The following is a 122,065-nucleotide window of genomic DNA, read 5'->3' as shown; positions in this document are numbered from 1 at the left end:
CAGATCAGCAGGCAGCAGGAAGAGAATGAGACACACTGGACCTGCCTTGAGTATCTGAAACCTCAAAGCCTACCCCCAGTGACACACTTCCTCTGACAAGGCCACACCTCATAATATTGCTACTCCCTATGAACCTAAGAGGGCATTTTTATTCAAACTTAGCAAACCTTAAATACAGTTTTAGGAAACATATTGTTAGGGTAACAATATCAGGTAAGTTGAGAACAAGTTTTGTTTTAAAAACGAAAAAAAAAGGGGCTGGAGAGATGGCTCAGTGGTTAAGAGCGCTGCCTGCTCTTCCAAAGGTCCTGAGTTCAATTCCCAGCAACCACATGGTGGCTCACAACCATCTGTAATGAGGTCTGGTGGCCAGAATGCCCTCTTCTGGCCTTCAGGCATACACACAGACAGAATTATGTATACATAATAAATAAATATTAAAATAAAAATAAAAACGAAAAAAAAAGAAAGCCTGGTGTGGTGACTGTTATGGTTTAAGTAAAATGCTGCAGATCTCTGAGGGGTGCAGTGGCAGAAACGCTGCAGATCCCTGAGTGGTGGCAGTGGGCAACGGGCCATGAGATCACGCCACAGGTCTACAAGAGGCAGCAGGCAGTGGGTCCTGAGACCACAGTAGTCCCACGGGCCATGAGCGCCAGCAGGTCCTAGGCACAGAGATGCATGGTGGGTGAGAGACTGAGATGGGTTGGCATGACATGCAGAGGAAGTGGGTATTTATTTAGTGAGTTATGGAGGGGAAAGAGAAAGTGGGGAAAAGAGTAGAGAGGGAAACGGGAGGTGAGGAGAAGTGGGGACTACACTCCCAACTTAACACTCAGAAAGGGTAAGGCCTCCCATGGGAAGTCAACAAAGTCACATCACTTGAGGCAGGACCAAGGCCCTCCTCTTTGTCAAGGCTGAGCAAGGTACATGGGGAATGGACTCCAAAGAGCCCGTTCATGCACTAGGGATAAATACTGGTTCCACTGCTAGTGACCCCACAAACTGCCCCATGCCACACCACTGTCACCCACATCAAAGGGCCTAGTTTGGTCTTCTTTTGCTTCTCCATCTGTCCAGGGTCAGTGAGCTCCCACTAGCTCTATTTCTACAATCCTTTTAAACCAGTTCCAAAACATGTTCAAGTTTGTCACTGCTAATTTTCTGAGTTACATGCCTTGTTGCTGTAACTAGAAGCAGCTTACGAATGGGAAAGTTTGTTTCAGCTTACAGTTCCTTCCTGTGGAGAAGGCGTGGTAACTCTGCATCTGCAGTGGGGCGGAGTGTTGAACACTACAGTGCTCGGTGCACTTTCCTTTTATTCCAGCAATTTTCAACCTGTGTGCTGTGGCCCTTTTGGAGAGTCAAATGACCCTTTCACAGGGGTTGCCTAAGACCATCAGAAAGCATAGATAGCTACATTTAGATTCATACCAGTAGCAAAATTATAGTTAGGAACTAGCAATAGAAATAATTTTATGGTTTGGGGTCACCACAACATAGGGAACTGTATTGAAGGGTCACAGCATTAGGAAGACTGAGAACCACTGTTACATTCAGTCTGAGATCTTTGTCCATAGAATGGTACAACTCTCCCATAAGGTGGGTTTTTCATATCTCAAATAACCTAATTCAGAAACTTTCAGAGAGCTAATTCTAAAATGACAAAGACTAACCATCACAACTGGGTGGTGGTGGTACACGCCTTTAATCCCAGCACTTGGGAGGCAGAGGCAGGCGGATCTCTGAGTTTGAGGCCAGCCTGGTCTATAGAGTGAGTTCCAGGTCAGGCACCAACGCTACAAAGAAACCCTGGGGGGGGGGGGGCGCTAACCATCGCTAACACGAAGTGCATAAACTAAATACTTTAACTTGAAGGATTTTTCTAAACTGATCTACCCATGTAACTGATTTACCCAAAGAAAAAAGCAAATATTTAGCTGAGCATGAACGTACACTTCAACAATTTCAGAACTGGAGAGGCAGAAACAGGAAGGTGAGAAGTTCAGGTTCATCTTTGACTTATAGTAAGTTCCAGGCCAGCTTGAGGTATATGAATCATCTCAACAAGCAAAATGAAGGGGCAGGGTTAAAAAACGTTCCCTCAGTGACCCGCCTTATCACTATTTGTATTAGCAGGCATTCTCCAGAGACTAAATAAATAGGAGATTGTGTGTGTGTGTGTGTGTGTGTGTGTGTGTGTGTGTGTAATATGAAAGGAGATTGTTGGCTGACAGTGGCATCCAACCATCCTCTGTGTCGTCTCCTGTGGCCATACTAGTACAAGAACTGTCAGCCAGGGCAGTGGTGACCTACATCGTTAATCCAACCAGCACTTGGGAGGTAGTGGCAGGCGGATCTCTTTGAGTTAGAGGACAAATCGAGTTCCAGGACAGCTAGGACTATTACACTGTCTCGGAAAGAAAAAAACAAACAAACAAACAAACAAAAAAAAACTTGTGTTAGAAATTTTTACAACACGAGCTCTCTCTCTGCCGCTGCAAAATCCCAATCAAGCCAAATGACAACCAGCCAAATTAAAGAATATCCAGGTTTAATGGGATTTCTGCGCTCTCGGGTGACCCCGAGGGGGAACTGCGAAGCCACAAATGCGACCACAGAAAGTGTGGGTGGGGCACATGGAGACTTTCCGGGTAGTAGTTTAAATAGATTGGGGGGAGTGGTCAAGGTTTGGCAGGCACAGGGGCGGGGCCTCCAAAGATGGAGGTCCGAGACCGGATTTACACCTTGGTTAAAAGGAACCAGACAACCTCTGTATTACTAATCAAGAATTTACTTTTGGAGCGAGCCGGGCGATGGTAGCGCATGCCTTTAATCGCAGCACTCGGGAGGCAGAAGCAGGCGGATCTCTGTGAGTTCGAGGCCAGCCTGGTCTGCAAGAGCTAGTTCCAGGACAGGTACCAAAGCTACAGAGAAACCCCTTGTCTCGAAAAAGCAATAAACAAAACAACAAAAAAAGAATTTACATTTGGCATTGTCCCTTTGGAAGCTTAATTAAGATGTTTTAGGGATATGGAAATCAACTTGCTAAGGTGTAAACTGAAGAACAATAAAGAATCCCAGGTTTAAGAGAAAGCGGTTCGGTCCTAGAGACAAACCACCCCGGAGTTGCAAAAGGCTAAAATCATCCTTGTGCCTCTGTACTTCTTCCATGGACTTTCGTGAACACCCACACCCATTATACAACAGGTCTGTCTGTCTTTTAGAGTGATTTCTGCCACCAAGTCATTAATTTAATTCTCTAACTGTTTGGGACAATCTTTTCTTTTTTTAAAAAAATATTTATTTATTTATTATGTATACAATATTCTCTCTGTGTGTATGCCTACAGGCCAGAAGAGGGCACCAGACCCCATTACAGATGGTTGTGAGCCACCATGCGGTTGCTGGGAATTGAACTCAGGACCTTTGGAAGAGCAGGCAATGCTCTTAACCTCTGAGCCATCTCTCCAGCCCCTGGGACAATCTTTTCCCTCCAGTTTCTGTTTACTTTTGGTTAATTGCGGCTTCCATCTGCAAATCCTTTGTTCATCTTGGTAAACGCCCTCTGCCTGCCTACATTTAAACCAAGAGTACCTCAGGCACCTAAGCTTCCAGAAAGCTAGAACACGCATTCTCACAGTAGGATCTGGCCACCCTGCTTATGATCAATGTTCTATTTTGGTTTTCTCCAATTTTTGCTTTCTTGGCAGGATCTCATTACATAACACAGGCTAAGCCGGAGAATGCTTTGTAGGCCACGTTCAGATTGGAATTCTTCTGCCTCAGCCTACTGAATGCTGTGATTATGGTGATTATAAGCATATGATGCCAAGACCAACTATTCCATTTTTGTTACTGTTTTTTCTGAAGCAGGGTCTCATGCAGCTCACAGAACTCATTAAGTAGTGGAGAATGACCTTGAATTTCTGATCCTCCAGCTTCTACTTCCAGACTGTTGGGAAGGGATTACCATTGTGTGCCATAACACCCAGTCTTTTTTGTTTGTTTGTTTGGTTTTTTTTTTGGTTTTTCAAGGACAGGGTTTCTCTGTAGCTTTGGAGCCTGTCCTGGAACTTGCTCTTGTAGACCAGGCTGGGCTAGAACTCACAAAGATCCACCTGCCTCTGCTTCCCGAGTGCTGGGATTAAAGGCTGCCACCAACGCCCCGGTCTAACACCCAGACTTATGTGATGCTGAGGAACTGAACCCAGAATTTCATGTATGGTAGACCAGAATTCTATCAATTGAGCTGTATGATAAGCTGTTGGGCAGCTGTTTCCTCGCAGACCAAGAAACACTTCATCACTCAGGAAGCTCCTTCAGACAGAAAGCTAACAACACAAAATAGCTTCAGGAAGTCCCTGAAATTGATCAGATTAATTAGGCTCCTCCTTCCCAAGAGTAAACACTAAAAACTTTTGAGAATCACTCTCAGACAAGATAAGCAGCTAGAAAGAAGCCAACACCAGCTAAGCGGTCTGGAAGAGGTACAGAGCCAAGTGTTGGAGGTTGATACTCCAACCTGTTGAGCAGCTTGCAGTTTGCTTCAGAGTTTCCAACTTTGGTGAGCTGCTGCCCCACGTGCCTTGGTGACACAGTTGTTCCCGTGTCATTCGTGCTCCTGAAGCTCCTCTCCCATCTTTCTTTAAGTAGCCCACCTGAACTCAGCGTTTTATTGAACTTTGGTGTTAAACACACTTCAGTCTAGGTCCGCAGTGGGCTTCCTCTCCCAGCTGAGCCGACCTTGTCATATCTCCCCAGGAATAGTCAAACACACGGCTATTTCCTGAGCTGGGACAAATGAGACTGGGTTGAGAAAATTCATGGTGTTTTTTTTTATACTCATACCATACAACCTTATGTATTTCTATGCTACTTCGATAAAAAAAAGAAAAAAGCTAAATTCCTAGCCCTATACCCACCACATACAACCACTTGACACAGATAAAAATCTGGTGCTAGAAAGAAAGCAAGGTCACATATTCAAGGGTACACAACTGACATGCTGATACATTTATTAGTCTTAAAATTAGGTGTAGCTTTTTTTCTTTGTCAGAATTCACTGTACCACTTCTAATTTTCAGCAATCACCCAAACCAAAGGGAATACTTTAATATCTTATTGCTAGTGTTTAGAAGATTCGCTTTTAAGTTACCTTTCCTTGGCTTTGCATTAGGTTTAAGGAATCTCCAACAAGAAATTTTTACCTGTTAAAAGATTCAATCTAAGGGGAAGGTGAAAGGAATGAAAGGAGGGGAGGGAGTGGGAACGGGGATTGGTATGTAAAATGAAAAAAAGATTGTTTTTTTAAAAAAAAATAAAATAAATGCATGGCAAAAAAATCAATCTAAACCATGCGTGGTGTCATAGGCCTTTTATCCCAGCACACAGGAGGCAGAGGCAGGAGGATTTCTGTGAGTTTGAGGCCATCCTGGTCTACCAGGGCTGTTACACACAGAAATTTTGCCTTGAAAAACCAATAATAAAATAATAATAATAAAACTTAAAATAACAATACTCGATAAGCTTTCCCGGTCATTTATAAACAGGTGAGTAACAGTGAAAAACCTGTGGATGACCTGCCCAGACTTAGCTTATCATGGCTGGCCCTCACATTCCCAGTCGGACTTTGGGTTGAGTGAGTTAAGTCAATTTATTTAACTTAAAAGAAGCGTCACTTTTACAAAGATTCCCTCTTTTCTACTAAGGATTACTGTAAACCTCTCTATTATTTCAACTTTAATCTTATTCTCAGGTATGATTCTGCAGTTTTCTTCATATAACTTCTACATTTTTCTGACTAGAAGTTATTCCTTCTTGTTATACGTTCCTGCTTCTAATGTCCATGGTTATCTTCCCCTTTTCCCCCCATTGAAAACTGCACCCGTGGAGCGATGGGATCACCATCACTTCTTTTGGCTGTGAGACTCTATGGTTTCTCGGTCCCATGGCAACGTTCTATTCCCGCCTACACTTTCCGAACCTGAAGTAAGGCGGCAATAGCGAGTCGCCCTGTTCAGGTCCCCTCTATCTGGCCTTTGTTCTCCTCTCGGTGCTACTGCGCAGGCGTAGTCGCCTCAGTACGGTCCCCGCCTTTCCGACCGCGGGCCTAGCACGGTAGCGCCGGCGCACTGGCGCGCCTCGTTCACACGCTCCGCGGCCTGTAGGCGCCGCGAGTTCCGGCTCTCCCCGTCACCGCCGCTGCTCCTGGAGGTCGGTTGCGACGAGTAACGGCGCCGGGACGAGCTCCGCGCCTTCGTTTCCGATATGTACCCGAACTGGGGCCGGTATGGCGGGAGCAACCACTATCCGCCGCCGCCGGTCCCGCTGCCGCCGCCGCCGGTGGCGCTTCCTGAGGCCTCGCCGGGGCCCGGGTACTCCGGTTCGACGGCCCCCGCGGCGGCCCCTTCCTCTTCGGGCTTCATGAGCTTCCGAGAGCAGCACTTGGCGCAGCTCCAGCAGCTGCAGCAGATGCACCAGGAACAAATGCAGTGCGTGCTTCAGCCCCACCACCTTCCTCCGCCCCCGCTGCCACCCCCGCCGGTGATGCCGGGGGGCGGCTACGGAGACTGGCAGCAGCCACCGCCACCGATGCCCCCGCCACCCGGGCCAGCCCTCAGCTATCAGAAGCAGCAGCAGTACAAACACCAGATACTCCACCACCGAGATGGGCCTCCTGGTTTGGTTCCAATGGAGCTGGAGTCCCCTCCTGAATCCCCCCCTGTACCTCCAGGAGCCTACATGCCCCCGTCTCAGTCGTACATGCCTCCACCTCAGCCACCACCCTCGTACTACCCTCCTTCCTCCGCTCAGCCCTACCTGCCTCCCGCTCAGCCGTCTCCTTCACAGTCCCCACCTTCCCAACCCTATCTGGCGCCCACACCTTCTTACTCTTCCTCTTCTTCCTCCTCGCAATCTTATTTGAGCCATTCGCAGCCCTATTTACCCTCATCTCAGGCATCTCCTTCCCGCTCCTCTCTGGGCCATTCTAAACCCCAACTACTGCCACCACCGTCCGTCCCTTCTGGGAATAAGACCACTGTCCAGCAAGAGCCTTTGGAGAGTGGGGCCAAGAACAAGAATGCTGAACAGAAACCAGCTGCTTCTGAGCCAGATCCCTCTACAATGACTCCACAGGTAAGAACTCACCTGCTGGAGTCGAATCTTCCACTTAGGAGGCCTTGCTTGAGCAGGCCTTGGGGCTTTGACCAGCTAGCACCTACCCTAATTCCAACACACAACGACTTGCTCCTTCATACCCCAAAAGAGCCCTTAAAAGTCAGGCCTGAAAGCCAGGTTTTTAATATACTGTGTATTAGTAAAAGAACAGAAGACCAGACTCTTGAAGAGTGGTGAGTCGACCCTTAATTTATCTCTCAGATGTATGCCTTGGTTTTCTTTGACCAGCATTCTAGATTTATTCCAAAGAGTTTTGTTTTAAAAATCCTTTTTAAACCAAGATTTTCATGGGAGAGGCAGTATAAAAAGGAACATTCTCAAAACTGGTGTTTAAATGCATATAAATTATGGCCAGTTAATTGTTTAAAAACAATTTATTTTTATTTCATTTGCTTTGGTGTTTTGCCTGTGTGTATGTCTGTGTGAGGGTGTCAGATCTTGGAGTTATAGACAGTTGTTAGCTGCCATGTGGGTTCTGGGAATTGAACCCCAGCCCTCTGGAAGAGCAGTCAATGCTCTTAACCACTGAGCTGTCTCTCTAGTCCCAGTTAATTTCTTAGAACAAACAGAACATGTAAGGGTCCAAAGAGAGCTGTCAGTTTCCAGAAGTGTGTTCTCAGCACATAAAAAGATGCAAGTCTTGTCTTACTATGAGCACCCCACTGGATGGTGCAAGTTCATGTGGACTATGTAGGTCTCTAGATTCTTGATCCTTTGAGGATCTGTTGGTACCTTTTAGGAGTTGATTCATACATCACCAACTCTTGTTTGTTTGGTTTTGGGTTTTTTGAGACAGGGTTTCTCTGTAGCTTTAGAGCCTGTCCTGGAACTCACTTTGTAGACCAGGCTGGCCTCGAACTCACAGAGATCATCCCGTCTCTTCCTCCTGAGTGCTGGGATTACAGGCGTGAGCCACACTGCCCGATGATAAGTGTACATAATCCTAATTTTACAGTGGTTTGGTATTTAAGAGATACAAATTCTGCCCAGGAGATGCTGGTGGAACAGTAGGATGTGTGTACTGTCTTACACCAAGTTTGTACTGGCTCAGCAGGGTTATTGCCTCCACATTGCCCCCTCATACGATAGAATTTCCACTTTCTTGTAGATGCATTGGCACATATCTGTAATCCTAGAACTTGGGCTATTGAGGCAGGATGATTGCAAGTTTGAGGCCATCTGTGCTATATATAATGAATTCTAGGCCAGTCTGAGCTACATGGCTTCTCTTTTTTTCATCTATCCTGGGTTTTCCAAGGTTTTGTAGTCAAGCTCAGTTAATACAAGCCAAACTATGACCTCAGTCTGATTTTTTTTTTCTGGCTGTGTAGAGAAATGAGTTGTATACTCGGCTTGTTGTCGTTATTGTGCTTGGGATTGAACTCAGTGCCTTGGGTATGCTGGTCAAGTGCTCTATTCAGCTACACCTCCAGTTCTGGCGTTTTTTAAAAAAAAGGGTGTGCATATCCGAGTACCCTTAATGTGTGTACTTACTGTGAATACCACTTTTGGTTCTCTGCCTTAAACTGAAATGAACTTCTTTCAATGATTTGAACATTCAGCACTTCTGATTCTTGCTGAGAGACGAAAGTAATGGAGGATAAAGTTTGAGGTCTGACTATAGACCAGGTAAAGAAGGGTCTACCTGTGACTGGGATAGAACTCATTTGATTGAGTGCTTGCTTAGCATTCCTGATGTTCTGGATTATATTCCTAGCATTGTATAAACTGGGCATAGTAATACAAACCTGAAATCCTAGCACTCAGGAGTTAAAGGCAAGAGGATCAGATGTTCAGGGCTTTCCAGGCAACATAGTAAGTTCAAAGCCACTCAGGGAAGTCCTTGGTTTTCTTAACTCTGTGGAGTTTATTCCAGTGTCCTTAACTTCTCGCTTTCCTTTAAATTGAATACTTTCAAGGCACATTTCAAAATTCAGTCTCTATAAGCCATGTGCTTTGGTTCAGTGTTTCACATCTGTGCTCATCTTGGTCCTCTATGAGTGCCGTGCATCCTGTAGACTCACTGTAAAGACTGTTGAGTAAGTGTCAAGAGTTACCATTCTTTCTGTAAGATTCTTGGTTCAGGCTGGCTGCTGGTGGTACACACCTTTAATACCAGCACTCTGGAGGCAGAGGTGGGCAGATCTCTTGAGTTTAAGACCAGCCTGGTTTACACAGTGATTTCTAGGACAGCCAAGGCTACACAGAGAAACTCTGTCTCAAAAAGCCAAAAAGGGGGTGGGGTGGAGAAAGAGAGGGAGTACTTGGTTTACTGAGTTTATCAGGAGATGAGAGGAGTTTTGGGGAGTTAGTTGGAGTTCAAGGGATTTTTATTTAGGTCATTAGGGTTGCTTGTTTGTGTGCCTTTACCTGCTGCCCCTAAATTATTTATTTAGGTTTTTTGAGACAAGGTTTCTCTATAGCTTTGGTGCCTGTCCTGGAACTAGCTCTTGTAGATCAGGCTGGCCTCGAACTCACAGAGATATGCCTGCTTCTTCCTCCCGAGTGCTGGGATTAAAGGTGTGCGCCACCGCCACCTGGCTCTAATTTTTTTTCTTTTTTTTATGATTTATTTATCTTTATTTTTAGTGCATTGGTGTGAAGGTGTCAGATCCCCTGGAATTGGATCTTCAGACAGTTGTGACCTGCCATGTGGGTGCCTGGAATTGAACCCGGGTCCTCTGGAAGAGCAGTCAGTGCTCTTACCCACTGAGCCATTTCTCCAGCCCCTCTAATTTTTTTTTTTTTATGGTGAAAGATTTAAACATTAAGTAGAGAAAATATCATAAATACCTATCATTTTAAAAGGTGTTACAATTTTGATGTAGTCTTTAAAACATTTTAAAAGAAATCTTAGATTGCCATTTAATCGTCATTTTTTTCCCCCATACTGTGATCAAGCCCTTAGGGCCTTGAGCATGCTAATTGAGTATTGTACTACAAAGCTACATCCTTATCTCCAGTATTCCCATATTTTTTGTTTGTTTGGTTTTTTTGTTGTTGTTTTTGTTTGGTTTGTTTGTTTATTTGAGATAGGGTTTCTCGTGGTAACAGCCCTGGCTGTCCTGGGAATCTGCTTTGTAGACCAGATTGACCTCGAACTCATAGAAATCCAACTGCCTCTGCCTCTCAAGTCTGGGATTAAAGGCATGTGCCACCACTGGCCAGCAAAAACTTTTTTTATATTGCATTTTATTTATTGTGTATGTGTGGCAGGGGTGGAGGGGTACAAGTGTGCTACTATGTCCATGTGGTGAGCAGAGGACAGCCTGTGGGTGTCTAGCTCTCTGCAAGGTCTTCAGTCTCTGCAACAAGTGCCTTTCCCTGCCGAACCATCTTTCAGGCCTCAGGTACCTAGCTTTAAAAAGAAAGGAAAAAGGGGGTGGAGGCAACCTTTCATTTCTTAAAAAATAAAACAGAACCTCACTGAGTAGCTTTGGCAGGCCTGGAACTTACCATGTAGAGTAGACTAGGCTCAAGTCTCTGAATTAAAGAAATCTGTTTGCCTCTGTTTGTTTACCTTAAAGGCATGCACCATCAGGCCGAACCAAGATCTTTTTTAGGTTAAGCACATTATAAAAGTGTAAGTCTTTTTATATCGTCTAACACTTAATCCCTTTAGATTTCCCTCTTGTCTCATTCTAGCAGAATTCAAAGGAATTCCTTATTAAAATTCTCCTAATTGTGTCAGTTATATTTTGTTGATTTGTTCAAATTAAGATCCAAGGATAAATAGAAGAGTCTTACTGTGTAGGTTAGGGTTTCTGTGACTCAAAACTGTAAACATTTGGGACCTTTTTGTTGAGGGATGTTTGTTCTGTTCATTGCAGACTGGTTACTAATGTCTCTAACAATGGCCCACTAGATGCCAATAGTAGTCTCCCAGTCTGAGAGCCAGAAATAATGGTCTTAGATATTGCGAGATACATCACCATAATTTCTGGAGGGAAGAGGGGAAGAGCCACCCTTTTTTGAGGACTCCTGATCTAGATCAAAGTTTCCTTTTTTTTTTTTTTTTTTTTTTTTACTGTATACCCCTGAATTTGATGAGAATTTGATGAGAAATATGTCATCCTCTAGAACATCCTACATTCTGAGTCTTCTATTTTCTTTGTATAAATTAGAGGTTAGCTATAGCATAGAACACTATGCTGAAGTTCAAGTTGTTATTGCCGAGTGTAGTACGTCAGTGTTGTGGGATTCTGTATTTGTACCCAACACGAGTGCCTGGTTGTCCCACTCTTCTGATGCTGAGCTTGACCAGTGGATTTGGGTGGGGTCAGTCTGGTCCCCTCACTGTTAAACTTCTGTCAGTCTTGCATTTAGTTGTTTCATCAAGTGACTCACCCATTGATGGTCTCTGCATAAGTAAATTATTTCATTGGCATTTTCAGCAATGTGATTTTAAATTCCTTCTGCAATTTTTTCCTAACTTAGTATATGAAATTATGTGAAGAAAAGTTTGATTTGTGAGCTAGCGCTGTTTATTAGAAATACAGTTAGTATAGGAACAAATACTTGGCTGTTTCCCCATGTGTTTTCTAGATATTGAAGTAAAGCATTGATGTTTTAATGATCTGTTCATTCTGAAGAATTAACTTTTCTGTGTTTAGTGGGTTGACTAGTTAAAGTGTATAGTAGTCTTTTTTATGAGATGTGGCTTTATTTCTTTCGTTCTCCAAATAATTCATATAAAGTGTTGACATTGAGTGTAGTTTATAGAGGTGGCATCTAGTGTGAAATCCTGTCTTAGTGCTAGAGATAAAATGGTGAATGATACAGACGTGGTACTTGGTATCAATGTGTTTTGTTTTAATAATTAAGGAGAAATGCAGGATGCCTTGGGATTAGAACGTGTGAAATAATTAGATTGTTCTATAAGAAACTAGAAAAGGTGAGGTTGGTGGAACGCCTTTATCCTAGCATTTGGGAGGCAGAGGTGGGTAGATCTTCAAGTTCAAGTCTAATCTGCTCTACAAAGTGAGTTCCAGGAAAGCTAGGGCTACTCAGAGACACCATATCTCGACCCCCCCCCCAAAAAAAGAGTTTTTAATTATTGTTATTTTGTTTTTTTGAGGCAGTATCTCTTGTAGCCCAAGTTGGTCTTGGTAGGTACGTGGCCAAGAATGATCCTGAACTCTAGATCCTTTTGTCTTCTTGAGAGTTGGGATTACAGGCGTGTACTAACACTCATACATGCTGCTGAATTCACAGTGATTTTTATACATTGAAAGTGAAGAACAAGTATCTTTCAAATGAGTGACCGTAGCTGGAAGCTCTAGCCTAATTAAAGTGGCTACCTTTATAAAGTGATAATTACTTGGGCCTGGTGGCATACCCCATTCTCATAGTAATCAGGAGCATCAGAGTTCAAGGCTAGTTTTTATAACAAGAGAGCATGAGACCCTGTCTCAAAAAAGAATATATATGAATGAAACCTATATAAAGAATGAAACCTAAAAGGTAGGCAGGAATTATCCAGAAACATGTTCAGTAAGGGTCTCTGACAGCACAGGTTCAAGATAATAGGTGTATAATAGGGGGAAGCTCTTTGAAGATTTTATTTCAAAGGCAGTATTTAGCCACTGAGGGATTTTATATAGACAAGAGTGATATAATGATTATTTTATTTTAGTGGTGCCCAAACAGTAGGCAATCACTGTACCACTGAACTGTACTTCCCATCCATGGCATTTAGAACTTTTTAAAATTATTTTTATTTTATATGTGTGGGTGTTTTGCCTGTGTGTATATATCTGTGCATCACTTGTATGCCTGGCATTTGTGGAGCTAGGAGAGGGGATTAGATCTCCTATACCTGTGATCCACCATATGGGTGATGGGAGTCGAACCTGGTTCTACTGCAAGAGCAGCCAATGCTCTTAACGACTGAGTATCACTCTAGTCCTGAAATTTTAAAAACAGATTTACTTATTTTTGTTTTATGTGTATAAACATTTTGCCCACATTCCTGTGTACTACATGCATGCCCTGCTTGCAGAGACCAGAAACGGATGTTGAATTCTTTGGAACTGGAGTTGCCCACAGTTGTTAGCCATCATGTGGGTGCTGAAAAAACAAACCCAGGTTCTCTGCAGGTACAACAAGTGCTCTTAACTTCTGAGCCATCATTCCAACGTGTGGATTGTCCTTTTTGAAAGTGTGCTCTGTTTTCAGTGTGGAGGGTAAAACCGAAAAGCAAAAGAATGATTTAGGGTAAATAATTGTTATGTAATTCAGGAATTAGTAGTAGTAGTAGTTTGGATATGAATGGTTTTAGTGGAAATGAAAAGAATAGAAAAATTAAGACATATTTAGCTGCTAGAATCCATCCAGTTGGAAATTACTCGAGTAGTCATAACAAGGAGGGGACATCAAGGATTTGTGGGTTTAGGGGTGGGCCGCTGAGTGGTTAATAGTACCTCTAGGAGAGCCTAGAGGAGGAGAATGGAGGAAAGGCTTAGGGATGGTGAGGAAAATATGAGTTAAGTTTTATGCATATTTAGTTTGAGGTCCTTGAGCATAAATTCCAAATGGAGATACTCATGTGGAAGTTAAATTCAGACATAGAGTTCAGAAGCAAATCTGGTGAATTATTAGTATAAAAATGATATTCTAAGATATATTATAGATAAGCTCCTCAGGGGGAGTGTGTGCAGAGTAAGAATGGGGACTAGAGAACATTGTGACTAGCCTCAGAATCACAATCCAAATAACCAGTGGAGAGAGGTCAAATTGAGTGGATAAAAATATCAAGACAGAGCAGTGCTTTAGATTGTGAAGGAAACACAGTTTCTGGAGCAGAGAGTGGCCAGATGTGTCGCATACTGCCAAGAGGTCAAGCAAGATAAAGATTTCTGGTTATCTTTACCCTACTGACATGTAGATTATTGTTGACCTTGGCAGGAGCAGTTTCATAGTGACTGAAGCCATATTGCATTGATTTGAGGAGTGATGGAAAGTGAGGATGGGGATGGTGAGTACAGACAACTCTTTCAAGACATTTGTAACCGGAGGGGAGCAAGAGAGAGTGAGGGCAGGGCCTGGAGAAAGTCATGAAGTAAAGGAGCATTCTTTTTTAAAACTTTACCTGGTGACCTTAGTTCCTAAGGGAGAATGTGAATGTAATGATTTTAAAAATAGTCATTTTCAATCAATTTCAAAAGTAGATGTCTGATTGAATGTGCAGGTTTTTTCCCCATCATAAGATCTGCACAGAGAATAGTCATTACTTCAGGTGTTGGTAATAACCTAGCCAGGGATAGTAACTTTACAATATTATTTTGCGCACACACACACAGACACAAACCCTTCTTGCAAAACCATTTTCCTTGGTTTTATTGTTCTGCCAGTAGCAGGTAGTGAGTAAGTGCTGCCTGAATAAATCAGTGTCTTTATTAGTAACAATATTTGTGGCAAATAGTTCTAGAGTTCATCATGTCTCGGATCCCTTCCTTCAGTCTCTTTGTTTTGGATGGTAGTGATGGTAGTGTGTGTGTGCTTGTATTCATGTGCTGTGGAAGCTAGCAGTTGATGTTGGGTGTCATCTTCAGGTTTCTACCACATATATAGAGGCAGAATCTCTTACTGAACCCAGAACTCTCTGGTTTGGCTAGTCTAGCTAGCTAGCTTGTTCTTTGTTTTTCAAGTGCTGGTATTATAGGCGAGTTATCATGCTCATCTGCATTTACATGGGTGCTGGAAATCCAAATGAAGGCCCTTGTGTTTCCACAATAAGTTTAACTTGCTGAACCATCTCTCTTGACTCCCATTCAGTCTGTAAAAGGTAATATATATGCTGTGATGTTCCTCCATCTGTAAACCAAAATCCCATAAGACATGAAATTATCTTATATTCTGGACATTCAGAAGAACTGGCTCCTCGTCTATTATTAGCAAGGCCAGACGTGACTTTTTCCTTTTCATTTTTCTTTTTTTTTCTTTCTTTTTGGCTTTTTCGAGACAGGGTTTCTCTGTAGCTTTGGAGTCTATCCTGGAACTAGCTCTTGTAGACCAGGCTAGCCTCCAACTCACAAAGATCCACTTGCCTCTGCCTCCCAAGTGCTGGAATTAAAGGCGTGCTCCACCACAGCCTGGCACTTCCTTTCTAAAAGAGAGATAATCACTCTTCTCATGAGGTCACTGAGGACATTTCTGAGTGATGTCATTCTCATTCATTGTAGAACTTGAGAAACATGCTGAAACCTAATGGTAAGACTGATTAGTTTTATTTCTTGCTTATAGATTTTGTAATAGATAGAAAATGATCTACAAAGCATACTATCAGTGAATCAACAATACTTAAGCCCTAACAAGGCTTACATACTAGATTGGGTCTAAGATGAAGATGGGAGGCACAAGCAAAGGTTGGGTTCTTTATTAAAGAATCTGGACCTGTTTCATGGGCAGATGAGGACCTTCTTCTAGTACTCATGTAAAAGCCAATGTGGTAAACACCAGTCATCCCAGCAGATACTGAGGAGGCAGAAATAGGAAGATCCTAGGTTTGCTAGCCAGCCAGCCAGACACAGCTTAGCAGAGTTAGCTTGCTCCAGGTCCAGTGAGAGACCCTGTTTCAAAAAGTACACGGAGAAAGTCAGGTATTTGACATTAACTCTGGCTAACACCGATCCACCCACCCATGGGGCAGGGGGTACAGGGATTATATCTATAAATCTTCCTGTTTGTAGCCACAACTTTTAACCTGTGAAAGAGTTGGCATCTTTGTATCTTTTAAGCACCTGAAACAGCCAGCACACATGGCAGCCCAGGCTCCAGTGCCAGTATCAGAAGACAGGCAAGAGTTTGAGGCCAATTTCTCTCAAATAAAAATGAAGAGTGTTCTTGGTTTCAGTTGCTTTGCTTTTTCATATCTTTGTCCTTTTTAAAAAATATTATTTTGTTGGGCATTGGTGGCACACATCTTTAATCCCAGCATTTGGGAGGCAGAGGCAGGTGGATCTCAGTGAGTTCGAGGCCAGCCTTGTCTGTAGAGTGAGTTCTAGTACAGCCATAACTGTTACACAGAGAAACCCTGTTTCAAAAAAAAAGAAAGAAAAAAAAAAGAAAAATATTTTATGTGTATGGGTGTTTTGGGTACATAAATATCTGTGAACCATGTGGGTGCCAGGTGTTCATAGATGCCAGAAGATGGTATCAGAACCCTTGGATCTGGAGTTATAGATGATTATGGTCCACCACGTGTGTACTGAAAAATCCAGATTTTTTCTGGAAAAGTAACTAGTTCTCTTAACTACTGACACTGTCTGTAGCTCTGCATTCCCTATTTGAGACAGATTTTCCATGTAGACCTGTATAGCCTTACTGTAGCTTGAATCCTAATTGGTCTTAATAATAAAAACACAGAGTCAGATCTAGGGGTTAATGCTGAACATCAGAAAAGTGGAGCAGCCAGCTACCAGAGAGTTCTTGCCTCTACCAATGCTCAGACTGAAGAGGCGATCCTGTCTCCACGAATCCTCAGACTGCATCTGAGTTCCTGTCTCTTCCCACCTTATATATTTCTCTTCACCCAGCCGTATCACTCCTGTCTCCATCTCCTTAGTGCTGGGATTATAGGCACGTGTCCCAAGTGCTGTGATCAAAGGTGTGAGGTCTTTTAGACTGGATCAATCTAGTGTAGCCCAGGGTAGCTTTAAACTCACAGAGATCCATCTGCCTTTCCTTCTGAATGCTGGGATTAAAGATGTGCGCACCACTGCCTGGCCTCTGTGGCTAACTAGTGGCTTAGCTCTGCACTCTGATCTTTATGCAAACTTTGTTAGATCACAGACAAAATATTACTATATTGAACTGGCTATTAAGCTTGAACATAATGACCTTGAACTTCTAACCTTTTAAGAAATGGAATGAATGTGTGTGTGTGTAGGAGAGAGGCTGCTAGTTAGTCCCCAGCTGCTTAGCCTTGAAATAATCACACAGAAACCATATTAATTGAATCACTGCTTGACTCATTAGCTCTAGCTTCTTATTGGCTAACTCTTATATATTAATTTAACCCATCTCCATTAATCTGTGTATTGCCACATGGCTGTGACTTACTGGGTAAAGTTCCCGGTAAAGTTTCCAGCGTCTGTCTCCCATGGCTCCATGACTTCTCTCTGACTCCACCTTCTTCCTCCCATGCTATAGGCCAAGCCAGTTTCTTTATTCATTAATCAATAAAAGCAACACATAGACAAAAGGATCTCCTACACCATGTGTGTGTCTGTCTGGATATGGGCACATGTACTGTGGTGCATGTGAAAGATAATTTAGTAGAGCCAGTTCTCTTCTGTTATATGCAGATTCCTGGGATCAAACTTAAGTAACTAGGCTTTTGCTCAGCAAGCACCTTTACCCTATTTGCTTGTCTCATGACCTTCTTATCCTTCTGCCTCCACTTCTTGAGTGCCAAGATCCTAGATGTGTGCTACCCTCTTGGTTTTATTCTGTGCTGGGAATAGAACTCAGAACTTAAGTGCATGCTTGGCAAGCAAATACTCTGTCAACTGATAAACTGGATTATCAGACCCTGACTCTCTTTTTTAAGGTGAACAATGAACCTGTTGATTTTTTTTTTTTTTTTTATGGTGGCTGGAGAGACAGTCATGGGTGCTGGGAACTGAACTCTTATATTTTTGGTTGTGAGTCTAGCCTTTAACGACTGAGCCATCTCTCCAGCCCGTTTTTGTTTTTATGTTTTGTTTTGTTTTTCGAGACAAGGTTTCTCTGTAGCTTTGGAATCTGTCCTGAAACTAGCTCTAGTAGACCAGGCTGGCCTTGAATTCACAAAGATCTGCCTTCTGAGTGCTGGGATTTAAGGCCTGCGCCACCACCACTTGGCAGATGTTTTCTTGAAGTAGTAGAGGAAATTGAATTCTTTCTTTCTTTTTCATTTTTCTGAGATGAGGATTCATGTAGCTGAAGCTGTTAACTTACTGTGTAGTGAAAACACAGACAAGTGGATCTCTGAGTTCAAAGCCAGCCTGGTCTACATGGGAAGTTCAAGGATAACCAGGGCTGCATGGTGAGACTCTGTTTCAGAGCAACCAAAAAAGAAAAAAAAAGATTCAATCTAGATAAACAAAGCTCAGAATTACAATAATAGATTGTATTAGGTTTTGTAAGTTTTAATTGTATCTGAATTTTAGGATGAACAAAGAATAAAGTGTAGTTTGAGCCTTATTTTCTTTTTCAAGACAGGGTTTGTGTAGCTTTGACTGTTCTGGAACTAGCTCTATAGACCAGGCTGGTCTCGAACTCACAGAGATCTCTCTGCCTCTGTCTCCTAAATGCTGGGATTAAAGGTATGCAGCAACATCCCTCCCACCCCCTGCTCTCACCACAGACTGAGTTGTATTTTTTCTCTTGAGAAAGGGTCTCAGTGTACCACAGAGTAGCCTGGAATTTAACATGACTCCCTTCAAACTCATAGATCTTTCTGCTGCTGACTCCTAGATGCTGGAATTAAAAGCATGCACCACCACACCCTGCTAGATTGGGTTTCAATCCTGTGTGCATATAAATATTTTTTAAAATGTTTATTTATGATTTTTTTTGAGACATAATCTTTCTGTGTAGCGCTGGCTGTCCTGGAACTTAGTGTGTACACCACCAAGCTGCCTCAGACTCAGGCCTTCCTCTGCCTCTAGAGGCCTGGGATTCAAGATGTGAGCCACCACTCTGGCTTTTGATCCTACGGTTTTGTGACAAATTTTTACATCATTTTTAATCTTTTGATAAGCTTATTTTAAGGATTTATTAGTTTTTCTGGAGCCTATTTTTTTAACCTTTGGTATGCAGATTGTGCCCTTTTTTGAGACAGGATTTTACCATGTAACTCTAGCTTGCTTGATATTCAACATCTCTTTCATAAAAATCTTCCTTATAATTATAGGGCAAATGTGTAATAATGTAATCATAAAAGTATACAGTGTAGTTCTTTAGTGTATATTTCAGATTATGAAAAAAGTTTTTGAGACAAAGTCCCATGTAGCTCAGGTTAGCCTCTAACTCTCTGTGTAGGTGAGAATGACTTTGGGCTCCAGTCCTGTTCTCTAGAGTGCTGGCATTACCATTTTGTACCACCACACACAATGTATTGTCATGACAACTTCTGTTTTTCTTTATGTAGCCTTGTAACCATGGGGAATTACATAGTAAAATACTAGGATGTGGAAGATTTTTGAGTAGTGAATTTTTTAAAAAATTAATTTTAATTAATTGTTATTACTTATTACACAGTATTCTTTATTGGGGAGTATTGCTGGTCTTTAAAGTCACCACAAGCAATGAATATTGAACCTTTCTTCAAAGGAAAGTACAGATGAATCTGAGCTTCTCGTCGTATTTTTCTCAACATATAACCATGTATACATGTTTTCCCTTTAAAGACATTTTATTTTGAGCCAGGTGGTGGTGTGTGTTTAATTCCAGTACTTGAGAGGCAGAGGCAGGTGGATCTCTGTGAGTTCAAGGCCAACCTGGTCTAGAGTGTCTTCCAGGACAGACTCCAAGGCTACAGAGAAACCCTGTGGGGGCGAGGGAGACACTTTATTTTGTCGCTGTTGTTGATTCACTAGCTTTCAGCTCTTGTTAAACAGAGTAAATGCTTGCTTGAATGAGATTTATGGCACAAACAGTTTCTTTCCAAGGGCAGTTACAGCGCCTGAGGGATGCTGGACAGCACTTCCACATTGTGACTGGAGAACTTTGTACTTTCATTTACTTGTTTTTGTTTCTTGATTGGTGTTTCGAGGCAGGGTCTCACTGTAGAACAGGCTGGGCTGGTCCATCTGCCAATACTCCTGAATAATGGAGGAGGGCATTTTAACTAAAAATAACTAACAAAAATTTGTTGGAACTTGTGGTACCAACTACACTGTGGAAAAGACCCGGTAGCTAGAAGGCAGAGTACCACCTTGTTCTACCTCAGCTGGGAATACCCCTGTCAGGCCACACAGGTTTTTCACTGTTACTCACCTGTTTATAAATGACCAGGAAAGCTTATCGAGTATTGTTATTGAGGTTGGAAATACATTTTTAGCAGATCAGCAGATTCACATATACAGAGTCTTCAAATACCAAGAAGTGACTTTTTGCCTCTATTTCTGTGTGTATGTGCATGCATGCAGAGACACATGGAGGCAAATAATTGATTGATTTTGAGGTACCTTTTTTTTTTTTTTGAGACAGGTTTTTCACTGAGCCTCGAGCTGGGAATTTTCATTACACTGATTTGCCAGTGAGCTTCCAGGTATCCTCCTGTCTCTGCCTTCCAGCAGTGAGGTTACAGATCAGCACTACAATGCCTGCCTTTTTCGTGGTTTCTAGGAACCCAAACTCAGGTCTTCATTTTGCATAGCAAACATTTTACACACTATAAACTATCACCCCAACCTCTTCTATCTCTGTTTTTATTTGTTTTGTTTGATAGGCTGGCCTCATATTCACCTCAGGGTGGCCTCTTGCCTCTTCCTTGCTGAGTTCTGGGATTGCAGGTATGTTCTACCGTACTCATCTATTTTCTGACTTTTCTTCTCCATGCTGAAGTTCTTTTTGTACTTTTAAAAAATAAAAGATGAAGCCGGGTGGTGGTGGTGCACGCCTTTAATCCCAGCACTCGGGAGGTAGAGGCAGGTGGATCTCTGTGAGTTCGAGTTCAGCCTGGTCTACAAGAGCTAATTCCAGGACAGGCTCCAAAGCTACAGAGAAACCCTGTCTCAAAAAAAAAAAAAAAAAATGAGTCAGTCGTGGTGTGGCATGCCTTTAGTCCCAGCACTCAGGAGGCAGATGGATCTCTGAGTTCAAGGCCAGCCTAGTGTACAAAGTGAGTTCCATGACAGCTAGGACTGTTTGTTACACAGAGAAACCCTGCCTCAAGAAGATAGATAGATAGATAGATAGATAGATAGATAGATAGATAGATAGATAGATAGATAGAAGATAAACATAAAAGTAAATAAATTTTTTAAAAAATTATATTTTCATGTGTAGTATATATCTGAGTATAGACAGACTGATGATACAGTGTATGTTTAAAACAATACACTTTTTAAGTGTATGATTAAACAGTGTATGTTTAAAAGAAATAAGAATTGGCGAAGAGTAAAGGCTAAAATGTGATTTTTATTTAATTAGAAGATTCCTGTGAGTAAATCCCAGCAAACTAAAGGCAGATTACAGATAGCTGTACATACTGATAGACTATTCTCATCTACAGAAGCTCCCCTCCCCTCCCCTCCCCTCCCCTCCCCTCCCCTTCCCCCCAGACAGGGTTTCTCTGTAGCTTTGGAGTCTGTCCTGGAACTTGCTCTGTAGACCAGACTGGCCTCAGACTCACAGAGATCCTCCTGCTTCTGCCTCCCAAGTACTGGGATTAAAGGCTTGTACCACCACGTGGCCAAGCTCTTCCCTTCTTTTCATGATAGGGTCTTAACTATGTAGTTCTGGCTAGCCCCAAACTCACACACATGAACCTGACAGAACCCTTCAGTTCCTGGGATTTAAGGTGTATGTCAGTACGCCCAGCCTCAGAAGAATTGGTTTTTGTTTTTTGGCTTTTTGTTTTGTTTAGTTTTTTGTTTTGTTTTGTTTTAGGTTTAGGTTTATTTATTTTATTTGATATTTATCAGTGATTTGCCTGGGTGTATATATGTGTACCATGTGTGTGTCTGGTGCCAAGGGAGGTCAGACTAGGGCATCAGATCCCCTGGAACTGGAGTCGTATGGTTCTGAGAACTGAACCTAGTCCTTGTAATTGCTCAAGCCTCCAGAAACATGTTTTTCTTGTTGTTGTTGTTGTTTTAAAATTTATTTATTTATTTATTTAGTATACAATATTCTGTCTGCGTGTATGCCTGTACCAGAAGAGGGCACCAGATCTCATTTCAGATGGTTGTGAGCCACCATGTGGTTGCTGGGAATTGAACTCAGGACCTTTGGAATAGCAGGCAATGCTCTTAACCTCTAAGCCATCTCTCCAGCCCCTATTGTTGTTGTTTTTAAGTGTGTGCTAGCTGGGTGCAGTAGCAGGCCTATAATCCCAGCTTCTCAGGAGTCTGTGGCTGGGGTGGGCTGAGATGGGAATATGCTGTGGGAGCTCCTTCTGCTTCTTCACCAGTAGTCTTTAAGATAGCAGCCCACTTGGGTGTGGTCTCTTTTGCTTTAAAAAGCAGCAGTAGCTCTGGGCTCTCTCTGTCTTGCTTCCAGCTATTAGACTCTGTTCCTGGTTGCGCAGAGGGCTGTTGTCTAGGACAGTGATCTGTAAGTGTTACCCTTAAATAAATAATCCTTTGATTAATCATAATTCCAAACTGGTGTGGGATTGTTTTGTGATTTATATCTACAGGAATATCATGAGTTCTAGACCTGCTGGGGCTACAGACCAACTTCAAAATCAATCTGGACAATTTACTGGGAGTCTGTCTTAAAGAATAAGAGGAGATCTGGGTCTGTAGCTTAGTGGTAGAACATTTGCTTGCCCTATATGAAACCCTAGGCTCAGTACTTAGCATTCGAAGAAAAAAGACAAGAAGCATGCTCAACTACGATGTATGGTTTAATTGATAAATTTATAAATTTTGGGGAAGAACTTAAAGTATTCTCCATCTACTTAACTTTACCTTTTCAATCCAGCTTTGTTTTCCTATTAGATATATGAACACATATAAATGTAGCTCTGTCAACACCACATGCAGAGATCTGTGATTATTAATTAACATTCTTTAAAATGAGCCAGAGAGGGATGACTCAGCAGGGAAGGTACTTGTTGCCAAGCTTGATGACCTCAGTTGGATCCCCTAGGACCCACATGACAGGAGAGAACCATCTCCTGAAAGTTGTCCTCTGATTTCCACACACTGTGACAAGCTTGTGCCCACACACAAATACACAACATGGAATAAATAAAATAAAATTCTTACAGATGGCTTGTATTGTAGGAACAGCAGCAATATTGGTATCGACAGCATCTGCTTAGTTTGCAGCAGAGGACAAAAGTGCATTTTCCAGGACACAAAAAGGGTCCTGTCGCAGCAAAGGATGTACCAGAAACCATAAAAGAAGATGTTCCAGTGCCTGCTACCAGTCAAATGTCAGAGCCTCTTTCAGCTGAAGAGCCCCCATTACCACCTCCAAATGAAGAAGCACCACCTCCACTCCCACCTGAGGAAACCCAGGTGATTATGTAGTGTTTATTTAGTCATCTAAGTTTTGTTTGATTTGTTTATGAACACTTTTGTCATAAGTGGACATATATGTTATGTGTTTAGGTACCTATAAAATTCCTCTTCTGAAGTAATGAGATGTCAGCTAATAAGATTTAGCAGAGGGATTTTGGGGAGTTGACTGAAAGTGAAGAATTAGATGTTCTTTTGATTGGAGTGTCTCAACACAAAAGAAAGATGCCCAGATGTATTTATAATTATAGCACAGGGCAGTAGTTTAGATCTGTAGCTTTTAGAGTCAACTCCCCAAACACTGCCACTTACAGTGGTGACCCTGACAGGAAAACTAATCACTGCCGTTTAACGGTGCTGACTCTGGACAGGTTAACTAATCACTCTGTACTAATTTACTCATTTGCAGAATGCATATATTCAGGTAGTAGTAGCTGTCTTAAAGTTGTTGAAGCATTAACAGTGACCATCTTTGTCACATAAAGCATAGTGACTGTGACGTGGAGAGTTCCCACATTAGGTCAAATACTGTTCTCCCAACTTTATTGAGCTACATTTAACTTTCACTTTTCTGGTGAAATGTGACAGGAAGAAAGAAAGGGAGAAAGGGAAGGAAGGAGGGTTTTCTCATAGGTTGAAAGATTCTATATGATTGTAGATTCACACCCTGTTGGGGAAATGGCTGTCCTGTTTAAAAAGAATAAAATTGTTATTCTAGTAAAGATTGTGACATAGGGCTTCGTATTTTGTCTAAATATATTTTCGCAGTCAGCCTGAGTTGTAGGGATTCTAGACTTAATTTAGTTGCTATTTTATGACTTAGAAATATTTGTGTTTTCTCTTACCTTTAGTCTGAAGACCCAGAAGAGGATGCTAGGTTAAAGCAGTTGCAGGCTGCAGCAGCACACTGGCAACAGCACCAGCAGCATCGAGTTGGCTTTCAGTATCAGGGAATAATGCAGAAGCATACTCAGTTACAGCAGATCCTACAGCAGTACCAGCAAGTCATCCAGCATTCACCACATATACAGGTAAGTGTTTCCAAAATAAGCAGGTAGGAAGCGTCCCAAGAATGAGGAAAGGATTTGTTACTCCCTAAAGAGATTTGAGTATGAAAAACTGAAGATAAAATAGTATTGACAAATAGATGCTTCATGTTGTTGAGAGTATGGGAAAGGGTGATTGTGATGCAATCTCTTGGGGTGGAAGGGTTTGATAGAATGTATCTCTTAGAGTACTGTTGCTGAGACATTTAAGACTTATTTTTATATAACTGCAAGCTAATTTGATATGTCTGAAAAACGGAGAAGCATATAACTCACCAAAAGGCCCTAGGCAGTCATCTCCTTCTCTCTCTCTCTCTCTCTCTCTCTCTCTCTCCCTCTCCCCCCTCTTTCTTTCCCTCCCTCCCTCCTTCCTTCTCTTTCTCTCTCTCTCATGCGCACACACACACGCACGCACACACGCACCCTAAGCAGTATACCATAAGTGATAAAGTGACTTAGGTATTTGTCTTACACATTTGAGGTATAATCTTGTGTCTATGTTATAGTAACGGATTTTCGACTTTTTTGTTTGTTTGTTTCAAATTCTTAAAACGATCCTTAGTAACATTAAAATTTTGAAAAATACTCATTGCTGAGATAGCGATTTGCCTTAGGGTTCAGTTGGGTTTTCTAGTTGTGAGATACTGTTTAAATAGCTCAAGGGAAGAAGAATGATCATTACTGAAAAGATCTATCAATTTTTATCTTCACCTTGGAAATATTTTTTTAATTTCCTAAAGTTTTGTGTACTCTTGATTCATTAATGTTGTAAGCTAGGACTGATTTTTACATGGCTATCTTGAAAGAATTTTTGTCCTTTGTTGTAGACCATGTCTCTAGATGTGCAGTTGCGACATTATGAGATGCAGCAGCAACAGTTTCAACATCTCTACCAAGAGTGGGAGCGAGAGTTTCAGCTGTGGGAGGAACAGCTCCATTCCTATCCTCATAAAGATCAGCTTCAGGAGTATGAGAAGCAGTGGAAAACATGGCAAGGACATATGAAAGCCACTCAGACTTACCTCCAGGAGAAAGTCAATTCATTTCAGAATATGAAGAACCAGTATCTGGGGAACATGTCAATGCCACCTCCGTTTGTCCCGTATTCTCAGATGCCTCCACCTCTACCAACAATGCCCCCTCCAGTATTACCTCCATCCTTGCCACCACCAGTGATGCCCCCTGCTCTACCTACTACCATACCACCACCTGGCATGCCCCCACCTGTAATGCCACCTTCTCTACCAACCTCTGTGCCCCCACCTGGGATGCCTCCACCTCTTTCTTCAGCAGGGCCACCGCCAGTCCTCCCCCCACCTTCCCTCTCTTCTGCGGGGCCCCCACCAGTCCTCCCTCCACCATCTCTCTCTTCTGGGGCACCTCCACCTGTTCTGCCCCTCCCGCCGTTATCTTCAGCGACACCTCCTCCAGGAATGCCTCCCCCTGGAGTTCCTCAAGGGATACCTCCTCAGTTAACAGCAGCCCCGGTTCCACCAGCCTCCGGTTCCCAAAGCTCACAGGTCCCAGAAAATCCTCAACAAGCACTGCTTTCCACACCTATGTCTTTTGGTTCAAACCCACCTTCAACTTATCACCCTCCACCTCAGTCAGAACAAGTGAATTCCAAACCTCTGAACAAGGCATTCAGTTCCTTTTCATCAGAGCAAGGACTTGGCGAACCTCCAGGTGCTCCATCTCAATCTGTCACTACTGCTAAGGACATGCCAGTGAGATCAGGCGGACCACTTCCAGATTCTCCTAGAAGCGGTTTCTTGGAAGGTCCAAAAGGTCCCAGGTAAGTCAGATTTCTTGTTTTACCTAATGTTATATAAACTGTAATGGAATCAAAAGACTAATCTGTACAATTTTTGTGTTTCCTTTATACTTTTGTATATACAGCATATTTACAGTAAAAATGTTAGTATTTGCTAATTCAGCGTGATGTAATTTAGAAAAGATTTTTTTTAATATTTATTTATTTATTATGTATACAATATTCTGCAGGCCAGAAGAAGGCACCTCATTTCAGATGGTTGTGAGCCACCATGTGGTTGCCGGGAATTGAACTCAGAACCTTTGGAAGAGCAGGCGATGCTCTTAACCACTGAGCCATCTCTCCAGCCCCTAGAAAAGATTTTATGTCCCTGATTCTTTGATATGTAACTACTTTTATCTTAGCTATGACTAGAACAGTCAAGAATGAATATATTTTAAGCATTATGCTGATCACTTCTTACTGACTTTCAGCTTTGGAAATATATTGTAAGCTAGTGGCGTACTCTAATCTCAGCACTTGGGAAGTAGGGGCAGGAGAATTAGGAGTTCAGGGCCATCCTGAACTATATAATAAGTCAAGCGCAGGCCCATTCCCTCTATGACATACTGTCTCATAAAACAGAAAGGAAAAGACAGAGAGATAAAGAATGAGTTTTGTTTTTTGTCTACTTGACAAATAACTGAATTAGTAAATATCATTTGCTAGATTAGTATAAGGGTAAATAGGACTTCTTAGAAAACCATTTGTTCTGCAGATGCCAAGTTCCTGATTTTTTACTTTTAAAATTTAAGCTTATTTATTTATTTATTTTTGACATAGAGTTTCTTTGTGTAGTCCTGGCTGTCCTGGAGTTCACTCTGTAGAACAGGCTGGCTTTGAACTCAAGAGATCACCTGCCTCTGTGTCCTCAGTGCTGGGATAAGGCTTGTGTTGCCTGTCGAGTTCCTGCTTTAGTACTCACAGCAATTAACAGAACAAAAGTTACAAAGTCCCTGCTACCCCTCTCTTGTTCCCCAAACGTAGAACCTTACATCCTTTATATTTTCTTAATTTGGGAGATGTCTGTCTTTTCTTTAGACCACATACACAGTTAAGACAAGAAAAAAAAAAGTGGTTGCTGTTTTGTTTTCCTTAAAAAGCATTAAATTCAGCAGGGCATGATGGTGCATACCTGTAATCCTGGTCTTCAAGAGCTAAGCCATGAGCTTGTTAAAGGTTCCTGCTGCTAGGTCTGATGACCTGAGTTCTAGCCCTAAGGTCCACATGGTGGACAGAGAGAACTGACTGCTGTGGAATTGTTCTCTGACCTCCATATGGACAGAGGCATTTGAGCACCACATAGATACAGAACGTAACTTTAAAAAAAAAAAAAAAAAAGGTAGCTCTGGTAGGGGGATCATATGCCTGGGCCACATAGTGAGGCAAGCTTGATCTACATGTCAAGTCTCTCTCAAAACAAACATGTTAAATCTATGCTTCCAAGCTTAGGAGAATCTAGTTTTTTCCCAAGGTAACATGTATGACAAGTTTTCTATGGAAAAATTTTTGAGGCAAGGTCTTGCTTTGTAACCCTGACTGGCCTGGAACTTCTTTTTTTTTTTTAAATATTTATTTATTTATTATGTATACAACATTCTGTCTGTGTGTATGCCTGCAGGCCAGAAGAGGGCACCAGACCTCTTTACAGATGGTTGTGAGCCACCATGTGGTTGCCGGGAATTGAACCCAGGTCCTCTCTGGAAGAGCAGGCAATGCTCTTAACCACTGAGCCATTTCTCCAGCCCCCTGGCCTGGAACTTCTTATGTTGAACAGTCTGACTTTGAACTCAAGAGCTCCACCCGCCTCTGTTTCCCAAGTTCTGGGATTAAAGGTGTGTTCCACCACATCCATCTGGAAAAATATTTTAATCAGGTTCCCCCCCCCCCAGACAGAAGTTATAGTAGAAATGCATACCATACTCATTATACCAAATTTATAACATTTAAAATATCATAAAAATAAGATTATACTAAATGTTTTATAATTTACCTTTTTTTTTTTTCTTTTTGGGTTTTCTCTGTAGCTTTGGAGCCTGTCCTGGAACTCTCTCTGCTGACTAGGTTGGCCTCCAACTTACAGAGTTACGTTTGTCTTCACCTATCTCTGCCTCCCGAGTGCTGGGATTAAAGGCATTTGCGGCTATACTTTGCTTTTTGCTACTTATATGTACATTACTTAGTTTTTGGTTTTGGTGTCAATAGATTAAGGCCATCTTAAATTAAAGCCTTACTTTATTTATTTATTTATTTATTTATTTATTATGTATACAATATTCTTTCTGTGTGTATGCCTGCTGACCAGAAGAGGGCACCAGACCTCATTACAGATGGTTATGAGCCACCATGTGGTTGCCGGGAATTGAACTCAGGACCTTTGGAAGAGCAGGCAATGCTCTTAACCTCTGAGCCATTTCTCCAACCCCTAAAGCCTTACTTTAATATTTAAAAAAAAAAAAAAACAACTGTGGTCTGGGTATGTAGCTCAGTTGGTGGAATGCTTACCTTGCCTTTTTAAAGCCCTAGATTTGCTCCCCAGCAGCATATTAACTCTGAGTATGGTGGTACATACTTGTTATCCCAGCCTTTGAGAGGTGGAAGCAGGAGGATTAAGACAGTAAAGCTAGTCCTTGGCTACAGAGTAAGTTTGAAGACAGCCTGGGCTGCATGAGACCTTGTCTCAAAAGAAAACAAAAATTAAGTTTTTTTTTAGTTTGTTCCTCAATTTAAAAATTTGAAACTAACATGAACAAAATTCCATCCAAAATTGAAACTAAGAAAAAGTTACATATAATTAACATGAATTCCTCTGTGTGCTATGAAACCATGTTAGAAACTTTATATCCATTTTTATCTTAGGGACTCTTCTAATTAAACTGTGAGGCTAGGGGAGTTATTTCACATCACCCTTTACAACCTGGAGCTGAGAAGGTTGTGAGAAGCTAAGTGAGAATTGCATGACTGGAAGAATAGAGCCAAGCACTATGTTGAATGCTGCCATTCAAACTCATACTGTTCATGACTACGTTTATTTGCAGTGTAACTCATCTTGTTGACTTGAACTCACATCTGTCTCCTGGGCTGAGCGCTTCTTTTAGCAGACAGAGAAGTCTGCACCTCATGTGTTTCAAGCTCCCATGATTCCTCTCATGTTTTCTTTCTTGCCTACCAAATAGGACCTATTTTAATTTTTCATACTTCAGAGATATAATTAATAATCTTAGTGCTAGAAATTTAGGTATTATCTATTGTAGTTCCTGTCTGGCAACTTATGTTCATGTTGTCATTTAGCTTGTTGTGACAGGTCTTGTGCACATCACCTTTATCATATAAATCATCTCTCAGTGATTTCATGACTGTAAGTAGGTGGAAAATGCTGAGATTTGGGGTCATTATAAAGTGAATTACCAGGACCAGTGAGAAGATGGTAAATGTGCAGTGTGCTTGCCACCAAACATGATGGCAGAGTTTGATCCCCAGAACCTGCATAGTATAAGAAAGAGCTGATTCCCGCAGGTTGATCTTGACCTCCACATGCATGCTGTGACTGCATGTACATGCACAGGTATACACAACACAAATAAATGATAAGATCTATGAAAATATTGAACAAGTAGGTAAGTTGTCCCAGAGCATTACTCTAATTGAGATGAGATTAGAATCCACAGCCTCCTGATCCACTTTTAAGTCCATTGTATTTTCTTTGTGGCAAGAAGTTGATGGACTGTAATTGAATATTGGCATGTTAATAACAGGACATTGACTTAAAAAACATTGAGAGTATTTTAGAAAGGTTTTTAGCCATTTAATTTAAATATGTTTCCATAATGTCTACCTGCTAGTTCTAGATCTGCCTCTGTGGAGCAACACAGAATGGATTATCTTACTCCTTTTCTACAGTGCATTTCTACAGATACTGAAAACTTTCTTATTGTACCTGTTCTGTTCTTGCAGACATATAAACTCAAATTATTTGCACAATTATTGGTTTTGGTTTTAGCCTTTTCCTGATTTTTTTTTTTAAGGGCTAGTGATAAGTTAGGCTCCTTCAGAATAAACACTTAAACCTAATTCTACATATTGTATACATATATTTTAAAAATATTTATTTGCACTTAATGTATTTTATTTATATTAATATGCATGTTACATGCATACAGGTGCCCAAGGATGCCAGAAGAAGGCATTAGATCCCCTGAGGCTGGAGTTCTAAGTGGCTGTTAACCCCCTGACAGGGGTGCTGAGAATCAGATTCTGTTCCTCTTACCAGAGCAGCAAGTGCTCTTAACTACAAAATTATCTCTTTAGCCCCTACTTACTTATTTTAATTGTTTTTGTTGTGTTTGTTTGACTGGTTTTTGGTTACTCAGTTGTATTAACTTAGCTTTGAACTAAACGTCAGTTTTACTTATCAGGTCTTTACATTTGTGTTAAGTTCGGTGTCTCATCGTGAATATGTGTAGTTTTTTTGTTTTCCAAAGACTTTACACTTAACTCCTAGCATTTGGTCTGTTTGGGTTTGAGCAACCATTTTAGTCTGCTGAAATCTTGGTCAGTGCTGCTTGTGTTACTCTACATATGTACTGTTTTATCAACTGCATCTTGATTTCTTTTTTTGGTTAGATTAGTTTGATGTGGTTTGATCTCTTGAAACAGATGTGGGGTCTTGCTACTTAGCTCAGACTGATGTATATATAGCCCAGAGTAGTTTCAAACTCTGGATCCTCCTGCATCAGTCTCCTGAGGGCTAAGGTCATAGGCATGTATCAACATGCTGCAACTCCCTTCTTTCTTTTTTCTTTTGGTTTTTCGAGACAGGGTTTCCATGTGGCTTTGGAGCTTGTCCTAGAACTAGCTCTTGTAGACCAGGCTGGTCTCGAACTCACAGAGATCCACCTGCCTCTGCCTCCTGAGTGCTGGGATTAAAGGCGTGTGCCACCAGCTGCCCGGCCAGTTTTTTCAAAAATGACGCTTTCTATTGAAAGTGAATGTAGAAAAGTACCAGGTTATTATACACAACTCTGAACTTTCACAAAGATATGTTCATGTCATCACTACTCAGATCAAGAAGTAAAAGTGACTAGTGTTTAAGTTATCCTCCTCAGTGGTCTAAAGAGATAGTTCAGTAGTCAAGAGTCTTTGTTGTTTTTGAGGAGGACCTGGCTTTGAACTCATGGTGGTTCACAAACATCTTAACTCTAATTCTAGGGGATCCAGTGCCCACTTCTGACTTCTGTGGTCACAGAGCATGCACATAGTACACAAACAGACATACAGGCAAGACACACATAAAAGGAATATATCTAATCTTTAAAAAGTCCTCCTCATCCCTCTTAGTCACTTTCCCCCAGCCCAAATATGACCACTATACTGTCTTTTAAACCACAGGTTGCCTATTTTGAGCTTTATTTTTAATGGGATCATACTTTATGTACTCCTTTGACTATGGTGTCTTTCATTTGATATTCTGTTGTAAGATTGTGTCATGTGTAACATTCTCCTTTCTGGGGAATAGCCCATTAATATGATTTTACCATAATCTGTTTATTCTAATACAGTTATGATTAAAAATGCTGAAACGTGTCCTCTTATTCCATTTATTAGTCTATCTTTATTTTGTTTATGCATATGTACTTGCTGCCGCCTACTGTGAAAGTCAGAGGACAACCTGGTTCTCCTTCCAGTATAGGGGCCCAGGGATGGCACTCAGGTCTTGAGGTTTGGCGGCAGGTACCTTTATCCACTGAGCTATCTCACTGGCCTGCAATATGTCTTTTGGTGCTGTATAAATCTTGACATGTGCCTGAATGCATGAGTATGATTTTGTTTAGCTATTTTGTATGTGTAGGTTGTAATCATGCTGTATGTACTTTTTGAGTTTGTCATTTTCACTTGACATGTTACTGTCAGACTCATCCATGTTATTTGTGTGTTGAGATAGTTTGTTTATTCTTGTTCCTATACAATTTTCCATTGTGTGGATATACTACAATTTACTTAAAGGATTGGAGTTGTTTGATCATAGGGTCTTCTGGTCTGAATATGCTCTACAGTGGTAGATAAGAAGTGGTTTCAGTTTATCTTTTCACTAGTATTATTTCACAGTTTGTTGTTTTGTTATTATTTTTTAACCTCCTTGTCCACTCTTAGTATTGTTAAACTTTCAAAATATAAGTTGGCGTGGTGGATGGTTAATGTTATTGTGGTAATAGTTGGAATTTTGTACTTCTTGATACCTAGTAGAGTTATACTGTTTTCCATTTGATTATTAGTGGGCTACATTTCCTCTTGTATGAGATGCTGATTCGAGGCTTTTTTCATTAGAATGTGTATTTTATTTCTTACTGACTTAAAGAAATTTGTGATATATTCTAGAACCAGTTCATAATCCAGTCTACACTTTAACTACCCGTAATAGCAGAAAATGTGTCATTGTTGACCATCTAGGTTTAGTGAACCCTTTTTAGTTTAAATTTTAAAGTGATTTACAGAAAAATTTAAAAGGATGGTAAAAAATAGCTTTTACATTTTAATAAGCGTTTTAAAAGAGTAAATTTACTTTGTGTAAAATAGTTTGACACATAAAATCATAAAAGATAAATGTCATGTAACCTTTTAGCAAATCAAGATGGTCCAAATTCTTGCCACAGAATATGTGTTAAAGGTCTTTCCTGTTTAATGGTAGCAGTACTGCATATCTTCTGTCCTTAAGAAGGTATTGTTGGGTCAGGTGGTGGTGGTGCACGCCTTTAATCCCAGCACTCGGGAGGCAGGGGCAGGCAGATCTCTGTAAGTTTGAGGTCAGCCTGGACTACAGAGCAAGTTCCAGGACTGAGTCCATACATAGCTACAGAGGTCCTGAGTTCAATTCCCTGCTCACTACCATCTGTAATGAGATCTGGTGCCCTCTTCTGGCCTGCAGGCAGAACACTGTATATATATATATACTAAATGAATAAAGTCTTTTTAAAAATGTATTGTTGTTAAAGGGGGATGGGGCTGGAGAGATGGCTAGATAGTAAGAGCACTGGCTGCTCTCCCAGAGGCTCTGGGTTTGATTCTCAGTACCCTCATGGAAGCTCACAACTGTCAATAACTCCAGTTCCAAGATCAGACACTCTCTTAGACATGACTGTAGGCAAAACACCCATACACAATAGAAGATAGATAGATAGATAGAAAGAATTTATTGTTTGCTTATCAGTTCTTGAGCTTAAGAAAATTCATCTAGAATAGAGTCATCTGAAGACTTACGGATTCACTTATATAAGGAATTGAATACATTTTTTAGAGCCTGGAATGCTGTTCTCTCTGCACATATCTTTTGATTCTAATAATTAAAAAAATATTCCAGTAAATTAAAAAACCATTTTATATGTCTGAGTGTTTTATCTATAATGTATATCTGTGGAGCGCGTGTACACCTGGTGTTGGTAGAGTCCAGAAGAGGGTGTTAGATCCGCTGGAACTGCAGTTGCAGGTGCTTTGTGAGCCTCGTGGGTGCTGTGAATCTAACACAAGTTCTCTAGAAGAGTAGCCAGTGCTCTTAACACTGAACTGTTTCTTTAGCTTCCCAGTTGTAATAATTTTGAAACAACTTTATCTGCTAGTTTTCTTCTCTTCATTACTATAATTGGAAAATGAAAATTTGAATTTTCATTTGGCTTAATGAAGCCCAAAAGCAGAGTATAATATTTTGGGCAGTTCTAAGATAATAACATTTTATTTTACCTTTGTTTTATTGTTTTAGACCATTCCTTTTGTTGTGGTTGTCTTCTTATTCTGGTCTTTTTAAGCATAATTAAGAAAAGTTGACATTATGAGAATTCAAATCAATGATAAATTATAGAGTAGTTCAGGATATGGGGGGAAATCATTAAGATCTCAATTTTTATAAATTTAAGAAAGAATTCAATGAACCCAAATGATAGTTACAAGATAATATACACTTTTTTAAAAAAAAAAAAACAAAACGTTTATTTGTGGCTATATGAAGGAGTGGAGATTAGAGGACTTGCTGAAATTAGGTCTTTCCTCCCCATCAGTGAGTCTCAAAGATAGCACTCAGGCTTAGTGGCAAGCACATTGACCTGCTGAGCTTTCCTGCTGACCCTATTTATATTTTAAAACTTAAAATTTCTGTTTGTTCATATGTAGGACTAGAAGGAAAGCTGTTATGAAATATGTTTTTATCTATAGCTATAACTATTTAAAATTTTTTTTTAGCTAATACAGAGTATACAAGCAGAGCATTAAAATTAATGGTATCTTTGACTTTTGGGGGTGTTTTATTTTTTTTGTCTTGTATGTATGTATGCTTTTCTGCATATATGTTTACTGCATGGTGCCTGATGCTTTTGGGGAGTGAGGTGAGGGGATGTTGAGACAAGGTCTGCCTATGTAGCCTTGGCTGTCCTGGAACTCTAATAGACCAGGCTGGCCTCGAACTCAGAGATCAACATGCTTCTGTCTCCTGAGTACTGGAATTAAAGGCTTGTGTCACCAGACTCTATGCCTGGTGATCTTGGAGTTTAGAAGATGGTGTCAGATCTCCTGGTATTGGGATTACAGGTGGTCATGAGCCACCATATGGGTCTTGGGAACTGATCCTGGCTCCTTTTCAAGAGCAAGTTCTTTTAACTACCGAGTCTAATTTTTAGCCAGTGGTTCGTAACCTTCCTAATTCCTTGACCCTTTACTATAGTTCTCATGTTGTGGTGATCTTCAGCTATAAAATTATTTTGTTGCTTCTTTGTAACTGTAATTTGCTACTATTGTGAATCATAATGTAAATAAATATCTGATATGCAACCCCTGTAAAAGGGTCATTTGAACCATAGGTTGAGAGGTTAAACTGCCCATGTTCTGATAAATAACCCTCAATCTATGCTCATCCAAGCAGCCCTAATTAAACTCAGTGGGATGCAAACACAGATATGAAAGAGGGGATAATGATTAGGAAGAATGGGTTCACTGGGAGTGGGTGGGACAAGAGAATGTAATGTTTTCAAAATGCTTAATACATATTTGAAATTGTTGTTTTGTTTTTAAAGGTGTAAGTTCTTAAAGGATGCATGTCTCATTGATTAGTCCTCTAGTAGTTGAGCAGTGTTTCTCTACTGGGCCATTCTGGTCTGAATTTCGAACTTCTTTTAGCAAGCAGGTTTTCTCAGTGCTGTCTCAGTATAGTGTGCAGCACTTTCAACTACTTTCATTGCCACAAATTTGTTCCCTGACAAATTCCACTCTGTGGAAATGTGTTTCCAGTCCAGCTCTTAGATGGTATGCCATCTCCTGGTGAGTAAATCTCAATTATTATAAGATAATAATTTCCAGTACAGTAATGATTGGCTCCTGCTCTGAGCAGTCTTAGAGTGGGGAGCAGAACTCCAATGCTAAGTTTTCAGGTTTTCCTTGGGCTTTGTCTACCTTGGCCTTGGTTCTTTCTTTCAGGCCTGGATCACAGCACTTTCCATTCCAAGACCATTTACCACTATACTCGCTAGGCTTGCATCGTCTGAATCAGCATTTTAACTCTTCTGTCTTTCCTCCACATCTCTGGTTCTTAGGAATCTTGACCTTCTTGGGTTCAACAGACAAGCCAGCCAACTTTTATTTTTTTTTTATTTTTTTGATTTTTGAGACAGGGTTTCTCTGTAGTTTTTGGTGCCTGTCCTGGAACTAGCTCTTGTAGACCAGGCTGGCCTCGAACTCACAGAGATCCGCCTGCCTCTGCCTCCCGAGTGCTGGGATTAAAGGCGTGTGCCACCACCACCCGGCGCCAGCCAACTTTTAAAACAGATTTATTTATTTTATGTATAAGTACTCTATCTACATGTATGTACTCATGCCAAAAGAGGGCATTAGATACCATTATAGATGGTTGTGAGCCACCATGGTTTGCTGGGAGTTGAACTCAGGACCTCTGAAGGAGCAGCCAATGTTCTTAACCTCTGAGCCATCTCTCCAGCCCTACCAGCCACATTTTTACTTTATCCTTCCCTGCTATCAACACAGTTCTTTTGAAAGTTGCTGCTTGTACCTTTTGTTGTTACTGTTTGTCTTCCAGAATTTAAAATCGAGGGCTAAGGATATCTCTCAGTTGGCAGGATATTTCTCTACTGTGTAGAGGCTCTTCTTGATCCTCAGCAATTCCACAAACTGAAATAGTGAACTATGCCTGTATATAATCCCAACAGTGGGGCGGTGGAGGCAGGGGGATCAAAAGTTATCGATCCTTGGCTACATAATTAGTTTAAGGCTGGCCTGTCTGTAGTATGAGGGCTAGCTTGTTGGGGTTTCTGTCCCTCCCAGTACCCCAACAGCCGGCAAGCAACAAAGAAAATCACACACAAGACTCCATAAGGTTATAAACTGATTGGCCCATTAGGTCAGGCTTCTTGTTAACTCTTATAACATATGTTACCCCATTATCCTTATCTATGTTAGCCACATGGGCTCAGTACCTTTCTCAGTGTGACAGCTTACATGTTGCCTCTTTGGTGGTCTGCGCAGGAATGGCTGAGAGAGAGCTTCTGCTTCCAGAATACTCCCAGTCTCTTTGCTCCACCCCTACTTCCTGTCTGGCTTTCCCACCTATACTGCCTGCCTGGCCAATCAGTGTTTTATTAAAATATGATTGACAGAATACAGATAATTCTCCCGCACCACCTGTCTATAAAAACAAAGCAAAACAAAATTTTAAAAATACCTCAAACCTAAGACTCTGGTTGTTGGGATCCGGTGGCAGCCTGGACCCTAAATTATTTTGTCTTGACCAGACCCTAGCATAAACTGTCTCTCTCTGGACCAGCGTGGAGGCACAGGAATAAACATGGCTTTATCGGGAGGGAGATTCTCAAAGATCCCTCATGAAATCCTGAGACCACATCCTGAAGAATTCCTTTCACTTTATTCTTCAAACAGCTTTTATACCAAAACATAAAATGAGGGGTAAATACATTAGCATTCTGTCTCCTAGGTAACCAGGTGAATGGCTTTTAGTCATGTCCACATCTACCTATCTGCTCTGTATGTAGCTGGCATTTAGGCTTGAATCAGCATCTCTATCAGGCATCCTCCAAATTACAAAGAAAAGAGCAAAACAACATCCTGACCCTTTGTTAGGGCAGTGACAGCCTGTCTTGCTGGGTACATGACTGTTCTGGATACCAACCATGGCCCGAGAACTTGGCTGTCACACCATGTAGAAATATGGGCCTACATCTGGTCTACAAATAGTTGCCTCTCTTAATTGTGGGTTTATGTGTTTTTTACTTTCTTGTGGTAGGTTTACAAAGTGGTCTGAGCTTCATTTCTTAGAATTTTTTCTATGTATGTTTCTGATTGCTCTGGTCCATAGGGAGATTTTTATACCTAGTGTGAGACTTGTAGCTGGACAAACAAAAACACTAATCCTTTCCTCCAAAAGAGGTCTTTGTGTTCATTTCTTGCTGATCACATTCTTTAATACTCTATAGCTTTAATACTAGTATATAAGGCTTATTGCTAACACATCTTCTATTAGATGACAGAAAAGAAAACACATGAACCAAAGATACTTGGTTAGTATTATGTTCAAACCCATGGGGTTCCCACAAAAGCCGACAAAGGAAACCGAGTCCCATGTGTAAAAGCAAAGAGCCTTTGTTTTAATCAAGTGTTAAATGTATTGGGATATCCGGAGAGCTCCAAGCTCAATTAGAATAGGGCTTTTATAGTCAAGGTGTGGGTGAGGGGTCTCTGAGGTTCAGGACCCCTGTTTGGCTGACATTTGTCTAGGGGTGTCCTGGTGAGGTGCTCTGGCAGGTGATTCTATCTACAGCGGTTGGAATGTCAGGCATTTTCTTTGAATGGTCTGCTCTTGGGTAGTGTCGGGTAATCTCAACTTGTGGTGTTTTCCTGCTACCAGGTATTACTTCAGGGTAAACTACTGAAACTCAGGCCTCTTGTTTAAATTTATTGATGGCCAGAGTCCCAGGTGATAATGGTTGGAAGTAAAGAAATTCCTTTGGGTGACCTGCCCAGACTTAGATTATCATGGCTGGCCCCCACAGTACCTTTGCATATATTCCAATATGTATTATTGAACTAAGAAATACTCATAACTCTTAGAGGTTTTTTTTTCTCTGAGAGTTTTTTAAAATGTGTTTTATTTTTTAATTATGTGTTTAGCTATGTGCACATGAGACCAAAGGATATCCTGCAGCTTAGGTTATAGGCATTGGGGAGCTGTGGACATGTGTTCTGCGAACTAAACTCAGGTTCTTTGCAAGAGTAGTACATGCCTTAACTGCTAAGCCATCTCTCCAGCCCCTAGAATTCTTATTTCTACAACTGATCATGTGGTCATAGGTGATTCTTATACCTAGCTCCTCTTGGCTGCCATTCCATATCCCCTTTATTCTCAGCAGATACCTCAGGTGATCCTGGCTCTTTGTTGACTCACAGAGAGAGGGTCAAGACCTCTGTCCTCTTTTATTATTATTATTTTATTTTTTATATGTAAATGTGTGTCTGTGGAGGCCAGAAAAGGATTCCTTGGAACTAGAGTCACGGGTGTCTACGATAGGGATGCTGGGAACTGAACTCTGGTTCTGAAAGAGCAGCTGTCACTCGTAACTGCTCAGCCTGTTTTATCCTGTGGGTGTGTCTTTGTATGGTGTGTGACACATTTGTGGATGCACATGTTTGGATGTGTATATAGAGACTGATGTTGATGTCTTCCTATCACAATCTGTATTTATGAAACAGAATCTCTTGCTGAACCCAGAGCTTATAAGATAGCTAGCCAGTTTGTCCCAGAGATTCCTTACTGCCTCCTGTGCACAGACTGCCACACCAACTCTTGTTTGTTTGTTTATATTTTATGTGTATTCGTGTTTTTCTACATATATTTGTGGATCATGTGCTTGCTTGTTACCTGCAGAGGTCAGAAGAAAATGTGAGATCCCCTGGAACTGGAGTTATGGGTAATTTGAGCTACCATGTGGGTGCTGGGACTTGAACCCAGGTTCTCTGCAAGGACAAGTGTTAAACCACTGAACTGTTGCTCCATCTCCCCCATGCAGTTTTATGTGGATACTGGAACTCTAAACTCCAACCCTCACTCTTGCACCACAAGCATTTTATCCATTGAGTTATCTCTATAGCCCTTCCAATGACTTTAATCTTGGAGCACAGAAGTAGTAAGAGCTGTCTTGAAGAATCTCTCACATTTCAGATTACCTCATGTGGTCCAGCATCCTCCCAAGAGGTAGGATTAGCTGAATGTAGTGGTACAAGTGGTATACACCTGTAGTCCCAGAATTTACACAAAGCAGGAGGGTCATGGCTTCTAGGCTAGCTTGGGCTACATGGTAAGACTCTATCTTAAACAAACAAACAGGATCAGTTACTTCCAACCAATACAGTACCCTCCATTTTTGTTGATTCAGAACCTCAAAGTAAAGCTGTGATCTCAGCTTCCATTTTATAGATTTAGTGTTGGCTCCCTGCTGTAGAAGTAGTTCCTTCCATTGACATAAGACTTTTACACTAGCAAAGCCCAAAGGGACAGAGACTGGGAGCTAAATATTTGCTGAAATCAATTTTATTTCTCTTCATTGGTTTCCCACATAGTGAATCAAAAACCCTTCATTTAAAAAAGCATGAAAAAAAATGTAAACTAAATCAGAAACTTTGCTGTCATCCTAAACATGTGTATGTGTATGTGTGTGTACACGTATGTACTGGGCTTCACTCACAGTCACCATGGGATGAACCCCTGCTAGGCTGTCTGTTCATTCTGCTGATGATTTCTTTTGTGTAATCTCATATAATCCTATTTGTCAATTTGACAATTATATATTGTTAGAATTATTTTCTTTTCTTAATATTTATGTGCTTATGCATATGTATATGTTCTGTGTATATGTAGAAACCTTTGGAGGGCAGAAGAGGAGTTGCAGATACCCAACATGAGGGTACTGGGAATTGAACCTGGGCCCTCTGCAAGGGCAGTAAGCACTCCTAACCCTCTAACCATCTCTACTCCTCTAAATGGTTTCTTTTTTACACTTACTTAATTCCTGCTGGCTACAAAATGTTGTCAGTTCTAATTTTACTTGACTGTTTTTACAGTTTCTTATCAGTTTTGTTGGTATCACCTTTCTTATCTGAATTGTTGATTATGAGTTCTAGGCCAACTGAGCCTATATAATGAGGCCCTGTCTCAAACAAGACAAACAAGATCAGTTACTCTGTAAACTTTCTTCCTCTTCATCTTTTTTTTTAAACAAAATGAATCTTTTATAAGTCAGATTGTATTTAGTGATCCTAAAGCAGTTGCAAAATTATTTTAAACTCTGTATTAACCAGTTGAATTAATTAATCAGTCTTATAGAAATCCAAAGACAAAAGTCTTTAACAGATTAAAATTTTATTCTCTTTCAAGATTTATACAATGGCTTAGAAACTTGGGTTCCTTATTGTTTACTTCACCGTCCCTTTGTGTATTGCCCTTATTTACGTACATATAGTTGTTTGGAAGCAGCATAAAAAGAGGAAGTGTGAAGAGGAAGATAAGCCTAATATAGACAGGAACCACCCAGAAGGATGTGTCAATCACTTTTAGTTCTTTTGCTAGAGCTTGGTGTGAGTTCTAGCTACAAGAGAGGTTGAGAAAGAGTCTACAGTAAGACTGAATTTGCAGTAAGGCTGGATTAGAGTAGGAGAAGGGGAGTGAGTATTGGATCTCATCAGTAGTGCGTGCTGTACAAGATAAACAGAAAGGTCTTCTAGAGACTGACACTCACCTACCTCTTTGCCTTATTCCTTTGCGTGCTGTCTTTCTACTCATCCTTTCCCAACTCTCCAACACTTCAGCCACACTAAATTTGCAAACATGGTATGTGCTTCTCTGACCCTTTCCTTCTTAGATTGCTTTCTTAGCCTGAGGTACCCTTGCCATTCTGTCAAAAGTTGCCTTTCAAGTCTCAAGCGAAACATTTCTGCCCTATAAACCATTTGTAGGGTGGTTCCTCTCACCTGAATAGTGCTGACCATTCTCTAGAGGCCTGTTGTCTTTTTATTTGTTGATACTTTATCTACACTTACTATTTTTTTATTTGATTGTAGATCCTGAGGGCCCTGATGACATTATATTATTTCTTTTTTTAAAAGATTTATTTATTTAACGTACGTTGGGGTTTTGCCTGCATGCATGTCTGTATGAGGGTGTCAGATACCCTGAAACTGGAGTTACAGTTGTGAACTGCCATGTGGGTGTTGGGAATTGAACCTGGGTCCTTTGGAAGAGCAGCCAGTACTCTTAACTACTTGAGCCATCTCTCCAGCCGCACATTTTATTATCTCTTGTGTGTTGTATACTGCCTGTTGGAAGGAATATTTCTTTAATTATTGAGTGGTCCATAACCATTAAATTTCTGTCCAGACTTTTAAAACTTTAGAGAACACTTTTAAAATATGCCTGGTGTGTGTGTGTGTGTGTGTGTGTGTGTGTGTGTGTGTATGAGACATTTGTTAATCAAGATTTTAGTTCTTGTTCCAACAGTATTTATAATTATATTTTCCTACTAATTGTTCCATAGTTGGTTTTTAGTTAAAATATTTAACCCTAAAAGTACTCATAGTTATGGAATTTTTTTCTGTTAAAAAGGAGTGGACTATTCCATGTAATAAGGTGCAACACTTTTAATTGCTTTTTAATGTTTCAGTAGATCATGACTAGCTGCAGATTGGTTGAAGTGGATTAGATAATGCTGGCATGCTTTCTAAATCTAGATCTAAAATCTTCCAGGCACTGCTGCCTTAACATTCCGGTTTCTGAGAGGTGACATGGGGTTTGTAATAACTGAGTCACTGTTATAAACAAAGTCTAAGGCAAGAGTGCCTTCAATAATCTTACATGGAGAATTTTCTTTTCCTGCTTTACTGTCTTGAGTAATATCTTTTGTTTTACTTGTAGATTTGATGGTCCTCGAAGATTTGAGGATTTAGGGTCAAGGTGTGAAGGACCGAGACCCAAAGGGCCTCGTTTTGAAGGAAATCGCCCCGATGGGCCAAGACCCAGATATGAAAGTCACCCAGCAGAGGGCACTAAAAGCAAATGGGGAACGATCCCCCGGGGTCCAGCATCTCAATTTTATATAACTCCCAGTACATCCCTAAGCCCTCGACAGAGTGGACCACAGTGGAAAGGCCCCAAAGCAACTGTTGGACAGCAGCATCAGCAGCAATCTAAGTCACAAGCAGAGCCTCTTTCAGGAAACAAAGAACCACTAGCAGACACAAGTAGTAACCTGCAGAAGAATTTTAAAATGCAATCAGCTGCATTTTCCACTGCTGCAGATGTCAAGGACACCAAGGCGGCTCAGTCGAATGAGAATCTAAGCGACTCTCAACAAGAGCCACCTAAAGGCCAAGTCTCGGAAGGGCCCATAGAGCCCTCTAATTGGAACCAGAATTCTCAAACTATGGAGACTGGAATGGACAAAGCCCAAGGTGTTACTCGGCCTGTATTCCTTGCAAATAAACCTGTACCTACTCCAGCTACCTTTTCCTTCAAATTAGAGAACGTGTTGGGAGGAGCAGCAGCAGCATTGACTGTAGATAATGTTTTCAAACCTTTGGGTGTTGGTTTGCCCCACTCAGAAAACAACCAAGGAAAAGGTCTGTTTCAGCCAGATAGCAGAGAAAATAGATTAGAAGGCAATAAAGGCAGCAGCTCATCTTACAGAGATCCTGGGCAAAACAGAGCGGAAGGTACACAGGATAAAGGACTAGTAAACAGAGGCCGTTGCCAGACAATTAGTCAAGGCCCAGAACTGGTCAAAGAAGAGGACTTCCACGATAAGATGATGGGGAGAAGAGAAGACAGTCATGAGAAAATGAACAGAGGAGAAGGCAGTCAAGACAGGGTGTTGGTGAGGCCGGGAAGCAGTCGGAACAAAGTACCAGGTGGTCCACAAGACAGCCAGGACAGTAGAGATGGCAGCCGAGAAAGGGGGCCACCTCTCAGGGCTGGCAGTCAGGAGAGAGGACTTCCTCGAAGGGCTGGAAGTAGAGAGAGCGTACCGCCCCGAAGAGCTGGGAGCAAGGAGAGGGGACCAAGTCGGGGACCAGGCAGTCGAGAAAGGGGACTAGGAAGGCCAGATTTTGGTCATGATAGAGTTCCATTCAGACCAGAACCGGGAGATGGTGGGGAGAAAATGTATCCTTATCACCGAGATGAGCCTCCAAGGGCTCCGTGGAACCATGGAGAAGAGAGAGGACATGAAGAGTTTCCATTAGATGGTAGAAATGCTCCACTTGAGCGAGAAAGACTCGATGACTGGGATAGAGAGAAATACTGGAGAGAGTGCGAACGTGACTATCAAGATGATACACTAGATCCATACAGCAGAGAGGACAGGTTCTCAGCACCACAGTCTCGGGCTCATGATGGAGACAGGCGAGGTTGGTGGGATGATTGGGAAAGAGATCAGGACATGGATGAGGGTTATGGTAGGGAAATGGACAGGGACTTAGACAGAGATGTGGATCGGATTAGAAGACCCATGGATATGTATGATAGAAATGTGGATAATGAGTGGGACAGAGATTATGGGAGACCGCTGGATGAACAAGAGTCACAGTTTCATGAACGGGATATTCCATCTCTTCCACCTCTGCCACCCCTCCCACCTCTTCCACCTTTGGATAGATACCGGGATGATAGATGGAGAGAAGAAAGAAATCGAGACCATGGGTATGACCGAGATTTCCGTGATAGGGGTGAGTTGAGGATTCGAGAGTATCCAGAAAGAGGAGATTCATGGCGGGAAAAGAGAGATTATGTTCCTGACAGAATGGACTGGGAAAGAGAACGGTTGTCAGACAGATGGTACCCATCTGATGTGGATAGACATTCCCCCATGGCGGAACATATGCCATCCTCACATCATTCCTCTGAAATGATGGGGTCTGATACAAATTTAGACTCTGACCAAGGCCTTGGAGGGGTAATGGTTCTCAGTCAGAGGCAGCACGAAATCATTTTGAAAGCTGCACAAGAATTGAAAATGCTTCGGTAAGTTCATCCTTAAGATCATTTCTTTTAGTTCGAACAGATTTTCATACTGTCTTTTTTTTTTAATTAAGTGTTTTTAATGGTACTCTTTTAAACCTTAATTCTTATCACATACTTTGAATTTGTATTTCTGGTTATTCAGTGCTGTTTGGGATTAGGATGGGTATTTGGAAACTGTTAATGATACAGTGTGTTCTAGGATGTGCAAAGATTGCTGTTCTTGGCCTTTGTGGATGTGTTGCTGGCATATCTTGAGTGTGCATGTTTTAGGTGTTAAATCTCAACCTTTCAGGTCTCTGGGTTTCATGGGGCTCGTATATTGAGCCGTCGTTGTTTTCAGTAGGCAGGTTGTTCTTTGGCATTGGATCTGATAGGCTTCATAGTCCCTAGTCTTTGATGCGATGGTGGAAGGTACTTTAGTTTTCTCTGCTGGTATGAAGAATGCTTTACCTGGGAGTGTCTTCAGATTTGTCTGACTACTGATACTTGTTTTAGCGATGGTCATCTTTCCTTTTACCTGGAAGCAGGTATTTCTTCCTGTGTTTTCATTGTGAAGTTGGATTTTCTTAACTTATATTCAGCTCTGTGGGTATTATATTATATAATGTTTCTCATATAGTTGTAATAGTAAGGTTATTTTTGGTTTTAGTTTTGTTTTTTTTTTCCCAAACATGTTTTCAAGAAAATAAATGGTTAAGTTTTGATAGACTCTAATGTGTTTGTTTCATCTTTCAATTTTGGTCTACGTTTGCAGATTACGGTAATTGAATTTGTAACTGAAGCATTACATTAGTACTAGAGAAACGTGACGACAAAACCTACTGTAGTGAGAATGAAAGGCAGTGTCCAGGGGGCAGATGGTTTCTTCTTTATCCGTGGAAGAGTCTGAGGTGGTCTTTTTCTCTAGGTTACTCATGAGCATGATGTAAGGCTTGCTCTAGAACATTAGCTACTTACTTCTAAATTGTGGGCACTTTTAATTTACATGTACTCTGTGCTGGGCACTGCGCTGATCCTCCCATCTTAATAACCTTATCTGTCTAAAGACTTGCAGAGAAAATAATATTCTCATTTCACAAATAACACTATGACTTGCTGAAATTCACTTGACTATTAAATGCAGACCCAGAATTTGGACCCTGACTCTAAAATCTATGCTTTTATGGTGAGCAAAAACTGATTGGTGATTGGTTACTAAACTTCCAATTTCTTCCCTTTCCATACTTAAAATTACTTTTCCATGCATTGTTGCTTTGCATAGAATTGCCAGATGCAAGGTGCTGCTCATTCATCTTTTTTCCTTTCCGCCTCTTCTAGGCAACAAAACCTGATCTAAGTATATGGAGTAATGGATAATAGTGGTTGTAGTTGAGAATACATAAGTTATCTTATGCCTTTATAAAAGCAAGGAATACCATAAGCAATATTTATATGCGCCAGTAACAAGCCTTATGCACTTTGTGTCCATTTGAGTGACAGTATTGTACATAGATTGTAAAAATTCTGGACAACTTGTAATAGACATTGTAAATGTAGAAGGTGGAGATTGTAAGGAAAAGTAAAGGAACTTTAGGGATTAAAAGAAAGAGTTTAAATTAATCATTAGGAATATGAAGTACTGTTTCTAAGAATATAGACTGGCAAGTGTTCTCACCATCTAAAGCAGATAGTAAACTAAAATGCTCTTAAAAGTCAGGCAAGTGGGACTGAAGAGATGGCTTAGTAGTTAAGAGTACTGACTTCCCTTCCAGAAGAGCAAGTTTTGATTCCTGGCATCCCTTGTGGCAGCTAACAACTGTCTGTGGCTCCAGTTCCAAGGGGTCCAGCACCCTCTTCTGGCCCCCATGGACACTGCATGCACATGTAGACAAAACATTCAGACACAAAATAAAAATAAATATTGTTAAAAAAAATTTGAGAGATGTGAAAAAATGAATGGCAATAGACCAGGTAGAATGCTGGAATTTGGTGAGATTTTGATGAACTGCTTCATCTAACATGGTCAGCCATGGCTCCACATAGCTAGTTGTTGACATGGGAGCATGTAGGTCTAATATTAATCAAAACTTTAAAAACTCAACTTGTATGTAACATATTTCCTTTGTAAATAATGACAATAATGTACATAATGAGAGGCAAGTGTGGTGGTACATACCTGTAATCCCAGTGCTTGGGACGTGGAGACAAGAGACTGATGAGTTCAAAGTTATCTGACCAGTTTGAGCCCAGCCTGGAGTACATGAGGCTGTTTCATACCCCGTCTTCCAAACAAAATAGGCCTCCTTCAAAAGCCTTCCTAGATGTATTTTACTCAAAGTCTGTTTTGTAACTTTTGAAGAATTGGGAAAAAAAATTAGGAGAAAACTTGGGACTGGTTAAAGGAGAAACACAATGGGTATGTAATGTACTATGGAGGCAGGTTGTAGAGTCTGTCTTTGAAGACCATTGATAATTTATGATTATAGATCTCAGAGAACTGATGGGTTAGTTGTGTAGGAGCACAAAAATGTTGCTGCCACAGAGTAGCAATATGGGCCCTGCACAGAGTTTTAGGATACAGTTTTTTGCTGTTTTTCTTTCTTGTATTTTTTAAGAATTGGTGTAGTCATAGTTGTTTAGGGATGGTGTAAACATGCTTTAAGTACAATGGCAATTTCATTTGTTTACAGAGAACAGAAAGAACAGCTTCAAAAGTTGAAAGACTTTGGGTCTGAGCCACAGATGGCTGACCATCCACCACCCCAGGATTCAAGACTACAGAATACATCAAGACCTGGGATGTATCCGGTATGGGAAAATGTATGCTCAGAAAATGAAATGGCTTTTTACTGCATATGTTTATATGATGTTGGATTTTAAAAACAATTGCATTAAGCATAAATTTCCATTGTAAAAACATCAATTTTGAAAAAGTGGAAGCATTTGAACATCTTTCAAAGTAGTTAGACATATACAAGAATCGCTCCTTTCCCTAGGCTTTGGTAGATAGACCAGGTACCCCTGAGCTATATAGCTTCATGTTCTCTGGATTCTCCTCAGTACTGCACTCTTCCCAAAGAAACCTCAACAGTTTTCAAGTATAAGGATTTGCTGGCATGATAATACTTTCTGCCAAACTGAGTTTGATTGTAGGAATTTCCTAATACTTGTGTGTTTGTGTATGTATCTACACTTGTGAGGCTAATGCTTCCTCTGTATGTGCACATATGGAGAGTAGAGATTAATTTGAGTTATCTTCCTCTTTCTTGCCCAACTTTTATATTTTTTTTTTCCAGATTGTCTGGGTAGCTAGTCTTCAGAACCCATCTGCTTTCACTTCCCCAACTGTAGTTATTGTATGCTCATACTGCTATGCCTGCTTTTTACTTGAATGGTCTAGAATCTGAACTCAGGTCCTACTGCTTGCACAGCAAGTATTTTACCCACCGCTCCCCCATCTAATCTGTTAATTTCAAATAGATCTGTGTCCCATCTGGGTAGGGCTAGATTGAGGTCATAGTGCTCCTTTTCCATTTAGATGAGAGAAGGTCTCTTAACATTACAGCTTGAACAAACAGTAGCAAGAAAGAGCTGAGTGAGCCAGTTATGGTGGTACACGCCTTTAATTCTGATACATGGGAGGCAGAGACAGGTGGACACCTGTGAATTCCAGGCCAGTCTCCAATATGTAGTGTAAGAGCGATTAAGTTCTCCTATTGCTTTTTTTGGGATTTTTTTCTTACACTGTTTGATTTTTACCTTTAAGTTAGTGATGAACTACATTTGTGTGTTTTGGGCGTGGGGAGGCATACCATAGTGCCCATGGAAAAAATCAGAAGATAGCATTTTAGAGTCAGCTCTTTCCTTCTACCATGTGGATCCCCAGGGATCAGACTCAGGTTATTAGCTTGGCAGCAGGTACCCATCTTGCCAGGTCTTTTATTTAAAAATGTGGGGGTTTGGGGGAGAGTGTGATACTGAGGACTGAATCCAGTGTGTTGCTCCCTGTAGGCAAGTGAGCTATCACTGAGTACATCCCCAGCCCTTAGTACTTTTTAAGTTAAAATTGTTTTTAGATTTGTTTAGTATTTGTATGAATAGTTTGCCTGTGTGTGCATTTGCATCATGAGCTTGTCTGGTGCTCATGAAGGTCAGAAGAGGGCTTCAGATACCCTGGAACTGGAGGTAAAGATACAGATGGTTGTGAGCCTCCCTGTGAGTGCTGGGAATAAAACCTTATCCACTATAAGAGTAACAGGTGCTCATAACCACTGAGCCAACTCTCCAGCCCCATTGTTTAGTAACTGTATTGAAATAATACATTTCTATCACATCAAAAGAAGTTCTCTCATACTCTTGTATTTTGGGCAGTGCCTAACTTCTACTCCACTTTAGGCAGTATTAATATGTATTTAACCATGTTGAAGTTTATTACATGCTGTGGGTGCCTTCAGAGCTCAGAAAATGATGTCAGATACTTGGGAGCTAGAGTTGAAGGCAGTTGTGAGCCTGTTGGTGGGTGCTGCAGAGCAAACTCTAATCCTAACTACAGAGCCATCTCTCCAGCCCCACATTCTAAATAATATTTTATTTATTTATTTATCTATCTACTTATTTATCTATCTATTTATTTAATGTGTGTGTGTGAGAGAGAGAGAGACAGAGAGAGAGAGAGATCCATGCCATCATACATGGAGGTCAGAGGACAACTTGTAGGAGTTAGTTTTCTTCATTTATACCATGTGGGTTCTAGAACTAAACTTAGGTCCTCAGGCTTGGAGGCAGGTGTCTCTACCAGATCACCCTCCAAATGACATTTTTGTTTTGTATTTATAGGCAGGGTTTCTTTGTGTAGTCCTGGCTATAATGGAACTAGCTCTGTAGAGGTAGGCTGACCTCAGACTCACAGAGATTCACCTGTCTCTGCCTCCCAAGTGCTAGCATTAAAGGTGTGCTCCACCACCGCTTGACCCAACATTTTTTTTCCCGTTTAAGCAAGCTATCACTCCGTAGCCATGGTAGGTTCAGAACTCACTGCGTAAGACTAGGCTGGCCTCAAACTCATGGAAATCCGCTTGCCTCTCCTCCAGAGTACCGGGATCAAAGGCATGTGCCACCATGCCTGGCTGTCCAAACATTTTTTAAAACATCAGCCTTACCATGCTGCTCCTTAGCTTCTAACTGCTGAAGATGAAACTCAGTTGGTAGAATGCCTGCCTAATAAGCATGAAGCCCTAGGTTCAGTGTCCAGTACCACATAGAACTGGGCATGGTAGCACATGCCTCATACCTGTAGTCCCAGCAACTGGGTGGTAGAGGCAGGAGAATCAGGAGTTGTAGAGTCATCTTCAGCTTCATATTGCTTTAAAGGACAACTTGTGCTTTGTAAGCCCCCAACTAGAAGAAAATATCGTTGATATTTTCTGATCACTATCAGGATAAAATCTACTTCCCAGTGATATTTTATATTTTTCTTCTATGAGCCTCACCTCTGCTGACTACAACTTGCTATTCCATAGTCTTCCAGTACATCGGACCTCTTAACAGTTATGAAAGTGCCACAGTCTTCCACTTTGAGACACCCTTGCCACGTGCACATTGTTCTCTGTCCCTCTGTCATCTGGCTGATTCTTGTTTATCTTGTTTACCTTTTAGGACTCAGCTCTCCCATACTCCACATCGAACAGTGGTCCCCATCAGTGTTTAGCAGGTTTTTTTCCCTCATCTTACACTGGTCACCATCAGCATTCATCATACTGTACTTTGACTTGTCTGTTTTCTTGTTGTCATTTTTCCTTTCTAAATTGAGTGCCTAGGATAAAAACTATCTTTTATCTTCGTGTCTTGTGGCAAGCAGTTGAAGCTCTAGATCAGCGGTTCTCAACCTGTGGGTTTCAACCCCTTTGGGGATCACATATCAGATATCCCACATATCAGATATTTATATTACTACTTATAACAGTAGCAAAATTACAGCTATTAAGTAGCAATGAAAATCATTTCATGCCTGTGGGTTCCCACAACATGGGGAACTGTACTAAAGGGTCGCAGCAGTAGGAAGGTTGAGAACCGCAGCTTTAGATTATAGATCCACATTTCTGTTTTGTTCGTCTGGCAAGCTTTCTCATATCACTGTATGGTGTTGTTTGAATGCACATTAATTTATTGAACTGTTCTATTTATGTTGGATATTTTATTCAGTCTTTCACTATTATCAATGCAACTTTAATGAGTTTGTTTGTATCGGGTTTTTATTTTGGATATCTTAAATTCCTAAAGTGTGTATTTCTGGCTGTTTTCACTTAGTGTAACATTTTTGAGTTTATGTCATAGCAAGAGTTGATACTGCATTTTTTTTTATTCTAGGTAATATTCACTGTGTATATGTACACCACATACTGTTTATCCATTCACCAGTTGCCTGACATCTGGATTGTTGACTTAGGCTGTGAATATTCGTGTCCTAGTCTAGTTAGAGTAGGCTTGCCCTTTTTATGTTTTGTATTTTGTCTTTTGAGACAGGGTTTCTCTGTGTAACAGTCCTGACTGTTCTAGAACTCACTTTGTAGACCTGGCTGACCTTGAACTCACAGAGATCTGTCTGCCTCTGTGCTGAGACTAGAGGTGTGCACCACCAACACCTGGCCAGGTAGGCTGACCTTAAACTCAGAACTCCACGTACCTCTTCTCCCTGGGATTATCAGTGGCACAGCGTTTACTGGGTTTTTTTTTTATCTTTGAAGCAAGGTATCATAGTCTAGGCTGGTCTCAAACTTGCTATGTAACTGACTGTGGCCTCAAACTCATCCATCTCCATCCACCTCCCTGGAAGGATGAATGAATATAAATAAGTTTTATATATTATGAATTCAACGACTTTATTACGAATGCCATGTCTATAGTTAGGTTCTCCTTTTCTGTGGCCTGTCTTCATTTTCCATCTGCTGTTTCTGTGTATGTGTGTGTTCACAGGTAATGTATGTACACATATATGGAAACCACTGTCAACCTCAGTTATTGTTCTTCAAACAACTGTATACTTGTCTTTTAGATGGTAGATATCTCACAGACCTGGGGCTCACACTTAGGCTAGGTCTCCTTGTCAGGGAAGCCCCAGGGTCTGCCTGTCTCTGCTTCCCCAGCTGGAGGAGTACAAGCATGTACCACCAGTTCCAATTTAAAAAAAAGTTTATTTATTTTTGTTTTATGTTTGTAAATATTTTGTTTGTATGTTTGTGCACCAAATGCATACTCTAAAATGTCAGAAGGTATCAGGTTCCCTAGAACTGGAGTAAGCTACCGTGTGAGTCCCGGGAACTGAACTCAGATTCTCTGCAGTTAACAAATGCTCTTAACTACTGAGCCATCTTTCCAAACTGTGCCCCAACTTTTTTATGTGAGTTCTGTTACTTGAACTCAGGTCCTCATATTTATTGCATATGGTGATACCTCTTTTTTTCTTTTTCGGTTTTTCAGCAGAATTTCTCGGTGTAGCTTTTGGAGCCTGTCCTCGAACTCATTCTGTATTCCAGGCTGGCCTCGAACTCAGAGATCTGCTCCTGAGTGCTGGGATTAAAGATGCGCAACCACCGCCCAGCCTGATGTTTTTTGTTTAAAAAAAAGCTTTTTGAAACCGGGTGACACACACCTTTAATCCCAGCACTCTGGAGGCAGAGATAGGTGGATCTCTGTGAGTTCAAGACTAGCCTGGTCTACAGAGTGAGTTTCAGGGCAGTCAGGACTGTTAAATAGAGAAACCTTGTCTAGAAAAAAGGGGGAAAAATGAGACAGAGTTTTAGTATGTAGTCTTGGCTGGCCTGGAACTTTCTATGTAGACTAAGTCAGCCGTGAATTCACTCTGTTAAATCCAAGTGTTGAGATTAAAGGTATACACCGTCATGCCCTTAGGAGTGTGTGTGTATGTGTGTGTGTGTGTGCGCACGCGTGCTTATGTGCTCATGTGCATACGTTTAAACTATATATGTGTGAGGTTGATATGTGCATGTAGGTACCTACAGAGTTCTTGGGTTCTTCTAGAGCTGGAGTTGCAGATGGTCTACTGAGCATGGGTATGAGGAAGTGAGCTTGTATTCTCTGCAAGAGCAGTGCATGATCTTAACCACTGAGCCTCCTATTGTCTTTAAAAATATAAAAGCTTTACGTTTTGAATATATCTTGTATATTAATTTTTTTCATTGAGAACTGGATTTTAATTTCCACTCATCTGCGATAGCGTATGTGGTGACTTGCTTACTAAGCCATTTATAAATTTCTTCTCTAGCCTCCAGGATCCTATAGACCACGTCCTCCTATGGGTAAGCCACCAGGGTCAGTTGTAAGACCCTCTGCTCCACCAGCAAGAACATCTGTTCCTCTGACTAGGCCACCTGTGCCAATACCACCACCGCCTCCTCCGCCTCCACCACCACCACCTCCTCCTCCAGTTATTAAGCGAAAACCTATGAAACAGGAACGCTGGGACGAAGATTCTTTCTATGGGCTTTGGGACACAAATGTTGATCAAGGACTGAATTCAGAATTTAAATCAGACACTGCAGCAATTCAGTCTGCTCCGGTATTACCACCTCCACCTGTTCATTCTTCCATCCCCCCTCCTGGCCCAGTGCCTATGGGTATGCCACCAATGTCCAAACCACCACCAATGCAACATACAGTTGACTATGGCCATGGCCGAGGTGAGTATTGATGGTGAACGTATGTATGGTTGGGGTTTTACAGAAATTGTTTGCTCATTAGTGATTTTAGTTTTTTGAGACAGGATCTCTTGGCCAAGACTGATTTTAAACTCACTGTATAGCAGAGGATTTCTGTCTTAGTGTTACTTGCTGTGATGAAACACCATGACCAAAAAGCAAGTTGGAAAGGAAAGGGTTTATTTGGCTTACACTTCCATATTGTAGTCTATCATTGAAGGAAGCCAGAATAGGAGCTCAGGCAAGGCAGGAACCTAAAGTTAGGAGCTGGTGCAGAGACTCTGGAGGGGTGCTGCTTACTGGCATGCTCTTCTTCATGGCTTGCTCAGCCTGCTTTCTTACAGAACCTAGACCACCCACCCAATGATGGCACCATCCACAGTGGGCTGGGCTCTTTCCCATTAAATCACTAATTTTTAAAAAATGCCTTATTGTTGGACCTTTGGGGCCATTTTCTCACTTGAGGATCCCTCCTTTCAAATGACTCTAGTTTGTGTCAAGTTGATGTAAAACTAGCCAGGACAATGACCTTAAACTCCTGCTCCTAGCCTCCTAGTTCTGGGATTATAGTGTATACCAGTACACCTGACAGGAATTGGTTTTGTGGTGAAGGGAGACACTATCTTGCTGGTCCTGGAACTTATTTATGTAGTCCATACTCACCGGAAGCTCTGACTCCTCTTGTCTCAGCCTCCTGAGTGCTAGGATTATAGGCATGTACTACCATGCCAGATTTCTACAGGAATTATTAACCTGAGGTTTGGTTTTCTTAAGCTTCATTCTTACATTTCATTCCTGGTTTTCTTTGCCAGATATGCCTACTAATAAAGTTGAACAGATACCATATGGAGAAAGAATAACTCTGCGCCCAGATCCATTACCTGAAAGGTCACCTTTTGATGCAGGTAGGGTTTCCAGAGAGAAGAGTAATTGTAAGCTTAACTTTATGGCCAATTGTTAAGAGTTTCCTCCCTAGCAAGATTAGGCTTTCCTTTAACATCACTAAAAGATTCTTAAATTTGAGACATTGATTTACACTACTTCTGAAGTTAAATTGTACTTCTTGATTTTAGTTTTGAAAACAGAGTTCTTACATTGTATTGTTTTTATAGAGCATGCTGGCCAGCGTGATCGATGTGATAGAGACAGAGACCGTGAACCTTATTTTGACCGTCAGAGTAATATAGCAGATCATCGAGATTTTAAAAGGGACCGAGAGCCACATCGAGATAGAGACAGGGATCGTGTTCTAGACTATGAGCGGGATCGATTTGACAGAGAGCGCAGACCCCGAGATGACAGGTATACTGTGAAAAGTGTCTTTGCTTATGTATGTAAAATATCATGTGTAAATTCAGCAAAAGCCAGGTTTTTGGTTTTGGTTTCTTGTTGTGTGATTTTCTTTCTTCCTTCCTTCCTTCCTTCCTTCCTTCCTTCCTTCCTTCCTTCCTTCCTTCCCTCCCTCCCTCCCTCCCTCCCTCCTTCCTTCCTTCCTTCCTTCCTTCCTTCCTTCCTTCCTTCTTTCCTCTCTCTCTCTCTCTCTGTCTCTCTCTCTCTCTTTCTCTTTCTTTCTTTTTTGAGATAGGGTCTGTCTATTATATAGCTCTGACTTCCCTGAAACTTGCTATAAAGACCAGACTTGCTTCCAGATCACAAAGATGCACCTGCCTCTGTCTCTTGAGTACTGGACTTAAAGGCATATGCCACTATGCCTGACCAAAAGTCAGGCATCAAAGAGAGATTTAGTGAATCTCATCATGTAGAATTTGAAAAAGAAAGAACAGTAACTAGGCAAGTACATACTTGAGTTCTGTTATCTTGAATTCCAGAAAATTAGATGGGAAATGGGGAGAGACAAAAGTAAACTCAGTAAATTGATTTTATTTTTGTTTTGCTTTTTGAGATAGGATTTCTCTGTGTAGCCCTAGCTGGAACTGGTTTATAGACCAGGTTGGTCTTGAACTCACAGAGATTTGCCTGCCTCTGCCTTCTTGAGTTCTGGGATTAAAGGTGTATACCACCAGTACCAGCATAATATTATTGATAAAATGCAACCAGTACTTAACTTATAGGCAAGCAATTTACTTTTATAATTCTTGAGATTTTTAGGTAGATATAAGGGAAAAGGCAAGTTTAAAATTTAAATATTGACTATGGGATAACTGCCGTAGAGACGGTGGGCAGATAATGATATTGTTATAAAGCAGACTTCCAAATATTTATATGTTTACCAAAAACTCTTATAACACCTTGTAGGAATCAGTCATATCGAGACAAAAAAGACCATTCCTCATCCAGAAGAGGAGGATTTGATAGGCCATCCTATGACCGAAAGTCTGACAGACCACCCTATGAAGGCCCATCCATGTTTGGAGGTAGAGTAATGCTTTAACAACAACTATGTTGAAAATATAATCAAATAGAGGGTGTTTTTCATTGTAGCTATGAATTTAAGCATTCTTCGTAAACCATACTTGATTTTTTTATAAGATGGCAACATTTAAAAAATAGTAATGCAATTAATAAAATAAAATTTAATTTTTATACTATTAAAGGAGTTTTGAAAATAGAGTCACTTATAATTCTACCATACATCATACTACAACTTCAATTTTATATATTTCCCTCATTTTCTCTTTAAAATTATTATTATTTTATATTTTTATTTCTATGGGTACTTTGCATGTATGTGTGTGTACCATATGCATGCCTGGTGCCCAGAGAACCTGAAAGTGGAGTTAGAGGTTGTTGTGAACCATCATGTGGGTACTGGAATTGAACCTGGTCCTCTGACAGTGCAGAGTCATCACTCCAGCCCACATTCTCTCTCCATACTTATTTAGGAAGTTATAATTGCGAGTAAAGCCGGGAGTTTTCTTGTGTGTGTGGTGTTTTTTTTTGTTTTCTTTCTTTCTTTCTTTCTTTCTTTTTTTTTTTTTTTTTTTCTGTGCCAGGCCTCAAATCCAAAGTCTCACACATGCTGGGCAAGTGCTACAATGCTAAGTTGAATCCCCACCAATAAGTAAAGTTGTCTTGTATTTCTTCTGTGTAATAACTGCATCTTATACATTTCCCCATATTCAAGCCTCCTAGTGGCTCCATGTTGTTGCATGGAATTGATAAAGTATAAGGCTCTTACTGTTAGACATTGAATTTGCTTTTATCTCTTCATTACCATGAGTTGCACTTAAACTAGAAACTGCCACCTAGTCACAGGAATAGCCTTTCCTAATTGATGACTCTTGCTCTTAAACTATGAAGTGAAGAAGTAATAGAGCTTGTACAGGTCAGTCATGCTTGGGTTATCCCGCAGAATATTTACTTCCTCATGTCCTCTTGCTGAATAGTTTCCCATATTTAATATGAATAATGATGAGTTCAGTGTTTTACAGAACAATATGTTTTCCCCAAATATGCCAGTCTTTTTATTTTCTCAATTGCAGTAGATTTATGCATTTATTAAATTTAAAAGTGACCCTTAACTCATTAAACCTGATCTGAATTAAAATTAGGAAGAGAACAAAAAGTTATTACCTTTCACAATAATTACTGTGTAAATCATGTTATTCTACTGCTGGAACCCAGGAGAGCGAAGAACTTACCCAGAGGAGCGAATGCCCCTTCCAGCTCCTTCCCTGGGCCACCAGCCACCTCCAGCACCACGGGTTGAGAAGAAGCCTGAGTCCAAGAATGTGGATGACATTCTGAAACCCCCAGGTCGGGAGAGCAGGCCTGAAAGAGTAAGTGCCGTGCACCTGACTAGTAATTGTTGTGAATATAAAGATGGTAAGGGGGCGGCTTATTTATCAACTTAGTTAGTTTGAAGTATCTTGAGTGGAATTTTTCTACTCAACTTTTCTGCAACTTAAAAATATTGGTTTCAAAGCCTCATAGCATCTGAAATCAACAATCTCAGACACTGCCTACATTTTAAAATCTTTAAAAATTTTAGAGCCAGATTTCTTTGCAAAAATAATATTGGAAATTTTTAAAAATAGTTTGTGAGAGCTTAATTAATTGCATTTTGAAGAAAGAAAAAGTAGGCTTGACTTTTTGATATGTGGAACAAAAAGGGAGATTAGGAGACTTGTTTAGGTTTAATTTTCTAATGTATTCTCTCTCTGAGATGTATATGTATGTGTATATTAATATATATGCTTTGAAATTTGTCTAATATTGAATAATCTTATAATAAAGATTTCATCCACATATCCAAATTCCACATATATAGATTAATAAGTCATTGTTTTTATGAGCGTTTTTGCCTGTGTGTGTGTAGTGCACTATATGTGTGCCTGGTGCCCACAGAGGTCAGAAAAGGGCGTCAGCTTCCCTGGGACTAAAATTACAAATGGTTGCGTGCAGCCTAGTGGGTTCTAAGATCGAATCCAGGTCCTGTGCCACAATACACTTATGAATGTCAGAGTCAGAGAACAGCTTACAGGAGTTGGTTCTCTCCACCATGTAAATCCCAGGGACCAAACATAGATACTGCAGCCATGGCGGCCAATGCCTTTACCCACTGAGCCTTCTTGCTTGACTCAGCTGTGGGTTTTTATAGATGCACTTCATCAGGTTGAGGAAGTTTCCTTCTATTCCTATTTTCCTGAATATTATTACTCACAAAGGGTTGTTGGGTTTTGTTGCATGTTTTCTTCTTTTTTTAAACATTAATGGAGATGATTGTATGACTTTTGTTTTAGTACATTGGCATAATTTAATACAGTAATATATTTTCATGGCAGTGGTGCTACTAGAACAATTTTTTTCTGTGTTACTGGATCTGGCTTGAAGATTATTATTATGTCTACATTCATAATAGCTATGCTAGTTTTCTTGTCATGTCTTTGACTTGTTTGGATACAAAGTGATGTTGACCTCATAAGTTTGGAATTATTCCTTCTCGTCTTTGGAAGAATTGGCACTCTTTAAATATTTAGTAGAACTTAGTGATGGAGTCTTCTAGGCTTTTCTTTATTAGTACTTTATTATTATTATATGCATGGATATTTTGCCTGTGTATCTGTGCCGCTTGCATACCTAGTACCTGTGAGGCTCAAAGAGAAAATCAGATCCCCTGCAACTGAGTTAGGTGGCTGTATCGTGTGGGTGCTGAGAATCAAACCTGGGTCCTTTGGAAGAATAACCAGTGCGCTTAACAGCTGAGCCATTGTTCCAGCCCTGTTGGTGCTTCTTTGTTCATCTGTTTACCAGTTTACTGTCTTTTTCTGGTTTTATTCATATTCACATAGTCTATTTTTTTTCTTTCATTGAGATAGCGTCTCAAAGTATAAAAAGCTAGCCTCAAACTTACTATGTAATCAAAAATGACCTTATGACCTTGAACTTCTGATCTTTCTGCTTCCCTACTTCTCAAAGGCTGGCATTCAAAGTATGTGTCACCCATGCCAGGTTTATTCACTTTTTTGCTTTTTGGTCGGGGTCTTACTATATATTCCTGGTTGCTCTAGAATTCATTATATAAGCCAGGCTAACTTCAGAGATGCACCTGCCTCTGCCTCCCTTATGCTGGATTAAGGATGTATATTACCACACTTGACCTTTTTTTCTCTTGTTTTACTCTCTCACCCCCCCCCCCCCCATTTATTTTTATTTATTTATTTTGGCTGTTTCTTAGGCAAGTTTGGGCATGCATCATTCTAGATATTTATTTATCAGTTTTATCTAAGGTATATTTTTGGTTAGCATGCAGCTCATATGTATCTTTCTTATAATCTCTTTACATTTTTATAGTATTGGTAGTGACATTTCTTTTTTTTATTATAGTAATTTAAAATCTTTTTTTAGCCTAGGTTAAAGATTATCAATTTTGTTGTTTTTTTTCCAAAAGACCAGCTTTTGATTTTATAGATTTGAGCAGTGTGTGTGTGTGTGTGTGTGTGTGTGGTTTTTGTTATTTAGATACTGACATTTCTTTTTTAAAAAAAAAAATATTTATATTTTACATTCATTGGTGTTTTGCTGTGAGTGTTGGGTTTCCTGGAACTAGAATTACAAATAGTTGTGAGCTGTCATGTGGTTGTTGGGAATTGAACCCGGGTCCTCTGGAAGAGCAATCAGTGCTCTTAACTACTGAGCCATCTCCCCAGCCCGATACTGACATTTCTAATGACATAACGACTGGTTTCTTTATAAGGAAAAGATGTTTATTTGTACCACAGTGTAGGAGATGCTAGAGATCATGACTTTCTTGTTGCATCAGAACATGGAGGATGTATCATGTTGGGAACATGTGTGAGACAGGAAGCCAGAGAGATTCAAGGATCAGACCTACAATTTATACTATTCCACTATCAAGAAAGGTGTCCAGGGTTCCTCAAGAATAACCCCAACTGATCTAATTAACCTCTTACTAATCCCCACCTGATAAAAACTCTATTATCTCCACCCTAACAGACCCTGGAGACAAAGTTTCTAGCACCTGTACTGTTGAGGAACACACTAACCAGATCCAAACCCTGATGTTTTCCTCATTCTTCTCATTTCATTAGTGTCTGCTCTAGTCTTTGTTACCGTCCTTCTGTGTCATTAGTTTTAGTCTTTTGCTAGTGTTTTAGTTAGAAAAGTAAGTTTTTGATGTTAGATCTTCTTTCTTAATGTTTTAGAAGATTTTATTTGATTTTGTGTGATGAGTTCTGTGTGTTTGCGTGTATGTATGCACACCACCTGTGTGCCTGGTGCACACAGAGGTCAGAAGAGGATGTTGGATCCCCTGGAACTGGGATTACAGCCACCACGTGAGTGCCGAGAACCAAAACCAGTGTTCTTCTCAACTGCTGAGCCATTTCTCAAATTGCAAAATGTGTTTTAGAGAGATTTTGGGTTTTTGTTTGTTTTGTTTATCTTTTATTGTGCACTAGCTGAGAGTACTAGCAGTCCTAAAATTCCAGCTGCGCCATCTCTCCAGGCTCTAAATCTTCTTTGATACAGACATCTACACCCAAAACTTCCCTTCAAACATTTGATTACTTTTATTCCATTAGCTGAGTAATGATGTGTCTTTCTTTTCATTCCTGTCAGAATATTTTCTGATTTCTTTGGGCCATTTAAGTAGTTTGTTCCACATACATATTCATTTCCTTTGTTCTGCTTTTGCTTTGCCTCTTAAGACAAGCTCTCAGGTATAGCAGGTTAGTCATAGAGTCACTGTGTGTTCAAGAATGACCTCTTCTTCTGACCTTCTTCCTCTACCACCTGAGTGCTGAGATTACAGTCATTTCCCACGAAACTGGGATGGCGCTCAGGGCTTTCTGAATGCTAGGCAAGCATACAGAAACTGAGCCAAATGAGCTATATCCCCCAACACCACACAAAACAAAATCTCTACCCTCATTGTGTTTCAGATTGTTGTCATAATGAGAGGATTGCCTGGCAGTGGAAAGACACATGTTGCAAAACTTATTCGGGTGAGTATGGGAAAACAAACAAAGAAAAGCTCGTGTTAGTAGGCAGTATGTTATTTGTTCCAGTAGCTCCCATTTGATCAGTTATAGAGGCCATTGATCCTTAGTAGATGTTTTATCTACTTAGACAAATAACTTTACTTCTTGTTGATTTGAAACCATCAGAAAGCTTTATTTTGTTTAGCTACAAGTAGGAACTTTAGTGTGTTTGTCAATTTGGTTCACTTTTTTTTTTTTAAATCTTCTTGACTGTTGTAATCTTAGGATAAGGAAGTAGAATTTGGAGGACCTGCACCCAGAGTTTTAAGTCTAGATGATTATTTCATCACTGAAGTAGAAAAAGAAGAAAAAGATCCGGATTCTGGAAAGAAAGTGAAAAAGAAGGTATGATGTGACCTTCTTGATCTTTTGGTGGGATTTTAAGGAAAATGCATTCAGGGAGAGATGGGGTTGTTCATTTTGTTTTTTGAGATAGGGTTTGTTTATTGTTGTTTAGAAGCAGGGTCTTACTACATAGCCCTGACTGGTCTGGCACTTCAGGTAGACCAAGTTGACCTTGCATTCACAAGGACCTACCTGTCTCACTACCTGGGGCTTAAGGTGTGCATCACCACTCCTGGATTGAGATGTGGGGGTTTTTTTGAAGATGACTACTTCCTGTCTTCTGGACATCAGCTTTGGTACTTAGGTGTGAAGGATGCATAGTCATTCTGTCTCGGTGTGAACAGGCTGAGCCTGCTCCTTTTTTCTGCTAACTCCTGTCTCTGTGGGATTTAGGTAATGGAATATGAATATGAAGCTGAGATGGAGGAGACCTACCGCACCAGCATGTTTAAAACATTCAAAAAGACTCTGGATGATGGGTTTTTCCCTTTTATCATTCTGGATGCTATCAATGACAGAGTTAGACATTTTGACCAGTTTTGGAGTGCAGCAAAAACCAAGGGTTTTGAGGTATGGTCTTAAAGAGCTTTTGAAGCACTTTTAGTTTGAGTTTTCTATTTCTTGGCATTCTCATTACCTATTTTTGTTTAGGTGTATTTGGCTGAAATGAGTGCCGATAACCAGACTTGTGGCAAGAGAAATATTCATGGAAGAAAACTTAAAGAAATAAACAAGGTGATTTTTCAGAAACAGGGTGCTGGAGTACCCCAAGCGTCATTCTTTCAGTGTCAGCACTGTTGTCTTAAACTCACTTTCCTCATTTCGTTTTCTGAGTGTCTTTTCTACCTGTTTCAATAAATGTTTTCCTTTCTGTATTTTAACTGGAGGGGCTCGCCTAGCTCTTCTTGGAACTAACCTATTCAAGTTGTAGCATTAATTGCATATATCTGGACAACTTATTTGGCCTTTATTCAAGTAGTTGTCTGAGATAACTTGTCCTGAATATCTCAATAGATGGCTGATCATTGGGAAACTGCACCCCGTCACATGATGCGTCTAGACATTCGTTCCTTGCTACAAGATGCTGCAATTGAAGAAGTAAGTGTGCATCTTTGCCTTAAATGAAGTTAAGATTAAGCAACACATACTTCACCTTCTTTACATAAGAAGTCTTAAACTTCCAGAAAAGTTACATGAACAATGTAAGAGCATGTTTTTACCTTTTAATGATCTTAATGAATCTGATAATATTTTCCCACATTTTTCTTTATGAATGCTTAGTGACATTATTATACCATTACTGTAGAATCATATGAGAGTTAAGTTGAATAACATTAGTCCATCACCTTTAAATATATTGATGGCTATCTTCTAAGAACAAGGGCGTGTTGTAAAAGGAACCGCAGACTGTTTCCTGCCGCCCAGCTCCTGGCTAGATTTACCCGAAATAATTACACGGAAACTGTATTCATTTAAACACTACCTGACCCATTGTATCTAGCCTCTTCTTGCCTAACTCTCACATCTTAATTAACCCATTTCTAATAATCTGTATATCACCATGTGACTGTGGCTTACTGGAATGAGTCTAACCTACGTCTGTCTCAGAGAGAAGAGCCATGGTGTCTGCCTGACTCTGCTTGCTTTCTCCCAGCATTCTGGTCAGTCTACTCCACCTGTCTAAATTCTGCCCTATCAAAAAGCCAAGGCAGTTTCTTTATTTAACCAATGAAAGTAACACAAAGACAGAAGACCCTCCTACATCAAGGACGTTCCCTAATAAATTTAGTTAATTATAAAATTTGAGAAATTTAGCTGGGCGGTGGTGACACATGCCTTTAATCCCAGCATTCAGGGAGGCAGAGGCAGGCAGATCTCTGTGAGTTTGAGGCCATCCAGAGATACACAGAGAAACCCTATCTTGAGAAAGAAAAAAAAAAGTTAACGTTAGCTGGGCTGATGATACACATGTTTAATCTCAGTACTTGGAAGGCAGAGGCAGGCAGATCTCTGTGAGTTGGGAGTTTAAGGTTAGCCAGGTCTACAGAGTGAGTTCCAGTACAGTCAGAGCTATATAGAGAGACCCTGCTTCAAAAAACCAAAAAGGAAAAAAAAATAAATTTCTTCAGTGTTGATTTTTGTTTTTGTTTTTGTTTTTTTTTTAATTTACTTAACCCCATGTTCCCCCAGGTCATACCCCATAGCCAGTTGACATTTGGATTTCCTTGAGTTAGCTTAAAAATAGTCTATATTTAGCTTTCATCGCCTGTCCTGATGGTGTACTTTATAGCCCTTTTTTGGGTAGGATGAAACGGCCACTGTGTGGTCCTGACTGGCTTGGAACTTCTTTGGTAGATCAGGCTGGCCTTGAACTCACAGAGAAGGCATATGTACCACCATGCCCAGCTTGGTTTTTTGGGGGGTGGGGAGCGGTTTCAAGACAGGATTTCTCTGTGTAACAGCCCTGGCTGTCCTGGAACACTCTTTGTAGACCAGGCTGGTCTCGAACTCACAGAGATCCACCTGCCTCTGCCTCCTGAGTGCTGGGATTAAAAGTGTGTGGTGGCACCTCTGCTGGGCTCTTTATAACCTTTTGTAATTGGAACAGTGGCTCCCTCAGTAAAGTGCTTGCCATGAAAGCATGTGACCTGAATTTTGACTCTCATCACTCATATAAACACTGAACACATTGGCCCTTGCCTGTAATCCAAGTACTTTGGAGGGGGGGATATAAGAGAGATTCCTGGGGGCCAGGTGGTGGTGGTGCACGCTTTTAATCCCAGCACTCCAGAGGCAAAGGCGGCAAAGGGATCTCTGTGAGTTTAAGACCAGCCTGGCCTACAGAGCAAGTTTTCGGTCAGCCAGGGCTACACAGAGAAACCCTGGAGAGGGGGCGAGGGGAGGGGAGGAGAAGGAGGAAGAAGAGGGAGGGAGGGAGAGAGATCGATCGATCACTGGGACTCAGTGGCTAACCAGTCTAAATTGGTGAGCTCCAGGTTCACTGAGAAGCCCTGTCTGAGAAAATAAGGTGAGATACACCTTTAATTCTAGCACTTTGGAGGCAGAGGTCAGCCTGGTCTGTAGATCGTGTTCCACGACTACCAGGATTGCACAGAAACCCTATCAGGGAAGAAAAAAAAAAGTAGAGAACAATAATTGAGGAAGGCACCTGCTGTAAACTTTGACCTACTCCCAAAGTCTCACACATACTGAAGCATACACATGTATGCCTACTGTTTCTATCTATGTGTTATTATTATTTTTTTCAATATTGTAGGGCCTGGAGAGATGGCTCAGTGGCTAAGAGCACTGACTGATTTTCTAGAGGACACAAGTTCAATTCTGAATACACATCTGGTGGCTTCCAGCCATCTGTAAGTCTAGGGGGTCCTATACCCTCTTCTGGTCTTCTCAATCACTGTACACAGGTGGTACATAGACATCTATGCGGGTAAATCACCCATACGCGTAAAATAAAAATAAAGGTTAAAAGAAAATCCCAGACTCAGACTTATAAAAATTAATTTCTCAGACTACCATAAAAAATGAATATAGACCAGTTGTTTGTTCTGTTGAGTGCCCATCAGTTTGGGTTGTCTGCTTCCATTAGTTTAGATTTAAATTAAATAGCAGACAAGGCTCTGGAGATGACTGAGTGGCTAACAGCGTGGTGGGGAAACTAACTCCTGCAAATGGCTCTCTGATGTCCTGCTGTGCGCTAGAGCAGTGGGCACATGTGTGTGCTTACACACAAGTGAATGAATGAATGAATGAACAAATAAATGTGTCAAACAAAACTGGCAGGAATACTGCACAAATTATGTGTCCTCAGTGCATCACATTTGGTTCACATCATTTGAGATGCCAGTTTACCTCATTGCAATTTAGGCATTGGTCTAAACCTTGGCACCCGCCTCATATCTATTGGGTTTTTACTTTTTCAATTTGCCATAAGTAATCTATGAGTATCTATTAGTTTCTTTTTCTCCAACATAGTTTTGCTCATTGCTAACTCTTAATGGTAGTTATTAGTTTGGAAGAAAGTATCATGAAAAGACAGTGAATTTCTGTCTCGGTCACTTGTGTACTTCTGTTTTGTTTGACCTTGTTCTTTGAATGGTGCTGTTTTTAATGTGTGATTCTGTGGCTTGGGAGCAGACACTCTCCTGTAGCCCAAATTTATAGCCACATGTGATAGAGTTGATCGTGCCACCTTTTAAAAACATACTCTCTTTTCCTGGCTTTTATGAGTTCATGCACTGCCTGTCCATTTATCTCCGTATCATCTCAACACAGTCTCCTTTTCTAACTTAGCCTTGCCAGACCTTAAGAAATCACTTAGACCGTTGTCCTAAGCTCAGTTGTTTGTTTTGTTTTGTTTGTTTGTGTTTTGTTTTTCAAGACAGGGTTTCTCTGTCTTGTCCTGGCTGTCCTGGAACTCCTTCTGGAAACCAGGCTGGCCTCGAACTCATAGAGCTCCACCTGCCTCTGCCTCCCACGTACTGGAATCAAAGGCATGTGCTACCACTCCCCAGCCTTAGCTCAATTTTTAACTTCACACATATAAACAATCTGTTTCTGAGATTGCCAGTTTTATGCCCATACTAGTTTGCTAGATTGCCTCTTACGTACTTTATAAAGACTGGCATATCACCACCTTAAAAGTAACAATTTTGATGACATCTGATGACACAAGGTTTTAACCACAGCTCTTGGGAGGGAGAAGCAGGTGGATCTCTGTGAGTTTGAGGCCAGGCCCGGTCTTACAGAGCCAGATCCTGTCCAAAAAAGATAAAAAAGTTAACAGTTTTGAGTGAAGTCCTTTAAATTCTTTCTGCGATCGTTTTCTGAAGTCTCCCCAAAACATGCCATGTTAGTATAGCCAGAATTCCTAACTGTGTTCCTCTTCTAGCATTCTCTGTCCCTGTTGGAGGAACCACCGTGTTGGAAACACCAATCTGCTCTTCCTTATACCAGCTTTGGTGGTTTCCTACCAGTTTGTGTTGTTCTATCCTACCTTCTAAGTACTCTCACATCTCTGTGCTCTCATATTTATTATTGTGCCCCTGCCCCCATTTCTTTTATTTTGGAGAAATACTCATTAGAAGTTTTTAAAAGTCTGTATCTCTTGAGCATTAAAAACAGGTGACCCATCTACTTAGAGTAAAATATTTTGCCTAACTTTACAGGAATAAAGATAAAAATTCCAGGAATATCTTTCTATGGTGTTTTAGTCCCAATTCAAAGTTGAGGGTGTTCAGATTTAACATGGTATATGGCAGAGAAGAGCCTGTGCTGTCTTGTGCTTATTCTAGATTCTAGTGAGTTAACATCTCCTTAAATACTAATGCAATCCTTTTTTAAAAAAATAATTATTGGTATATTGTAGGTAGAGATGGAAGATTTTGATGCAAATATTGAAGAACAGAAGGACGAAAAGAAAGATGCAGAAGAAGAGGAAAGCGAACTGGTAGGAGACAGACCAACCACTTTGAACAAAGTGTCTCTTTGTTATTCTTAAGGAGTGTTTTTATTCAGATCTGTAGTTAGATTAAATAGTGTTGATACACACTTTTTACAGTAGAAGTTTCCATAATCATCTTCATGGAGGCTTTGGATTCTTTTTATTTTTCCCTAGTCCAAAAAAGCTCTTGTGTGTTAAAAGAAAAATTTAGCAGAGTACTAAGAAACTCATCTTTGTACTCATCTAGCTGGGGTGGTTATAAAAGAGTATACTTTTCAAAAAAAGAAAATTACATATGAAAGGGCATTTTTTTCCATTCCAGCAGGTATGTGGTTTAGCCTGTCCAGTATATGCATACTTGTGTCTTCTTTGCTTTAAGATCTCAAAATTGAGTTCTGTCACTTGAGGCAGAACTTATTGAATGAAGAAGCAAAGGGCTGCCACTGGCTGCTGGAGTTGTTCTTATTTTGTCTTGTTAAATGATGACAAAAATGACTGTGTAGGCAATGGATTTTTACCAAGGCTGATAAAATAATAATGTTAGTGTAAAGTTCTGTGTACCTCCTGTAAATGCTTTTGATTACGCCTCTGGAGATGTTTTCCTTATCCTGTCACTCAAGAAATGAAACCTATAAAATTACTGACGTGTTAGTGTTGGCTAATGAGGTACGGAGATTAACAATGCCTTTGAATAGTATTGCTTTTTAAATCCACAGTATTATTTGCTTTATTTGCCATTTCAGCTCTTGCTAAAGTTGCTTCTCATATTTCTTTTAATGAAAATGTACAAACGGAGATTTCTGATTGCTGTCCCTTAAAACATAGTCTATAAGGCGTGGTCTCTTCAAACCATGTGTGACATAGAAGACTCTTGATAGAAACTGTGTTTATATAGCATTGGTGTCGACCTCTTCATTCCTAGATTTTTAAAATGTGTATTAAAAAATAAGCTTTAAAGTTAATGATAATTGAGTCTCAGTATGTTTTTTAAGTCTTATTTTTCTTAATCAGGTTGCATTTTGACATACATACTCTAATATGTGAGCAGGAAATTTACTTAAAGGCCACAATGTTCTGGGTAACTATTAACCTCCCTAGCTACTTGTACCCTGTACTAGAAAGTGACTATGAGAAATTCACAGTGTTATTAGCTTTTGGAAGCTCCATCTTTTGTGGCAGTTTTATTTCAGGATATGCTTCATCTCACTTGCTTAAATGTAGTCAACTTGGAGCTTTTAATTAAATATACAGTTACTTTTTAAAAGAAAAACACATTGTAACACTAGTTTTACATCAGAGAACTGGTAAGGAAGCATTAAAATTCTACTCTGCTGAGCTCTCTTTTATTTCCATGTGGCCTGCTAAAGGATGAAAGTTTTGAGGATGACCAGGATGGTTCCAGCAGGGGGACGTGAATATACTTTTTTACTTAACTCAACTTCTTTTAGCCCAATCACATAGCAGGATCCAGCTCTTTTGCTCTTGGAATCTATCCCAAGGGTAAAAGATTCCTGGAGAATATTAACCAAGGTGGTGTAAGCAAGTTTTGTGTCATCCAGACTGCTTTAACAGAATCTCAGTAAACTTTGCATTTTCAGTTCTGTACTGAATGAAGTCCAATCTTTTCTTAGGTAAAAGAATCCCTAGGGGTTGTTGGTGAGATAGATTCCTGCCTTTAGTGCTTCCACAAACCTAGTACATATGATTTACAGTCTATAATTCTACTATTCCAGTGATGCTTATGGTTCTAGGTGGTTTTTAAGATAACACTTGTACAAATTTCCTCAGTATTTAACTCAACATCATCACGTCAGCACAGCTTTTTCTTGATTTGATCTAAGTGTTTTTGGAAAAGATGTAATTTATAATCTGAAATACTATCTAGTAATTCCTAGTTTTGCATGAAGACTAGCAGTGTATAAACACAAAGGTGTCCTGGAATGCGAAGCTCAAGTGAACTCTCCTGTAGAGATTGTTACGATGTCTCCAATGTGTTTCTAATGCAGCTGTGTGCAGTCTGCTCCATGACCTTGAACATTCTCAACAGTAGAGAGATGACTTGTAAAAGACAAATACCTTTAATGAATTTTTCTGGTTCACAAGGTCCTAATATTAACATTTCTGTATAATAGGGTCTAATTAAAATCATAGTCCAAATAAAGGAAAAGGGGAATTGTGATAAATGACATGGAATAAAGTGGCTAGGAGACTAAACAGAAGGGATTACTACATAGTTGTAGGCACCCTGGGACATTGGAAGATGTTTGGGGTATTTGTTTCAAATGAATTACTCAGTTATCTTATGTAAGCTGTAAATTACCTGTGGTAATTTCTGGTTTATCACATAACAGGAAAACGTAATACTAGAAACTATCAGAAATAGTTTCATTTTCATCTGGTGAAAAAGAACTACTCTGAAGTTGATTCAATAAAATTAGCCTTTGTAAGATCTAACTGGCACATGCATTGAGTCATTTTAAAATAAGTGTGAACTTCATGATGGGGTAGTTGGGTTCAAGCATCAGTTTTTCTTTTCTAAGTACTAAAAAGGACACTGGAATGAATATCTTGAAGAACACTTTTGGACATAATGGCTTCAATTACTTGAGAATAACAGTTGTTCTTAGAAAGTAACCTAGCTGGTTTATAAATTTTCTGAGTGCTATTGATCCTGGCTCAGTAACTATCTGTACACTCTTGCCATAATTGCTATACATCTTGTGTTGAGGCTGCAGTTGAGTCCTCAGCTGGACCTGCCTCAGAGTGCATTCCTGATCCTGTCCTGACAGCTGCTCTAAAAGTGCAGTGAGGTTTGGTGAATTTGGTCACTTAACTTTCTTCAAGGATAATAAAGTTGTGTTTTCCATAAGGATATATTTATAACTAGCAAGTGGAAACTGAATCCATTCCCAGTTTTAATGCTTTTCCAATTCAAACGTGTTATGCATGTATGTGTCTCTTTCTAACCCTTCGAGCTTCTCTCTGTGTACGATTTAGGGTTACATTCCGAAAAGCAAATGGGAGATGGACACTTCTGAGGCAAAGCTAGGTGGGTATTTCCTTTTTCCTGTTTTTATATGTGATACCTGATGATCATGGTGATAGCGCTCCCCACTGCACGAGTGAAGGGCCAGAAGCTTGTGCTCACCCTTCAACTATTTCACTAGCCTGCCCTTGCCTTCTTGTATCTGTGACAGAGGAAAAAGGATTTTTTTTTTTTTACAAAAAAATTCATTGGAAATTTTTAGGATAATTAGAAATATTTAATAAGCATAATAACATACTGTTACTTCTAACATTCTTTTTTAGTATTAATCATAAATGTGCTCCTAACATTTTTTTAAAAGAATATTTACCTGTAACCCAAAGTTGAGCTTGTTTGTGAGTACTTTAGTAATTACTTTAGTAATAATTCTAATAAATACTAGAGTTTTAAAATGTAATTAAAAAGAAGGTACCTTGTGTAATAAACTTGAGTTTCTGTGTTGGGAAGTAAATACATAATTGAAATATTCAAGGAGGCTCCATTTAAATTTTCCTTCAGATTGTTTTTAGTACCAAGTTACAAGATAAACCGGTTTAAATGATTGCTTAAATAAAACCTTAGCGTTCTCTGCATAAAAATTGTATGTACTAAATGTATTCCTTAGATATTTTAGTGTGATTCTGAAAGGTTGTTTTTTTTTCTTTTAAAATCTTTTTTACTTCACTTAAAATGCCAATTTAATATGTCAACTTAGGTGTCCCAGTAGAAACTTAAGAGACCATGCCAGGACTTAATGATTGATTAGGAAATGTGACTCTCAGTTTTTCTCTCCGTGTATTGTTACTCCAGAACCAAGCAACCAACTCAGCATCCAAAATCTGTAGACTTAGTTTGTCCATTCAGCACTTTGGCTACTTAGGTCGTGTGACCTTTACATGTAAGGGGAATACATGGTACACACACTTGCATGAGTCACTTGGGTTAAAGATAGCAGTTGGTTTGAGTGGGTTTTGTCTTAAAAGATAAGTTCACAAACTACTAGTAGTAGTACATTATGGGAATAGGTGCTTGCTATAAAAATCTTAAAAAGAATTAGATTGTGTCAAGTAAAAATTGTTTGTGGTTTATTGGAATATTCGTGTACAAATTTTTCCTCAGAGAAATTTAACAGTAATGGACTCTCTCCCCATACATACCATAAGCACCTTTTTGCTTAAATGTAGTTAAATAGTTAAGAAGATAGTAACCAGGGCTGAAGAGATGGCTTAGAGGTTAAAAGCTCTTGTTGATCCTCTGGAGGTACCAAGATCAACTCCCAGCAACCATGTGGTGGCTCACAACTATCTGTAATGAGATCTGGTGTCCTCTTCTGGCCTGCAGGCAAATATGCAGGTGGTACGCTATATACATAATAAATAAATACATCTTTTAAAAAAAGAAAATAGTAATCACAACTTTTTTTTTAAGGGTGATGTCTTAAGTGTTGCTTCTTTTGAATTAGGTCAACCCCGTTTGACATGCAGTACTTTTAAAATACCCTGTAAGACTAGAAGATCATTTGTTTCTGCTGGTGCTTTAGTGATGAACTTCAATGGCAAAGCATGATCATAAAAAATAAGGGGATTGTAAAAGTGACACATATATTAGCAGATATTCTCCCGAGGTGTTATGCAATATATGATCTGGGATTGTGCTTTTTAGAAAATGAACCATCTCATTTTCTGTTTTCCTTTCTAGTTTTAGAGGAGAAAAGAAAATAAAACATAGCCATGATGAGTGTTCAAGACAAATGTTACTAATGTTTATATTGATTTCTGAGAAATATGACTTGTCTATTATTTCTCAGAAATGTATCTTATACATTCTGTTAGTGTTAAAGACATTACACAGTGAATTTCTGTGTGCGAAAAGTAGTAATGGCTTTAGTAATGGATCTAGAAAGGGAAATTTTTACATGGTTGTAAAAGGAATGACGGTGCTGTTTTATAAAGGATCTAGCATCTGGCACCACTGAATTATCTTGAAAGTTAATCCAGCCTTCAAAGAAGGAAAATTGAGTGTAAGCTTTATCAGAATGTTTACTCCTTTGAGACTGACCAATTGGGCCAATTGAAAATGCTTTCCTAACTCATGAGGATCATCTGAGAATTAGCCTATTTGTGTTGCATGCCTTTCATATATCATCAAATTTAATGTTTGTTTGCCAGGTGCACTTTATTTCCCTGAATACTCTACCAGCATTCTTAAATTTCTCTTAGCAACATGATTATGCTGAGGTGGAAGCATAATAAGCTTTATCTGTGTTGCACATTGAGCTGAAGGAGCTGAAACTGGAGCTGAGGGTTTTGGTTCATAGAAGAGTCTTCCAGTAAGAAAATACTTCTATACTCTTCCAAGCAGCTGGCCAGAATTCAATGTAGAATCTTGATTTGTGCTTAATATATAAGTCGGCCTGTGTCTGTTAAGTCAGAAGGAACATCAATTTAAAACAGTTACTGGCCTGAGCTATACCTGGCATGGTATTACATGTGATTGACAGTTGCCTGACCAGTGTTAGTTACACCTGACTGCTCTTTCCTGATTGGGAGATAGATGTGGTAATGCAAGAGCTGGGTTTTACACACATCTGCTGGGATTCAGTACTGAAGCTACTTCAGCTGCAGTCATGTGGTTTTTAGTTTCTCACACTTGTACAAACTGGAATATTTGAGACTTATCATTGTAATTCATCCTAATGTCACTTGTCAGTACTTAAGAGTTGTATTTTAGCCTTCTACTTATCAGACAGACTGAATCATCTTCACAATTGAGGGGTAAATGTTATTTGTGTAGGCACATAACTCTTGCATGTTCACCTTGGACAAATTTTCAAATACCATTTACATTTAGAAAATATATAGATGTATCTATGGAATTTCTCCTTTGTGCTTCAGTAACATGCAGTGTTTTAAAGTTGTGGTAAATTCTGTGACCAACCAATTTGGATCAAAACTTCATCCTCTTAAAACTTCATCTTGCAACCTAGGCTTCTAATGTGTGAGGGAATTGGACACCCGCCTTTCTTCTGTAACCAACACCCAGATTCCTCTTCCCTTACTTTATGCCACCAGAGTGTTTGGAATTCCAGTGTTCGTGTGGATGGGTACTTTCTTCAGCACTTAAAAGAAACTTTGAATGTGCTTGCACAATAAAATTTCAAATCAAAGATTTCAAATAAGGGTGTTCTGACTAGAAGTGCAGGCTTTGGGACTTCAAGTTGCAAATACAGAACACATGATGCCATTACCTAGTGGACAAGGAAATACTCTTGTAGTCTTCTCCTGCCTTTTTGCAATGCTGCCTGACCATGCTCTGTTGTTAGAATTGCAACGCGAAACTTTCACTTCAGAGTATGTTCATGCAAATCAGTTGTTCTAAGTTTGGAAATCCTTGGAAGTGAGTGTACTAGAGCTTCTTACTCTCTAGTAAGACACTGCATGTCTAAGGTCTTGAAAAGGTTGGCCATGGGTTTTCTGATACCATGTATTGTGTCCCTATGTAGCCAAGGGTTCTGTGCAGTATGACCTGTCTGTTGAGCCATTTGGTACAGCATTTTATCAACAGAAGAGGTAGATGATTGGTTCTGTGCAGCCCTTCTCAGGGAAATTTTGTTGAAACAAGATGGAACAATTTTCTTAAGTTTTGTAAACTATTGTCATTCACATTACTGATTTTCAATGATAATTGCTTTTCTGAGGGAAGGGTATGGGAACTAAACCTTTTACCAATTATGCAAAATCTTTATGGCTTTTTAAAATTTGTATACAGTTACCTGGGTGTGGAGTTTGTACATTAGAAAGCATAACTTCTCCCTACTTGCCCCTGCTTCCAATACACGTTTCATATAAAATTTTTTCCAGCTCGGTGCCTTAAAGATTTCTAGTGTACAAATTCTGCGTTCTTTCTGGAGTTGTTCATTATGTGTTTCTGAAGCAGTTAAACTTTCATTTATTAGCCCCCGTTAACAATAGTGTGTTTAGATAACTTCAGGGGATGCAAGTGCTTCACTGTAGCTCAAATATACATAACTCATAATATTCCACATCTATATTCAAAATCAATATTAACAACAAATAAAAAAGACACATTTTCATTATGTGTTATTTAAGATACCTAATCTGATATTTCATAATTTCTAAATGTGTTGTTTATTTGATAATAATGAGGTATTGGGAGGTCAACTCTTTTCAAATTTAAGATTAAGAACAAAATACCAGATTTGGTCACTTTGACTCACATCAATCCTTAGCATGGTGAGTCAACAGTACTTTACAGTATACTCAAAGTACAAAGTGGTCAGCAGTACTTTACAGTATACTCAAAGAAAGAGGGGGTCTCATATAGTCACCTTACTCATAAATATTAACTCATGAGTGCTCTTATCCAAAATCATAATCAAAAACACATCCTTACACATGATCTTGCTGTTGTCTGATTTTCTTATGGTACAATATCACACATCTTTGTAGATCAACTGAGCAGTATTAACACTTTGTTTTTGTTGTTTGTTTTGTTATGTTTTTTTTAGAACATTAGAGCTGAAGTGTGATTTTTTCTGAGGGTGGGAAGAGTCTTTTCTTGCCTTAGCCGTATTTATTGCTAAAACCATCAAAATATAAATATTACCCGGTACAAATACCAAGCAGACTGTGGGAATCACATAAAATTTGAAATTTTCTTAGACAAGAAGATAGTTTGGATCTGAAAATGGTGCTGCATTGAAAAATGTGGATGTGCCTTCTGGAAACAATCTAGCCCTCCTTTTCCTTTGTGTGCTGTATGCGAATCCACACACTCTTAATGCTTTGGCTCTGTGTTTGTCCCTCAGACAAGTTGGACGGCTTGAGGACTGGCACTAAACGGAAACGTGACTGGGAGGCGATTGCCAGCAGAATGGAGGATTACCTGCAGCTCCCTGATGACTATGAAACGCGTGCTTCCGAGCCCGGGAAGAAGAGGGTAAGAGACTTACTGAAACTTGAAGACTCATCTAAATAGCAGTTGGTTTTTAGAAGAAAGTTGGAGATGGAAAATGGCTGTCCATAAAGTGTTTGTCATGCAAATCTAAGGACCCAAGTTCAGTGTCGAGCTCCCAGTAAAAACAGAAAATGCTACAATTACAGGCACACTTTGAAAGTTTATTTATTTTTATTTTATTGGTATGATTGTTAACCCACATGTATGTTATATATATCATATGCATGTCTGGTACCTGCAGGGACTAGGAGGAATATTGAATCTCCTGGAAATGGAGTTATAGATAACGTATAAGCTGCCTTATACTTGCAAGATCAAATCTGGGTCCTCTGCAAGAGCAGCAAGTGCTCTTAACTTCCGAGTTTCTCTCTAAACCCTCTTTGTATTTCTTTTAAATTAATTTTCTTAGTGCTTGAATATTAAGACAATATTTTAGTATGAGAGAATAAAAATGTTAGATTATCATCATGGTGTCTTTCATTTCAAAGAATCCCCATTTCAGGAATGGAGAAATAGCTCAGAGGTTAAAAGCACTGACTGCTCTTCCAGGGGTCCTAAGTTCAATTCCCAGCGACCACATGGTGACTCACAGCCATCTGTAATGAGATCTCATGTCCTCATCTGGCCAGCAAGCATACAGACAGACAGAACATTGTATACATAATAAATAAATCTTAAAAAAAAAAGAATCCCCATTTCAGAACTCATTGATACACTGCAGACAAGCAAGGTATAATGATATGCCTTTAATTCCGTCACTAAAAAGGAAGAAACAAGTGAATTTAAGTGAGCTTGAGGCTACCTGGTCTACATAGTGAGTTCCAGGTTAGCTATGTCTTGGGAAACCAAAAAAGTTCAAATACTGCAGACATACAGTAAACCCACTTTGTCTGTGTAGTTTGAGGGGATGGGAAAGGGAAATCCCATTAATGGCCTTTCACCTATGCCCAGCCACGTGCAAGAACTTTTAAGACTGAGGCAACCAAAGTTTAATTGGCTCAAGCTAAGCATGGTGGTGGATCCCTGCAATCTCATCACCTTGGACTGAATAAAGGCAGGAAGATTGTCTATGATTAGAGGCCAGCCTGGGTTGCAGAGACCCAGTCTCAGAAAACACAAAGAACAGTAGGAGTGGCTCTCCTTGGAATGGGACTTGTGAGTTACAGTTCCGGTGACAATGAATGAGAACTGTTTCTCTCTATTTTTACTCACATAACTATGACTGTCTTCAAAAGGTGGTTCTGTAGAACAGGTCCCATTAGAAATGTCCCCAGTGACTAGGCTTTAAATTGCCATTTTTGCTGGGGTGTAACTCAGTGGTTAAGAACTTGCCTTGTATATCAGGTTCTGGGTTCCATCCCCAGTATAATAAATAGATGAATAAAATTTCAAAAATAACTATTTATGATTTCTATTCTTAAAAGAAACTGTATTTCCTCACACATAAACTAGAAAGAGTCAGTGTTTAGTACAACTTTAAAGAGAAATTGATTGATCTTGAAGTAATTTTACTTTCTTAGAAATGTTTGAATGGCAATGGATGAAGCACATGTACCTCAAACCTTTGAGTGTTAGTCAAGATTTTCCTGTATGATTTTCTTTTCTAATTTTTTTGTTTTTTAACATTTAAATGTCCCCTCCTTCCCAGAAAAAGACATGGTGGTGTAAATCTCAAAAGTACCTTTAGGAAAATTAGAAGGAAGTTGGACATTTAAGAAACCATTTCTGGCCGAAGTTGTTTTTCTGCCTTATAATTTGTTTTTAGTATTTTCATAGCCATTTATTCATTCTGATACTTGAATGTATAGGGTCTGTGAATGCCTAATAATAAATAACCAACTTTAAGAGATTACGTTTCATTAGAGATGGACGTGAAATACAGTAGTTTTTAAGTATTAAGTTTTCTTTAGAAATTGTAGTCATTGCCAAGCTGTGGTTGTGCACACCTTTAATCTTAGCACTCAGGAGGCAGAAGCAAGCGGAGTTCAAGGCCAGCTTGGTCTACAGAATGAGTTCCAGAACAGCCAGGGCTACACAGAGAAACCCTAACTCAAAAAACCAAAGCCGGGAAACAAAAAAATCATAGTCATTGGCCAGCAGGACAGCTCAGAGGTAAAGATTCCTGCTGCCCAGTGGACAAGCCTGATGACCTGGGTTTGATCCCTAGGATCCACCAAAAAAGTAGAATGAGAAAATGCGTAAAGTTGTCTCCTGACCCCCACATACATGCCGTGGCATGTGCATGCCAGTGAGTGCATGTGTGCTTTCACACAAGCACTGATAATAATGATAAGTATTTTTGGCTTTTCTTTTGTTGGTTTGGTTTGATTTGGTTTGATTTTTTTGTGTGTGTGTTTTTTGTTTGTTTGTTTGCTTGCTTTTCTTTTTTAGTTTCTATTTTCTTTCTATTTTAGTTTACTAAAATAGGGTTTCTCTGTTTAACTACCGTGGCTGTCCTGGAACTTGCTTTGTAGACTAGGCTGGACTCACAGATTCACCTGCCTCTGCCTCCTGAGAGCTGGGATTAAAAGCTTGCTCCACCACTGTCCAGTTGGTTTCAGCTTTTCAAGACAAGGTTTCTCTGTGTAGCCCTCTCTGTCCTGGGACTCACTCTGTAGACCAAATGGCCTCAAACCCAGAAATATACCAAGCCCAACAATAAAAAGATTTTTTAAAAAATCAGTCGTAGCCGGGTGGTAGTGGCGCACACCTTTAATCCCAGCACTCAGGAGGCAGATGCAGGCGGATCTCTGGGAGTTCAAGGCCAGCCTGGTCTACAAGAGCTAGTTCCAGGACAGGCTCTAAAACTACAGTGAAACCCTGTCTCAAAAAACAAACAAAAAATAAAATAAAAAATCAGTTATTTATGCTAAATCAGTGTTTTATTTTTTATTTTATGTCTTTGTGTGTGTGTGTGTGTGTGTGTGTGTGTGTGTGTGTGTGTAGATCAGAGAACAAGTTTGTGGACTTGGTTCTGTTCTTCCGCCTTTCCATGGGCTCCAGGACCACGTGCAGATGGGTAGACTTGGTGGCAGACACTTTTATGCACTGTCCTAGTATTTCTGCTGCTGTGATAAAACACTATCAACAAATGCAGCTTAGGGAAGAAAGGGCAGGAACTTTCCTCTTAAAACTCTCAGGTCACACTCCACTGAGGTCAAGTCAGTACAGAAACTCAAGGCAGAAACCTAGAGACGAAAGCAAAAACTAGACGAAGCTGCTTATTGCCTTGATCTACATGGGTTGCTCAGCCTGCTTTCTTACACATCTCAGGATGACCTGCCCAAGGCTACATCACTGTCATATCAGTGAGGAAAATGCTTCACAGAGTTGCTGATAGACCAGTCTGATGGGGTCATTTTCTCAGTTGAGGTCCCTCTTTCCAAATGATTCTAGTTGTGTCAAAATGACAAACAGCAACCAAAAACTAGCCAGTATAACCATCTCTGTGGCCACTAAAATCAGTGTTTTATTTTAAAAAATGATAATAGGTAAGTAAATACACCGCAACAGCAGTTTTCCCTCCCATACACCATCCCATCTGCCCTCCCCTAGATATAATTTTTTAATGAGTGAAAATTACATTTTATCTACGTTTTAAAGTTTTAGAGTCTCAGCAGTTAAGAGCAATTGCTGCTCTAGAAGAGGACCCAGGTTGGGTTCTTAGCATCCACATGATGACTTAGAACTGTCTGGATTCCAATTCCAGGAAATCTGATGCCCTCGTCTAGCCAGGGATATTGCACGCATGAGGTGCACATACATATATGTAGGCAAAACACTTATGCATAGGATAAAAAAATAAATCTTTTTTAAAAAATATTTATTTATTATGTATAGAGCGTCCTGTTTGCATGGATGCCTGCAGGCCAGAAGAGGGCACCAGATCTCATCACAGATGGCTGTGAGCCTGTGGTTGCTGGGAATTGAACTCAGGATCTCTGGAAGAGCAGTCAGTGCTCTTAACCTCTGAGCCATCTCTCCAATCACCTAGAAAATAAATCTTTAAAAGAATTTTTTTTAAATAGTTGGATACAATTGCTCTATACTTGACTACTGAGAATGCTCTGGGCATTTAAATTTACTGTGATCTGAGTTAACCTTTTCTTTATTCAGTGGCCACTGAATGTCTGCTCATCCATCCTTAACGATAGTAACATTGTCATAAAATGTGTACACTTGATCCTAAATGGAACTAAAAGTAAGTATGAATACCCATAGTACATATTTTTGGGGCATAAAGCTCAATAGTAAGAGACTTACCTAACATGTACAGGGTCCTGGGTTCAGTCTCCAGTAACACACACACACACAAAAGATAAACATCTTGATGGATGTTTGAAGTTGCCAAGGAGGAGTAGAAAGCCATATTTGTTCATTTTCACCATTATATCTGAAAAATTTATTCTTTACTTTTGTTCTGTGCCTGAAAAAGCCTGATGCAATTGCTCCCACATTGGGTACGTTATTTGTTGCAGCCATGATCTGTATTCCCAGGCCATGGTCACTCATATTTGACTCAAGAATAAACTGTTTAAGTTCTAAATCAAGTGTGGGACTAGAGAGATGGCTTAGTAGATAAAGTGTTTTCCATACAAGTGTGAGGACCGGAATTTAGATCCCCAGATCAGAAGTCAGGTGAATGTGATGGTCTGCCTGTAATCTCAGCATATGGAGACAAGGAATCCCAGAGCAAGCTGGCTAACTGCTAATGGAGTTAGACTCTCAGATGTCTCGGTACAAGTCTGAGATTCTACCTCAATATATAAGGTGGAGAGCAAAAGAGCAATAGAGGAAGACACCAGAGATCAGCTGCTAGCCTCCACACTCACAGGTATGTGTACACCAGTGCACATATATGCACATATACCACACTTGTGTATACATGCACAGCAAAAGTGGAAATAAAGATGAATAAAGTGTGTGGGGAGGCTGGAGAGATGGTTCAACAGTCAAGAGCACTGACTGCTCTTCCAGAGGACTTGGGTTCAATTCCCAGCACTGAAATGGCAGCTCACAACTGTCTGTTTAACTCTAGCTCCAGGGCATCCAAAATCCTTACACAGACATACATGCAGACAAAACATCAGTGCACTTAAAATAAAAATACATAGATCATTTTTTTTTTAAAGGCTCAAGTGTTAACCAGTTTTCCCTGCTATTACTCTATATCTTCTCTCTGACCAGATGTTAGAAGCCTAGACATTTTAGTCAGTCTTGCAAATGTTAAAAAGGTAAGTCAGTGTATCTTAAAGCAATAATGCATTTCCATGACCAGTGTAAAGAGCACAGAATTCCAGTGCTCTATATTTGGGACATAAGAAATCACAAACTATATTTGAAATATAGCATATCAAACTATAGTATATGCTTCGGTACTGTGTGTACAGTAAAAGTAGCAGTATTGTAATCTTTTCTTAAATATTTTTGCTATTAACAGAATGTGCGATGTGTGCATGTATTTTAAGAACTCACAAATCTATCTTTTTTTGAAAACATACCAAGAGGGAATATTCCTGAAGTTGAAATCTTGCCATAATAACATTTGAAGCAGTAGTCTCTGGTTTCTTATGAACGAAAACTAGCCCCCTGGTTTTTTCCCTGATTAAATTTCAAGAAATAGTTATTGTACAAAGTTAGAGCTTAAGTTGTTTAAAGTTTATATATAGTATATGTTTCTATAAATAGTCATCTTGCAATATGAAAATTTAAAAATAGGTATGTTAAGCTCCAGATAAGCCTGGAGAAGCAATGGTTAATCAAAAGATAAAGTGGGGAAGGATGTCTAGACTGATGCTAGACAGGGCTCAGAGCTCTAAAGTGAGAACGAGGAAACAGTGTGTTGTTCATGTAAAATGCCTTTGGTGCTGACGACAAATGCCATGGAGCTGACAGTGCAGAGCAGGAGGGCTTTAGTGGTAGGATTGGTCATATAGTTGGAGAAAGGTTTGAAATAGGCGAGCATCACACGGAGGTATTTTAAGAACATCATTTTGCAGAGTTTTTTTACTTGTAATTTTAATTCTGTTAATCTATCCACTAAATTATCCAAAGAGGGCACCTTTGGGGTTCCCTCCCTTCTTTCAAACAACCCATACTAATGCTTTTTTCTCTTTAGGTGAGATGGGCAGACTTAGAAGAAAAGAAGGATGCAGATAGGAAAAGGGCCATAGGTTTTGTGGTCGGACAGACTGATTGGGAGAAGATCACAGATGAAAGTGGTCACCTGGCTGAAAAAGCCCTCAATCGAACCAAATATATATGAGACTTAGTTTTTGACTGGAGCATTATTCCTCTAAGGTAAGGGTACCCAGCCACATAAATAGCCTGTTGTGTGGTTACTTCAAAAGTATTGAGGACAGCATGCTTTACTAAAAGTCATTGTTCTAGTTCTGAACAAGTAAGTATGTACTAGCACTAACATTTGCAATAAAGAATGTTAGAAAAAAGCAGGTTTTTTGTAAGCCTTGTAAAATACTTAAGAAAAACTTGGATCCTCTGTTGTTGGGGAGGGTGAAGCTGTGCTAGAATGGGTACTGGAGTCTACTGGCTCTTCTGTCACCATTCCTGGAGTGACCTTGCTTTCTTTTCTTTCCAGGTGGTTCGTTTGGAGGTGACCTGAAGCCAAGGCCTCATGAAGCTTCTTGTGTTTCCACGTTTCAATTTTGTTTTGTTTCTACCACTTTCGTTTTTAAAAGTTATCCAGTATCCCCAAGAAGTTTTAGAATCTTGCTGTACCCAAGCAAGATATGGATTTTTCTTAACTAATTTGGGGAGGGAGGGTTAGCTTAACTGTTGAAGTCAGGTGGGGATCCTCTAGAGGATCCAGCAGAGTATTTCCTCCACTGTACACTGTCACAGACTATCATCATTGCTTTGTGGCTGGTTTTGTTTTTTACTGTATGTAACTGGTAGCTGATTGTACTAGGATTAAAAACAATAAACTTTCACGATAAAGCCAATGAGATTCATGGGCTGTACAGCATGGGCCCTTTTCTCTTATTTTCTTAAATTTGTTTTTATTGCTATTTAAGTGCAGTGTCCTGGTTACCTGCTTGCTGAACACCCCCAACCTCTTTACCGTTGAATAATTAGCACAGCTGTTTGTAGCGCATTGTAAAACTCGAGGTTCAGTAATAATCAAAACATTCGGCTTTGCTTTATAGCTGATTTGTTTTTCTTCATGTCTTAAAGACTGGCAGAGATCAAGTCTAAATATCCATCAGTTCCCTGGGGCATGTCTCTTCTGTGACATTTTTCTATAGGGAGAGAAGGAGTGATAAGTTGTTATCTCTTTATTTTTCCTCTTTGTGCTACTTTATGTTTGCTTTTTGTTTTGTTTTTCTTTGGCTGGTTTTGAATACAGGTGAACAGAACTGCTGTGTGCCACAGAACTCAAGCCGTTGCCTTACTTTGAACTTGAATTGTTGCTTTTTAAGTCAGAATCGAGGAGGATACATGGAAGTGCACAGCTCTCTGGCAAGCAACCTTTGAACCTGCTAGCTTTTCAGGTTCTTGCCAGATTGCTCATTATTAGAAAGCTTGGTCTTCTACATAGACTTTCATCTCTTATGGATAATCCCAACCAGAACCAGAAGCAGAGCTAAAACCCAGATAGCATTCTTCTTTAAATATAGAAATGGGGCTTTTTTTCCCTTTCTTTAGTCTGAAAATTAAAAAGTCATTTCTATCATGAAGGAAGATAGAGATGAACTTTCTTCTTCAAAAACCGCTTCTAGTTTGTAAGCTAGTTCAACAACTTGTGAACATGTTCACTGAAGACCTCAGCATTGTGTCGTGTTTGGAAATCTCGTTTTTTGACCGACATTAAATACTATGTCAAGAGGTAATAAACATTTCATTATGGTTTAGAAGTATCACTTTGGGTTCAGTAGTGGCTTTATGAGACTAAAGGCACCAATGGAAACCTCAACAACTTTCGGTACTTTAATACCTTTCTTGAAATTCTGAATGTTTAAGTGTAAAAGAACCGGGTTCATTAACAAGTTAATACTGAATGTATAATTTGCTTCATTAAATAATTTCCACTGTTTTTAGTGTTTAATAAGCTATCTTGGTGGCTAAGGCCTATAACATGTCTACATACTGATGTGTATCAGCTACCTTTGTTATACTGGATAAAAGATAGTGGACAAGATAATCAAATAGAATTGTTGTTTGTACAGACTTATTTGCCACTTTTTAGAGCAGACCCTTTTCCCACCTCTCCCCACACCTGGTCTTTTCTCACCAAAGCAAGACTTGTAAAGTTTGTTCCCTGCTTGAGAAGAAAGCAAGCCTCTTTATTCTTCAGTTACTCTTAACCTTTCTGTAACATTTGAAACACCCGTGAAATGAATGTGTCCGTAAATCACAGACCTTGTAAGCAGTGCATCCTGTCTTGTCCTAGCAGGAGCTGAAGGGAGAATTAGTGCAGCCATCAGGGAACGTGGAGCCGCCTGGTTCAGGAACCAGCTATAACAAATAACTTCTATGTAAAGAGAATCATGAAAGGATAGGAGCCAGAAAGCAGTAAGAGAGATACCTCTTAATATTTGATTCTGCTAGGCCAATAGGAAACTGTTAAGAAATCCTTAAGCGGGGCTGGAGAGATGGCTCAACGGTTAAGAGCATTGCCTGTTCTTCCAAAGGTCCTGAGTTCAATTCCCAGCAACCACGTGGTGGCTCACAACCATCTGTAATGAAGCCTGGTGCCCTCTTCTGGCCTTCAGGCATACACACAGACAGAATATTGTATACATAATAAATAAATAAATATTTTTTTTTTTTAAAAAAAAAAGAAATCCTTAAGCTTTCATTACTACCAGAAGCAACCAAATAGAAACTCCACCAGTGGTATTTTGGGAAATTTTGGGATGGGTAAACATTTTTTAGTAAGATAAATCAAATTATAGTACCAAACCTAGCATTCATGCGTTTGCTAGTATTTTTCAGCTTTATTAATATGCTGTTTTTCTTATTTCAGAAAGTGGTTGGGTATGCTTTTGCATTTATTAGTTTTATTTTAGTGCATCTTGGTTTCTTGTATCTTAATACAAAGTAATCTCATGGTAGGAAATCTTTCAGATATTTTAAGCCATCTGTAACATTTTTCATTTCAGGAATTCAGGTCTACTTGAAAACTTCTCTACAAGGAACTTGGTAAATGAGATATAGAATTTCTCATTTGAGAATCATTTATTTAAGGTTAAATTGGAATATTTCTAATATTATAGTAGATTCTTGAAGCAATCATAAAATACTAGCAGTAAACAGCAGCTGGTCGTTTTACTTTCCTTCTCTTACCCTGGAATGGTGGGGATCGGTCCCAGAGCCTTATGTGTGATGGACAAGTGTTTAACCAACCAAGCTATATTCTCAGCCCGTAAAATTTAATTTAGACCCATACAGTTTCTAACATTTGCTTTTGGTTCAGATATTAGTGAATAATCTAGAAAATTTATTAAATTTTCTGGCTGAAAAGTTTATTTCACTTGTGGCAGAAAGAGCCAGTCAAGCAAACACCATCCCGTCCAGAGTTGAGCTCTGCATTTGTAATTGGACTGACTTAGTTTTCTACTTAGGTGTCCTTGGTTTGTGTTGTTTCACCCTGATAACTGCAAGTTACAGGTACTTACTTGTTAATGGGATCTGGGGCCTGGCTTAATTGCCAGGATTGTAAGAGCAACAGAACCTCAGGTACAAACAGACCACATAGCTGTTGCAGGTGGATTTTAGAATTTTAACTGAAGTGTCTGGCTAATCAGAGAAGGAGAATGATTTCTTGTTATTATATTGACAGATTGTAATCCAAAGTACAGTTCCGCTCTGAGAACGTGTGTGACTTCAAATGACTCTTTAACCTGTCTGAGCGCCATTTTCCTCATCTGTAGAAATTAAAATAGCAAACACCTGGTAACATAATGAATCATAGTAAAAGCATACCTCAGAGTTGTTTAAGGGTTAAATCAGGATAGTACACGCTGCTGCTATCATAGTACCTGCCAATACTAAAAATTACAAATCAGTAGTAAATTTCTTCTTAACTTATTCTCTCACACTTTTGAACCTCAGGGTTTGGAACTGTCGTGAAGGTAGTGCTGCCACCCTATGTGCAGTCACCTGCTGTAGATCAAACTGAGCTGTGTGAAGTAGCCCAGGGTGTGGGGAGGTGGAAGGTGGTAGCTGCTGTCTTCAGGACATGGAGACTTGAGAGGCTTGAGCAAAAGTTGATTAGATCCCCAGCAAGGGCAGGAGTCATGCCAGAATGGAATTGTCAGACTACAGTCACGAACAAAGTATTACATATTCAAACAAAGTCATGGTGTTTTTGTGAATATGTTGTTACATTCACGTGGTATAAAATTGAAAAAGATCAAAAATGTCTATATTAAAATTACTGCCATCTGTCCTCCTCAGATTCCCACTGTTCCACCTGTAACTGGCATTAAAAGTTTGTTTGTTTGTTTGTTTCTTTTTAAGAATAATTTGTGGGCTGGAGAGATGACTCAGCTGTAAAGAGCATTGACTGGTCTTCCAAAGGACCTGGGTTCAATTCCCAGTGCCCATACTGGCAGCTTGTAACTGTTTGTAGCTCCCACGATCTTACACCCTCACACAGACATACATGCAGGCAAAACATCAATGCACATAAAATAAAAATAAATAAATTTTTTTTAAAAAAGAAAATTTTGTGGGTTGGCTTTAAGTATTGATTTTGCTGATGGCCTTTGTGTCCTACCTTGTTGTATTCCTTTAACAGTCTTCCTTAGTGATCATTCAGTTCATAAATAAATTTCTCTGTTGTCTCTCTTTAATTTTCCAAAGGTAACATTTTATTATAAAGGGTGTTTTCTGAAAGCTTTTAAGAAATGGTTTCAACTATATTAGTATTCTTTTCATGGCTTTAAGCATATGGTACAGCTGTTATACAGTTTCATCACTTGTAGGTTTGAATAGACCCCTTCTGCATTTCTGATTCTAAGCAACCATCATTCTGTTTTCTGTTTGTACAGTATTGTCACTGAAAGGATGTTATACTTGTGAAATACATTATATAGTCCTTTGGGACTGGTATTTAGCTTTTGTCATTTGGCATAGTTCCTTTGAGACTCATTCAAATTGTCTTGTATATCAGCTATCTTTTTATTGCTAACTAGCATTAGATTACTTTCTCTCTTGTGGCTGCATCGTTACAAAATTTTACTTACCAAGTCTCTATTACTGGGTACTCCTGCTGTCTTTTGCTGTTAAAAAATTGTGTGTTTCCTATATACTCAATCCCTCTGCCTTCCTGCACCTACCTAATTTCTAGTAATGAAGGAACAATATCAATGATATCCTGTGCACAGACGTCCTCAAAGGATGACACTTATGCAAGCACAGCACAGTGGTGGACTGCTATCAAGAAATCATGATTATAATGAGGTGACAACGGCAGACTTTCTTTCCTAGGAAATCCTTCATGATTGAATTGTGATAAAGCAACAGGGGTATACAGTGGGGTACCAGAATGGCCAGAGACTCCTGATCCATACCTGATTTGAGAGTTGAGACCTTGGGCCATGCACCTGTATATGCACCTGTACCTCAAGGAGTGAACCTGATCTCAGTTGTGTGGTTCATGGCTTTCACATCTGACCCACAGTCACAAGCATCTGGGGCCCTGCTGCAGTAACGAATGGCCCTCTGCATGCCAGCAATACTTTGCTTTTGGGATTCTGCAGGGAGCCTGGCAACTTAATGCTTTCTTGATATAGGTAAAGCTTACCCTTGAGTCTTCCACTTAAGAAATTGGAATGTCCTGCCAAGTATCCATCCATACTCTTGTTTTTGATAGTAAATCATAGATAGTAATAAAAAATGTTAATATTGAGGAATAGAGTTCCTCCCATTGTCATTTAAAGTACCACTCAGGTGTTATCTTGGTGAGGTTCTACTTTCTGACTAGGAATGATGCTTGTGAAATAATTCTCCCTGCCCCTCCTTCCCTCCCTCTTCCTTGCCTTCCCCCTCCCTCTTTTCCTCTTTCCCTTTTCTTAGGACCTTTATGGCTTCATGAGAAAGACAAGGAACCTCAGAAGGATGAGTGCTGCCTTTCACTTCGTCAAGAGGCATAAGAGTCAGCAGAGTATGTTGGGTCCCTCTAAGTGCTTGCCAGAATTGTTGCCAGATTGCCACAAATTAAAGATTTCTAAGTGTTTTTTAATTGATGTGCTAGAGTTGGGCAACATTTTATTCCGTAAAATAGGTTGTGTTCTCTCGTATTTTTTCTTTCACAGCATTTAGCTCAATCTAGCAGAGCATATCAGGGGATGCTTCTTGTGTACGTGCAGGATCACAAACTCATGTAAGATTGACAGGTGACACCGGAGGCAGAGGTTAGTTAACTATTGCAGTGTACTGGATATCATGGTAGGTGTGGACAGAAGAGGACAGCACTTTCCAACCAGTGAAAATTGTGACTGTGGAGGAAAGTGAATCACGCCAGTAACCTTAGCACTTAGGAGATGGAGTCAGGAAGACAGGAGCTCAAAGCCCCAGCCCTAGCTACCTAGACACCCTTAATTTTCTGATAATTCCCTACATGTATACAGTGTACCTTAATCATACATATTCCCAGTTCCCCTCGGCCCCACCCTACCTTTATGTCCTCTCTGTTGCTGTTGTTGTTGCTGTTGTTTTTGTTGTTGTGTGACCACCAACTCCAGTCCATGCTGCTTGCTGCAGTGTTTGGACGGTCTTGTGGTTTGATCTTGTGCAGGTAACTGTTGCTACTTTAGGCTCAAAAGTCTGTGTTTATAGTTTCTTCTTTCAACAAAAACATGTTTTTAGTTGGCCATATGGGAATATTCTCATGAGAAAATGCACTCTCATTTTTCTCCTTGAAACAGTGGAGACTGCTTTAGTTTTCCCACTTAGGGAGAGACATAAATACAAGTATTGTCTCTTAGTTCTGCTGTGAGGAAAAGTCTCACCTGAGGCAGTTGACCCTCAGCCTTTTGGGAGCAGAGAGGTGGGGACTGGGCTCTTACAGAGTGCATGTTGTACCAGCATTATCAGATAAAGATAACTGGAAATCTTTGTGCGTGTATGTATTTCAAAATAAGGTTTCTCTGTGTAGCAGCCCTGGCTGTTCTGGAACTTGATTTGAAGACCAGGCTGGCCTTGAACTCACAGAGATCTGTCTGCCTCTGCTTCCTTGAATGCTGGGATTTAAAGGTCTGTGCCACTATTGCCTGGCAGAGATCTAGATTTTTGTGTGAAGTAGTTTTTTTCAGAATAATGTGGAAACTGCTAGAAGCAAGAGGGATTACTCATATGGAGGCCATATACTACCGCCATTATCATGGGATTTGTGGGATCCTAAAGGATGGCTAACCTTTTCCCAGGGCCCAGTTTCTGAAGATAGAGGTGAGCACTTGGCATGTCCGCTAGTAGTATACCACAGAAAAAGGAGCCAGCGAAATGCTCTTGGGCTCAGTGGAGAGTCTGAGTGGCTGTAATGAGCTGGTGAATTTGATCACTGCTTTCAGTTTCCACTGGGGAAGAGTGAGTGTCATCAAGTTGCTTGTTAGCACCTGTCACCATGAAGGTGGGTATAATTTGATGGTTTGTTCCTTAGAATGTTTGGTCATTTTTTTTGGGGGGGGGTGTTTATTTCATTATTAAAGTTAAGTATTACAGCCAAAATTTATCAATACTCACACCCCTCCTTAAGCTCAAATTAAATCTTAGAAGTATAAGTGATGCCATTTGAAGGTTGATTTTTTTTCCAAATGTTTTAAGGTACAAATGTATATGTACCTTAAGTATACAGTGTTTTTAAAAAATGTGTGATAGCCCTTAACACATTCTGTACATCTACCATCTTGGATACACTTGGATTCCTGTGTATGCTTTCATTTTTTATTTGCTTGGGTTTTTTTTTGGTTTTTTGTTGTTTTGTTTTGTTTTTGTTTTTTTGAGAGAGAGATTCACTGTAGCTGTTTTAGAACTCACTGTATAGATCAGACTCTCCTCAGTCTGACAAAGATCTGACTTTCCTTACAGGATTAAAGGTAAAGGAGTGTGACATCATGCCCAGTCTTTGTTCCTGTATATTTTCATGTGCTCATACATGTGTGCATTCTCTTCACACATGCAGTGTTTACCTTTTGATGAATCAGATCTTTGCAAATGCTTATTATGTGCATGTGTTCTAATTTTCCCAGTGAAAATATAGATGACTCTAAATCCTGGGTCACGGGGAAGTAATTTCTTTTTTACTTCTTGTAATTATTTGTGTTTTGGAAAGAGTCCTAACAATGTTTGAGGATCTTTTTTCCCCCTACAGTGGTGGCACCTATTCATTTTCTGGTCCCATTTGCTTAGAACATCTTTTTCTGTCCTTTTTAACAATTTTTAAATTTTATTGTGAGTGTGTGGTGGTGGGGATGTCAGAGGACAACCTTCAGGAATCTGTTCTCCATTTCTTTTGTGAGTGTGTGTGTGTGTGTGTGTGTGTGTGTGTCAGAAGACAGCCTGCGGGAATCTCTTCTCCATCCTAGGATGATTCCTGGGAATCAAACTGAAGTTACCAAGCTTGGCAACAGCACCTTTACCCTCATAATTACATCAAAATTTAGGGTGGGGCCCATATATTTGTAATTTTCATTTACTTGTTTGTTTTTTGAGACAGAGTCTCGCTGTGTAGACCGGACTGGCCTCAAACACAAGATTCTCGTGCTTCAGACTGCTAAGGGCTTGGATTATGACTTTGTATTGCACATGTGGCCTCTGCTTTAGTAATTTTTAAAAGTAATTTGGTATTTATTATGGATGTGGATGTAGGTCCATGGGTGCCACGGTGAGTGTGTAAGGTCAGGGAAGACTTAGAGCAGTTGGTGAGGAGCAAACTCAACATGTCATCAAGCTAAGTGGCAAACATCTTTGACCTTAACCTGTTCACCAGCCTCAGTTTTTTGTTTTTTTTTTTTGAATGTGGCTTTTTGTTGTTCATTTATTTTTGGTTTGGTTAAGAATTTCACTTTGTAGAATTTGAGGCTGGCCTCAAATTCACAATCGTTCCATCTTAGTCCTCTGAGTACTAGGAATATAGGCTTAAGCCACGATGCCTGGCATATTAACAATTTTTAAAGATCCCAAGGTAGTTTCTAAACTATGGCTGAATTTGACTCTTGCAAAGGAGGTTTTTTTTTTAATTGTTTTGTTTAATCTCTGTGAGTTAAAATGTGTTCATTAAAAACAGTTGCCAAAGTTCCAGATCTGTTGGAAGAATACCACTGATAAATTCCAAATGTGTGACATAAACCATATGTGTGTGTGGTGCACACCTGTAATCTTAGTACTTGAGGACCACTGTAGGAGGATGGGTGTTCAAGGCCCATCCCAGCTATACTGTAAATTTGAGGGCTATATGAAATTTTATTTCAACTAAAACAATAAATTTAGAAATGTTTAAAGTTCACCCAGCCTCGAAGAGTCAGTTTCCAGAGATGCTTCATGCCACAAAAGTTTACACACACGAAGAATCAGGCTTAGGGTCAAGATAAAACCAAGATTTAAAATACCTTTCATTAGCCAAGCATGATGATACATGCTCTTAATGCCAGTACTAGGGAGGCAGAGGCAGGTGGATCACTTGAGTTTGAAGACAGCCTGCCCTACTTAACAAGTTCCAGGCCAATTGGGACTGCATAGGCTGACTCTGTCTCAAAAACCAAAACTGTAACGTTTCCAGTCAGCCAGGCCTTTATGGTGAGACTCTGTCTCAAAGAAAGAAAAGAAATTTTAAAAAGAGACAGCTTTTTACAAGTGAAACGACTTTACACTTGTTTTGGATAACTACAGAATTTAATCAGGAAAATATTCAAGTTAGAAACAGTTTACTCAGACCATGGAGGCACACACCTTTAATCCATCAGAGGCAGGCAGATCTCTGAGTTTGAGACCAGAGTGAGTTCCAGGACAGCCAAGGGTACACTGAGAAACCCTGTCTTGGTGGAGGGGGAGAGACAAAACAAAAAAACAGTCTACTTAGTGGACCTTATTAAAGGTGAAAAATTGTATGTGTTTTTTTTTTTATTTTATCTATGTGCATTGGTGTATTGTCTGTGTAAGGGTCTCAGATCCCCTGGAACTATAGTTACAGTTGTGAACCATCATGTGAGTCCTGAGAATTGAACTCAGGACCTCTGAAAGAGCAGTCAGTGCTCTTAACTACTGAGCCATCTCCCCAGCCCCTATATACAATCTTAGAAATACACTAAGCCTATAATTAAAAGGATGTCAGATGTGCAATGGATTATATTGTCCTAGAAAAGATAAGCAAGGTAAGTTTTAGAAATAAACTAGCAAATGACAGGCACAACATAGTATTATAATGAGGAAAAGCAGAAACATTCACAAAGTTTCCAGTGCATGGCTTTAGCGTTTCTTCACCCTTACAGTGTATTGACATCTCTTCAAAACCAAGTTCTACACTACATAGTACACATTAGCACATGCTACATCATAGTTACAGTAAAACTGGGATTCAAACAGATTTTGTAGCAGCAATGCCACATGTTTATGCCACTCAATTCTTTACCACTGGAAAGCAGTACAAATTTATGACTTTGCTCACATCTGACAGCTGAATGGCAGAGCTGCTAGCATTTACTGTACCATGCATTTTACATTTTAGGGGTGCTAAACATTTCACATGCATTGTTCTCCAAACCTAGGGCAGGCAGTACTAGGAGATCGGTGCTTTCTATAAATGGCAAAGCTGATGCCAAGACAGTAGGTAACCTATACAAGACTGTGGTGTACCCAAGCACAGTTTCGGGGGATACTGGGTGAGTGAGGAGATGAAAGAAGAGGAACAACATTAAGTCAGACCCTGAGGAGGAAGTAGATGGCAAAGGGAGAGGAGTGTTCTTGTATAAGACAGGTTCCAAGGCAGAGGAGAGTGAACCATACACGCCAGGAAACAAGGAGAAAATACTTATTTCCAAGACAAAGAACATGTATTTAAGAGTAACATAGCATTTGGACATGGCAAAGCGGTTGTGGGCATCAAGAAGCCAGATAGTGGGGGAAGGTCTCTGAAATCTGTGGTTTAAGAAAAACCAGACTACAAGAGATGGCCCTGTAGAGCCTGTGATGTTTGGGGGGCTCTGTACCTCTACTGTTTTTCCTTCTGCCATCCTTGGACACTCCCTTCCCCAGAGGCCAACATCTCTCTGTTGTGGTAGTTGTTTTATGACTGAGCATTCAACTTCTAGGTCAGACCTTCCTAATGCTGCAACCCTTTAATACAGTTCCTCATGTTGTGACCCCAACCGTAAAATTATTTTCATTGCTACTTCATAAACTTTAAGTTTGTTACTGTTGTGAATCACAATGTAAATATCTGATGTGCAGGATGGTCTTAGACAACGCCTGTGCAAGGGGTCGCGATCCACAGTAGAGAACCGCTGTGCTGAGCACTTGTTTATTCAGGTTTGTGTCATCTAATGTAGAGATTGTCTAACCCTGGAAAATACTTTCCATGAGTCAACTTCTGTGAACATTTTATAAATATATGTAAGTTCAGGTGCCTAAATCTCCTGCAGGGATTACTCCAGAATCACCTGGGAGACAGGTCTTTGGGCAGACACATGAGAGATTATCTAGATTAAGGTTAGCCTCTGAATGTCTGTGAAGATCCATCTTAATTTGGACCACACCAATCCCTGGGCAGGGATCCCAGACAGTTGAATGGAGAGACAGAGCTGAGTACCAGCATTCATCAGTCTCTGCTTCCTGTGTGGATGGATGTGACCAGCTGCTTCAAGCCCCTGTCGCCTTGACTTGCCAGCTATGGTGGACTATACCATTGAACTGTGAGCCGGAACAAACCCTTTCCCCTTGCACTGTTTTTGAGAGGCTGTTTTATTACAGCAACAGGAAGAGAAACTAAGGCAGACAATAGCAGGTTTTACTAATTACTAATGGAGATCACGGGAGCCTGGGACTTATGGTATGTATATCTGATTGAGAATAATGTTACATTTTTGTAAGAAATACCATATTTGCCATGCCTGTTGAAAGCTTTCCCCCAAGCATTAAATCTGAAAGCAGTTAGGAACTGCAGAGAATATGTATGGAGTATAGCTTAGTGGTGGGGTGTATGCTTAGCATATGTGATGCCCTGGGTTCAGCCCCCTTCAAAATAACAAAGGAAGGGAGCAGGGGTTAAGAACTAGAGAGCATCTTTCAGTATGGGTGTGCATCATCCAGGCAGCCTGGTAGAGCTCTGCCTCACATGAAAGTATTCTTTATCTCTGACCATCACTCCAGGTCTTAGAGTTCTTACCTTCTCAGTGGTGGAAATAGTGCTGCAGCAAGGGAAATGTGTGTAAAGGCTTAATAGTTTGTATGCAATCATCAATAAATTTTGATTTCTGTTTGGGATTTACATATTGTCAAACTTTACAGAACAAGAAATTATACCTCAAAGGGGATGGGGACTAGAATGGATATTTATAAAAACTCCAACTATATTAGACTATTCAAGAAACCACTGAAATTGCAGTTAGTTGGACTTTATTTTGGAGACAAGATCTTTTTTTTTTTTTTTTGAGACAGGGTTTCTCTGTTAACTTTTGCTCTATAGACCAGGCTAACCTCAAATTCACAGAGATTCACCTGCCTTTGCCTCTTGAGTGCTGGAAATAAAGGTGTGTGATACTGCTGCCCAGCTGGAGGCAAGATCTTATATAGCTCAGCTGATCTGGAACAGGCTGGCCTTCAACTTGCTATGCATTCAAGAGTGGCCTTGAATTTATGATCCTCCTGGTTCCCAAGTGCTGGGATTTCCAGGTTTGTGCAACCACACATAGGTTTATGCGGTGCTGAAACTCAGAACCTTGTGCATGCTGGACAAGCACTCCTCAACTGAACTATATCTTTATCCCTGAGACTGTTTAGAAAATGAACCTCCAAGCTGGGCGTGGTGGTGTGCACCTTTAATCCCAGCACTTGGTAGGCATCATAATCTAAATAGTGAGTTCTAGGCCAGCTAGGGCTACCCAATAAGACCCTTACTTGAAAAAACATGGCCATATTAAAGCCAGGGTATAAAACTTTATTAAAGAATATGTTTTATCTCTGCCATTTATGTTTTGGCCTTTCTTTGGTGAAAGGTAAATATTCAGGCACTTATATGCCCAGGAGGTGTTTTTGGCTTCCTACTGTTTGAGTCTGGTCTGGAGTTTTTATATGAAAATGCTTGTGGGTGACAGCTGGTGTGGCTTGGGCAGTTTGTGGGGCGACTGGCCACGGAACCTGTGTTTATCCCTAGTGCGTGAACTGACTTTTTGGAGTACATTCTCTGTGGAGGGATACCTTGCTCAGCCTAGATATGGAGAAGTGATGTGACAGACTTCATTGATTCCCTATGGGAGGCCTCACCCTCTCTGAGAAACAGATGAGGAGTAGGGTGTGAGAAAGATGGCGTGAGCGGGAGGAGGAGAGGTGGAGGGAGTGGAGATTGGTATGTAAAATAAAGAAAAAAGATTGTTTTAAAAAAATGTTTGAAATAAAGGCTCTTATGTCAGACAGAGAGAGGCAGGAGAACACTTGCACGTTTAAGGCCAGCTTGTTTTATAAGACTTATTCTAGGCCAACTAGGGCTACATAGACTTGGCTCAGCATAAACTAAGTTCCTAATGTAACTGTTACCCTGTAGAACGTCACTGGACTACCTGCTTTTGATAGATGATTGAGCACACCCCACAGCCCATGCCTATTGTCTGCCATCGAAGGGTTCTGGCATTGTGCAGTACTTGACCAGATCCTGAGTATGTCTGGTTGGGGAGAGATAAGCACCCACATATACCTTAGTGGAAAAGATGACCACACCTTTGGCAGTGTTCTGACTGATGAGAGAACGTAATAACTGGCTCAGCTCAGACTCACCCTCAGTTCCCAACACTGACATAAACACTTGATAGGAACAGAAAACTGGAGTAAGAGAGTTTCTCAGCTGGCAGAGCACACATATTTATACATTCTTCTGTGTCGAACTCAGTGGTTAGAGAGCTTTCTGGCATGACTGCAGTACACAAACATTTTCAATTTGAGCTGGCGCGTTTTCCATCTAATTAGTATTCAGGATAAAGTTCACTGCCCTGGAGATGGCTTGACTCAAGTTTTAAAAACAGACTAATGAAGTTTAGGTTTGGGACAGGGGAGAAACATATAGACTTGGAGTTGTTTTCTATTAATGTTTGACTATATGTAATATCATTCTAGAGAGAGAGTCATTCTGTTTCCAAACAACTGGTGCCCTTGCACAGACTACTCAGTGCTTGCTGATGTTCAAAACTTAGCTTTGGAAAATTCCTTGATTTTGATCAAAGAGCACCTTGTGAAAACAGCAATAGACTAGAGCAGTGGTTGTGTAGAACTAGGTGTAGTGAGGGCCTTTAAAATGAGACGTGCCTCCTGTGGAGGTGCACACTGTTAATCCCAACACTCTGGAGGCAGAGGCAGGCAGATCTCTGGGAGGTCAAGCACAGTTAGGACTACATAGACCCTGTCTCAGAAGAGTGGAGTTCAATGATAGAGCATATGCTTAGCAAGAGGGAAGGAGGCCCTAGATTCAATATCCAGCAAAACGCCCCAAACACCAGTAATCTTTAAGGATTAACTTTGGTTAAGTGTGTTTTGTTTCTTCTCTCCACTGTTTGAACAGGAAATGGAGAGGAAAGCCATTGTTGATGCTGGTGCGTTCTAACATGTCTAGTGCTAGCCAGCACCACACCCATAAAGTCATGAAGGCAGAGCAGCTAGATGAGGAGTTTGTTCTGTGCTGAGGGCAGGGCAGGGAACCGCTTATTCAACACTGTGAAACCTGAAGCCTGCCCACTTTCAGCAGTGCTCACAAGCTCGGTTCTGACTAGAAGACAGTCCTTCAGCTTTACAGGTGCCACAGGGAAATGGATGCCATGTGTTCATGTATGCGAGTTCTGTCGTGGACTCTAATCATCTTGGAGTAGGAAAATCTCCATTTCTCCATTTGTCCAAACCATGCTATTTATGGCCTGTGAGGGCCTGTGTTAGCCTCAGTTTCCTCCACGAGTTAAACATCGTGTACCAGATGATCTCCTGGCTTTCTCATCATGAAGTTCCGGGGTTTTTTCTATGCATAGGCAGCCTGGGATCTTGTGACATAGGTCAAGTAGGACTGTTAGGATTTTCTGCTGACCTACTTTCCCAGCAGACAGATGCAAAAAGCAGCAATGCCACGGTCCATTAGGAAGTTTGTGCTGGGTTTGCTGAAGTCATCAGGGAAAGTCTTGGATGATGAAGCAAGCACTCCTGAGTGCCAAAGTTGTCAGATGAAAATGCCACTGTGCGGGTGTCCTGTTGGTATGACTTCTTCCTGTTTGAGATCCCGAGTGACAATATGAATTGCCCAGCGCAAGTCCAGTTTATATAGTCATTGATTCCTCCACACTCCTGACCAATCAGTTTCCTGGCATAAGGATCAATGAGTTATCTACAGTTCAAAATTTCATGTTTTTGTTTATTTGGTTTTGTGTTTTTTTGTTTTTTTTTTCTTTTTGAGACAGGGCTTTTCTGAGTAACCCTGGCTATCTTGGAACTCCCTCTGTAGACCAGGTTAGCCCCAAACTCAGAGATCCACCTGCCTCTGCCTCCAAGTGTTGAGATTAAAGGTGTGCGTCACCACTGCCTGGCTCTGAATCTCTTTGTAGAGCTGCAGAAACACCAGGAAATGACCCATGTCCCAGCACTTGATGACAGTGGCACTGACAACACACTATAGTCTCAGTGGCTACACTGTGATTAAGGTTAAGTCTAGGATGGTTCTGAACAAGGAAACAAGTGTTCAAAATGGTAATTGTACCCATGGGAGGGGTCCTCTTGAGCCTTCTTACATGACTGCAGCTAGACTGGCATTTATGACAACCCTTGGGCCATCCTGGGTCAGTCTTCTCATTTTGTTTGATCATCTGTCTGTGTAACCAAGACTGTCCAATTCCTGATCCTCCTGCCTCCGCCTTCCAAGTATTGGGATTACAAGACATTGTGCTTGACCTCATTTTTTAAATCTTAACTTCGAAACAGTTCCTGGGCATAGTTGGAAGACTTGAGTATCTCTGGGATGTCACTGTCCAGTTTTGAAATAATTTTGTAAATGGGTTTCTTCCAGGAAGGATCTGAATCTCTCCCTGTGGAGACAGCCTTGAAGAACTCCTGTAATGTCAAGGTGGCAATTTCCAAGAAGCAGTCTGGGACCTGCATCCCCAAAGACACCCCCAAGAAAAGGAAGAATTGAGGCTGGAAGAGCTGGCACCATGGCGAGCCCTCTGGCAGTGATGCCTGTTGCTGGCTTAGAGTATCCCTGCGCTGCCACCCCAGGTTCTGCAGCCCAGGACTGCCCTGTTCCCTAGTGAAACCCACACCTTAAATGACCATCCAGGGAAACAGTCTTGGGAGCAAGTATTAGAGACTTACAGGAGTTACTTGTTCCACCGATTAGGCATGTTTTCATAACTAAGTGGGAAATGACTTGAAGGGAAATGAGAGGTAGTAGCGTTCTTTTCCCTAGACCTGTTGTGAAAAGGTGGGCCCTCTAGCTTATGACTGTCATGCCTCACCCTCCATCCTGTAGGGCTCAGATCCCAAGGACTTAAATCCCTGTTTCCAAAGCCTTTGGAAAGGGTTGGTCCAGGACCTTCACCCAAATCAGCACCATAGGTGACAGGATGTCCCACAGGCATTTCAAATGCAGCTTGGGTAGGAAATTGCTGCCACTGCCTACCAAATGACCATCCCCACACAGCAGGGTAGAACGGTGCTGCCCACCTCACGCTGTCTCTAACCCTTTCCTCTTCTATAGATAGCCTGCAGTTTCCAACGTGTTCTGGCTGTGGAAACCAGCAGACTTTACACTCTTGAAGGAATCAATAAACTCCTGTGATCACAGTGAGAAAAGCAAGAAGAAAGAAATGCAGCCTGTGACCAGACACACTGGGCACCTGAAGAAGAAGAGAGCGGCCAAACTGCTACCCATGCCACTCGACATTTAGGCTCTAAGGCACCACTGCGCACCTTCACGGAGGCCCCCAGAGTTTTAGAATTCTTCAGCCTTGTTATATCCAGAAGGAATTTGAATTTGCCACGTATACAAAGCAGAAAATACAAGAACCACATGTTAGAAAGAGCAGAAAATGTCAGAAAAGCTAGGCAAGAAGTAGATGCTACAACAGAGTCCAGCATTTGATCCAGAAGGGATGTTTTTAGAGACCCAACCATTCAGAGAAAACACATCTCAGATCTCAGGGGACCCAGTGCATTGACTTACCTCAAAGTCATTTCCCTTGTTATAGTGTGTATTGAGAACTCGAAAAATCTCTGAATCACGGAGAACCGCCAGCATTTTGGGGTTTGTGACACCGTCTGAGATTGCTTGCCGGGCGTACTTTTCCATTTGGATGTAATAAAACTCACGGAAGTTGCTGAACCACTTAATCATCTGGGAGGTGATGCAGCGGTTGAACTGTGTGAACAAGGGGTTCATCAAGTCAGACATTTGCCATGGGGTGCTCGCAGTCACAACTGTCAGTGTTCAGTTCAACCTGGGATCAATGTGAATGGCTTCAACCACCAACCATTTTAGTTCAGGAAAAGGAGCCATAGGTGCTGGCCAACCCTGTGCAGTTAGTCTCAAAACTCTTACCCACACTAGGAAATAGATTTTATGCGCTAGCCCTTTAGGCTTTTGTCCATATGTCTAAGTAAGACTTTGGGTTGGGCCCCAGAAACAGGAGGAGGAAGGGGCGGGCCAAGGGGGATGGTAAGGGTGTGACTCAGGGAGCAGTTTCCTGACTGCTGGAGCTGCAGAACTGATGTGAGTCAGTGTCTACTGCAGTTATTTCATGACTGAGATAAGAGCCCTTACCCCACAACTTAGAGTAGTGGATCTCAGAAACCACCTGTGGGCACAGGCAGGGTTTGGTTCCAACATGCAGTTTGATTTACCTCACCAGCACACTTGATCTGTATGTGCTTCCACTTGGTTTTGAGACACAGCAGTCTGGTTGTAAGTTTGATGTCTTATATGTATTTTGAGTGGGGATCAAACCCATGTCTTTATGCATCCTAGGAATGTCCTGTACCACTGAGCTACATCCCAAGCTCCTTATATTTTACCCATTTCTTTACTGTGCTTCATTCTTTTTCTTTTTTCTCTTTACTAATGTACTTTATTAACTGGTCTGTTATACCTAAAAAGTTAATCTACCAAGTTACCATAATTTTGGGATATAAATATTTTCAGCTAATGTTATGTCTATGACAGATACAAGATAGCCACCATTCGTTTATCCTCATTCACCAGGAGCCTTAAATAGAGCAGCGTTACTCTTATACTTCTCTGTAATCTCTTTGATATTTTCCAAGAGATCTTCAGACATGCATTTTTCATATTCTCTGTCAGCTTTAGCAATCTGTTCTTCAAGATGTTTTTCCAAGGACCCTACATGTGTAGCAATCATCTCTAAAAGATGCTGTAAGTTATTTCTTACTTTTCTTTCTTCGGTTGAGGTTAGTACAACTTGTTGGTATTCCACCTGGACAGCCCATAACGCATCCACGGCTTCACTGAGGCCCTCGGTGTTTCTCCAGGAATTCAAGCTCCCTGGCTCACTTCTCATCTTCTTTCTCAGCTTCCTGAGCTTTTTGCTGGTAAAGGTCTTCCAGCTTTTGCACCTCACACTTGTGCTGTGCTCTGTCTTCATGGTGTTTGGTTGTTCTAAAGCATCCTCCAGGCTGATCTTTTTAATTAGAGCTCTGTTCACTTCTTCCTCTCTTTCATTCAGGAGCTCTTTGAATACACTGAGCCCTGTATTTGACAAGGTATTTGCCACCAACTTTGGGATTAAGCTTAATTTCGAAGTCATAACCTTTGAAATTGTCAGCACCTGTGGAAATAAGCTTTCCTGTTCTACTCTGCTAGCTGTGTTCCGGTCGCCCTTTGCCTCGGTCCACATTTGGTGTTCAGCCTCTAGGTCTCTGGTTACTACAATCCCATTGTCTGCAGCAATTCATTTTTTTCATGATTTACTCTCTCAGTGTCTGCAACTGAGTACTTCTGATCATCAACAATATTCTGTAGGTGAGCTTATTCTGTATCTGTCTTATTGTTTTACATTCTGCTATACTCTATCATTTTCTTCATCAAGACCACTCAATTGCTGGTCTAGAATGAATGAATGCAACTCCAAACTGCTCATGTATGCTTTATGCTTTTGAACATACGCTTGCAAGGAAGTTTTCAGTTTTTTCAATGATATCAGATGATTTGGTTCTTTTCCTCTTCCTTGCTCCAGTCTTGTAATCTGTTCATTTAGTGCTTTGTTTTCTGCTGCTAATGACTCCAGCTTGGATGCATCTACCTTAAATGAATTCTTCAGCTTCGATTGCAGCTCTGCATTCATCTCTTCAAAGCTGTCAGCACTGATCATAGCATCTTATGGTGTAGTCCAAAACCAACTCATTATGTGTAATTCTATCTTCAGTTTCTTCTCCCCAAGGCTGCCCGTCATCAAATAAAGGTGCGCTTCCTTTTGTGGCAGTATGAATCTTGATGCAATCTGTTAGCCACACCAAGGCTGCCACAGTGTGAGGCCAGATGTAAGGGGCTCCCACTGTACACATGAAGCTTTTGGACAGTGCAAAGAGATACCCAAGGTCTTTAAAAATTCTTGGGACCTCTTCAAATTTTGTGTCAGAAAGTTCATATGATGGACACAGGAAGCCATAAAGAAAGGCAAAGATCTTTAGGAAACCTTTCATTGATAAGGCTTGTAGAGACTTCATGGATACGATATATATATATATATCCATTTTCTGTAAAAAACTCAGCTGTCGAATACATTGCTGAATGACGCTTTACCATTAAGTAGTCTTGGATTCTTGATTTTTTTTTCCACAACTGGAAAATATACCAAGTTGACGGTCCTGGATTCATGTCCGCTAGTCCTTTTACCAAATACTGAGACTTCTTTCAGCTGTAGTTTGTTTGTACTCGGCTTCCAAAGGTGGTTCTCTGTTGGTTTGAGGGGTATGAAGGCCTGGTTTATTGAGGTCCAGGAACCTTAACTTCTATGTAGAGAGGCGGCCAGCACTAGTGGAAACTGAACTACACTTGATGCTTAGAACTGATCGGTGAAAACAGCCTAGCAGATTGCACCGCAGGCCTCTCACACCACAGAGTATTTTAGCACAGAGTTGATTCTAATGTCAGCAGTTCCCTTTCTCGGTTTCTTGAACTACATTCTTTTTCTTAAAAAAAAAAAATTGGACTTGGGCTATAGCCCAGTGGTAGAGCTCTTACCTACCATGCCCAAGGCCCTGGGTTCAACCCCCATTTAAAAAAATATGTGTATGAGTGTTTTGACTACATAATATGTATGTGCACCATATGCTTATTGTGCCTGCAGAGGCCAGAAGAGGGCATCAGATCCCATGAATTAGAATGGAATTAGAGATGGCAGTGAGCTGCCAAGTGGGTGCCAGGGACCAAATCTGGATCCACTCCAGGAGCAGCAAGTGGGCTTAACCACTGAACCATACTTCCAGCCCCAAATATTATTTTTGATAAGGTCCCCACCAAAGAGTAATTACCAGACCAAAGAGTCCACCCAATACTATCATTTTCCTTCCATATGTAAACTTCCCATGCACTTCTGGGATTATCTACTGCTCAAAGGCCCAAACATTATGAAAGCCACCTTTTTGTAGTATAAGGAGATCCATGATTTTCTCCAGTCACTCTCAGAACTGGAAACTGCACCAGTTACATGAAGGAAGGGCAGTGAAGACCTAGGACCTGCCTCACAGTGGGCAAAACACAGTGGCTGGAGAGTTACACAGAGGCTGCAACAGTGTGTGACTTTACCTGGACATCAGGGAAATACGCTTTCAGGAGGCTGGAACTGGGGTACCGTGTGAAGAAAAACATGAGTTTGGCTTTCTTCAAATGACCAGGGCTCAGGCCTTCCTGGATGTGCTTTGGTGTCAAGGAAAAAACATCTTAAAGTACCAGCTTACATTCTGGGTTGATGGCACTTCCACAAACATGGGGACCACTTGTAAAACTCGCCAGACTTTCTCTAAGTCATGTGGCAAGCACCAGCCCTACAGAGTGACATGGGAAATCAGCCTTTGTGGCAGAAAGCGGAGTGGTGGTGTGGCCTCAGCCCTTCCACTAAAACTACCAGAAGGTTGTCCTGAACCTACCTGCAGAGCCAAGCCAGTGCTTGCCTCTAAGAGATGACAGCATTTTGGATGGAGAGGCAATAAAGGGCAAGTGACCCAGTCTAAGCGGACTTTGTTACTGCAAAATTATGAAGTTATAGGTGCGCAATTGGAATCCCAGAAATTGGGAGGTGGAGGCAGGAGAACCAGAAGTTCAAAGTCACCCAGCCTGACTCCAAATTAATAATAAAAATAAATAATAACAGTATTAAACCAGTTTATCAAATAATTGTCAGATTTTCCAAGAAATGATGACCTGTTCTTTGTGGTTTCTGCTTTAGTTTATTTATTTGTTTGTTTGTTTGTTTATTTATTTATTTTGACTGAATGGGGATTTTGCCACATTTTTCTTTTCTGGAAATGGATCAGATGAGCTGGAAGCCGTCTGCATCATTAAGTTGCATAATATGCAAGCATCTTGGTGTGTGAAAGTCACACCTCATGGCTTGTCTGGCACCAGTACAGCATCCTGTAGCCTATGTGCTTTTTCAGAACAGGGTGGAAGAAGACAGTTCTGCCACAGACAGAGCTCTTGGGAACCTCAGGTAGGGACTCCCTTTCATTCTACCTCAGTTTCCTATAGAATAAGAGCGGGGTTGCCTCAGTGGTCTCCTGGCTAGCCAGACAGAGTATCAGATCCCATAAAGCTCTTGCTCTGTAGGGAAGTCTGTGTCCTGAGCTATATCTGTGCCCTTCCTGGCACCTGGCAGAACTTCCCATTGTCTGCTAAACTGCAACTCAGAAGCTCGGTGCCCTAGGGTAGCTTTCCTTACAGAATTAGGCCTTGCTCAGTCAGGACTCACGGGCCCTGTACAAACCTCTATTACGATATTAGACTCACTGGAACTTTCACTACAAGTGCTATCTTCCCCACTGAGGCTGTGAGCTCCCTGCGGGCAAGGGCTTGATCTTACCTCCGTTCCACACACCCATCCCAGTAGCTGTTCAATGAAAGCATGTTAAAGGGGTGAGGGGATGGCCAGCACCAAGTCAAATACACATACGGGAAATGACACTTCAAGCCACCCGTCCCTCTGAAGACAAATGTGTTTCTCTAACAACAGGAGGGGTTCTGTGGTGCCGCCCTGTAGCACACATGAGTGTTTAGAGTTAGCAGGGACAGTCCTAAGGCTGCTAAGGAGCATTCCACGAGTAACCTTAGGTATCACATCCATTTAATTGTAACTGTATGACAGCAATCCCAGTAAGAAAGTTCGAGTTAACCAAAAGAATCCACTGAATGTAGATGGGCCAGGCAGCTAGTGTGCTGTGTGGAAACCCCACCCCCTGCCCCATTGGTCCATAAAAGATGTGAAAATAATTCTGGATTTGGGAACCCAAAATCCTTAAGTTAGTTTACTGATTTGGCCATTTATTAGCTGTATGATCTGGGAAGTCACCTGACTTCTCCAGTGGCTTCTTTCTAAAATGTACAGTGGTTAAAACTTGTGTTTGGCTGTTCATTAGATACTGGGTGTGAATCCTCCATCCTTGTTTGTCTATTTTGTGAACTTGGACAAGTTGGTTTGCTCCTTGCTCCTGCCTCACCTCTTAGATAGATACCTGATCCTCAGTCATAGTCCTAAAGTGAGTCACTGGGCCAAATGGAGTTCTGAGTTCAGAATTTCAGTTATTTTATAAAAGGTTAATGTGGGCCTGGAGAGATGGCTCAGTGCTTAAGAGCACTGGTTGCTCTTCCGGAGGTCCCAGGTTCAATTCCCACTTCCCACATGGTAGCTCATAACTGTCTGTAACTACAGTTGCAGGGGATCTGACACCCTCATATAGACATACATGCACGAGAAAACACATTAACTAAAAATAAATAAAAGGGACTAAGGTGGAAGCAGGGGCTGAATGGGAGAAAGTGTATAAATAGCCTCCAGTTGGTTGTGCCACCAAAAATATTTGAATTGATCATAGCGCTTTTAGAGTGGCACGGTGTGATGGTGAGCATGTGTGTGGTCCACCTGCCACAGAGGAAACCTTCATGCACTGCCAATCATTATTACCCTGCCTGGCTGCTGGGGTGTGTGGCGTAATGCACACTTCTCCCTTTTAAAGAAGCCTACTCTGTGTGACTTTCATGACCCATAGAGGCAGCAACGGGAGGAAGTAATTGGAGGAAAAGGTGGCAGGATACTACTCCCTGGGAGTCTCAGATCATTGCAAAGCACATCTCCTGTACTCTGACAGTGGAACCGGGATTGGGCTAGGGCTGTCTTCGGATAGGCCCCTAAACCTAAATCCCATCCTCTTGGCACCAGACAGGGACAAGCCTAAAAATACTAGCGAATTGAGGGCTGTCTTCTGTGGGGGAGATCTCTCACTGAAGCAGAAACCCACCATTTCAGCTAGGCTAGCTGACTGACAAGCTCTCAAGCAGGACCCGCCTGTCTCTTCCATTGGGTTCATGCCTGGCTTTTTTATGTGGATACTGGAAATTCCAGCACAAGCCCTCATGCTTGAGAAGTGACCACTCTTACCCACTGAGCCATCTACCCAGTCCCAAATGAGTCCCAAATGGCCAGGTGGTGGTGGCGCACGCCTTTAGTGTCAGAACTTAGGAGACAGAGGCAGGCAAATCTCTGTGAATTTGAGGTCAGTGTGGTCTACAGAGCTAGTTCCAGGTCAGCCAAGGCTACACGAAGAAACCCTGTCTCAAAAAAACAAAAATAAATTTTTAAAAAATTTTTAAAGGATAGTCTTTAATAGGGATTCTTATCCAGTGATATCAAAGGTCCAGACAGGTAGAGTTTCCTATTTCCAGTCTGGATAAGAATGTTGTTACTGCCCACAGAGGGAGTGGTGGAAAATAAAATGTTTCATGGCCTTCAGGAAAGCCTGCGCTCTAGGGTGTTTCTACCACTGCATCCCAGCAGGGGGCGCTCATAGCTCTTAAGGAACGGGGCTGGTGCTGGTCCCCAGGGTTTAAAGCCTTGAAGCCACCAGGCAAAAAGGACTGACTATTCATAGGGCCTCAGACACAATAGCCTGAAGGCGGGGCTCCATGCAATCAGTGAGAGGCTCCCCGCCCACAGCTTGCTAAGAAAAGCAACATCCAAAATACGCTTTCTGGCACACTAGTTCTACAGGATGCTTGCTGGGAAAGGGGTTCTTCAGCCCTAAGAATTTGGGCTGCCTTTATTCTCTTGACACTTCACATCTGACCTGAGCATAATAAAAGCTCTGGGAAATCACACAGTTAGGAAACTCACCAAATAGTTACTCAAGCTACATTTTCTTCTAACAATTTCCCTTTGGGCAGTAGTGGCTCACACCTTTCATCTCAGCACTCTGGAGGCAGAAGCGGTGAAGCTCTGATTTCTAGGCAAGCCTGGTCTACCAGAGTGAGCTCCACAACAGCTAGAACAATACTGAGAAACACTGTCTTCACAAACCAAAAACAAAAGAAAGAAGAAAGAAAAGAAGGGGGGCTCTGCCTAACAATTATGTCTATAGTAGAGGAAGATCCAGATTGCTGCAGGCCAGCTTGGGTGGCCTGGGCTTCCCCCAAGGAGTAGGAGTCTTATCTCATGTACCCAGTCTTCCATCTCTGCGAGCTGCAATCGCCCCCCACCCCACGCCTCCTCTCTCCAAGACAGGTTTCTCTATGTAGCCCTGGCTGTCCTAGAATTAGCTTTGTAGATCAGGCTGGCCTTACACTCAGGGATCAGCCAATCAGTCTGCCCCTGTGCCCCGAGTGCTGGGATTAAAGGTGTGTGTCCCCACCACCACCCAGCTGAAAGCCATCTCTTAAACTGAAGGCTTCTCATCCTCCAGCTGCTTCTGAGGGGCCAATTCTCTGAGGGAAGCTACCCTTTCATGCCTTAGTTCTTGGTCCCTTGTGTGTTTATCATGACTCTGGACTCTGCAGACCTTCTGTGTTAGGGATTATGAGGTTTGTCAACGGAGGTCATACCTCAATGAGGTCATTCCTTTAACCCTTTCTGCCTGGGAGAATGGCAGCTGGTAGCCCAATTATATCAAGTTCTTTCCCCCATGGGGGCATTTCTCTTATTTTTGGAAGCCCATTTGAGTTCATAAGCCAGCAAGCAAAACCATTTCAGACTCAAAGGAACAAGACATTTACGGCAGAATCTGCTGTGTCATAAAGCAAACGAATTTCCCTATCATATTTAAATCCTGGAACACGGCTTCCACTTGCTTATGAAACTAATAGGCTTTGAGGCACAAGGAAGCAAGGCCTAAAGCATATTAAGTAAACCCTGAGAGGCCAGGCATGGAAGCTCATACTTAAAATCCCACCACTTTAGAGGCAGTAGCCAGAGAACTGCCAAAACACAAGGCCAGCTGGATGGAGTACATAGTGAGTTCCAGGCCAGCCTGGTCTAAAGAGTGAGACCCTGTTTCGTTTTGGTTTTTGTTTTTTAAAGACACTGGGAAAACAGCTATTTGCTGTATAACATAGATATCTGTCCCCACTTCCTCTCAAACTGTGGTTTTCCTGTTTCTCTGGGCAGCGACCACGACGCACCAATGAGCAGTAAAGGATATGTGGATGGACGAGAAAGGAATCCTGTCAGCCAGGCCCTGCAGCCCACCAGGCTCCATCTTCACAGAGGGTGGGAGAGGCCGGCTTTCCAGGTGGACAGGGGTGAACGACATGGGGAGTTGCTGCTGGCTCAAACCCCAAGGCTGCTGGGCAGACTCCAGGGAGGTACGGCTTTGGGCCGACGAGTTCTGGGGAGGGTTGCCACTCCAATGGCTGTCAGGCCCACGACCCAGAAGCTGGCTAAGAATTTGGTTTTCCCAGATGTGGGAAGGCACAGCTGTCAAGGGACAGTTTGACAGGGGACTCTGATACGGTTTGGGAACTGATCTCGGAGAGGAAGAACACATAGGAGGATCTAGAGGCGTAGCCAGTGAATTACCCAAGGGCACCCCAGCTTGTGGCTGGACCCTCCTAGGCAGGGTGGCAATAACAAGTGGAGGCTGATAGGCACTCCTCCCTGGAGGGGAAGGCTGGCTTCTGCTCTCTGATGCTGTCCCCAGGCAGCTTGGTTCCTGCTGGGTGAGGTGGCCTGGTGGATCCAGTAGCACCTGTTGTAATACTGAGTCCACAGCCAGGGACATGGCCCTGCTTAGTTCTTTCCTCAGCGTCTCCACTAAAGCCCGCGGTCCGGAAGGACTGAGCATGGCCTCCTCCGCCTGCTGTTGTACCTCAACCACGTGTGGCTTTACTGCTCCACAGATGTCCTTGTTAGAACTCTGCTGGGGTTTGTTCTCCATGGTCCGGGGGCTAGACGGGGAGCTGTTCCTCGGCTTTGCCCTCGTGGGGCTTCTTTGCTCAGTCCCTCCTGAGCCCTGCGCAGGTGCCCTTGGCTCAGCACCCTGTAGGACATGCTCCTGGAGATGTCTTAGCTGTTGTTTCAGTAGATGGAGCTGCTCTTTTACTCGGGTCCCCCCCTTCTTGGATGCTCGATCCCAGACATGACCTGATTTCAGGGAACCCTGGTGCATCGGAAGGCTCTGCTTTCTTTTCCGCTCCCGGACCTTTTCTGGATAGCATGGGTGCTCCCTGGCTCGCACACTGCCTGACACCAAGGGACTAGGAGAGAGACACATGCCGCGGACAATAGTCTCTACTCTGGCCCTCTTTGCCTGGATGTGCTCATTCCAAAACCAATCTGAGTCAGTTAGGCTGGAGCTAGGCAGCTGACCACTGGGAAAAGAGGAATCTCTGCCCAGTTCTACTGTGGGTGGGCTTCTCTCGCCTTCCATGCAGGTTTCTGCCAGGTGGGAGCAGATCTGGGACTGAGGAGAAAGCAAAACAGGAGGTAGATCCATCGCCTGCCTCCCCGGATGCTTGTGCAGAGCGCCCTGAAGGAGCTCAGGGCCTTTGAGAGCTCTGCTGAATTGAGCAGCCAGAGGTGCACGGTCCCGCTGAAGTGACTGCCTCACACTCAGAGGGGTGGGAATCAGCTGCTTCGGGGGTTCAGGAAGACCAGGGCCACGGAAGGTTGGAACCTTCGGGACAGACTCCTGAAATGAAAGACAGGAAGAAAATAACATGGAGCGATGCTTTTCAAACTTGAATATACAAAGGAATCACTTTGGAAGTTTGATAAAGCCCAGATTTCAGTGCAGCCCATCTGGAACCAGGAAGAGACTGCATTTCCAATTGAGCTCCCAGGCCATATTCATTGGGGCACCACTTTGGGAAACTTCCAAAAGTGAACCTCTTGGGGGTGGGGAATATCTGTCGGGGCAGAATAATAAATAATAATTATAATAATCCCAGCTCTCATGAGAGAGAGGCGGATGGACCTCTGTGAATTGGAGCCCAGTCTGGTCTACATAATGAGTTCCAGGACAGTCAGAGCCACATTAGTGAGACTGTGTCAAAACAACAGCTGATGATGGTGGCCAACTGAATAGCTTATCCAGCTTCTCTGGGCTCTGGTACAACAAGGAAGTGGCAGGTTGATGTCAAAATAAGCCTGGTCACATCCAGAAGGAGTGAGAGCAACAGTGTCGTCTGGGTTCTCATTTAAAACAGCAACGTCCATTGGTCCAGTTACAATAAACAGGACCCTGGCAGTGGGTCTTCCATAGCCCAGGCTAGCCTTGAACTTACTGTGTAGCTAAGAGTGATTCTGAACTTTGGATCCTCTGGATTTCGTGTGTGCACTCTACCAACTGAGCTACAGCCCCAGATTTGTTTTTGTTTTTGTTTTTTGTTTTTTGTTTTGTTTTGTTTTGTTTTTTTAGTTTGGACAGTGTCTCACTATATGCTGCCCTTGACCCCGAAATCCTGCTGCTATAGTATGGGGAGCTACTGTACCTGAACCCAAGATTCTTATCTGAAACAAGTTTGAATCATTGCTATTTGACTGAAATGCTGTCCTGCATCCTTGAGATCAGGAGGTGCATTTTTTTTTTACAGATTTATTTATTTATTATGTATACAACATTCCTTCCATGTGTGCCTGCAGGCCAGAAGAGGGCACCAGATCTCATTATAGATGGCTGTGAGGACCTCTGGAAGAGCATCCAGTGCTCTTAATCGCTGAGCCATCTCTCCAGCCCCAGAAGGTGCATTTTTAACTTAACTATCTGTTCCACAACTACTATGGAGCCCCTGCTTGGATCAGGCCTCCTGTGCAGTGGAAGGGTTGAAGCTGGACTGTCGGGGCGTGCACTGGGGCGCACCATGTGGTGGCAGGCGGCTGAAGAAAGAAGGCAGTCCAAGATGAACTTTTAAGACCTACGTGGCAGCAGGAAGGTCTAGCCTCTTCTGCTGGACTGAACCCCAACAGCCTTACAAAGGCCTATTTATTGATTGTCACACAAAGTATTTCCTCATACCAAGGTCCCTAAGCTAATTTACACGGCTTACTAAAGGACAACGTCACACGCCCTCAAGGCTTTTGTCCTTATTATGCAACATTTGCAATACACAATAATGCAAGAGCCTCAGGTATGCCTGAGGTGTCTTGTGACCAATGTTGTGGGGTGGCTACAATACCCCTTCAGCAAAACAATTCTACACATCACAGGAAACAAAGAATCCTTATATTCCACAAGGATTCTTCAAGGTCAAAGGACTTCTAAAAAAAAAAAAAAAACCAGATAAAATGACTGCTAAATTTCTACCACAACTGGCAGTCTGCTCCTAGGATCCTGTTGGTCTAGGAGGGGACGCAGAGGGCTGTTTCTGGGTGTGACCCCTGCTGTGAAGTGAAGAAAGCACTGAAGGAGCAGGAATTGGGAGAAGAGATAAGAAGGGAGCTGCTTTCGAAAGAGCCACCCAGAAATGTTCTGTCTACCCAGAGCCTACTTAGAGGCTTCTAACAGGATGCGGGGGAGCAGATGAGTTCCCTCCGGCTTTGTGACGCCATGAGCAGCTCCTAGCTGCTAAAATCCCAAATCGTCTGATTTGAGAGGTTGGTTTCTCTCTCCGTTAAGCAGACTCACTGTTTTCTACAGGAGATAAATGAATTTCCCTTCTGGAAACATCCATTCCTGTTTGCCTCTCTTGAACCAAATACTGGTGGAGGAGGCTGAAGAGATTGCCTCAGCAGTGAAGTGCTCATCACACAAGTATGAGGACCTCCAGCACCCACATAAAAACCAGCTATGGCGATGTGGATCTATAATCCCACCGCTGGGGAGGCAGAGACAGAAGGATCTGGAGGACCTGGCTGGCCCGGCAGTCTAGCCGAACCAGTCAACTCCAGGTTCAATCACACACACATGTGTGCACACATGCACTCACATGCACAAGCACACATACTCCTGGCAGTGGAGAGCTTACTTATTTCTGCCCACTGTCATCTGAGGCTGCCTCTTTTGTTGGTTTGTAGGCCTGCTAGTGACATGACATCCACCCTCGGCTTCAGTCTCCACCCCAGGCTACCAGATGCCAGGTAGAGACGCTCAAGTTCCCCGTGCTCTGTCAAGGAGCAGAGGGCAGTGGTGCGTGCAATGATGTCATGAGGGAACACACCGCTAACAGAGTTAGGGTCTTCAGTCAGATTAATTGGGCGAGTCTCATTTTGAATAAGACATTTGTAAATTATTAAAACAAAGATCTGGGTGTGGTAGCTGAAGCCTTTAATCCTAGCATGTGGGAGACAGAAGCAGGTGGATCTCTTTGAGTTTCAGGCCACCCTGATCTCTATAATGAGTTCTAGGTTAGCCAGAGGCTACATGGTGAGACCCTTGTCTCAAAAAAAATTTTTTTTATTTATTTATTTGTTTATTATGTATACAGTATTCTGTCTGCAGGCCAGAAGAGGGCACCAGTCCTCATTACAGATGGTTGTGAGCCACCATGTGGTTGCTGGATATTGAACTCAGGACCTTTGTAAGAGCAGGCAATGCTCTTAACCACTGGGCCAAAACTCTCCAGTCCCTCAAAAAATATTTTTAATTAAAAAGGAAAATTGGAAAATTCATGCAGGCTGAAAACTTCATTATTGTTACATTTGTAATAATAATGGTTTGCATAATGGTAAAAATAAAACGGCACTGTTCCCCGAGTGGCAGCAGTGGGCAGCGGGTCCCGAGACACGGTGGGCCATGAAGGCAGCCAGTTCCAGGCGGGGAACCTCCACAGGTGGCCTGTGGGCCATGAGGGCCAGCCAGCGGGTCCTAGGTAGGCAGGGAGCATGGTGGCAGGTGAGAGACCTTGGAGGGGCAACTAGTACCATGAGCCACAGCCACGGCAGGTGAGAGACAGACGGATAGGCACACCATGCAGAGTGAGGTTGGATGTTTATTTAGTGGGTTATGGAAGGGAAGGGGAAAGGGGAGATGGGAGAAGGGAGAAGAGCAGAGAGAGGCAGGTCATTAAAAAGTATCTCAGGGGGCTGGGGAGATGACTCAGTCGTTGAGAGCATGCAGTGTTCTTGCCAAGGAGCTGAGTTTGGTTCCCAGCACCCACATCAGCTGGCTCACAACACCTATAACTCCAACTCCAAGGAGATTTATTGCCTCTGGTCTCCAAGGGGACCTACACTCATGTACACTTAACCACAAATACACACACACACACAGAGAGAGAGAGAGAGAGAGAGGGAGAGAGAGAGAGAGAGAGAGAGAGAGAGAGAATTAAAAATAGTAAAAATTGTAAAAGCATCTGGGGCCAGAAGAGGAAGTTCATACTGGCAATCCTAGTACTTGAACGTGGAGGCAGGAGACTGAAGAGTTAAAGTCCAGCCTCAGGTACCTAGCGAGTCTGAGAGCAGCCTGGGCTGCATAAAACTGTCTCAAAAACAAATCCCATCTGTATTTAATATGCAAAGTTTTTTCTTGCCATTATTCCCTAAACCATATAATTTAACAACTGTCCACATGATGTGCATATTGTTTTAGGAACTGTAAGCAATGTAGAGAGGATTTTAAGTTGATGGCGTAGTAGTGTGTGTTCTGCGTATGACATGGGGTGTGAGGATCTAGGTGTAGTGTGTGTATGTTCTGCGTATGACATGGGGTGTGAAGATCTAGGTGTAGTGTGTGTATGTTCTGCGTATGACATGGGGTGTGAAGATCTAGGTGTAGTGTGTGTATGTTCTGCGTATGACATGGGGGTGTGAGAATCTAGGTATGGTGTGTGTATGTTCTAAGCGTAGGACATGGGGGTGTGAGGATCTAGGTGTGGTGTGTGTATGTTCTGCGTATGACACAGGGTGTGAGGATCTAGATGTGGTGTGTGTATGTTCTGCGTATTACATGAGGGAATGAGGACCTGGGTGTAGTGTATGTATGCTCTAAGCATAGGACATGGGGGTGTGAGGATCTAGGGATTCTGGTGCCTGCCAGTGGGAGGCTTAGAATCAGTCCCCCTCAGCCAGCAAAGGATGACTATCCTTTATTTCAGCATCTGTCACAGAACCCTGTTGATGACACAAAGCATCTTTATTCCCAGCATATGGGAAGCAGAGGCAGGCCATCCTGGTCTACATAGTGAGTTCCAGGCTGGCCAGAGTTATATGTCAGACCCTGTCTCAAAAGAAAAAAAAAATTTCCCTTGTTTCTCAAGACAGGGTTTTTCTGTGTAGCCCTAGTTGTCCTGGAACTCACTCTGTAGATCAGGCTGGCCTCAAACTCACAAAGATCCGCTTGCCTCTGTCTCCCAAGTGCTGGGATTAAATATGTATACTACCACTGCTCAGCTTTAAAAGAAATTTTTAATTAAAAAAATAAAGATGACTTGGAAAATTAGCAGAAAGATGCCTTTGCCAAATCTCTTTGTGGGCTACTTAGATTATTGTATTGCTCCTGAGGTCCCAGGACTCCATGTGCTCCAAAAGGCAGTACTGAGGAACACGGAGGCTGGGGGTTGGTTTGTTTTGTGTGCATAGGAATTTTGTTTTGCTTTTTATCTTTTGTTTGTTTTCAGACAGAATTTTGCTGTGTTACCCCAGCTGGCCTGGAATGTGCTGTGTAGACCAGGCGGGCCTTGAAGTCACAGACATCCACCCGCTCATACCTCCCATGCTGGGATTTAAGCAGTGCACCACCACAACGGGCCCGTGTCTTCTTAAACATCCATTCGCTTACTGGGGTGGGAGAGGAGGAGCATGCAATGGCACACAAATGGAAGTCAGAGGACAGCTTGCAGGAGTCCCTTCTCCCCTTCCACCTCGTGACTCTTAGGGATTGAACTCCGATCACCAGGCTTGGCAGCAAGCACCTTACCTACTCCGCCATCTCGTCGGCCCAAGGCCAGAATGTGTTTAATGAAGCAACAGGAGCAGAGATACTTTAAGGCTGAAACCCAGAAATCCATCTAGGCTCTATATGGTCAATAGCTAGAGATATTTACAGCCATGTCTGCAAGGCAGTCATGGGAATAGAATATCTGTGTGTGCTGGGTAACTAGCTGCCTTGTGCTGGGTCCAGCATGCAGCCCAGAGCCTCTGTCGGGTTCAGCATGCTGCCCAGAGCCCCTGTCCAGCTAAGCACAGCCTAGTGCTGGGTCCATCATGCCACCCAGAGCCTCTGTCAGGCTAAGCACAGCCTCCTGCTGGGTCCAGCATGCCACGCAGAGCCCCTGTCGGGCTAAGCACAGCTGAAACATTGATGCGCTTTGTTTGAAGATGAACTAGCAGTACTCTCGTGTGCAAAGGCTCCGCAGCAGGTGTGGTTAGCACGACCTCAGAAACAGCTTCATTGTTCTCCTGAGGTTGTGAAAAATGGGAGAGCATCTTACTCCCCAAATAAGGAAAAATATCGGGAAGAAAAAGGCAAGACTTAGAATGCTGTCTCTCAGAGAACAATCACCAAGACCGTTCTGGTCTGCAGCGTTTTCCCCCAAACTATCTTCCCCGTGTCCAGAGAAATTTGCATAACTCTCTTATAAAAGTGTCATTTAAAATTAAAATGGTATTATAGACCTGATTCTGTAGCCTCAGTTTTCCTCTTTTGTGCGAATTAACACCAATTTCAATAATGCCATGGAAGTTGACAGAAATTATATATTATATATAATAATATTAATTATATATTAATAATATATGTTAATATAATTTATTTTAAAGTTTTTTCTTAGCCAGGCATAGTGGCACCAGCTTTTAATCCCAGCACTTGGTAGGCAGAGACAAATGAATCTCTGTGAGTTCAAGGACAACCTGGTCTACATGGTAAGTTCCAAGACAGTCCAAACTACATAAGGAGACACTGTCTTGGAAACAAAACAGAAACAAAAAAGGATTTCTCTTGATAACTAAACTCCTTCCTGTCTTTTGCTAGCATTGTATATAATGTGTATTGTGGTATCAATGCAATAGAAGTGTTAAAAGCATGGGCCCCCAAGCCATTGAACTAGCTGTGAGAACTCTGTAGACCTCAATTATCTCGGCTGTAAAATGGGAAAAACTATAATATCTGAGAGCTGTTTGAGGATCTGGTGAACAATACTGGCATGTATTACAGTTCCCGGTCCGTAATGATTGCATGGGAGTGTTCACTATTCTATTATGAGTAATACTAGCATTAGCACTCAAACATAAATCTCGGAGAACTTCATTAGTTCATTTGTTTGAGACTGGGCCTCACTATGTAGACCAGGTTGGTTTGGAACACACAGAGATCCACCTGCTTCTGCCTCCTGAGTGTTGGGATCAAAGTCCTGAGCCTGTGCCTGTCTTTAACATTTTTTATTTTTAGATTTGTTTATTTTATGTATCTGAGTATTTTGTCTGTGCATCATACACCTGCCTAGTGCCTGTGAAGGTCAAAAGAGGTCATCAGGCCCTATGCAACTGGAGTTACAGACAGTTGTGAGCTGCTATGTGTGAGCGCTGGGATCAATCCCAGATCCTCACAAGAGTGAGAAGTGCCCTTAAGTGCTGGGTCATTTCTCCAGCCTCCCTATTTACCTCCTTGGGTTACATTTTCAGAAGTAGTAATACTGTAACAAAGACAAAATATCTATTAAATTTTTATACTTTTACCCCAACTGCCCCCTAGAAAAATATCAGCTGACCAAGGGTAAATGAAGAGTGGAAGGAAAACTTTTACCTTTCATTCTGTATAGTTCTACTGAATAGAGCTGAAATTTTATAACAGCCTGTTCATGTGTTTGTTACTTGTGTGTATAAATACATATGTGTTTGTGTGTACTTTGGCTCTCAATTTACTCTCCTGTTAACGTGTCTCGAAGAACTTGCAGCCTTTATTTCCTCAGCAATGCAATTGACCATTGTCATTTAAATTTTTGTCATTATAATGGGTGAAATATGTAAGGAGTGATGTCCTGAGTAAATATGTATTGTTGACGTGGGCACGGCCCTGTCAAGGATCTCAGTGCCTCAGCTGCATGGGAGTGGCAAAGTCTTCCCTGGGTAAGGCTCAGAGGGATGGCAAAACCTTGCTCTGGTCCTGGTGCAAATGTTAGTAGGATGCGCAGCAAATTCCACTGTAACTTTCTCCCTCCAGATGTTCACTGCTGGAAGACTGCTCCCCAAGATTAGTTAAACCTGTCTCTCGTTCAGCTGCATACTGTAAGTCCTGCTCTCGTTTATACATATCTAATGACCTGCCTCATTGTTCAGTGGTAAGCAATAACTCCACCTCTCCGTTCTACTGTATTTAATAAGTATGTTGAGCTTCTGGGAACGCCACTGCATCTCCAAGAGCTCCACCCACCTGATTCCAGGTTTTCTGTGTTTGGCTGATCTTCACTCCCTTGCTGCCCAGTTAGGTCAGTCCCTGAAGCTGTGCACATGCACAACAGAAATTGCTATCTCATTGTCTTTCTTTTATTTTTAATAATCTTGATCATATATTTTTTAGGAAAATATTTATGCTGCATATCTAAAGAAACTTGGAGCGGGCAAGTGGCTCTGTGGTTAAAGAGCTTGCTGGTTGAAGCATGCTCTTCTATCTGGCATAAAGACCCAAGTTTATTTTCTCAACACCCTCATAAATGCCAGAAGAGTGTGGTGGCCCACCTGTAATCTCACAGTTCAAGAGGCAGGGACCCCTGGGGCAAGCTGACTAGCTAGACCAACCAAATCAGTGTCATGACAAATGGTGGATAGCAATCAAAGAAAGCAGTCAACATCAACTGATGTCTTCCACATGCACACAAGTCAACACACAAACGTGTGCCCATATACATAAATACACACATGCATGCTCACCATACAGACCACACGCACGCATGCACATATGCATTCATACATACACACAAATCAAAAAGAAACTTTAAAATGTTTTTATTATTTGAGTGGATGATTTTATTTAAGCAACATTAAAAGAAAATGGTGACTATTTCCATGAATTTACGTCAAAGATTGCCATCCCATATTAATTTAAAATGTGGGAATGGGTTAAATTCATTATATAGTATGAGACATCTACATAACACTATCTGGTGTGACCATTTAAAATGTATATTTAAGCAGTGTATATGTAACATTGTTTTATAATAGCTTGGGAATTAAATATGAAAATCAGATATGAAAAATACAACAAATGCTGGGTATGGCACACACCTTTAATCCTAGCACTAGGAAGGCTGAGTTAAGAATTGAGGCCAGCCTGGGCTACATAGTGAGTACCACCAGACCTTGTCCTAAAAAACACACTTAGGGGTTGGTGAGATAGCTCAGAAGATAACGGCACCTGCTGCCAAGTCTGATGGCCTGAGTTTATCCTCAGGACCCACATGGTGGAAGGAGAGAACTAGTTTTCACCTACAAACACACCATGGCACACATGCACATACACACATACATACACGCATGAACACAAATGTTTTTTTAAAAATAAAGTTCAATTGGAAATATAAGCAAAAATACATCAAAATATTAACAACTATCATTTGTAGATAGTGGAGTCATGAGTAACCTTTTCCTCTAGTTTTTCATTTTAATATTCTATATTTTCAGCGAATAGCTCTTCACCTTGTAATTTAAAAGAGAGGCTGGAGAAATGGCACAGCAGGTAAGAACACTGCCTACTCTTCCAGAGGACACAGGTTCAAGCCCCAGCTCCTACATGGTGATTCAAAGCGATCTGTAACCCCAGTTCCAGGGGATCTGACGCCCTCTTCAGGTTTCTACAGGTAGTGGGTTCGGGGTACACAGACAAAACACATGTGCATGCAAAACACCCATACATACAACTTACACATAAATAAATCTTTTAAAAAGACAACCTGGGGGGGCTAGAGGGATGGCTAACAACCTTGAGGACAGGAGTTTGGAACCCAGCACCCATGTAATGAGCCAGGTGTTCCCTGAAAACTCCTGTAAGCTCAGTTCTGAGAGGGGCAGAAACAGGAGGATGGGTGAGACTTCTGGTTTGCCGAGAAAATAGGAGACACAAGTTTAGAGGGTGGCCTCTGCCTCGAAATGGAGAAATGGAGAATGGTGGCGGATGATATCCAAAGCCCTCTTCTGACCTCCAGGTGTGCATACATTCACACAGATGCACACACACACACACACACACACGCACACATGCACACACAAACGGAAACACAGAGAGAGACAGAGGCAGAGAGTAAAATAAATAGATAAATAAATAAATAAATAAATAAATAAAGTTTTCAAAGAAGAAGACAAACTGGGACTAGAGAGGGAAGGGCTGAGTTGTGGAGATGAGCATGCGCAAAGTGAAATGGAAGGAAATCTCACAACGAAGCCATTATTTTGTTTGCTAACTAAAATGTAGTAAGAATAAATACTGATAAATAATAAAATTGGAAACCTTTTGCTCTAATTTAACATTTGCATTTGCCACAGGCATGGTGGCAAATGCCTTCAATTCCAGCACTCCAGAGGCAGAGGCAGAGGCAGGCGAGTCTCAGTGAGTAAGAGGCCAGCCTGGTTTATCTAGTAAGTACCAGGCTAAAGACTACATAGTGAGGCCCTGTCTCAAAAAGCAAGCAAACTAAAAAGAAAAAAGAAAGAAAGAAAGAAAGAAAAAAAGAAAAACAAACGTAAGATTTGTATGGGAAGTTATACTAGTTGGGAACAGGGTCTTATAGGGGAAGACTATATTTTTCATTCAATCTTGTGAACTTAAAACTGCTCTAAGAGATGGCTCAGTGGTTAACAGCACAGCCACTGTTTCAGAGAACCCAGGTTCAATTCCCAGCACCCACATGACAGCTCACAAGTGTCTAACTCCAGTTCCAGGGGATCTGGCACCCTCACAGAGACATATGTACAGGCAAAGCACCAACACACACAATAAATAATCATTTAAGAAGTAAATTAAATAGGGGTTGGGGAGATGGCTAAGTGGATAAAGTGTTTGCTCTTCTGTGAGTAAAGGAAGAGAAAGAAAATATCTCTGGCCCCCACACATGTCCTCATAGGCAAGCATACTGCACACATGTGCACACACATTCACACAACTAACGTGTGTGTGTGTGTGTATTAACAACTTTCAGGGCTGGGCTGTTAGAATGCCTGTCTAACCTGCATAAGCCATGGGTTCCATGAAACCCAGGTGCGATGGCACACGTTTGTAATCCCAGCACCCAGGAGGTGAAGGAAGGAGGATCAGATGCTCAAGATCACAGGGCAGTGGTGGTTTACGCCTTTAATCCCAGCACTTGGGGAGGCAGAAGCAGACAGATCTCTGTGAGTTTGAGGTCAACCTGGTCTCCAGAGGGAGTTCCAGGACTGCCAGGACTATACAGAGAAACCCTGTCTAGAAAAACAAAAAACAACCAAACAAACAAAGAGAAGTTCAAGGTCATTCTCACTATTTAGCAAGTTCAAGGGTAAGTGTGTCAAATGGGACCTTGTCTCAAGCACAAAAACTCCCTTCATTTTTCTCTTGTATCACATATCTCTCAGTACCAAACATAAAAAAAAGTAGAGAAGCAAAATTAGCTTACATGCTTAAATGTGAAGCAGAACTGGTGAAATAATGGGACATTTACGTAGGATTTTTCTGTAACTAAAAGGTGCAAAATGAAACTGAGGTTGAATGTCAAGTAAATGATAGACAAAGGAGAGGTGGTTGCACTCCCCTGGAGCTGGCTGCTGAAGCCAATGGACAAGCTGTGAAAAAGAACATCTGGAGCCCAGGGCTTCCCCAGCTGCTCCCCGTATACTCCAGTGCTGCGGCCCTTCTCCCGTGAGTCTGTGCCCTCCTCTCAGATATCCCTGGCAATCTCCCAAAGCTTGGCCCAAGTGGGGCGAAGGGGAAGGGACGGCCGCCCCTGGGGCCAGCTCAGGAGCGAGCAGCTCCTCTCAGGCTGTATCTCCCTTCTCTGGTGAGTGCGTATTTATGCCACGGCATACTCCAACCAGGGCAGGGGAACCAGCTGAGAAAGCAGATGGGTTCTGGGGAGTCTTTGGGTAAGGGGCCCCTTGGGAAGCCTGAGAGATATTAACTTGTTCTAGCACTGTCGCCGAAGCTAAATCCTAAATTCATACAAGACAATTTATTCTGACTTCCTTGATAAAGCTCTTGCCGGCTTCCTCTAAGGACAATTTAGGATTTGCCTTCAGGATTTTACTTCGCCCATTCCTTCCCTTGACTCTTTCATATTCCAACCGGACTAGCCTCGTGTCTCGGTAGTTGCCAGCCACAATTCCATTCAGAGAGCTAAGGAGCAAAGTGTCTTTCCCTATGCAGAAGACCTAAGGACCCTCCACTGGTGATTAACTCAAAACAACCATTCAACTGCAGTTATATGAATGTTTTCTTCCTGCTCTCCTTGTATACCTACTATGCCTCTCACCTAAATACCCAAATACCTGCCACAACTAACTGAAGCTGCCAACATAAGACCCATTCGGGTGGCACATCCCAAAGTCCTGCCTTGCTTTCTGTCATACTGAGGTGTTTTCATGCATAACCTCATCTCTGTCATCTTCCACAACAAGAGGCCCCTTGCATTGTCCCCACTCCGAACTGCACTTGCAGGTGGCAGAAACGGGAAAGGGGATCACACTTCCAGGCCATTTCTGCATAGCCCTATCCTTCGGCAGGCATGGACCCAACTGGGTGAGAAGTCTGGCGACCTGAGGCATCGTTGGCAGTCAGTTACCGTGCGATCAAGGATCCTGGGCTTACATCAGAATGGTTAACTCTCTAGTGTCCTTATGCAAGTCCTGCCTTCCAGCTTAGGATTTCTGTCTATAAAACAGGGTTGACAGCAGTCAGCCTCCTAAGGTAAGGATACCATGTAGTTACTCACGCCTAGGGCAGGGCTGGGAACAGGCGCCTCTCCCATTGAAGTTGTTTTTCTTCCTGTGCTGGTTCCTATAGAACGAAATATGACGCCTACATGGTCTTAAGGAGCAACGGATACAGTGATTTCCAAGACTTATAAACATTGACCATTAGCAAAACGAAAAAAGGAAAAGAAACGGGACCCCTGGGAGAATTGCTGACATTTTATTTCGGAGGCAAGGGCGCAGAAATAAGCGTTTAAACTATTGTAATCTCTTATCATCTACTTTCCATAAAGGAAAATCTTAACCATCCTGTCATAAGGAAGGAAAAGGACACTACACACAGATAAACGTAGTTTGGGGAAAAATGTTTGTCCTGCCTTTTGTTATTTCCCTGGACACTGAAGAGAACATCCCAGAACTTGGCTCATCCTGGCATGCCCTCAACTTTACAGGAGTGCAGAGAGGTGTAGTGCCATGCCCAAGGTACAGACTTAGGAAAATAGCTCCGGACCTCAGAGATGGTGCTGTGCCACAAGATGGTGTACCTCTTGTGCAGCTGCACAGGAGTCTGGGATAGAAGGAGATGTCTGGGCTCTGCCCTCATGAATTGGCCCCAGAACCGCAGTTTCTGAGGAGTGCATTTTTCTAAAACGGAGATATGGCAATCCCCTACTCACGGAGAAATGCTGTTAGACCCTAGCTAAGAAGCGCTTCCATTTGTCCCAGATATTGGACATGGAGTAGTCTGAGGGGGTAAACAGTCTCCATACCTGGAATTCACTTGAAAATATTTCAGCAAAAAATAAAATAAAATTAACAGACGAAGCAAATGTGACAACGTAATAACAGTAAGTTAATACTTGAAAACTCACTACAAGCATTTAACAACAACAACAACAATAACAATAACAACAATGGATTCTCGTGAGGCAAGAGGAAAGGCGGCATCACTCACTGAAAAGAAATCCTCATGGAGGTCTGATCCCCATTAGTACAGCTACCAGGTCTTCACCAGCTTTGGGCAGACAGAGCCAGGGTCAGGAAGTGATTTTTGGTTTTCTGTCTTCTGTCTGCCAGGTGCTGTGGTTGGGTTGGGGGAGCCTTCTGCCCACTTCTCAATGCAAGACACTATCTGTCAGAGCCAACCCTACTGGGGATAGAAGGCTGCTTAGCCCAGCCAACCAGCATGGGGGCTTATGAATATGCAAATTGGAGCCCCTGAGCTGGTTGGCTGACCCCCGCCATTTCCCACCCTCATTGCAAATCAGGTTCTCTGAAAATCAGCTCAGAGGGTTTCTTGAAATGTCATCTTTTCCATCATGGCTAAGAATTTGCAGACCTCTTTGAAGATTTGGAGCATGGACTGCTCAGCTTCCCACTGCTCTTGCCTCAGCTCCTGACCTCTGTCTCCGAGTTCTGTGGTGAGTGACACCCACAAAGTGATCATTTCTTCCATCCCTTCCAGCAACCTCAGGAGTCTGAATTCTACCTAGCATAAAATCTCGCACCTCAGATCTCAGGAAGAACTGACTGCGAGGCCTGCCCTGGCAGGAGAGGCTGGAACACGGTTAGGGAAGCTGATTGCTGATACGGAAGCCCATCTTTTGATAGAGTCGAGAACCTGCTTTTACCCAAATCATCACCCAGAATTTTACATTTTTCTCCATTGCACCCTAGGAAGTGAAATTAATGATGTGTAAAATGCAGCAGTGAAAATCAGTGCACCAGGCCGGAGAGATGACTCCGCGGTTAAGAGCATTGGCTGCTCTTCCAGAAGTCCCGGGTTCCATTCCCGCATAAAATTTAAAAGTCTTAAAAAGGAGAGAAAATCAGCACAGGATAGCTCATCAGCGGGACTCAATCCTCGAAACATAATGTGGAGGGAAAAAAGTCAGTGTGATCCAGTGCAGAGTGGTACAAGAACTGTGATTCCATTTCCATTAAGTCCAAAAACAGCACCCCAAAGGGCCTGGATTTTCACTATAGATAAATCTATTCACTATTTTACATTATAGCTGCATATATCAGCCGATGAAATCTGGGTACCATTGGTAACACACAGTGACCCTCTATGGCTTTAGTCCATGGATGGAAGGGTACGTTGTATCGTACCATCCAGTAATATTCATATAGACACACACATATAGACACACACATAGACACACACACACACACGTAAAGATGCGAAAAATCATGGTTCAGATCACATACACAAATACTAAAGGATTTGAGATTAGGAGAAAGAATATTGTTGTGTTATTCAAGGTGAACTGACCACTGAGTGGTGTTTTCCATTCATGGAACTAGGTGATCCTTTCTAAAACCACAAAATCTTTATGGAATTTGAAAGTGTGCATTTTCCTAAC

General features: G+C 41.4%; 2 protein-coding genes and 1 pseudogene across 6 annotated transcripts; 1 reads left to right on the top strand and 2 right to left on the bottom strand.

Annotated features, from left to right (window-relative positions):
• The first annotated feature begins 6,113 nt into the window (after window positions 1–6,113).
• Window positions 6,114–81,221, top strand: Ylpm1 (YLP motif containing 1). 5 transcript variants are annotated; one of them, XM_048449195.3, is made up of 21 exons: window positions 6,117–7,140; window positions 23,127–23,363; window positions 24,215–24,394; window positions 25,237–26,204; window positions 42,190–44,292; window positions 46,962–47,079; window positions 52,553–52,967; window positions 53,798–53,890; window positions 54,098–54,287; window positions 55,242–55,360; window positions 56,571–56,725; window positions 60,350–60,412; window positions 60,674–60,793; window positions 61,187–61,363; window positions 61,445–61,528; window positions 61,808–61,891; window positions 66,183–66,263; window positions 69,255–69,306; window positions 74,111–74,241; window positions 80,378–80,559; window positions 80,858–81,221. In XM_048449195.3, exons 1-20 carry the CDS (start codon window positions 6,271–6,273, stop codon window positions 80,522–80,524), a joined length of 6,387 nt encoding a protein of 2,128 aa, XP_048305152.3. In that variant the 5' UTR covers window positions 6,117–6,270; the 3' UTR covers window positions 80,525–80,559; window positions 80,858–81,221. The 5 variants fall into 5 exon arrangements, 4 of the variants coding, with proteins under 4 accessions (XP_048305152.3, XP_048305151.3, XP_048305154.1 ...); XM_048449194.3 differs by having other exon boundaries at window positions 46,962–47,091; XM_048449197.3 differs by lacking the exon at window positions 42,190–44,292 and having other exon boundaries at window positions 6,119–7,140; window positions 46,962–47,091.
• A 15,086-nt stretch (window positions 81,222–96,307) lies between these two features.
• Window positions 96,308–107,388, bottom strand: Prox2 (prospero homeobox 2). Its single transcript, XM_048449199.3, has 4 exons — window positions 106,096–107,388; window positions 101,219–101,326; window positions 97,622–97,816; window positions 96,308–96,552 (listed from the first exon to the last, which is right to left on the bottom strand). The coding sequence occupies exons 1-4, from the start codon at window positions 107,386–107,388 to the stop codon at window positions 96,367–96,369; spliced, it is 1,782 nt and encodes a 593-aa protein (XP_048305156.3). The 3' UTR covers window positions 96,308–96,366.
• LOC125410123 (kinetochore protein NDC80 homolog pseudogene) lies at window positions 98,646–100,661 on the bottom strand (annotated as a pseudogene).
• Window positions 107,389–122,065: the final 14,677 nt, after the last annotated feature.

This window comes from Myodes glareolus, chromosome 11 (assembly GCF_982192425.1).
Source record: "Myodes glareolus chromosome 11, mMyoGla1.1, whole genome shotgun sequence".
Classification (NCBI taxonomy): Eukaryota; Metazoa; Chordata; class Mammalia; order Rodentia; family Cricetidae; genus Myodes; species Myodes glareolus.
The sequence above is the reverse complement of the archived record's forward strand: the minus strand, read 5'-3'. Positions and strand labels throughout refer to the sequence as shown.

Excerpts from the sequence above, each read along its gene's own strand:
- Ylpm1 (XM_048449194.3), top strand. The coding sequence starts at position 6,271 with ATGTACCCGAACTGGGGCCGGTATGGCGGGAGCAACCACTATCCGCCG. Across the intron at positions 69,307-74,110 it reads CACTTCTGAGGCAAAGCTAG|ACAAGTTGGACGGCTTGAGG; the intron begins GTGGGTATTTCC and ends TTTGTCCCTCAG. Across the intron at positions 74,242-80,377 it reads CCGAGCCCGGGAAGAAGAGG|GTGAGATGGGCAGACTTAGA; the intron begins GTAAGAGACTTA and ends TTTTCTCTTTAG.
- Prox2 (XM_048449199.3), bottom strand. The coding sequence starts at position 107,388 with ATGGATCTACCTCCTGTTTTGCTTTCTCCTCAGTCCCAGATCTGCTCC. Across the intron at positions 101,327-106,095 it reads TTCCTTTCTCGTCCATCCAC|ATCCAGGAAGGCCTGAGCCC; the intron begins ATATCCTTTACT and ends ACACCAAAGCAC. Across the intron at positions 96,553-97,621 it reads ACAAGGGAAATGACTTTGAG|GTCCCAGACTGCTTCTTGGA; the intron begins GTAAGTCAATGC and ends TTGGGGATGCAG.